We start from the raw sequence: 144,179 nt of genomic DNA on the forward strand, positions 1-144,179 counted from the left end.
GCGTTGCCTTAGTCCTCGCCAGGATTGCACTCCATTGATGTTGTGGTGGGTTTTCCAGTGCAAGACTCATGGATTTGGTGCATCTCCAGATTTACAAGAACCTGTTTTGGCACATCCTCAGAGGAGGTACAACAGGGAGAAGTAGCTTCACTTCTCCTCGTTTTTCCTCTTTCTATGTGTGCTACAGCACATATAGAAAGAGGAAAAAGCCTCCCGGGAATGTTTTTGTGCAGGAAGGTGCCTTTCCCTGCACAAAAACAATCCTGCTGACAACATGGACACCCTTGCCTCATGGTGCAACTGTGCTGGCGTTGGCGTTAGGCAGCCAAAATGGCACCAAGACAGTTGGAAGGGACAGGAATGCGCTGTATTGCATAGATATGCCACTTTCCTGCCCTTTCCTTTTGATGCCATGGGAGAGGATGTGGCGTAAAGGCCTGAGCTGCCGACTTTGGAACTGGGGAACCAGGTTCGAGTCTCGGGGTTGACTCAACATCCAGTGATTCTGGGCAAATCACTTAATCTCGTCAATACAGCAACTTGAGACCCTCATGGGTGATTTGCCGTGTTTTACAAATCCTGGATAGATAGAAAGATAGATAGATAGAGGGAAGCACAGCAAACTGACTTGCTGCGCTGCCCTGCTCCAAATTCTCATAAACTTAACCCTGTGTGCGCAGAAATTAACAGTGCTTACAGCTGAGAGCAAATTCTGATAACATTGAGGTAAAGGCTTGCAGTAGCCAGACCTAATCAGCACTAGTTGAGGCCATGCGGTACAGTTTTGGTGGTATACTGCTAAAATAATATTTCAAAAATATAGTGAGACACAAATATGGCATCAAAATATTGTGGGGTGGAATAAAGAAGGGAAGAATAAAATTTCTTACGTCTTTTATATCTTTTTTTAACATATTCTTGCACATTAAATTGTTTTTTAAATTATATAGTTGTATTTTATTTGTTTTGTATGATACATTATTATTATTTTATTGTTAAATATGTTCAATTATTTTTTAACACATTATTTTAATTTGATAATATATTTTACATTTTTTCAATTGTATGTCTTGCTTCGTGGTGGGTCATTGGGTTTGTTGGGAATGGGGTGGAACATTCTTAAAATAATTATTTTTTAACTGATTATGTATTTTTTCTATAGCTTTTAATTTGTTAAGTAATTAATTATTTAATTTTTCACTTTATTAATTTAATAGATAATGTTTATAAATATGGCAATGTTCTTCATTTGATCTTTGGTTAGTTAGATAATTGATTATGGTAATTATTTATTTGGTTTAAATAATTTGGCTATCATTATCATTACATTTCGTGTATAGTAATTGATTTTATAGTGTTGTTTTTTTTAAAATAGTGTGTACTTTTTCAGTTATTAATTTGATTTGTTTTTGTGATTGTTGGAATTTTAGGGTACTAATATGTGAAGAAATTTAAATCTTTTTTAATTGGTATAAATTTGAATACAATATGTATAATTTTACATTTTAATTCCATGTTTTTAGTTTTAATAACTTCTATAAATAAATAATGTTAAAGTATCTATATATGTGTAGAGAAACATATTTTATGCATATTAATTAAATATTAACATGTAATTTATTTTTGTAATAATTTAGCATAGGAAAATGAAATCTAAACTTTTTAATGTTGTCCCTATTAGGATTGAGCTGGAGTGGAAACAGTAGTTCTGACCGCTCCTAAATCCAACAGTTTCCCTACTTCTGTTTATGTTGTAGTGGGAATAGTAAATCTAGCCTCCCCAAAGTTCAACACTTTCAATACTGTTGCTCAGGTTGGAGTGCAACTAGAAATCTGAGCACCCCCCAAAGTCCAGCACTTTCCCTACTGTTGATAACGTTGGAATTGGAATAATAGACCTGACCAATCCAAAGTCCACAACTTTACATGCAGTTGCTTACGATGAAAGGAATAGTAAATCTGAATTCTGAAGAGTCCAACACATTCTCTACTGTTGCTCATAGTGTAGAGGGAATAATAAACCTGACCCCTTCCAAAGTCTAACCCGTTTAAGATGGAGTGGGAATAGCAAATCTAACCTCTCTAAAGACTGTTGCTTATGTTGGAGTGAGAATGGTACTTCTGACCCATTCAACACCCAATACTTTCCATAGTGTTGCTCACGTTGGAGTGGGAGTAGTAAATCTAATCCCACTCAGTCCAACACTTTTTCTGGTGTCCCGTAGGTCAGAGTCAGAATAGTAAATCTGACCCCTCCAAAGTCTAGCACTTTCCCTAAATTGGTCAGGTTCGAGAGGGACTAGTGAATTTGACCGCTTTAAGTCAAAAAAAATTATCAGATTAAAAAAAAATAATAATTATATATATATTTGTTTAAGTTAAAAGTTAGTTTGATGTAAATTATTCATTATTTATTTTGTAGTAATTTTTTCTTAAATCGTTTTTTTTATTTTAATGCTGTTACTGTGTAATGTTTTTAATCTTTAATATCAATCAGTCAATCAAACATTTGTTAAGCACGCTACTCACCCGGTAGGGTCTCAAGGTGCTGGGGGGGGGGTGCTACTGCTTGAAAAGCCAGGTCTTGAGGCGCTTCCTGAAGGTCAGAAGGTCCTGGGTCAGACGTAGGTTGACAAGGAGGAAGTTCCATGTCTTGGCAGCGAGGTGGGAGAAGGATCTGCCGCCTGCTGTGGTACAGTGGATGCGGGGGACGGTGGCGAGGGCTAGGTTGGCGGAGCGGAGCTGGCATGTCAGGACGTGGAAGTTGAGACGCTTGTTGAGGTAGGCAGGGCCGGCGTCGTGGAGAGCCTTGTGAGCGTGGATCAGGAGTTTGAAGATGATCCTTTTGTTGACAGGGAGCTAGTGGAGGTCTCTGAGGTGGGCTGAGATGTGTTCGTGGACAGGGTGTTTAAGGATGAGTCATGCTGAGGTGTTCTGAATGTGCTGAAGTTTTCTCTGGAGTTTGACCGTTGTTCTCGCGTAGAGTGCGTTGCCGTAGTCCAGTCTACTGCTAACGAGGGCGTGAGTGACCGTTCTTCTGGTTTCAATGGGGATCCATCTGAAGGTCTTGCGAAGCATGTGGAAGGTGTTAAAGCATGAGGATGAGATGGTGTTGACTTGCAGGGTCATAGTGAGTGATGAGTCCAGTATGAAGCCGAGGTTGCGTGCGTGGGTGGTGGGAGTTGGAGCGGCTCCTAGAGTGGCCGGCCACCCGGAGTCGTCCCATGCTGATTTGTTGGAGCCGAAGATGGCGATCTTGGTCCTATCCGAGTTCAGTTTGAGGTGGCTTACCTCCATCCAGTTGGCGATGGCGTGAAGTCCGTTGTGGAGGTTGGTCTTGGTAGTGGCGGGGTCCTCTGTGAGTGAGAGGACCAGTTGTGTATCGTCCGCGTAGGCGGCGATGTTAAGGCCGTGGGATTGGATGATGTTGGCGAGCGGTGCCATGTAGACGTTAAAAAGGGTGGGGCTGAGAGAGGATCCTTGGGGTACTCCGCAGATGGTTTTGGTGGCTTTTGACAGGAACGGAGGGAGGCGGACTCTCTGAGTTCTGCCGTAGAGGAAGGATGTTATCCAGTCCAGGGCCTTGTGGCGGATTCCAGCATCGTGGAAGTGTGTGCGAAGTGTGTGGTGACAGACGGTGTTAAAGGCTGCGGAAAGGTCAAGGAGGATGAGGACCATGGTTTCACCCTTGTCGAGCATGATCCTGATGTCAGTAGCAGCAATGAGAGCGGTCTTGGTGCTGTGGTTCTTACGGAAGCCGGATTGGGAGGTGTCGAGCAGGCTGTTGTCCTCCAGGAAGCGTGATAGTTGGCTGTTGACTACCTTCTTGTTGACCTTAGCTGGGAAGGGGAGTAGGGAGATGGGTCATTCATTCTTGAGGTCTTTGGGTCGGCCTTGGGTTTTTTGAGCAGGGCGTTGACTTTAGCGTGTTTCCTGCTCTCCGGGAAGGTGGCGGTCTCGAAGGGGCTGTTGATGATGGTACGGAGCTGGGGGGCGATGATTTGGCTGGCTTTATTGAAGACATGGTGAGGGCAGAGGTCAGCGGGTGATCCGGAGTGGATGGTGCTCATGGTCTTGGTGATTTCCTCGTCGTTGGTGTGGGTCCTGGCACTCAGGAGGTTGGTGTGATTGGGTGCGTTGGGGTTGGCATTGGCAATGGGGGTTGTGGGGATCGGGGAGGCGAAACTGCTGTGGATGTCCGTGATCTTGTAGTGAAAAAAGGTGGCGAGGGAGTCGCAGAGGTCTTGCGAGCAGGGGGGTCGGCGGAGCAGGACTTGGGGTTGGTGAATTCTTTCATGATGCTGAAGAGCACCTTGCTGTTATGTGCGTTGTTGTTGATTTGTTCTATGTAGAATGATCTTTTGGTGGTCCAGATGAGCTGGTGATGCTTGCGGATGGCAGTTTTGAGGGTGGCGTGGTTGCTCTCTGTTTGTTCTTGGCACCAGATCTTCTCAGTTTTCCGGCACTCCGGTTTGTAGGCCTGAAGGTCGGCGGTGAACCAGGGTGCTTCCTTGCTGGTGCGGGTGTTGGTTGATTTCCTGAGTGGAGCGAGGGTGTTGGCACAGTTGTCTATCCCATTGTTTGAGGTTGAGGGCGGCGGTATTGGGGTCGCTGGTGTTGGGTGGCGGGCGTGGGTGAGGGTGGAGATCAGTTGGTCCTTTGAGATCTTGTTCCAGATCTCAAAGGAGATCCATTGGGGGGTCCGTTGCTGGTGGTGGTGAGCGGTGGGTTTCTGGAAGGAGAAGTGGACACATCGGTGGTCGGTCCAGTGGAGTTCGGTGGTATGGGTGAAGGTGATGTGGATGCTGGAGGAGAAGATGGGGTTGAGTGTGTGGCCGGCTGAGTGGGTGGGCGTTGTGATGAGTTGTTTGAGACCGAGGTTGGCGAGGTTGGCGAGCAGGGCAGAGGAGTTGCTGCAGTCGGTGTTCTCAGGTGAAAATTCACGTCTCCGAGGAGCATATAGTCCGTGGAGGCGAGGGCGTGGGTGCTGATTGAGTCGGCGATGGCGTCGCAGAATTGTGGACAGGGGCCTGGGGGTCTGTAGACAAGGGTTCCTCTCAGGGTGGTGTTGGCATTGACGTAAATCTGGAAATGCAGGTGTTCGGTGGCATCGAAGGTGTCATGGGTGTTGGTTGAGATCCTGATGGTGCTCCTGTGGACTATGGCGATTCCTCCTCCTGGTTTGTTGGTGCGGTCTTTTCGGGTGATTTTGTAGCCTTCAGGGATGGCTATGGTGATGTCCGGTTCCGAGGAGGGGCTCATCCAGGTTTTGGATGAGTAAGGCAATGTCTGGGGAGGTTTAGGTGGGCAGGTCCCAGAGTTCGACAGAGTGCTTGTGGACGGAGCGGGTGTTGAGGAGGATGCAGCTGAAGTGGTTGTTATGGGTTTTGTTGTGGTGCTTGGTGGCTTGGGCGCAGGTGAAGTTGCACATCTGGCAGGAGAAGGGTCCATGGGTGTGCCTTGGGGAGGTCTGGACGCAGGTGATGGGGTGGCCAGGGTTGAGTGCGTGGAGTTCTTTGGTAGTGTAGCGGCATCTGGCGGCTTGGGTGGCGTGTGGGACAGGGGGACTGGCGTGGTCCAGGCGTGGACGGGCGCAGACGGGCTTGCCTCTGGCGCACAGTGCGCCTGCTGCGCGCGGCTGCCATTAAGAAGGGGTGGTGGGAGGGAGGAGCAGCTGGGAGGCGGGAGGCGGGGAGCAGTTGGCAAAGGGGGGACGCGAGAGGGGCGGGCCGCAGCGGATGCAGCAGTGGGAACAGGGAGAGCGGGGCGAGCCGAAAATCAGCGAAAATGGGCAAAAAAGATGAGGGAAGTCACAAAACAGAGTCAGAGAACAGAAAAGGCACAGAAAACAGAGTCAGAGAACGGAAAAGGCCCAAAAAGAGGAAAAACAGCACTAATAACACACAGACAAACTACAGGACAGACACACAATACTTACAGCAACCACTAGACACCAGGGATGAGGCGCAGACGGGTGCCTGCGGGTGGTGGAGGGCCTCAAACTCGCAGCAGCAGCGAGGGCGGGGTCGGGGGCACGAAGGCAAACAGGAGGTGCTGCGCAGCGTGTATAGTGAAACCTGGCCTTAAAACCGGTCAGGGGTCACTCCGTGCACCGCGCCGCGTCCGCCGTTAACAAGGGGAGGTGGGAGGGAGGAGCAGCTGGGAGGCGGGAGGCAGGGAGCGGTGGGCAAATGGAGGTGCAAGGGAGGCGGGCCGCAGGGGAAGCAGCGGCGGGAACGGGGAGAGCGGGACGAGCCGAAAATCTGTGAAAATTGGCAAAAAGACGAGGAAAGGCAAAAAAGACGAGGAAAGTCACAAAACAGAGTCAGAGAACAGAAAAGGCACAGAAAACAGAGTCAGAGAACGGAAAAGGCACAAAAAGAGGAAAAACTGCACTAATAACACAGTATCTAGTGTTTGTAACCACAATTACTTTTTATTAGCTGAAATCCATAATGTTAAAATATTTTTATTTTTAAAAAATGTTGTTTGCAATTAATTTGAAGTATGAATTTTTATTCTATTTATGTTATCATTAATTTTAGATATTATTCAGATTATAAGTATATTTTTTTAAATATAGTATTATTTTTAAAATTAGTAACATGTGTTTTAATGGTCATATAGAGTTTATTAGCTAACATTCAATATACTTACCTATTTTTAGATACTGTGGTCACCTATAGTTTTTGTCGTCTATATTCTTGACTTACATACAAAGGCCCATAGTTATACTCTGTTTGTGCCAGATTTGCATCATTTTTTTTTTTACGCACATTTGGCACAAACTTACCTCCATATTTATACTTTGGAGCTAGACCCGTCCAGCGCCAAAGTTATGGAGTTTAAGTCATTTTTTGGACGTGAAATCCTACCTTGCGCTAATGACATGCAAGGTAGGCGTTCCCGTGCAAAAAATGACTCTAAGGCATGTGTGCCTTATTTATCCTCCCGTGTCATTTTGACGCACAGGAGGAGCCGGGCCTTAAAAAATGGCACCCCGCCGGATTTGCGCTGTTTTTTAACGCCTGGGTCAGAGCAGGCATTAAGGGACCTGTGGGCTCATTTCCATGGTGGGAGACCATGGAAGCAGTCCACAGGTGACCTTCCCTGCCCCCAGGGACACACCCTGCCACCCTCTCCCACCTTTGGAGGACACCCATGGACCCATCTACGGTAAGTAGAGGTAAGTATTTATTTATTTTTTTTAGGTGGCCTGGGGGGCCTAACTTGGGCCCCCCCTACATGCCACTGTGCCCAATGGCCATGCCCAGGGGACAGAAGTCCCCTGGGCATGGCCATTGGGGAGGGGGAAATGACTCATGACTAAGACAGGAGTCATTTCCATGGGGGCTGTGCGTCAAAAAATGACGTAGTCAGGTTAGGGTCATTTTTTTTTACTCTAACCTGACTTGCACCATTCTTTGACGCACAATCCCCAGTCTTCCCTACACCTCCGCTGCCCGGTTAGAGTCATTTATTTTGACGCTAACCAGGTCGCAGCGCCGGCTACTGTCATTCCTCAAATATGACGCCCGGCTGGCGCGTTGGAATGGTGGTAGTCGGTGTTAAACTTTTTAACACAAACCTGCGCTGGCGCAGGTTTGCGTCAAAAAGTATAAATATGGGCCTAAGTATGCAAAGTCAGTATTTTTTGTCCTTGGTATTTTTTGGGTGCTATTTGTGTCACCAATATTTTTGTTGGTGATACTTAGTCATACAACCGTTTTGGTTTTATCAATAGACTGTGCAGGTTTGGCACCATTGTTGAGACACATTTGACTCGTTCCAGGACGAATGTGGTTGTCATCAAATTCATTTGGTATTGTTTCTGTGTGAAATGGTCAGGGATCCGGATGTAGGAGCTCTTTGTAGCGTTGCCAAACACACATAAGGTGATGGTCTAAACCACTAGTCCTTATTCTGGGGAGATTTCCAACCCATCGTTTTATTGCTCAGTTTGCCGTTCTAGACGGAGACCTGCCATATGGGTATAAGTACTGGGAGCAAACTGCCAAGCAGGTGTCCTCCAGAAGGGTACACATGCAACCTCTAACCAGTTTCTGCCTTTTAGGCCTTCTCAGTGAGGTATACCTTGGATCCTATGCCATGGGCTTACTCATAACTACTCATGACTTACTCATTGTTATACATAGTTCATTTTTAGTTAAGAATTGCCCCAGCTATCTGATTGGAGCACAAGCAATCTGAGGTTTTTAGGAAACATTTGACTGGCTCTTTTTTTCTTACCTTATAAATGTCTAATTTACTCAGGCTAAAATGTGTCTAGCTTTCGCTTGGAACCTATACTCATTGTTTTGGCAAATAGGGCAATATTGTGTTGGTCTGGGTCTGTACCTTAATTTGGATTTGATCAGTATCATATCTACTCTTCAATGTAGTTAACTCCAAGCAAATCTCATTTCTGCTGAAGCCGTACTCTGGCATTTCAGAAGCTGAGCATGATTAATCTCTTAGGACCTTCTGTGTACCACCAGCAGCAAAGTTACATTGAACTATGTACGAGATGGCCAGGCCTGCCGAAAGTGGTACATGCAAGTGTAGCAAGCAGTGCTGAATATTGTCGCCCACCCCTCTGTGAAAGCATGGTTCTAGATGCAAATGGCTACATGGTGACTCAGATGGCTCAATCGAAGGTACAATCTCACATGGTGATGTGTTGGTCCATTCAGATCCATGCGCTTCCAAAATGATGTGAAACCATGACTTAGTCAGAGCAATGAAATAGGTCTCACTGATCTGATGTGTTGTGATTATTGATTTGAGCAGGTGTTTAACATTCAAAAGAGTTGTCGCTCCTGTTTTTCTTCACCGATGCTCACTTGGCGGCCAGAGGATCTGTGATGCAGAGACCTATTCTGTAAAACCAGTAGTTGGGGGTCTGTGGTACCACTTTTAATCCTTCAGACTCTGCTCCATGGAGAGAACTCAGCTTCCTTTGGGAAACTCACTGGACATCTAATCCTTTTCCTGGAAGTGATGGGATAGCCACAAGTCCCCATATGACGCTTGGATCGTGACGTCAGCACCCAGAGACTTTAAGTCTCACTCGTGGCGAGTGAGAGTCACACATTTTGAGGTCAGGTTGAGCTCTTACTCACGACAGGTTAAAAGTCACATTGGGAAAGACGGGCTAGAACATGAACTCTAATGCAGCTCTTTTGATACTTCACTTAGTGCAGATCAGCTCTTGGGAATGGTAAAGGCTTTATGGAGGTGATTCTACCACAACAGAAGACCTTCTACAGACCACTTCAGTAAATGTAAACAGCTGCTTCAGACACATCACGGTGTGGCTCCACTACTTTCGCAATCCATGACTGCTTTATTGAAGTTTTGCTGTAGTTTTATTAGTTTTACACGTATTTTCATTTTTTTAAATTATTTCACCAGTCACTTCTTGAGTTATCATTGTTGTCAAAGTTTATTTGACTTCGCTTCCTGTGATGTCATCAAATGTGTTAATTGCTAATTTTAATGGCAGCACCGCCCTCATCATCACAAAGTAAGTATTTATTCACATCAGAATGATAATTGAATATTTACATTTGTAATTGCAAGGAATAATCACAGGCTAAAAAATTAGAACAAAATACTTTATTTTTTTCAATAAATCACATATACAAAAGCATAAATATAGAAGAAGGTTTTGCGCCATGGTGTGGTGCTCCTGGATTACCAGTTATTTCCTGATGGTCCCTTTGTGTGGGTAACTAATGTAAGGCAACATACGTTTGGACGTTTTGCAAACACATAAGAAACATTTTGGTCACTCCAAGTCTTGCAACCTTCATAACGGGAACTTTGTAGTCCCTGTCTTAGCATTATAACCTTCCATGTAGCTCTCTGGCCCCTATATAAGCAGTTAAGAGGAAGATTCATTGCACTTGGGCTTTCAATAGTTGGAAATATCCTGGGCGTTCAGGCTCTCCCACCGGTTCTTGCTGCCAGTACAAGATGGAACCATTGCACATTGAGTAATCTGAGAGTTCCCCAGCACACAGTGAGCATGTCTGCCTCTTAAAGTTAGGTTTCTGTTTGTCTTTAGGTCAAATTGATGCAGGGACACGTTCAACTGCTCAGTGGTAGAACTGCTCAGCTGTATAAGGTCTCCATGGTAGAGCTGGAGGTTCAATAAGGTTCCAGGGCATTGAATCATGTTTTACCATTCATATGGTGAGTGCATAAAGTTGGGAGGCTCTATTAGGATTCAGCTGTAGAGCTGGGAGGCTGCCGAAGGTTTCAGTGGTGCTGTATTGTAACCTTTAAAGCTTACGTAGAGTTGGGAGGCTTTATAAAGAATCTGCTACATAGCTGGGAGGCTTCATAAGGTTTCAATGGTGCTGTATTGTAACATACAGTGCTTGTATAGACCTGGAGGGCTCTAGAATGATTCAGTGGTGGAGCTGGGAGACTCTATAAGGTATTCAGTGGTTCAGCAGTGAGGCTCTGGGAGATTTCAGTGGCAGAGTTGTATAAGGTTTTAATGGTCACAGTTGGGAGGTTGCATAAGGTTTCAGTGGTATTGTGTTACATTGTAACATTCATAAAGTATCTGCAAAGAGTTGAGAGGCTTGATAAGGATTCAGTAGTAGAGCTGGGTTGCTCTATAAGGATTTTGGAGGCTACATAAGGGCTCAGTGGTATTGTCTTGCATTATGACATTTATATAGTGCTTACATATAGTTGGAAGGCTTTACAGAGACTCAGTATTGGTGCTGGGAGGATCTATAAGGATTCCGTGGCAGGTTGCATAGGGTTTCAGTGGACGAACTGGGAGGTTTTAGTGGTAGAGCCGGAAGCCTATATAAGTATTCAGTGGTAGAACTCGGAGACCCTACATGGTTTCAGCGCTAGAGTTGGAAGGGCTGTATATTGTTTCAGTGACAGAGCTAGAAGGCCCTGCAAAGGTTAAGTGGTAGAGCTCGTGTAGTAGTTCAATGCGAGCTGTGTGGTCAGTGTTGTTTCAGAAGTAGAGCTGTGTGGTCAGTGTTGTTTCAGTGGTATTGCTGCGTGGGCAGTGAACTGGTGTAGTAGTAGAACTACATGGCCAGTACACATCTTCAGGAGTAGAGCTGTGAGGCCTGTGCAGTTGTCCAGTGATAGAGCTGTGGGACTTGTATACCAATGCAGTAACAGAGTTATGTGGCCAGTGTATTGGCTCAGAATGAGAGTTGTTTAGCCTGATACTGGTTCAGTGATAGACCTTTGTGGCCTCTATAGTGGTTCAGTGGTAGCCCTACCTGCCTGTGTATTGGTTCAGTGGTAGCCCTACAAGCCTGTGTATTGGTTCAGTGGCAGCCCTACATACCTGTATATTGGTTCAGTGCTAGCCTTATATGTCTGTGTATTGGTTTAGTGGTAGCGCTATATGTCTGTGTAGTGGTTCAGTGGCAGCCCTACATACCTGTGTAGTGGTTCAATGGTAGCCCTACATACCTGTGTAGTGGTTCAGTGGTAGCCCTACAAGCCTGTGTATTGGCTCAGCAGTAGCCCTATATACCTGTGTATTGGTTCAGTGGCAGCCCTACATGCCTGTGTATTGGTTCAGTGGTAGCCCTATTGCCTGTGTATTGGTTCAGTGGTAGCCCTATTGCCTGTGTATTGGTTCAGTGGTAGTCCTATATACCTGTGTATTGGTTCAGTGGTAGCCCTACATGAGTGTGCATTGGGTCAGTGGTAGAGCTGTATGGCCTTATACCGGTGATATACAGTAGTACGGCCATGGAACTTGTGTGCTTGTTCACCGAGCGGGCTGTAGTGTTCCAGTGGTAAAGTGTTGAGGGACCTGTGTAATGGTTCAGTGATGAGCAATGGAACCTGTGTAATAGCTGGGTGGTAATGCTACACAAGTGTGTAACAGTTCAGTGGTAGAACTGAGGGACCTGTGTATTGGGCCAGACCTAGAGCTGAAGGAACTGTGTGGCAGAGCTGTGGGGTTAGTAACCTGGATCGGTGGTAGTGCTGTGGGATTTGAGTAGTTGCTCTATGGTAGAGTTGTATGGCTTAAATACTGGTTCATTGGTGCAGCTGTGGAGCTTGTGTAATGGTTGAGTGGCAGTGTGACGTGAGTGTGTAAGGATTTAGTGGTAGACCTGGGTGGACTGTACACTAGTTCAGCTGTAACCCGATTTAGTGACGGAGCTCTGAGGCCTCTATAAATGTTAACACTGGGTCTGTGAGGGGTGTCCACTTGCTGGCTTAAGGGCAATTTCCACACTTAATGAGTGGTGCAATAAGTCGGTTACCAGTTTAAGTCCAACATTTATTTGCACGACTGACAGTTAATCCCTGCCGACAGAAGTATGTGTACATTGGTATAGCAAAAGAGAAGGTCCAATGAAATTGACGAATCGAAAGTGAGTGGTCTCTATTTGGTATTGGTGTTGTTATTTAGCACTTACATGGCACACACACTGCTGTTACTAGGGCATCGCACAACCTTTCAGTGGCTTGGGGTATAACTTTATAAAGTTTTCTTCTCAGACCAGAATGTGACCCGTTTCGGGGATGGCGTGTGGTCAGTAGGTGAGTGTGTCAACTTTAAGCAGCCTTGAAATACAGCTGAGTGATGGTTTAGTGGTGATAGCTGTACAATCTTGATGGACATCCTTGGTAGGGCTCTATGGATCACAAGAGCTTTCAGGAATGAGGTTACTGTATTATCTGAGGGTCTTACACTCATACGACTATATGGCCAGTCCTCTGATTCAGCATAGTAGGGCTGTCAAGCCTGCCTGATGGAGCTCACTCGTAGGGCAGTGGTACCATTTAGATGGTTCTAAATAGTAAGTCACCAACAATCTTTGTTGTGATAGAATTTACAACCACCCAAAATGGTTCTGTGTTGGACTTTTCCAGTGGCCTCGAGTGACAGAGCTTTATGGCCATCCAATGAACTAAGGTATCAGTCTTAAAGCTACCAAAGTAATTGTATCCACTGGTCTCTCAGAGAACCGAATGTGTCTAATTTGCAGGGTTGAATGATCATCCCAGTGGATGTAAGTGATTGGGTTATAGGACCTTTCCAATGGCTGTAAGTGGTGGGATGACAGAACCATCCCAATGGTTGTAAGTGTTTGGGTGAAAGAAACATTGCAATAACTGTAAGTGGGAGGGCTTTACGACCACCACAATAGCTGTACCTGGTAGGGTTACAGGACCATCCCAATCAATGTAACTTGTAGAGTTAAAGGACCATAGTAAGTTGTTGGGCTTTAGGACATCCCAATGGCTTTAAGTGGTAGGCTGACAGGACCATCCACGTAATTGTAAGTGGAAGGTTTTAGGAACATCCTCGTGGTGCTGATTGGTAGAACGGTAGGACCATCGCAATGGCTGTAAGTGGAATGGTGCCAGGACCACCTCAATGGCTGTAAGTGGTAGAGTAAAAGTACCATCCGAATGGCTCCAATTTGCACAGCTGTATGGCCATCCCGATGGCTCTCAGTGGTAGGGCTGCGGGAGCAGACTCATGCTTCTCAGCGATATGTCTCTCGGACCCTCCATGAAGGCTCTGGAGTGTTGGGCTGCACTGCAGGTACCAATTACCCTACTTACTGCTAGGGTGGTGGTGCTGGCCTATCGACTCGGTACCAGATGTTCTTACTGGACCTGTCGCTCAGTGGCAGGTCTGTGGAGTCTGCCTTGTCTGTGATGCCGTGGCATCACCAGTCCTATTGAGATGCCCAGAACGAGGGCAGGTGGAGGGCGAGGTGAGGACCTGGGTAATCTCTTCATGGCTAGTGTTATGGAAGGGCTGATCCTCTGCGTTGCTCAGGTGAAGGGACAAGGGGAGATGTGACCGGGGGCTGAAGGTGGAAGGAAGCCTGCCCTGTGGCCTTCACCCGACCACCCGCGTGCCTCGGTCCACCAACATCTTTCACCGACCCCCGCCCATCAAAGCTCTGCGACACCCTGAGACTGATAGGTGGGTGCAAATAAAGAGAAGTAGAAGGAACAGTCATCAGTAAAAAAGTGGTCAGGCCTTCAGGACAGTCGAAGTAGAAGAAACCCTGAATCACAACACAGAGCTAATGATACAGGCAGTGTGCCCAATGCAGCAAAGACTGTCATCACAAGACAGCACACACCCGCTCGGCTGCAGTGTTCCCATTCTGTACTTTTATTTTTTCTCCTTTCTTTTGTGTCTGAAATCTTTTTTCTTGTTTAAAGCTCATCACTTCCGCCAACAGACTGGCACCTAGAAGTCTATCAGCCTGCCGCAAACACTATGGAATTTCTAGCCACTCCCTCGTACACTAAGGGGGTCATTCTGACCCTGGCGGTAATTACCGCCATGGCGGAGGTTGGCGGTAGCACCGCCAACAGGCTGGCGGTGCACCGCCGGGCATTCTGACCGCGGCGGTACAGCCGCGGCCAGAAGCGGAAAGCCGGCGGGGTACCGCCGACTTTCCGCTGCCCATGGGAATCCGCCATGGCGGGGCAGCTTGCTGCGCCGCCATGGGGATTCTGACACCGCTTACCGCCATCCTGTTCCTGGCGGTTCGCCCGCCAGGAACAGGATGGTGGTATGGGGTGCCGTGGGGCCCCTGGGGGCCCCTGCAGTGCCCATGCCAATGGCATGGGCACTGCAGGGGCCCCCGTAAGAGGGAACCACAAAGAATTTCAGTGTCTGCTTTGCAGACACTGAAATTCGAGACGGGTGCAACTGCACCCGTCGCACCTTCCCATTCCGCCGGCTCCATTCTGAGCCGGCTTCCTCGTGGGAAGGGTGTTTCCCGCTGGGCTGGCGGGCGGACTTTCGGCGGTCGCCTGCCAGCCCAGTGGGAAAGCCAGAATGACCGCCGCGGTCTTTCGGCGGGAACCGCTTGGCGGGCGGCGACCGCCGTCCGCCGCGGTCAGAATCACCCCCTAAATCTCTTTGGTCACAGAGTAAAAACATTTGGTGGCATATTTATACTTGTTTTGCACCGAATTTGCGTAATTTTTTTATGCAAATTCGGTGCAAAACTAACTCCATATTTATACTTTGGCGCTAGACAAGTCTAGCACAAAGTTATGGGGTTAAAGTCATTTTTTGGAAGTAGAAACCTACCTTGCGTCAATGAGATGCAATGTAGGCGTTCCTGTGCAGTAATGACCCTATGGCCTTAACTCCATATTTACACCCCAGTGCTAAAATCACACGCGGGGTGAGCAGGCGTCAAATAATGGTGCAAAGCTTGCATTGCACCATTATTTAACGCCTTGGTCAGGGCAGGCGTTAGGGGAACTGTGGGCCTATTTCATTGGTGAACACCATGGGAATAAGCCCATATGTGCCCTCCCCAGGGGCACCCCCACCCAAACCAGAGGAACAGCAGAGGATGGGGGACTCTATCCCAGGTAAGTACAGGTAAGTATATATTTTTTAAGTGCCATTGGGGGCCCTGAAATGGGCCCCCCTACATGGCACTGGGTGCAATGGCCATGCCCAGGGGACCCTGGTCCCCTGTGCTGGCCATTGGGGTGGTGAGCATGACTCCTGTATTTTCTAAGACAGGAGTCATGTGGTATGGATGGTTTTGCATCAGAAAATGACACTGGGCTTAGAGTCATTTTTGTTTTACTCTAATCTACCTAACATCATTTTTTGGTGCAAAACCCCCTTCTCCCATACCGCCACCCCCACCTGGCTATTGTCATTTTTCTTTACACTAGCCTACCCTTTGTGCCAGCTTGCACCATTTCATAAATATGGTGCCCGGCTGGCGCTCAAGAATGGTGCAAGCCAGTGCAAAACTTTGTGATGCAAAACTGCATTAGTGCAGTTTTGCACCAAAAAGTATAAATATTTTGTAGCTCGATCACCATTTGATGTGTGTTATTGGCATCAGGGAGGTCTCGGGTGGGGGACTGGCTGGGGTAGGGCGGGCACAGTAGATATGGGAAGAGCTTTGTCTAGTAAATAGACTCCCCCCCACCACCACCATCAGACACCACCACCCCCCAAACCTCCCAATCCGCCAACCCATTACACTACCCCAGCCATCAAATGAGAGAATATGCTTGCATGCATTGGTAAACCAACTCTGCTACCTGAGAGTCGGCAACATCTGCAAGAATTTACACCATACAAAACAATGTCTCAGTACTTTACAAAATACATTCATTACATATGTTTTCCATCTTGGGCTTTTGGGCCCTGTCCAGCGAATTTCCAAGCAGCAAAGTGCTCCCTGGGCAATTAGGTGCAAAAGCAGACAAAGGGGAGTCCCAGAGCTGTGCCTCATCACAGTGCAGTCGCTGTTCGCATACACATTCACACACTTTTTTTTTAATATTTAAGGCACAGATCATTTAAAAAACGTTTCCAAACCATAAAAAGAAGCAGAGTTTTTGCACAAAAATTGAAAGTAAGTCTTGTCGGCTGCTGTGTTATATACAATGCTAAGGCACAAGAATCTCATTGTTTTCTCTCCTTCCATCCCCTGGTTTACTTCCACCAATGAGTGGTGGCGCGTGGGAAAACAATTTCAGTCCTATAGCACCTCGAAGATCTCTTGGAAACACCACAGAGATGACCCCTGACTCTCCTCCGCTGTTCATTTTTAAATTTCACTCCTGCCATTTGATTCAGGCTCATCAGTGCTACATAGTGCCTTGAGCAGGGGACACGGGTGTGCCAACCCGCATTGCTACATTGCAAGCGCTATACATCCCACTCTTCTTCTGAAACTAGGTCTGGGCCTATTGGAGCCACTTCGGGAGAGGGATTGGGGATAAACCATAGCGTAGTGTAACACAAATGCCCAATCGGGGCCTTACACAAAGGAATGAGGCTCAAGCATGGTGACGTGTTCCTACCCTGATGTACATATCATTTAAGTATTTAAGACTTTGGTATCATGCTATCCGTGTCACCTTCTGTCTTCTTCAGTGTATGCCTTTTGTTCGCCATAGAGTCTCCTCAGGGATCCTCATCCGTGGACCTCAGATGTTGTTTGGCACGGTCTTGGAAGACATGTTCGGCACAAACTGATGATATTGAGGCTTTCACCTGGGAGGCAGCTGGTGACTGATTCTGCTGGGATTGAAGCTGGTTAACACTCTGTGGCCTGCTGATGTGGGCAAACCTCTTTGTGACTGTGATTCTGTGTGGTGGGAACTCAAGTCGGTTTATCATATATCAAACGCTTTACCTCCGCCAACAATGATGAAAGAAACTTCTTCCACCACCAAAAGAATAGGAGGCACCAGAGTTCCAGGCTTTTGAGTTTGTGTTCCGTAATTTGGATTGCACTGAAAAATTGTGAAATTTGTTGGATATGCCATTCTGGAGAAGCAGAGTTTCTGGTCTAAGTAGAACTGTCAAAGCTGGAATCGAGGTCGTTTGGCCCCCTAGATAGCACAGGAAAGGAGTTGATTGGCCTGTTTCTGACATCATTCGACACAGAATGTCCTCCTGTTCCCCTCCTACTGAACACTTTCAGGGGAGTTTGTCTACATGAACCTCAGAACTACAGAGCTGGGAGCAGGGTTCATAAACAAAGCAATAATTACAAAACTGTGAACAAGGAAACGCGCCCTGTGTATCTGACTAATTTGGGATTGTTCATTTCACAGCCACAGAAAAACATTTAAATATTGTTTGTGCAATGGTATTGCCTAGTTGCTACTTTTTGAGAAAGGCGGATTGCTTCATGCTCCGTCCACACCCCTGCAAATATGTTGGTAATCTTATCGTGGGCTACGCCCTTGTACATTCATTCGCACTGGTGGCCTGGGTGTTGCTGTTGTTGCCTTTTGACCCACCACTCCCTTGTCTCTCCTCAACAACCACTACTCACCCACTCACCCAAACACAATAAAATTATGTTCCTTGATTTGGAGATGTGTTGGCATGACCTTTGCCCTTTCTGGGGTTTAACACTGGTGCATAGATGCAGTGCCCTTTTATTCTGCCAGCAAATGTTCTGAAAGCTCTTCTTACAAATGGTCCCACATTCTTTCATGCCCTTTGCATTTGGCCACCTCTCGACTTCCTGTAAGTTGCGCTCAGTACACAACCCCATCCTTGAGTCAAGGTGGCCTTCATTGAAGGTCGATGCTCTCGTACTCGAAGTGGTCAGAGTCTTCCAGCTCAATGGCAGGGACCAGGTTGTAATAATCCGTGGACTGGTTCATGTAAAGCTTCTCGCGGTCTGTAGAGTTCTTCAGGACCTCTGTCACACTGACGGTTTCCGCTTCCGTTTCGCTCCCCCCTGCCGCATCCCCTTCTTCCCTTTCTTCCTCTTCCTCCTTCAGTGCAGTGATCTTCACTCCTGGTGTCTCCTTGTACAGGTTTCCTTCACTGGCCACAGACGGGTCACCAGACGTCCCAATCTTGATCTCCACTTTTTCGTAGAGATCCCTGCTGCTCCCCAGCAGGGCTGTGGAGGTCTTCGTTAGCATCTGGTCCTTCACGTGCTCGTTCTTCTCCTTCTTAGCCGGAGTGCTCATGTCACACTGGATATAGTGGTGGTTTTCCATCAGATTCTTGCATCCGTTCCTCTCCACTGTGGACAGGTGGCACTGCTGCCGGCTGACAGCAGAATCTTTCTTTTTCCTAGAGCAGAGGCAGCAGCATGTGACCCCCAAAAGTAACAACAGGGGCAGGCAGATAAAGAGAGCTGTCAATTGGTGCGTTCGGCAGAGGGCACCCTTCTTGACGTTTTGGATGTTCACGCCACGGACATTTTTGGGCCTGCTGCAGGTCAAGTCCCCAAGCACATCACTGCTTGTATTATCCGATGGATACTTGTCAATGATATTGAATAAAGAGCAGGTACAATCCAAGCTGTTGTTGGAGAATCCCAGTCTGACAAGAGATGGCTTGAATACACCCGGTGGGATGGACACGAGGTCATTGAAGTCCAGGTAAACTTCTTGGATGTGGTTTGATGCTTGTAGAAATGACTGCGGCAGCTCTACCAGCCTGTTGTTCTCAAGGTGAAGAATGCTCAAGTTGGCGGCATCTTTGAGGAAATCCATTGGAAGCTTTTCCAAGAGGTTGTCGTTCAGATACAATGCTTCCAACGAATTGGGAATGGAGTTAGCGTCTACCATGTGCGATATACTGCAGTTCGAAAGGTCGACCACTCTCACTCCTGCTGCTCTGCTGAAAAGGCTCCACTCCAGAAGTTCAATCGCAAACCCGGTGAAGTTCAAGCAGCAGGCATCGGGGTCCGGGGCGGCTCGAAAGGAGGTGAAGTTTGTGACCGTGTTGCAAAGGCACGTGTGGTCCGGGGAACCTTGAACTGTGTGACTCAACCCCAGAAGAACACAGCACATCAAGACACTGTGAAGATGGTAGCCTAGAATGAAGACAATAAAAACATTTTAGTGATGGATCAATGAATCATGCACTAATAAACCAACCACAATTCTTAGCAAAGATTTAATTAACACAATGCAAATAACCCTCTTATCAATGACTTTGGGTGCTCTATAGGTTAATAAATTATAAGTTTCAATAAATTGTCAGAAATCAACAGTTTGTGCGGCAAGTTGGGACCAGTTCTGGTTCTCCACAAATCAGGAATACTTTGATGACACAGCCTGCTTTAATCTTAAAATCTTGTGCCTTTTGGGGATAGGCCTCCTGCACTAGTACAGAAACAAACCTCTCACACTCAACTACAATAAATTATCCTTTCCAGAGAAAGGAGAAGTTGAACAGTACATTTCAATATGGTTTATTTGTGTACAAATTGTTTATACAAAATGGACATTTGCAAAAAAAATGCTATCAATTATTATTTTCGAAAAGGTTTTAAAGTTATATTTTTGCTATCCGGCACTCATTATTTCCTTACGAGATAGTGCTGCCTCAAATCTTCTGTTGGCATGGTAATACAAGAGGAGACACATTTTAAAAAGTATTTGCTTTTTTACTCAACATGTGTCCTATAGCACATAAAAGTTACCTGAAGGAAACATTTTTATCAATTACAAATAAGACCAGTGTTCTGGCTTCAGGAGAAATCAGGAGTTGTATTAAATTGTGGATTTTTACAGCACTTCGGGGCTCATTTACAAGCCCCTTGTGCCGCTATAGCACGATTTGTTTTATGCTTCGGTGGCACAAAGCAGTCCCCTACCCCACATCGTGTTTACAAACTGGTGCAATGTCACCATTGGGCCAGTATGTAAAGCCTTGCGGCACGTTATACCTGCGCTTCATATGATATATGAAAGGGAGGCCCAGAAAAATGGGGCAGTCAAATCTACACGATTTCACTGCGTCACTCTAGCATCATTTTTTTAACACCTGCCCAGGGCAGGCATTAAACCGCTGCCAGGGTCTTTTCAATGGGCCTCCCCGAGCTTTGCTGGACTAGCGTCAACATTTTTGATGCTAGTTCAGCAAAGCACCACAACTGATTCAAAAATTTTGACGAGGTTCTGCCAACAACCGCCACGGTGCGCTGCATTATAAATAATGGTGCTGTTGGGGGGGACGCAGGACGACACAATGAAACTAGCGCATCAGAGCTGATGCGCCAGTTCCTTGTAAATGAGGCCCCAAGTATCCCTGACAAGGCCCTGAAGTGTATTGCAGATGGGTAGCAGTTACTCTGTGGGCTCAGAGTTAGGGGGCGATTTATGGAAAGTGGTGCTAAACCCAGTGCAACGCCACTTTCCCTGCGCCGCTTAGCACCCTCTGCCACCACCATGTGTGCGTCGTATTTAAAATACGAGCACCATGGCGCAGGGTATGGGGCAATAGCGTCATCTTTCATGACGCTGTTGATGTACTCTGCAGGAGTAGCGGCAAAATATTGGCGCTACTCCTGCAGAGTACATAGGGCCGTATTCTAAAGAATGGAATCCTCCTTTTAATGCCTGTTGTTGAGCAGGCGTTAAAAGTGCCATAAAAAATGGCTTAAGGAAATCTCAGAAATGGGGGAACGCTCCCTTTGCATACATTATTCCTGGCACAGGCATAATGTAGCGCAAAGGGATACAGGGTGGTGCAATGCATGCATTGCGCCACCCTGTAAATACGGCACATGGGTTTTGGCCTCGTTGGGTCACATTAACACCAGAATAAATGACAATGTGGCGCAGGGTGGCGCTAGGGGCCTATAAATATGCCCCTTAGTTTGAAGGGTCTTTTATAAGTGATACAGTTAATCGTATACTATGCAACATTACTGGAGTCTGTATACTGATTAGCGACAGGCAATTAGAGGAAAGTTATTGATTAATTGTTATTGATGCAGATGCTTTACTTTTGTATCGATTTGCATTCCTATATGAATCTCTGAGTAAAAGGAATGGAGAAAAAGTGTATTATTTCATTGCTTGGTTGTCCTAGTGCAATGAGTGACTGATTCAACAAGGTAGACTGACACCTTTGTGCAAGTTTACTATTTTTTGGGTATTCACAAACTAGAAGTTTAATTGTATTATAATTTCACATCTGCCTGTCTTATCTTTTATGTGCAGAGCTCTCCACCATGACAAGCCTATCTTTTTATGTGCAGACTTTCCGCCACAAATGCGGAGTAACTGCAGTAGTAAATTTACTATTAGTAAAATTAAACTTGTGGTTTATGAATACTAAAATTAAAAAAGTAAACTTACACAAAAGTGTATGTTTACCTTTGTGAATTAGGCCCTGTGTTTTGGATGGTGGTAGATTTGTTGGAGATACAGTTGTACATATATTGGAGCGTGCTTATGGAAGCATTGTCAATGAGCCTGGTAGGGCTTAGTTTGGAAGGTCAATCAGTATAGGGCAGAAGGAGGCAAGGTCTGACATGAGTTCATGTAGTAGGGATATGCAATTAGCCTGTGATATATGTGATACTCTTATTGATGAAATTTTGCACTGGAAGCCTACTCTTCCAGCACAATATGCCATGCCTAGACAAACTGTAAAACAATCTACACATTGAGGCCCAGATTTATACATTTTGACGCAAAACTGAGAAAACTAAGTTTTGCGTCAAAAAGTATAGCGTCGGCTTGTACCATTCCACAGCACCAGCTGGGTGCCATATTTAAGGAATGGCGCAAGCTGGCGCTAAGGGTGAGCTAGCGTCAAGTAAAATTACCTTAGCCGGGTGGGGGTGGCGATATGGGGGAAGGGGGTTTTGCACCAAAAAATGATGTTAGGCTGGTTAGAGTCAATAAAAATGACTCTAACCTGCCTAGCGTCATTTCTTGACGCAAAACCTACCATACCACATGACTTCTGTCTTCTAAAAGGCAGGAGTCATGCCTACCACCCTAATGGCCAGCACAGGCGACAAGGGTCTCCTGGGCATGGCCATTGCACCCGTGCCATTTAGGGGGCCCCAATTCAGGGCCCTAAATGGCACTTTAAAAAATAAATACAAATACTTACCTCTACTTACCTGGGATGGGGTCCCCCATCCTCCGCTGTCCCTCTGGTTTGGGTCGGGGTGTCCCTGGGGCCTGGGGAGGGCACCTGTGGACTTATGCCATGGTGTTCCACCATGGATATAGGCCCACAGGTTCCCTAACTTCTGCCATGACCCAGGTGTTTAATAATGGTGCTAAGCATTTCCCCATTTGGCTGGAACCTTTGGAGGCCGTTTTTAGGTCGACCATAGCAGCCCGCAAGTGCTGCTTTTCTGACATGTTGGTATGTATCTGGGTTTTTAACCACGCCCACCGCACACCATCATTATCACTCGTTCATGGGCTTGCCTCTCAAAAATCCTTTTTTTTTGGTTGGTAACTGCTTTATGTTTGTCCCTGCTGAAGGCGGTTTTGTTTCCGTCTGGGCCATCGACCGTGTTACATGGATAATTGCACTTTTGCTGATAACTTTGACTGCGAGCCAACTTCTTCTATGAGAGTACCTAGTTTGAATATTTTTCCAGGGCTGCTTTTGCTTCCTGGTCTGGCCCTGCTGGCACTTCGAGCCCGACTGCTCCTATTCTGGCAGCTCAAAGGCTGATTTGCCTACGGTTGGTCCCCGTCGCCAATGACTAGGATTAATACAAGAATTCCATTGATCACTTTTTTCACCCAAGGAGCAGCAGCGATGTGTGAAATCTCCCGCCTTTTTGGGCCCTTTTAGAGAGGGGTGAAGTACGTGGGGAAGATGCGTCTGGAAACAAGAGCGAGGTGAACTGCAAAACAACCAACCACCCTCGAGTTAGGAGCCGCAAAGAATGCGGGTGTTTACGCGAGCCCATCCCCTGCTCATTCCAGGGAGCGGCCCCGGCCACTTCCAGGCCCTTTATCCTGTCGGAAGCCGGGCCTTCCTGCAGCGCTTTCCTTCTTGGGCGGGGTTTATTTTAACACGGCTGCAGGCACGGTCCTGCAGTGAGACTTATAATACCTACATCAGTGTAACCCCTTCTGCTGGCGGACACCCATTTAATGACCATTCAGTGGCCGAGCGGGGGCATTCCAGCCAATGGCGTAACGAAACTTGAGCCCCCCCCCTGCAAAGTGCGTGGAGGGCCCCCCTTCCGGACTCACTTTGGAGCTCTCATGCCAGGTCGCTGTGGTGAGGGGGGCCCTAGAGCCACCCCCCCAGCACCGCTGGGGCTGCGGGGGGCTTTGTTACTCCACTGATTCCAGCCCCCGTACACGAGGTCACCGTGGAGGAAAGAGATCAATACAGACGGAGTGATTATAGCCCCTCACCGGTGGATGCCTCTGACAGGCCGGCGTGGCTGAGGAGGAGTCAGTCGCTTTATCAGGTTTCAGGGACGTTGTCCAGCAAATGTGAGGTCTGCCAGCTTGTTAGACGCTTCCATTCACGTGCTGGGCGCGAGATGTACGAGACTGACTCTGCCCAATCCGTCCTACCTTTCAGGGGTGACTGTCATGAAATTCGCGATGATGTACAACACGGCTTGCCAAAACCAATAATTGGCGTTGCTAATGCTTGTTATGGGAAGATGTGTAGAATTCCTAGCGCTACACAATAATTAAAAATAGTTCAGGTTAGGTTTCTATATTCGTGGCTGCCTGAAACGAAAACTAGACAACGACATGCACCAAATAATAAAAAAAAAGGCTGTTAAAAAAGAAATGAGATGCTTTTTTGTCCGAATGTACATTGGCAAGTGACAACAGCCTCAAAACGTTCCTGGTCGATTACATGTAACGGTGCAGAAAATACCAGATTATAAACTTCAGAAGAGGCGGTGTTGGCTAGAAAAGAGGTGTGCAAACACACACTCAGTTACAATTCTCTGCAAGATTAAAAGGGAGGGGTACAGTAGGGAGCACCCCATTGCTTAATTTATGCTTGTTGTTTCCGGTGCTGAGCACCGGAACTTATTTTTGAGGGACGGCGCTTATTCTTATGCCTCAAGCATTTGCTGAGAGCAAAAGACAGATATGGGAAAGACGGAGGAAGAGAAAAACAAAAAGCGTCACAAAGGGAGAAAACTGCAAGAGTGAGCTGAAAGGGCAGGGAGTGGCTGTAAATGGATTGAAGAGGCCCGAGATGGCTTCAGGATTACGCTGCCTCAGTATTCAGCGTTCCCACGTTTAATTGCAACAGCCGCGTGTTTACGAGGAGGGCTTTGAGCACCGGCACGTTTATATTTACAAATTAAGCACTGGAGCACCCCTATTGAAAAATGTTCTTCCTCTGAGACACCTGCGAAAGTGCTTTCTTCTTAAAACACGGTTATTCCGAAAAGCCTCCAAAGCCTGAGTCCGGCAATAGAGGGAGTGGCGCTCCCGATGAGGCTTTCGGGGGGCTGCACTTTTCACACGCAGTGTGCACAGTCACAAGCGTCTGTTCAGCTGCTATATACTTGGTTCAAAAATGAAACTCGCACGTTTGAAATGTTAAACCGCTGGCACCGAGGGTACACGCCTGACAAACGCAGGGGCGCGGCTTGGTCTGTAAGCTTGTGTTCCAGATTTTCCGACAACCACGCTGACATATACTGGTAACGTTTATTATACAACAAGTAGGGTGCACGAGAGGGGCCCAAGGGCAGAGGAACGACGGTGGTCTGTGGATCGGGAGTACTAAGTGAGAGAAAACACAATATCATGTAAAATAATTTACATCTCTAGGACTTTCAAAACCAAACAGAGCGAGGGAGCCTGTGGTGCGTGCTTGTCTGTGTTTATGTAAAGTTCCTGGTGAAATCCTGACAGACACCGCACCATCCCCGACTGAAAGCCCGTGAACCCAGCAACTGATTAGGTTATATATTTATAAAGTGGGTGTAACACCACACACACGCACGCAACCCCTCCCCCCCCCCAACTCCCCGCCCACCCCTAGCTACACGCCCCTGCACACAGCCAGTTATCAGTGGAATTGAACAGCTGCACTGTGGACATGTTTTAACCCCGCAGATGAATAGCTTGTGGCCCAGAGAGACGGATAACACCCATTGGTTTAACCGTTGCAGTTAGAGGTGCAGCGCCAACCGCGCCTAGCAGCAGGAAGTGACGCACTTTCCTTTGTGTTTACAGCCACATTCATATTTTCGGAGGTGTGATTTTACTAACCGACAGGACGAGGTTTAAAATCTCGACCGTTTCAGAGCCTGGACGGGGAGGAAGGACTAGGAAGCATCAATGATGGGCAAATACCGGTAGTGGGAGGGGGGCAAGAATCAATCAATCAATCAATCATAGTATTTATAAAGCGCGCTATGTACCCGTCAGGGTTTCGAGGCGCTGAGGGGGGGGGGGGGGGGGGGGAGGGGGAGGGGAGTGCTGCTGGTTTATCGGTCGAAGAGCCAGGTCTTGAGGATCCTTCTGAATGCGAGGAGGTCCTGGGTCTGGCGAAGGGATGTGGGGAGAGAGTTCCAGGTCTTGGCGGCGAGGAAGGAGAAGGATCTGCCGCCGGATGTCTTGCGCTGGATTCGGGGTACGATGGCGAGGGCGAGGTTGGCGGATCGGAGTTGACGTGTTGGGGTGTAGAAGTGAAGTCTGGTGTTGAGGTAGGAGGGTCCGGTGTTGTGAAGTGCCTTGTGAGCGTGGGTCAGGAGTTTGAAGGTGATCCTCTTGTCTACCGGGAGCCAGTGGAGTTCCTTTAGGTGAGGGGAGATGTGACTTCGGCGGGGTATGTTGAGGATCAGTCGGGCGGAGGCATTTTGGATACGTTGGAGGCGTTTGATGTCTTTGGTTGGGATGCCTGTGTAGAGTGCGTTGCCGTAGTCAAGTCTGCTGCTGACGAGGGCCTGGGTCACCGTCTTTCTGGTTTCTGTTGGAATCCACTTGAAAATTCTGCGGAGCATTCGGAGGGTGTTGAAACAGGAGGAGGAGACGGCGCTGACCTGTTTGGACATGGTGAGGGCGGAGTCCAGGATGAAGCCGAGGTTTCTTGCGTGGCTGGCAGGGGTGGGTGGGGGTCCGAGGACGGAGGGCCACCAAGAGTCGTTCCAGACCGAGGGGGTGCGTCCGAGGATGAGGACTTCCGTCTTGTCGGAGTTGAGTTTCAGGCGACTGTTGTTCATCCAATCGGCGATAGATTTTAGTCCCTCGTGGAGGTTTGTTTTGGCGGTGAGCGGGTCTTTGGTCAGGGAGAGGACGAACTGGGTATCGTCGGCGTAGGAGATGATGCTGAGATGATGTTGGCGAGCCAGTTGAGCGAGGGGGGCCATGTAGACGTTGAACAACGTGGGGCTGAGGGAGGATCCTTGGGGGACGCCGCAGATGAGGTTGGTGGCTTTGGAGCGGAAAGGGGAGAGACGGACTCTCTGCGTTCTGTCGGAGAGGAAGGATGAGATCCAGTGGAGGGCTTTATCTTGGATGCCGGCTTCCTGGAGGCGGGTCAGTAGGGTGCGGTGGCAGACGGTGTCAAAAGCGGCTGATAGGTCGAGGAGGATGAGGGCTGAGGTTTCGCCGTTGTCCATTTGATGTCTGATGTCATCTGTGGCGGCTTGGAGGGCGGTCTCAGTGCTGTGGTTTCGTCTGAATCCGGATTGTGAGGGGTCCAGGATGGAATTGTCTTCGAGGAAGTGGGTGAGCTGAGTGTTGACGATCTTCTCGATGACTTTCGCTGGAAAAGGGAGGAGAGAGATCGGACGGAAGTTTTTGAGGTCGTTGGGGTCAGCCTTGGGTTTTTTGAGGAGGGGTTGGATTTCTGCGTGTTTCCAGCTGTCCGGGAAGGTGGCAGAAGTGAAGGAGAGGTTGATGATCTTGCGGAGTTCGGGGGCGATGGAGGCGTTTGCTGAGTTGAAAACATGGTGGGGGCAGGGGTCCGTGGGGGAGCCTGAGTGGATGGTGTTCATGGTTGCTATGGTTACTGCCTCGTCCACGTGGGTCCAGGCGGTGAGGCGGCAGTCGCGGGAGGAGACGTCGGGGGTGGGGTCTGGCGGTGGACCAGTGATGAAGCTGTCGTGGATGGTGGTGATTTTCTGGTGGAAGAAGGTGGAGAGGTCGTCGCAGAGTTTCTGGGAGGGCGGGATGTCGTTGGAGTTGGCTTTCGGATTGGAGAGTTCCTTCACGATGCCGAATAGTTCTTTGCAATCGTGGGCGTTGTTGTTGATGCGTTCGGTGAAGTGGGCGCGCTTGGCGGTGCGGATCCGTTGGTGGTGTTCGCGGTTGGCGTTTTTGAGGGCGGCGAGGTTGTCGGGTGTGCGTTCTTGGATCCATTTCTTTTTGAGTTTCTGGCAGTTGCTTTTGGAGGTGGTGAGATCGTCTGTGAACCAGGCTGGTTTTCTCTTTCCTTGGGTGGTGGTGGGTTTCTTGAGAGGGGCAAGGGTGTTGGCGCAGTCGAGGATCCATTGATGGAGGTTGATGGCGGCTGTGCTCGGGTCGATTGCGTCGGGTGGAAGGTTGTTGACGAGGGTGTTGGTCAGTTGTTCTTGGGTGATTTTGCCCCAGCGGCGGTGGGGAGGTAGCTGGATGCGGTGTTGCTCTGTGGTTTTCTTATAGGTGAAGTGGACACAGTGATGGTCAGTCCAGTGGAGTTCGGAGGTGTGGCTGAAGGAAATGTGGTTGCTAGAGGTGAAGAGGGGGTCAAGGGTGTATCCGGCGATGTGGGTAGGTGTGTTGACTAGCTGGCGGAGACCGAGGTTGAGGAGGTTGGAGGTCAGTGACGCGGTGTTGACGTCGTTGGCATTTTCCAGATGGTAGTTCAGATCTCCCAGGAGGATGTAATCCGGGGAAGCGAGGGCGTGGGTGCTTGCAAGGTCGGCGATGGTGTCGTTGAAGGGGGGTCTTGGTCCTGGAGGGCGGTAAATGAGGGTTCCTCTGAGGGTCGTGTTGGGGTCCGTGTGGATCTGGAAGTGGAGGTGTTCGGCTGTCCTGAGGGTGTCGTCCGAGTGGGTGTGGATTTTGAGGGTAGCTTTGTGAGCGATGGCTATTCCGCCGCCGATTCCGTTGGTTCGATCTCGTCTGGTGATTTTGTATCCGTCCGGTATGGCGATGGCGATGTCCGGAGACGAGGAGTCGTTCCACCAGGTTTCGGTCAGGAAAGCCACGTCAGGAGCAGTGGTGTCGAGCAAATCCCAGAGCTCGATGGCGTGTTTCCGTGCGGAGCGGGTGTTGATGAGGATGCAGTTCAGGTGGTTGGGGTTGGATGTTTTCGTAGTTGGATTGGTCGTTCTGATGCAGGAGAAGTTGCAGGTACGGCAGGAAAAAGGTCCTTTAGTGTGCTTCGGGGATGCCCGGTAGCATTCAGTGGAGGGGCCGGGGTTGAAGGCGCGGAGTTCGTTGATCGAGTAGCGGATGCGGGGGGCGCAAGGGCCAGGGGGTGTGGCGCTGGGCGCGGTCCAGGCGCGGACGGGCGCAGACGGGCTTGCCTCTGGCGCGCCTCCGGCGCGCCAGCGGCGCGGACGCGCAGCGCCAGCCATTGAGAAGGGAGGGGGGAGGGGGGAGGGAGGAGCAGCTGGGAGGCGGGAGGCGGGAGGGAGCGGCAAATGGGGGCGCGAGGGGGGCGGGGCCGCAGGGAGGCAGCGGCAGGGAACGGGGAGCGCACAAGGGGCAAAAACACTGAAAACGAGCAAAAAACAGCAGAAACAATAAGAAAAGCACACAATCAGAAAAAACAAAATGGCACAATATACGATCGGGGAGACAGCAATCAGGGGGGCACAAAGGGGGCAGAAGCGCCGGCGGCGAGGTGCTGAAAAAAGCGAAAAAACAAAAAACACTTACGGGACGGCGGAAAGCGGCACACGGGTCAAGTGAAGCTAGTCAGAGCCCACTAGACCCCAGGGATGAGGCGCAGGAGGATGCCTGCGGGTGGAGGAGGGCCTCGAACACGCAAACAGCAGCGTGGTCAGGGGACAGAGGCAGGAGGCAGCAGGTTGGTGCTGCGGTCGTGGGGGGCGAGCTCAGGACCTGAAGAAACAAGCATTGGCAAAATCAATAGGTCTCTCCTGTGCTAGATCTACTGGCTTTGCCAATGTGTTTTAACCATGTTGTGCACCAGTGTGGCTGCTGTTCAGCAAGGCTAAAAGTTAGTGGCGTGGAGGAGAGTTGGGTGGTGTGTCGTAGAGTGGAGAAGAGTGTTGTGGAGTGGCTGAGAGTGTTGTGTATTGGAGTGGCATAGTGTGGGGTCGCGTAGAGGGGCATACACTAGAGTGGCCGAGTAGACTGGTGTAGAGTGCAGTGGCATTGAATTCAGTGGTGTTCAATGCAGCGTCGTAGAATGCAGTGGCAAAGTTTAGAGCGGTGCAAAGTCTATTGTCGCAGAATGGAGCGGCGCAGAGTGGAGCCGCGTAGAGTGGAAAAGGGCAGATTATAGAGCTGTAGAGTGGAGTAGTACAGAGTAGACACTAGAGCTGTAGAGTGGAGTAGTACAGAGTAGAGTGTAGTGCCGTAGAGTGGAGTGGCATAGAGTTCAGTGGTGGAAAGTGCTGTGTTGCACAGTAGAGTGTCAGATAGAGCAGTGGCGTAGATTGGAATAGAATGGCATAGAGTGCAGTAGAGTGGCATACAGAGCAGTGGGGTAGTGTGGAGTAGCGTGACAGAGTGGTACAGAGTGAAGTAGAATGGTGTACACAGCAGTAGTATTGAGTGCAGTGGCATTGAAATCAGTGGTGTACAATGCTGCATCGTGCAATGCAGTGGCATAGTTTAGAGTGGTGCGTAGTAGAGTGCAGTGGCACAGAGTACAGTGGCACAGAGTGGAGCGATGCAGAGTAGAGCGGCACAGAGTGGAGTGTCGCGAAATGGAGCAGTGCAAAGTGGAGTGGAGCGGCATGATGCAGAGTCGAGCGGCACATAATGGAGCGGAGTGGTGCAGAGTGGAGCAGCGCAGAGTATAGTACTGTAATACTTACACAGTTCGTTGTGCTGTTGTGTGCTAGACAAAAACGATTTCCTACCCACAGTATCCAGCAAGACTGTCACATGAATCTTCTCACTTTGAAGTCAAAGAAAGAAAAGTAAACAGACACCTTCAGAAGACAGCGCCTGACATTTGACCTCGGTCTTTGAATGCACAGCAAATGTGACGAGATAAGAACAAGATTTACAGCACTGTTTACAGAAAGGGAGCGCTCGGGAGGATACTGTAAATAAGGTTTGGGCAAAGGAAGGTACAAACTCAAGCTAGACAGCCTGAAACAAATAAAGCCAGCAAATGGAAAGCAAGAAAATGTGAATTACAAACCACAAAGTCAATGGCAAGCGACAGGCAGAATGTATTCCTAGGTATTCTGAATGTCCCCATGATGTCTTTAGCAAAGAAGACAGCTGTGCTGTCTGGTAGGCTGTGACCTAAAAAACGTACCTCAATCCCAGTACGAGCAGCAGTGGAAGGACACTAATTAAAGATGCCCAGCAATCAGTACTTGGTTCAAACTCCATGGAAGGGAGAACCAAATGAAGAGAACGTAAAAAAGGCACATGTTGACCAATCAAGAGCTGGCAAATAAGAGGGATGATGAAGCCAACCAATGGTGAGTAATGGGCTGGATGTAACCCTTTTTTATTTCTAAGTAACTAAAGATCTTGCAAGCAATGGTGCATGTGCTGTTTCAGGCAAGATTGACAAAGGCAAGATACGTTCCTCAGCGTAAGAAGAGCAGAGTGGAGGTAGAAGCTGTTGGAGACCCCTGATCTAACAGAGAGGTGCTGCTTAGAAACACTGCTTATTACAGGTAGCTCCCCCGTGTTACCTCAATTTCGCAAGCACAGAGTAGACTATCTTTTCTGAGGACCGAAAATGGGTATATTGAAAGGAGATGTCAGGACCTGGCAACACTGAAAATAATTTTACCATATGAGTGGGGGAGAACCCTGAAGTGGCACGGCCTGGAGTAAGAGGAGGGTTGGGTCTTGGAGTCCACCACCAACCATGGTGGGGGTGGGACACAGATCCCTGCAATACTCGAGTCAACCCTCCCACAAAAATAAAGGCTTCTGAGAGTATCACTGATGTTCTGGGGAGGTTGTTAAGCTACTGAAGAACGTTGGCTGCCCAGACCCTCCAACCACCAGCTGGAAACCTGTATGTGGGAGGTTCCAGCTCACTTTGTGCCACCATGTGATATTGGATCTTCCCCAGGAAACCATGTGCAGAAAGCTGATATCTTGTGACACACTGTGTGAGGGTGCATGGCTGGGTGTCTCTCAGTTAGGGGCCTCTACCAGCCAAGGGCTCTTTCCTGCCAGCCCTGTACCCCAATACCCTTAAAGTCTCACAGGGCACTTTCAGCCCAGATGGGATGCATCATCTGTGCTGATGTGTCTGTTTTTTAAGCAAATGATGCTTGGTAATATTGGCTTGGGGCAACGTTTGGGGCACAGTGACACTAGAAGAGTGACGCTGAAAAAAAGCAATGTCTTCTCTAAAGATCAATCAGCAGCACGAAATGCAAATACATCTATCTGATTACACAAACATCACATTGTGAGATGAGATAGCAGGAGAGAACATTAGGGCACAAATAGAGTGCTTGGAGGCAAAGGTCTAGTGCCTCTAGCAGCGTAGTAGAAAACCTTTCTGCAGGCTCTTCATGAGAGTACAAAGCGTTTTTGCATTTTTTGCACTGAAGTTGACATTGCGATGTGCCAAACCCCATTCACACCATACCCTGTTAATGCACAGAAGGGGGCGTGTCTGGGCCCAGCGAGCACAAAAACCTTTGGTTTTGGCACAAAGCCAGATCAACTTAATTAGTGTGATCTGCCTTTGCCTTAAACTATAATGCACATTAAAAGCAGGCACAAGAAAGACGCAAGCAGTGTATTGGCTGACATATTTACATGTAACATGTTTGCTTCACCCCAAAGCATGCATCTTACATGTCTGGGTCTGTGCTGATGTATACACCAGGTAGATTGTTGTGGAGGATGTACATTTAGGCCCATATTTAACAATGTTTTTTGTCACCATTGCTCCATGCAAGGAGTGCAATGGGGAGCAAAACCTTGTGCGGTCCTGCATGGCTTCATAAATCTAAAGTAGTGCAAGGCAGCACAAATCACTGCCTTGAGTTACTCTGCCCCAGGGAGGCATTCCTTAGGTGGATAGTGGATGTTCCAACGCATCCACCCATGGATTTTAGTGCATTCCCAGATTTTCCCTTAGTGGTACACATGGAAATGGCCCCAAAAATGTGTCACCTTCCCAGGTGAGGCGTAATTAGTAAGTACCATTCAGGATTGTTTTTGTGCAGGAAGGTGTGCCTTCCTGCACAAAGACAATCCTGCCTACAATGCAGGCGCCCTTGCAACATGATGCAAGGGTGCCTATGTTAGCAGTAGCCAGCCAAAAGTGTGTCAGCCCTAGTAAAGGACAGGAATGCACTTTATAATGTTAAATACGGCAGATTCGTGCCCTTTCCCTTTCGCACATGGCAGCGCAGAAAGATGGCTTGCTGTGTTGTGCTGTGTGAAAAATTGTTAAATCTGCCCCTCAGTTCAAAGCCTATGCTACACAGCGCGTCAAAGAGCGAGGTAGTGCATTACGTAAAGCGATCAGATCTAGCCTGATCGCATCTGATGATGTCATCTGCAGGCGACTCTTGCTGAATTTGATGCTGCCCATCTCCTGCCCTTCATGCAACACAGCACTGCAGGTTTTACCCTTGTACATGTTTTTGGTCTAGAGCTCGCCCCCCACCTCCGCAGCACCACCTTGCTGTCTCGTGCCCCTGACCCCCGCCCATGCTGCTGCTAGCGTGTTCGAGGCCCTCCTCCACCCGCAGGCATCCTCCTGCACCTCATCCCTGGTGTCTAGTGGGCTCTGGTAAGCTTCGCTAGACCCGTGTGCTCTCTGCCGCTTTTCGCCGTATTTGTAAGTGTTTTTCCACTTTTCAGCGCCTTGCCTCCTTGCGCTCTTGCCCCCATTTGTGCCCCTTCTGATTGCTGTATCCCGATTGTATTTTGTGCCATTTATCGTATTTTGTGACTGTTTTTGACTTGTGCCTTACTTTTGTTATTGTGCCTTGTTTTTCCTGGTTTTCGCCCCTTGTGCGCTCCCCCTTGCTGTATTCTCCCTGCCGCTGCCTCCCCGCGGTCCCGCCCCCCTCACGCCCCCATTCGCCGCTCCCTCCCGCCTCCCGCCTCCCAGCTGCTCCTCCCTCCCCCCTCCCTTCTTAATGGCTGGCGCTGCGCGTCGCGAGTGAGCGACCTCTGACCTGTTTTTGGTCTAGAGCTCACCCCCCACGTCCGCAGCACCACCTTGCTGTCTCGTGCCCTTGACCCCCGCCCACGCTGCTGCTAGCGTGTTCGAGGCCCTCCTCCACCCGCAGGCATCCTCCTGCGCCTCATCCCTGGTGTCTAGTGGGCTCTGGTAAGCTTCGCTAGACCCGTGTGCTCTAAGCCGCTTTTCGCCGTATTTGTAAAGTGTTTTTCCACTTTTCAGTGCCTTGCCTCCTTGCGCTCTTGCCCCCATTTGTGCCCCTTCTGATTGCTGTATCCCGATTGTATTTTGTGCCATTTCTCATATTTTGTGACTGTTTTTGACTTGTGCCTTACTTTTGTTATTGTGCCTTGTTTTTCCTGGTTTTTGCCCCTTGTGTGCTCCCCCTTGCCGTTTTCTCCCTGCCGCTGCCTCCCCACGGCCGCCCCCCTCGCGCCCCCATTCGCTGCTCCCTCCCGTCTCCCAGCTGCTCCTCCCTCCCCCCTCCCTTCTTAATGGCTGGCACTGCGCGTCTGTGCCGCCCGTCTGCGCCCGTTCGCGCCTGGACCGCGCCCAGCGCCACCCCCCCTGGTCCGCACGCCCCCGCACCACCAGCCTTCGAAACTCGGCCAGCGAACTCCTCGCCCTTAACCCTGGCTCCGCCGCAGCCTGCTTCCAGGCCACTCCGAAGCACACCAAAGGACCCTTCTCCTGCCGCACCTGCAACGTCACCTGCAACAGAACAACGAAGCCTGCAACAACCAACACCAACCACCTCCACTGCATCCTCCTCAACACACGATCCGCACGAAAGTACGCCATCGAGCTCTGGGACCTGCTCGACACCACTGCCCCAGACGTAGCCTTCCTGACCGAAACCTGGTGGAACGACTCCTCGGCCCCAGACATCGCCATCGCCTTCCCTGACGGATACAAGATCACCAGAAGAGATCGAACCAACGGAATCGGTGGAGGAATAGCCATCGTCCACAAATCCACCCTCAAGATCCACACCCACACGGACGACACCCTCAAGACAGCTGAACACCTTCACTTCCAGATCCACACGGACCCCAATACTACCCTCAGAGGAACTCTCATATACCGACCTCCAGGACCAAGAGCCCCATTCAGTGACACCATTTCCGACCTCGCAAGCACCCACGCCCTCGCCTCAACGGACTACATCCTCCTTGGAGACCTCAATTTCCACCTGGAGAACAACAACGATGCCAACACCGCATCACTGACCACCAACCTCTCCAACCTCGGACTCAGACAACTGATCAACACACCCACCCACATCGCCGGTTACACCCTAGACCCACTCTTCACTGCAAGCAACCACATCTCCTTCAGCCACACCACTGAACTCCACTGGACCGACCACCACTGCGTCCACTTCACATTCAAGAAAAACACCGAACACCACTGCACCCCATTACCGCCGCACCGCCGCTGGGGCAAAGTCACCGAAGACCAACTAACCAGCACCCTCGCCAAGAACCCGCCGACCGACCCTACCGACCCGGACTCCGCCGCCATCAACCTCCAACAGTGGATCCTCAACTGCGCCAACACCCTTGCACCACTCAAGAGGCCCACCGTCAACCAAGAAAAGAAAAAAGCAGCCTGGTTCATAGACGAACTGATCACCTCCAAACGCACCTGCCAGAAACTCAAGAAAAAATGCCCAGCTCACCCACTACCTCGAAGACAACTTCATCCTAGACCCTTCCCAATCCGGATTCAGACGCAATCACAGCACCGAGACTGCACTCCTCGCCGCCACAGACGACATCAGACAGCAAATGGACAACGGCGAAACTTCAGCCCTCATCCTCCTGGACCTCTCCGCAGCCTTCGACACGGTCTGCCACCGCACCCTACTAACTCGTCTCCACGAAGCCGGAATACAAGACAAAGCCCTCAACTGGATCTCCTCTTTTCTCTCTGGCAGAACCCAGAGAGTCCGACTCTCACCCTTCCGCTCCGAAGCAACCAACCTCATCTGCGGCGTCCCCCAAGGCTCCTCGCTAAGCCCAACACTGTTCAATGTCTACATGGCACCCCTCGCACAACTGGCCCGTCAGCACAACCTCAGCATCCTCTCCTACGCCGACGACACCCAGCTCATCCTCTCCCTTACTAAAGATCCTCACACCGCCAAAGCCAACCTCCACGAGGGACTGAAATCCATCGCCGAATGGATGAGAAAAGGTTGCCTGAAATTAAACTCCGATAAGACGGAAGTTCTCATCCTCGGACGCTCCCCCTCTGCCTGGGACGACTCCTGGTGGCCCACCGCGCTGGGACCCCCACCTACTCCAGCCAACCACGCACGCAACCTCGGCTTCACCCTCGACTCCGCTCTCACCATGTCCAAACACGTCAACGCAGTCTCCTCCTCCTGCTTCAACACCCTCCGCATGCTCTGTAGAATATACAAGTGGATCCCGACGGAAACCAGAAAAACAGTGACCCAGGCCCTCGTCAGTAGCAGACTTGACTACGGCAACGCACTCTACACAGGCATCCCAGCAAAAGACATCCAACGACTCCAACGCATTCAGAACGCATCCGCCCGCCTGATCCTCGACATACCCCGCCGATGCCACATCTCCCACCAACCGGAGGGACCTCCACTGGCTCCCCGTGGACAAGAGGATCACCTTTAAAATTCTCACCCACGCGCACAAAGCACTACATGACGCCGGACCCGCCTACCTGAACAACAGACTCAACTTCTACGTACCCTCCCGCCAACTCCGCTCTGCCAACCTCTCCCTCGCCATCGTTCTCCGAATTCAACACAAGACCTCCGGCGGCAGATCCTTCTCCTACCTCGCCGCCAAGACCTGGAACTCACTACCGACCTCCCTGCGCCAGACCCAGGACCTCCTCACCTTCAGGAGACTCCTCAAGACATGGCTCTTCGACCGATAGCAGCTGCCCACCCCGCCCCCCTCAGCGCCTTGAAACCCTAATGGGTACATAGCGTGCTTTATAAATTTAATGATTGATTGATTGATTGATATCAAGGACAGCAAATCTGGCCCAAAGTCTCTTGATGAACAGTTTCCTCCCCTTTTTTCCAGGCATTCCTTTAGGATTCCTAATGCATCCATCTCTGCAAGTGAATCGCCAAGGAAAGTAAGAATACACCTCTTTGTATCAGCCTCATTGTTTCAAAGTCTCTGGTTTCTTTTTCATGTTTGGGGGAGAGTCTTGATGAAGCAACTAAGGGCTTTTTGTTAGGTGTGGGGGAAGGGGAGATGTGTGTTAATCAGGATGACCGGCTGTAGGGAACAAGGAATAATTATACGATTGGCCCTTGTGTGTGTCCTTCAGCACCGTCCCAACACTGCTCCAAATCAGGAAAGAGTTGAAGATGCACTTCTTTAAAGAACACCACATCCTCAGACAGTAACAATCCAATAACCAGCTGCCTCTCCTATCACTCATTGGCTGCTCAGGCTGACACTGTACAGCACTCCAATGACTTTTCTGCTAGGTTCTGCTAGTACAGATTCCACATACATACACTAGCCCAAATGCCCAGCGATGGTGGATGCTGTTTCCTGGGGGTTCCTTTTCCCTGTCCCCAAGAAAACCGGTTAATACATTTGGTAAAATGGTGCGTTTCACATCACCGCAGTGCAAGTCTATTGGCAAGAATAAAGAACAGTCCGTTTTTCATGCAGCTCTTTGGGCATACTCGTGAAATATTCTAATACCACAAATTTTGACGCGTTACCCAGGAACATAATTTCTCAGGTACTTCATGTCACGCGTGTGCAATCAGACAAGGTGTGCACCAAACAGAGGCCCTGAGTGAGTGAAGGGATTATTTCTTTAGGCTGGAAAGCAGTGTTCTAATAACCAAATAATGTCTTGTTTGCCTCGCTGGATACTGGCAAGTAATCAATAAAAGGAGCCATTTTATGAATGGGCAGTAGTAGTGGAATATTGGAAACAGCTACCTTGCAACCTCACATCTGCTGTCACACAGAGACTGCTCTCCCACTTGTACTTTATTAGAATTGGAAACAAAGCCCAAAGTGGGCGGGATCTATGTAGAAGAACGTTCCCAAGCTTTTTTTCAATATTACCAAAACAGTTCGCATACTTGCCCTTTAAAGAAGACAGTCCACTACTGAGCGCCAATGCCGACCTCAGTTGCCTCAGGCTGAAAGAGGAGGAGGCAGGGAGGTGGGTCTCCTGCACTGTGAAGCCAGGGAAGGGACAGATTAATCAGCAAATCTATGGCATGCCTGGAGCCAGAACAACCTTTATCTGATAGAATCAGTTGAAGCTTCATGGAGTCAAAGGGTTATTCTTTGTGAGAGGCACTTTAATGGTGTTGCCAGTTCTGGAGTGTGTCCATTCAAAAGAAACCTATAAAAAGTGTGCACTAGGTACAGTGTGTGTATATTACTAAAAATATAACTTTTGAAAGCATGGATTCTTTTTCTCACATCTTTGAGAGCTGTCCAATGCTGTGTGCAGCCAATATCTTATTCCATGTGTATACATTTTTTAAATGGAGGACTGCATAGTTCTTTCTGTATCATTCTGGGGCCTCATAAGGCTATTAATCCACACGTCTCCATCCCCCAGTGCATCAACCAGGTATCAAACCACTGACCCTCCATTTACACCCAGAGAAACCTCAAATGGTCGCATTAGCCCAGTGAGCTTTTCTACCAAAACAATGAATTGCCCACAGATACATTTAAGTTCCATTTATTTTTCATTTAAGATGTGTGCATTATAATTTATATACAGTTAGCTACGGTCAAATGGCCAATGCAATAGTTACAGAATATTTAGTTCTTTTTAGCCACATATCTGGCCCTACCCACACACTCACTGAACCCAACCTTTTTGATACATCTGAACCACTCCTAAGCATGAGTTTTTGAGATTGTATACACTGTTGCATGTACACAAATGTTTCCTCTGTAAACTGATAGGTGTGGAGGAAAGATGTGGCAATCTCCATGCAGGTTCCCCTTTCATTTTGGACACCTCCTCCCAGCCAGGGCTGATCAGTGCTTAATTTGTGCGTGTTGTTTCCGGTGCTGCGCACAATACTTATTTTTGAGGTCCGGGGCTTATTCTTCTGCCTCAAGCATTTGCTGCGAGCAAAAGACACATATGGGAAAGACGGAGGAAGGGAAAAACGAAAAAGCGCCACAAAGGGAGAATGGAGAAAGCTGCAAGAGTGAGCTGAAGGGGCAGGGAAGGGCTTTAAATGCATTGAAAAGGCCCGAGATGGCTTCAGGATTACGCCGCCTCAGTATTCCCTGTTCCCACATTTAATTGCAGCAGCCGCATGTTTAAGTGGAGGGCCTTGAGCACCGGCACGTTTTTATTTACAAATTAAGCACTGGGGCAGATCATTGAAGAAATCATCACTGGATAGACACTTAAGACTGGGCTGGAGACCTCCTCTTTTTATTCATTAATCAGAGAGCTCTCTTTAACCACAGCGCTTGTCTACTGCCTCAGGAATGGATATAAAGCCTGCCACGTGTTGGGGAGCTGTACGGGCTAAAAAGAAAAAAGGTCAAAGTAGAGTCTCCACACAAGTGCCTTAAAAAGTCTCATGTGTGGGGTTTCTGATTTACCTATCACCGACCCTGCGGAACATACGTGGGCACTGAATGGCTTGCTTTTTTATCTTGGTATGTCCAACATTTGCACTGCAGGTTTCTGTTTAGACAGACCATGCATTCAGATCTAAAGTTCACTGTAAAACAAACAAAACGGAGAGTAGTTTGTTTACCTTTGTTTCTTCATCTCTTCCGAGGCTAGGATCTCACCTCTGCAGAGCAGGCCCGAGGTTAGTGCATTCTGTGACCTGATGAAGGCTTCTGAATGACGAAACTATTGCTGCAACGAACTGACGATCTTACAGATGTAGGGAGGGTGTTCGAGCCATACCTTCTGATCCAGGAGAGAAGTCTCAGTCGGTCCGCCTCAAACACATTGTGGCATAGATGGGACTAAATTGCCTCAAACTAAGTGGGCCAGAAACAGAAATTCTGGTCCCAGGCCCAGCACATCCCCTAAAAATCATTAACACCATGTGCCACCTCTAAGTCCTTTGCAGAACTAGTCCCATCAAAACCAAAGTATGAAACTTGAAAGTGCTTTGGGGTCATTATCTCACTATTAATTCACAAGTAGGAGCAGTAGTAAATGTAGCCTTCTGTTAAATTAATTTTTAAGTAAAATCCTTCATTTAATGCCCCCTCAAACACGCCCCAAGCATGGTTAACTAAAGACTTGACTATAGTAAAACTTTGTATATTAACCTACCACCCTACCAACTTAAAGGGCTGCAGAACATAAGGGAAAATGCAGCAGGAAGATTGGTTTTTGGACTTTAAAAAAATAACCAATAACTAGCCCAGCTCAGCAGGCTCCCAGTAAAAGACTGAATGACATTCAAGAGCCTCTGTCTCAGGTATCAATGCACTGAAGGAATAATCACTGGAATATCAACAAGAAAAAATTGTTCAATACACCCCACATGCTTGTATGACATATTATCAAGGACCAAAATATCGTGGGGTCAAAATGCCCTGGCACAAAAATATTGGGTACCAAAATATTGAGACGGCAAGTGCATAGGGGAAAGTATAGATTTTACTATTCGTAACTCCACATCCATGTACCTTATCTACATGTCGTCAAGGTACACAGATGTGGCATTAAGAATAGTAAACCTATGTTTACCTATATAAACTTACCTTCACAGTCTTTTGAGCCTCGACATTTTGCCCCGCAGTAGTCTGTTGTGATATTCTGGTGGAATACCACCCACAATACATGTTCAATTGAAGACCGGATGCAAACGCAAGGGTGACCGACACTTCTCCGAGACAGCTCCTAGCCTCTGGAATAATCTACCCAGGGAAGTCAGAGCGGTCCAATCATTGAAGCAGTCCCAAACCAAACCTATGGCGTACCTGGTCTGACCCCCCCATTCATCCACCATGTATGCTGCCTAATATGCTTTGTGAATGTTGCCACGACAACACCGCCATTGCACAAAATGCACTCTGCCCAGACCCCTGCAAACATGATTTGATCTGTCCACATGAGGGGATTGGTAATTACAACTGCAGCTGGTGAATTTGACCAAAGCAGAACAGTTTGGCACCATTTCAATGTAACTTGTTTCAATCTGTGTGATGATTCCATGCACCTCAAAGCAACTGAGCTTCACAGTAGGTGCCTGTATGCAAAACAAGCATAAACAACAAACACCGCAGCATCATTGTGGAGTCATGAATTCTGTGCCCTAAACACAAAGGGCATATTTATGTACCTTTCACGAAGTGTACCAAACCACCTTGCTGTGATGCGCTGCCCTAAGGCAAAGGGCGGGAATGCGCTTTATTTAACATAATGCGATGCATTCCTGTCATTTCTTTTCGCTGGAGCCCTTTCGGCTGCCTAGCACCAACGTAGGCACCCTTGCCCCATGGTGCAAGTGTTGCATGTCGGAACAACGCATGCCTTTACCAGGCAGCCGTTACTACGCAGGCTTTACATTGAATGCATCTTTACCACGCATTCCTATACCTCACATACTGTTATAACTACATGCCTTAGGGAATGCACTTGACTGGAGCGGTATAATTTACTATTCCAACTCCAGTGTTTGCAACAGTAGGGAGTGTTGGACTTTAAGGTCCAACACTGCTTTCCCTAGGGCCTGTTGTTGTAACAACATGCATGCTAAAGGAATGCATGGTAAAGATGCATTTGTTGTAATGGCTGCATTGTAACTACACTGCGTGGTTCGGCTGTCATGGTAAAGGCTGTTTCCCGGGTGCAAGGGTGCATGCATTGTAGGCAGGATTGTTTTTGTGCAGGAAGGAACACCTTCCTGCACAAAAACAACCCTCTGAGACTATGTGCTGCAGAAGGTAGCTCACGTAGAAAGAGGAAAAACAAGGAGATATAAAGATATTTTTCTTGTCATGCCTCACCTGGGGAAGCGTAGGATTTTTACGCATTCCCAGGTCGACTAGTAACTGTAAACTGGGAATGCGCCAAATTCCATGGGTGGATGCAAGGGGACACCGATGCTCCACCCAAGAACGCCTTCAAAGGGCAGAGTAACTCAACACAGCAATATGCGCTGCATTGCGTTACTCTAGATTTATCAAGCCAGGCAAGGCCACGCAAGGTGGTCTTACGCGGCTTGATAAATCTAACTTAAGAGTGGCATCGCTCTTGCGCCCCACTGCGTGACGCAAGAACAACACAACTCTTTGATGAATATGCCTCTATATGTTTAGCTGAATATTAAAGCAGAAAGTACAAAAAGGGAACCCATTTAAAAAAGTGCTTTGGTGCCATAAGGCGCTACAGAAACACTGATAAAATTACATAACATAATAAATACTTTTGGACTGTAGGCAAGTGGAAGGGGAAATTGTATTTTGAGATAACAATTGAGTAATTGTTATCTCAAAATACAAATTCCCCTTCAGCTTGCCTACTCTCTCCAAATCAGCAGGAGACACAACACTAAAATATAGTTAGGTAAACATTGTTTTATGACATTGTCCCACATATTTTCATTTTTTTATTTGAATAACTAGACATCATAAGGAATGGTTGCTTAAAACATACCCAGCTCTTCAAGTAATATTTAGCCCCATTGGACCAAAGGGGCACAAGTCACAAACACGTTTTCACGATAAGTGGGAATTTGGAAAGCGTGCACATCGGTATCCCACTGTAGTATAATGCTGCAAATGAGTAACTCCCCCTGAAGGGGAACAGAGTATTTATTCCATGGAAATCTTTGCACACTCACAACTTGGAGAGTGGAGAGTTTGGAATATCTACAAACTCTTCTCCAACTTCATACTGCTCTGGGAATGTTCAAACTTTACTCTTGTCCCTTCCAATCCCAGGGTCAGAAAAGGAAGGAAACTACTCCTAAATTTATGGGGGGGTGATCCGCTCAGTACTCAAATTCTTCTTCCTTTGACTGCATTGGTAAATTATGAATATTTTGTTTCCCTAGATAAGCAAGGGTGTTTGAGATGCATTGGTTTCCCTTAGTCCCTGGTACCCAATCTTTTCTGGTGCTCTTTAAAATGACAATGAAGACCCACGTGTTCTCCGATGATTCTAAATTTGTTTGGTTGTCTGCCGGTCGGTAGAAATAATACTTGGCTCAAATTTCAAAAGATTTTACTTTAGGTTTGCAACACTTTTATTTTGCAGACCCAATGCAAAATCCATTTTGATATTTACAAACCAACGCAAATGTCGATTTGCATTGTATTGTAAAACAAAAAACAAACAAAAAAAACGCAACACTGCCCATTGTACTGCCATTCATTACTTTGCGTCAGGGAAGCATTCTATGGGTGGGTTGTAGGCATTCGGTGCATCCACCCATGGATTTTGATGGAACCCCTTATTTACAAAGAGCTGTAGACATGGGTTTGTGCCAAAATGGTGCGCCTGCCTGAGGCTTCTGTAACAAGGAGAAATATCTTTATTTTATTGTAAGCATTCCTCAGCATACATACCAAGAGGAAAAATCCTCCAAATATAGATTTGTGCAGGGTGATCATCCTTCCTGCACTAAAACTATTCTTACCACGGTGTAGACCCTCCTGCACTATGACGTGAGGGGGCCTGCGTTGGCGCTAGGCAGAATACAGTGCACCACCACAGGGAGAGTGCAGAACTGTGCCATTTCTTTGTAGATATGGCACAGTTCTGCTCTCCCTAGTTAATGCAGGGTAGGGCAGCAACTTTGTTTGCTGCCCTGCATTGTGTGAGCTCTTAGCAAAAGCAGCCACTTGAAACAATTGTATTGCATGGATTAGCACCTTGCACACCTTTATATATTATCTGTGCACATAGAAGAGGAGGATTCAGGGTGCACCCCTACTCTGCCATTGTGCGCTCTGATGCCTCCGGCACCATTTGCAACAGACAGGAGAATTTGAATTGAGGATATGGGAGGCAGATCCTACCTCATGACAAATATTTAAATTCATGAGGCTGAAGATGAACTAAATGAACATTTAGTAAACAGGAGAGCCACGGGCTGATTTGATTACACTGTGCGGACATCCTTACCTGTGCACTCAGTGACTGATGCACACTCCCACCTGGATGTGGAATTATTTGGGTACATTTAAAGTTAGGAGCATTGACACACTCTCCAGCACACCAATTCAAACTTCTCCTTGTAAGATTTTACATCAGTCTTTTATGATTCACTGATTACATACCTAGTAACAGAACAGATCCCGCGTGTGTGTTTAATAAGACCTAGACCTAGACAGAAAGTACAGCTAGAGCTAGACAGAAAGTATGAGCTAATGTAGTTATATCACTAATACATACTTTTGGGATTCTAATATACATACTGATGTAAATCTTTTGGGTACTCACTTTCCTCTGTCATCCTTGTCCTTTAGTGATAGGAGGTACTCCGATATATGCCAACATGATGGCCAACATGACAGGAGTGCTTTCGGAAAAAATTTACAATGCAGGCTAACCTCCAGATCATAGAGGCAATCAGACAGGTTGACTTTTTTGTTTTTTAAAGACAACCCAACAATGTGCTGGTTTACGTTTGTAAAAGAAAATCCCTGATTGGCTAGAATTTACTCCCAACACCTCAGGAACATTGCTTGCTTATTCCTGCTGTGGTCCAAATACGGTGGTCCTTTAGATGCATGGACATAGTGATTCCATGGTAATTCGTCCATCGCGAAGGGATTTCCAATGGCAGATCCAGCTGAGTCTCCACCTCCAAAAACAAAGTGATTTCTCCACTTCTATTAATGAGTTGGGGGAACCACAAGGAGGATAGACACGACATCCCCCTCGACTGCGGGTAACTCCACACATAAAAAGATAGGCTTATGTGTGGAGTTCTCCACCTTGACTGCAGATTCCTCGCAGGTATTGTTAAATCGTTTGTGTAAGTGTAAGTTTACCTTTGTGAATCGGGCCCAGTGTGTTTTTTTCCCTCTCTTGCTCTCAGGAAATGTCTGAAGTGGAAAAATAATTACTGAGTGATTCCCCAAAAATGACTGCCGGTGGCCCCCGCTGGCAACCACCGGCTTAAATTAACCACTGCCCCATGCATTCCAAGAACCTCAATGGCAGACTCACGTTTATTCATTTAAACACTTCTTGGCAAACCCCCACAGGGCACGCTGGCTAAGTGAGTTAATTTGTTTTGATATTTGCCCTGCCAGAGACAACATATTTACCTTCAAAGTTTCTGGCAAACACCGACGTCTTCACCACAAACATCAAAGGCAATTTATCATGAGTTTGGCAAGAACTAAAACTAAACAAATGTTCCCACAGAGGTGCTAATGTGTATATATAGCTTTTTGTTCAGACATCAGGGGGAGATGTATGCATGTATCTTGTGTGTTGTGCTGTCTGAAGCCCTCTCTCGTGCACTTAAGTTGATTCATAGGATTTCAATGGAGCGAACGACTCAGCTGTCTTTTAGCTGGTGTTGGGATCTTTGGTCCTCTGGTATCAGTTTGGGAGATTTGGTCATAGTGAACCTAGTCCTCCCTTATGTTGTCGCGCAGGGGTACCCTTAGTCCTCAGCCAATCCCCTCCCTCCAAATTCATAAATTGCACAAGGTGACTCACATCTATCTGATTCAGACTTCAATTTTAAAATCATTTTGTTCCACACTTTGATGCACACTTTGCCCATATGTTGACGATGCAGTGTATTGAGGGTGTCACCCTCCGCTTCAGCCCACTTCACCAACTCTTGACTCCACGATTCCAATATGGGAGCCCAAGTTGATTTCCAACCCATAGCTACCTGTCTTTTTGCATGCAGCCATGCCGGATTGGCAAACTTGTGCCCTGGTTACTTCTTCGCTACAGGTTGATATCAAATGAATGAGTGGAGTTCCTACATGATGAAACTTCCTGCACCAGCTGCCAAACAGATTCCCAATAGTGAATCTGTATCCAGCCTCAAAGCATATTATCGACATCTGCATCTATATTCTGGCATTTAGGGCACTAGCTAGAGGCAGTTGTATATATTCAATGTCGTTTCAAAGGGATCAGATATGATTTGTGGGGTACTTTAAATTGAATCATTTAAAATCTAGTTTTACACAAGATTCTCAATGGGTTTTCGGCTTTCTTGGACCATTCTTTGGGTGATAGTTGCCTGTTCAGGTCGTGCTCTTAGACCTTCCTCAATGGCATAATATCCATGGTCTGCTGGAGTAAACTGCGCTTTAGATAATTGACTGAGTTCCTGGCCCTGCTATTCGTCATCATAGTATGTGCAGATAGTTCAACCTCCCCTTGCTTCCAAAATTACTTTAAAAAATTGACCTGTTGGTATTTCTGTGTTCTGCGTTAATTAGTCGAAGAGTTTGTAATTGTTGTATAGATCCAAAGGTATTACTATATCAGCAATGTTCCAGGGTCCCTTGCTTGATGTAGACCCCATTACTCATAACTTAGAATGCATCCACAGAGGCAGCTCAGGAGTGTACGCCACCTCTCCTTTGGGTCGTGTGAGGCATCTTTTTCAACCAATATTTGGCTACTTCCAGCAGTAAGGGCCGTTGTTGTGTCCCAGTTCTAGGATTCATTACCTCATATACTAACTCGTCCCCACTCCAGAGTACTCCCATGTACTACATTTCAGCCATCTTTGGGTTCGCCAAACACCTCGCTATCCATGGGGGTTGAGCTGCTAGGTAATATTTTCATAGTCAGGAGCAGCTAATCCTCCCTCCGTCACTGGCAGTGATGGCTCACATACCACTGCCTTATTTCTTCAGCCCCACAAAATTAGGTCTAGAAGTATTTTTTTTAGCTCCCTGTAGGAGGCTGGCCTGGCTTATAGTGGGTACCTTGTGGTATTTACACCCTGTGCCAGGTCCGGTTATCCCTTATTAGTAGAATAGAGGTGTTTCTAGCAGCTTAGGCTGATAGAAGGTAGCTATGGCAAAGCTTAGGCTGAACTAGGAGACATGCAAAGCTCCTACTATACCACTTATATCATATAGCACAATATCATAAGAAAACACAATACTCAGAGTTACTAAAAATAAAGGTACTTTATTTTTATGACAATATGCCAAAAGTATCTCAGTGAGTACCCTCAGTTAGAAGGTGAGTAATATACACAAGTCATATGTACACAAACCCAAAACAGGTAAGTAATAGTAAGAAAAGTAATGCAAACAGTGTAGGATTACAATAGGATGCAAAAGGTGAACATAGGTCTAGGGGCAACACAAACCATATACTCCAAAAGTGGAATGCGAATCACGAATGGACCCCAGACCTATGGGAGCTTGTAGAGAGTCGCTGGGACTGTAAGAAAGCAGTCAGGGTGTCCAAGATACCCCACCCCAAGCCCCGTAAAAGTAGGAGTAAAGTACCCCTACTACCCCAATAGGACACAACAGTCATGATAGGGGGATTCTGCAAGAACCACAAACACCAGCAAAGCACTGAAGACGGATTCCTGGACCTGAGGACCTGCAAGGCAAGGGGACCAAGACCAAGAGTCGTGATAGTGTCCGGGGGGCGGGGGCAGGAGCCCAGGAAACCCCGGATGAAGGTGCAAGAAGGTTGCCTCTGGATGGAAGAAACCTAGGATTCTGCAACAACGAAGAGAGCTAGGAACTTCTCCTTTGGAAGGAAGATGCCCCACGGCGTGCTGAAGATTGCAGAAGTGTTCCCACACAGAAATACCACAAACAAGCCTTGCTAGCTGCAAGGGTCACGGTAGAGGTTTTTGGGTGCTGCTGGGGACCAGGAAGGACCATGACGTCGCCCCTTGGAGGAGGAGACAGAGGGGGCACTCAGCAACTCAGAGACCCCCCACAAAAGCAGGCAGCACCCGCAGAAGTACCGGAGCAGGCACTTAGAAGATTTGTGAACCGGAGCTGGCTCAGAGTCACAAAGGAGGGTCCAACTCAGAGGGTTGAGCACTGCAGGATGGGGTGCTGGGGACTCAGGCTAGGCTGTGCACAAAGGAATCCTTGGAAAAGTGCACAGAAGCCAGAGCAGCTGCAAATCACGCAGTATACAGGTTTGCAGTCTAGCGTGGGGAGGCAAGGACTTCCTCCACCAAACTTGGACTGAAGGATCACTGGACTGCGGGAGTCACTTGGATAGAGTTCCTGTGTTCCAGGGACCACGCTCGTCAGGATGAGAGGGGACCCAGAGGACCGGTGATGCAGTCTTTTGGTGCCTGCGTTAGCAGGGGGAAGATTCCGTCGACCCACAGGAGATTTCTTCTTGGCTTCCACTGCAGGGTGAAGGCAGACAGCCCCCAGAGCATGCACCATCAGGAAACAGTCGAGAAAGCCGTCAGGATTAGGCTCTACAATGTTGCTGGTAGTCGTCTTGCTACTTTGTTGCGGTTTTGCAGGCGTCCTGGAGCAATCAGTGGTCGATCCTTGGCAGAAGTCAAAGAGGGAAGTGCAGAGGAACTCTGGTAAGCTCTTGCATTCATTATCTGAAGAATACCCCAGAGGAGAGACCCTAAATAGCCAGAAAAAGGAGGTTTGGCTACCAAGAAAGGAGGATTGGCTACCAAGAGAGGTAAGAGTTTATCAGAGGGGGTCTCTGACGTCACCTGCTGGCACTGGCCACTCAGAGCAGTCCAGTGTGCCCCCAACACCTCTGAATCCAAGATGGCAGAGGTCTGGGACACACTGGGGGAGCTCTGGGCACCTCCCCTGGGAGGTACTGGTCAGGGGAGTGGTCAATCCCCTTTCCTTTGTCCAGTTTCACGCCAGAGCAGGGCTGGGGGATCCCTGAACCGGTGTAGACTGGCTTATGCAGAGATGGGCACCATCTGTGCCCATCAAAGCATTTCTAGAGGCTGGGGGAGGCTACTCCTCCCCAGCCCTTCAAACCTATTTCCAATGGGAGAGGGTGTAAAACCCTCTCTCAGAGGAAATCCTTTGTTCTGCCTTCCTGGGCCAGGGCTGCCCAGACCCCAGGAGGGCAGAATCCTGTCTGAGGGGTTGGCAGAAGCTGCAGTGGAAACCCCGGAAAGGCAGTTTGGCAGTACCCGGGTTCTGTGCTAGAGACCCGGGGGATCATGGAATTGTCCCCCCAATATCAGAATGGTATTGGGGGGACAATTCCATGATCTTAGACATGCTACATGGCCATGTTCGGAGTTACCATTGTGACGCTATACATAGGTAGTGACCTATGTATAGTGCACACGTGTAATGGTATCCCTGCACTCACAAAGTCTGGGGAATTTGCCCTGAACGATGTGGGGGCACCTTGGCTAGTGCCAGGGTGCCCACACACTAAGTAACTTGGCACCCAACCTTCACCAAGTGAGGGTTAGACATATGGGTGACTTATAAGTTACTTATGTGCAGTGAAAAATGGCTGTGAAATAACGTGGACGTTATTTCACTCAGGCTGAAGTGGCAGGCCTGTGTAAGAATTGCCTGAGCTCCCTATTGGTGGCAAAAGAAATGCTGCAGCCCATAGGAATCTCCTGGAACCCCAATACCCTGGGTACCTAAGTACCATATACAAGGGAATTATATGGGTGTACCAGTGTGCCAATGAGAATTGGTAAATTTAGTCACTAGCCTGCAGTGACAAATTTAGAAAGCAGAGAGAGCATTAACACTGAGGTTCTGGTTAGCAGAGCCTCAGTGATACAGTTAGGCACCACACAGGGAACACTTATAGGCCACAAACTTATGAGCACTGGGGTCCTGGCTAGCAGGATCCCAGTGACACATAACAAACACACTGACAACATAGGGTTTTCACTATGAGCACTAGGCCCCAACTAGCAGGATTCCAGTGAGACAGTGAAAACACCCTGACATATACTCACAAACAGGCCAAAAGTGGGGGTAACAAGGCTAGAAAGAGGCTACCTTCCTACACTCCCTAAATATCCTGCCAGGTAACACCACAAAACATTTGCAAAGAAATATAAGAAACAGGGAACGATGACCATTTTAGCGAGAGCCGGTTTACTCATTTCAGAAAGGTCAGTGTGATCTAAAAGGAAGTGGATTCCCTTATGGCTATTAGCATCTTGCCCAGGTTCCCCTCAATGGTGTCTCAGTCACCACGAAAGTTCTGAACTCCTATCTACCTAAAGGATCTCGGGCTTGTTCATGATGCAAAGGCTGGAAAGTCGTCATCATAATTAAAGGAATTGGTTTTCAGAGCAAATATGCATGGTTTGCTTTTATTGATGGTGATGTCCAACAGAGCACTACAGGTGCTCAAAATATATACGGAAGCCTTCAGTTGGGTTGCCAAGATCTAGCAAGATGTCATCCACGTACAGCAAAAGGATGTGTGTGTGGCTGCATAATGTCACATTCGCCAGTATGGGCTCCATACCCAAAACAAACAGTAGAGGTGACAAGGGCCATCCCTGCTGTGTCCCTATCAGTAGCCCTATACTGCCGAAACAATCCTGCCGCTCTCGACTCTAGATGTTGGGTTCGTGTACAGTAGTTGGACTTCCCTACCTAAACCTCGTTCCAAATCCCATTTCTTCCATCACCTCCTGCAAGAAGTCCCAGCTTACGATACTGAATGCCGTTTTCATATCTATGGCAGCACTGCTGGCTCTCCAGCACCCAACATAGGATTGTTAAACACGTGATAGAGTTTGTGGCATTTGGTGATGTATTTCTACCCAGAATGAAACTAGACTGATCCACATGAATAAGAACAGACATTAGTGCAGAAAGCCTATTTGCCTGCAATTAAGCCAAAATCATATACTCATTGTACAACATAGATAAAAGATTAAACAATCCCGTATCGAGGGGATCCCGGCCAGGCTTCAATAGGGCAATTATTGTGGCTTCTGTCACAGCAGGAGAGAGTGAATTTGCCTCTTTCGCCTCTTTGGATGTCAGAAGCACCACCCCTAGCAGTTGAGGCACTAGAATGTCATTGTAGGTGGTGTAAAATTCTTGGGGTATTCCATTGCTGCCCATTCCCAATCTCATTCCTTAAGGCAGAAGTAGTTCAGTGGGGGAAGAATTTGGAGTGGACCTCAGCTTTGTCTGGAGTGAACCAGAGTTGAGCAACAGAGATCTGATCTTGGAAGCAGAGACAGAAAATGGAGGAATAAAACAAGAAAAAACATTAACACTATCTGAAAGCAGTTTATTTCTAGGGTGGTCCAGGAAGGACTTCTGCAGCATGCAAAACATCTTTTGGAATCTGAACCTTTTGAAGATGGTGTTGGACCTTTTCAGTATAGGAACATGGTTGGAGTGTAGGATAGAAGCCAGCCTCCTTGAGTACAAGATGAGGACTGCAGCCCATAAGGACCACAGCAGCAAAGGAGAAGGGCACGCTTGGGGCCACCGGGGAAAACTGAGTAACCAAGGTGGCTCTAGTAAGGAAATAGATCCTTTGAGTGAAAACATGAGGGGGTGACTCAAGTGGATTTTGGGCACATGGGACTGTGGACCAGGCAGCGGTTGTTGTGGTTGTGCTGGTAGTTGAGGTGGTTGTCCAGACCAAGCATTAACACTTCACTTCTCACCCATAAGTCCTACTTGTCTCTTTTCCTGCATTCATGCAGCATGCTGGATGCTGAATCCTTCGCTAGAGCTCGATTACATCAGGTGGTGTTTTTTAAACCATTTTATTTAAATTCTCACTAGGACTCATGCAGAATTTCACTTCATTTCACTGTATGACTGAGGGAATTAGTCAACTACAATATACAATATACATTCTAGTTGGCAATGGAAGGGGTTGTACAAAGTATTGCATTCAGCAGAACAAACTATTTAGTAAGCAGTAATATTGGCAAATAGCAGGGAATCGATAGCCATTAAATTTTATAGTAGCAAACAGGTGGACTTTCAGGAATCAATTAAATGGAAGCATATTCTATACGTCTTTGGTTGGTCCAATAAGGGGATGAACAGTGTTTGCTGTGACAACCGGCTTGGGGAAGAAGGGCTGGCAAGGGTGGAGGAGGATGTGAACATATTAGAGATTTGCCTTTTTATATATGTTTGGAGGAGACTCATACTTTTTGGAATCTTGACAACCTATTTTTGACTGCTGCTGTCCATTTTTCCATGGCCTATAAAGGCAAACCTTGGCCACTCATGCTGTAGAGGTCTGGGGCCTTCCATTTTGCAGCTGTTGGCAGTCTGGCAATAGGTAAGAGCCGTGAAGTTTACGTGTGCGTGACGACAGTGGGTATATACCTGCCTCATCAGTGACTTCATTTGACACTGTAGTTGACCTTCCAGAGTGGTGCAATACTACCAGTGCTCCCACATGGGTCGTCACTAGTCGATAGCTGTTGGGATGCTATATAGGGCTATGGGTCAAAGACATGACACTACCTGATATAGAGGCTTGATTTAGAGTTTAGCGGATAGAGTAAATGATGTCAGGGTTGTGGAGGACTTTGTGTTTGCCACTCTGCCTTTACTCCACCTGCCTATTTTAAAGTTCACCGCCGGCACTAGGGGTTTCTATGTACCACCGTCATGGCTGCTCATACAAAGCATGCTCCTGTCAATGGTAATTGACCGGAAGAAGTTTTCCAAAAACAAACTCTCAAAGCAGGAATGTGTTGTTGAAAAAGTAAACAATTAATACCAGCAGGATCAAAGAATTTTCCTCCCATGGTGCTGGGAGTATTTTTTTTTTTTTTTCTTATTTTTACTGTCTATCACGACCACTACATTTCTGTCAATAATGAACAGTAAAACAAAAAACAAAAAAAGCTTTCTGCCCATTCACTCTAACTATGGTGGGCAGTGGGATGGCTTAACTCAGACAGCCCGTACTCACTCGGGCCACTGAACCTAAGTTTATGCTGACAGTAAATTTTACTTTACCAGCGTAAACCTAGGCGTTAGCCAGACTCAACATAGGGTGGGTGGACCTACAGATTGTCAGATAGGGTACTCCGTTGCAGTTTGTTCTCCGAACTCTAAATCAGTCCCCTAGCCTTCTAAGGTTAAAACTGCGTCCACATGAGCCCCAGCCTTAGCAACACAGGGCTTTCTTGAGGTGCACAGTATGTGGGCTCTCTACCGCTCTCTACCGCTAAAAATATTTTTTTAATTTACCCAGTACCATTACATGCTCAGGGGGGTACATCCCTCCTCAACACTATAGTGTACAGTTCTTTGTGGCATCAGTGTTAGCCCCAAGGAATGACAATTGTTATATTTTAATTGTGTAATAATTGGCATTCTGCCAGTTTTGATTTCTTCTAACTGGCCAAAGAACAAAGTTTATTATCTGCTAATAGTTGTTAGGTGGACTCCGCCCTGTGCATCACTGGGGGACTGCCAACATCCAGGAGCGTCTTGGGTGTTTTCAAATGTTCGGATTTCCTGCTTCATTTGCTTTGTATGAACCATTCTTTTCTACAGTTTCCTGACTTTCTATTTGAGTTCTAACATATTTCCCATGCAAAGTCGATGAGGTAATCACAAAAATGTGCTTATAAACAATACAGAACAATGGGGTTGATGTTGGCTGAATCTTGCCTCTGGAAGCTTTTTTTTTATTTTGTGACTTTGGGGTTATAATTGGATGTTCCTCAGTCCTGGGGGTGGATACATCTTTTTGTTAAGAGTCCAGAAGTATCTGTTACTATTGGACTGGGTGTGTCCAAGCAACAGGAACATAAATATATCTTGCCATTGGGTCGGTTATGCCCCAGCTTTGCAAGTATCTCCAACCAGCAGATTGAGAGCACCTCTGCCCATGGAACTGTAGGTAGTTTCCATCAAAATCCATGGGTGGTGCACAGGAACATCCATACACCACAAGTGGAACACCCCAATGACACAAAGTAATGCAAGGAAACGCATTGTGCAGCTTTGCATTACTTTGTATTACAATCCAACACAAAAAGCATCAAGTGTGCGTCAAAAAAGTAACGTAATCCCGATGAAAAGTAGGATACGGCCCAGCCCAAAGCAGTTTAGATTTCACATTTGGCTCTTGGTGCATCATACGTGGTGACGAGGCTATATATTTTTGGTGCATCATATGTGGTGATGAGGCTATATATTTTTGGTGCATCATATGTGGTGACGAGGCTATATGTTATTGGTGCACCATATGTGGTGACGAGCCTATATATTATTGGTGCATCACATGTGGTGACAAGGCTATATATTATTGGTGCATCATGTGTGGTGACAAAGCTATATATTATTGGACTTGAAATGTCCCAACAAAGTGTTATGACTTTGTGATGGAAAACTGACCACAGGGAGATCCCGATAACCCAGTCGAGACCTGGGTAGAAAGGGGCATCTACAACAATGTCTCAACAGGTGCACTTTATAATCAGAATTTGCACTTATAAAATACGAATACCACAAGGAAGCACTCGTGAGCTTGCAAAAGTGTATATTATTATTTTGAAAGCAGTGAGAAATACGACAGCATCAACATTTTCCAAGAATAAGTGATGTAAGCGTGAACACAAAGGGGCATATTTATACTCCGTTTGCGCCGAATTTGCGTCGTTTTTTTCGACGCAAATTCGTCGCAAAACTAACGCCATATTTATACTTTGCCGTTAGACGCGTCTAGCGCCAAAGTATGAGGAAAGAGCGTCATTTTTTTGCGTGAACGCCTTCCTTGCGTTAATGAGATGCAAGGTAGGTGTTCCCGTCTAAAAAAATGACTGCGACGCAAATGCGTCGTATTTATACTCCCGGGCAAAAATCACGCCCGGGAATGGGCGGGGCAAAAAACCCCGCATTTGCGCCGGATTTTAGCGCCTGGGTCAGGGCAGGCGTTAAGTGACCTGTGGGCTCAAAATGAGCCCACAGCTGCCCTCCCATGCCCCCAGGGACCCCCCTGCCACCCTTGCCCACCCCAGGAAGACACCCAAGGATGGAGGGACCCATCCCAGGGACATTCAGGTAAGTTCAGGTAAGTATAATTTTTTATTTTTTTTATATATTTTTTTGGCATAGGGGGGCCTGATTTGTGCCCCCCTACATGCCTCAATGCCCAATGACCATGCCCAGGGGACATAAGTCCCCTGGGCATGGCCATTGGGCAAGGGGGCATGACTCCTGTCTTTACTAAGACAGGAGTCATGTAAATGGCGTCTGGGCGTCGTTAAAAATGGCGCAAATCGGGTGGAGGCGATTTTTTGGCATCAACCTGACTTGCACCATTTTAAGACGCCCTAACGCCATTTTCCCCAACGCCGGCGCTGCCTGGTGTACGTGGTTTTTTTCCACGCACACCAGGCAGCGCCGGTCTGCTAGCGCCGGCTAACGCCATTCAATAAATACGGCGCCCGCAGAGCGCTTAAGAATGACGTTAGCCGGCGCAAAACTTTTTGACGCTAAACTGCGTTAGCGCAGTTTAGCGTCAAAAAGTATAAATACGGGCCAAAGTGCTCGTGATAATAGTGCTTGTGAACACAAGTGAAACACAACAAAGGTTAAAATACAGCAGCATATGGGCTACAGAAGTAAAAATCACACGTAAAAAGGGGAAGCCCGATTGTATCAATTGTCAACATTTCGACCCTTGTTTATTTAAGGGTCATCATTAGACACAAAAAGGAGAAAGTGGTGCTGGAACAATTAGTCAAGCAACCCACCCAGAACCAATTTATACCACAATTCATTGTAGCATCTGGACGGTGGTGAGGAGTCCTATTGCTCTTAAAAGATTGTACTAATCAGGTTCTTCTTTCAAGCCAATGCCATTTTGAAATCAACAAGTAAAACTCCTGGCAACTTGGAAGAGATTATGAAGTAGCAGACATGTTCACAAAATCGGCATCACACACGAGGACCTCCAAACTCAAGTGGAAGAATCAATCAGTAACCACTCGATATTTGCGAATAAATTGTTTAACTCTATGGAACCTGAGAGGACCTCCCCACACAATCGCAAACTGCGTCTCATCAGCGTCCAGCTAAAAAGAAACATATATGTGAACTATCTACCTGCTGATCAGAAGAACTTTCTTTAGGTTTGAAGCTGATATGCATTCCAAAGTGCAGTCAGGCTCCAGGAACATTTTTCATCCTCTCATCACCAGCCTTCTTTTGGCAGAATCTTTTTTCAAAAACTATGTAAAAAACATTATAACATTCCTAAAGAAGAACACAGGTTCAAAGGTAGGTCACTTGTATATCTCCCAAAGACTGGAAATTCCTAGGATACTATGGACGTTTTGAGACAAAATAAATCAGGCCTATATTCACCTGAAAAAGCTGAAGATTAAATATGGAACCCATGCACACACCAGGAATGTAACAGCTCCTTAAGGCCTCACATTCCTCATTGTTAAACCAGGGGGAAGCCGAAACTGGAACCAGGTCCCGTGTGTGTTTCAGAAAAAAATGATTTGATACAAATCGGGCTGTTTGTGTTTTTTTTAACAAATTTCTTCTCCCCTGATTCCCCAGGACCTGCAGCATATTGCGTAAAGACACTCCTCTTCCACATCTTTTGCTCAAACAGCATAAATGATGCCTGGTCGAGTGCTTCTGGGCTTAACCTATATTAAGAGGTTGGTGGAGGCCAAAACAGGAGCACAGTGTATTAGAAAGAAAAAAATATAAGATATATGTAAATATTTGCAAGTCTCTTTTCTATTTCCTTTTGATTTCACTTTCACCTGCCCTCATTCCGTTGACTTTGACCAAACTTTGCTGCAGTCATATAATCATTTCTTCTTTCTAGATTGTTTATGTAACCGTTCATAACACTACTTACACTGTTTTACAGTGTTTAATGTTTAAGTAATTTCCGCAATTTCGATTCAATTGTTCCAGAAATGTATCATCTTGACAAGATGTCTCAAATTAGCCTGAGCTGTGGTGATCATTACTATCTGGTTGACAGGAGATGTCTGACTCCACTTGTCGAATGTTACAGATATCATAGAAAGGCTACTTTGTATCTCTGTAGTATGCTGTAATCTTTCTACGTCTAAAGCATATCGACATAGCAGAAATACTGCTCTGTGCTACAGACCTAAAAGGCAATTTTCCTATTCTATCTCTAATAAAGTTTGAGTTATATTAAAAAACGGCTTAAGAATTCAATTAAATGCCACATTTCTATTCCACTACCCCTGGAATCCAGGGGCCCCGTTTACAAAGTGTGTGGTGGATTCGGCGATCTTTGAAGTTTTAGGAATTGGCAAAAAACTAATTTAGCCGGCGCTATTCTCTTTGACAGTGGCCCACTCTGCTGAAGTAAATTCAGCAGTGACCGTTGACAGTGTCTCCCCTGTAGACCCACCGAAATGAGGGAAGCCGGCAAAATCATACATACATGAAATCTAGGCATCATAAGGAATCCAAAGTTGGGTTGATTGTGCTGGTCTGTCAAAATATATAGACCCATAATGCAGCCCGGGCTGCAGGACTTTGAGGGGCATGTTTCCTTAAGGTTCATGCAATGCAGGGCAGCAAGCAAAGTTGCCATAAGCGCCATAACTACTAAAATATGGCGCTGTTCATCTCTCTGCCTGCATAGATGCACCTGAGACTGCCCAGCACACATGCAGACACCCTTGCACCGTGGTGTAAGTGACCCTGTGTTACAGACAGAATTATTTTGCACAGGAAGGAGCACCTTCCTGCACAAACACAGCTCTAAGAGGTAATTAAGTAAAGAAGAGATAACGGGTGGCAAACCATTTTGGTTAAATCCCAGGGTTACCGATTTCAGTAAATCTGGGATTGAGTCAAATTCACTGGGTGGAGGTACAGGACTGCCCATGCTCCACCCACGAAACACCTACCACTACAAAATGTAAAGGAAGGCAGCGCATGCCGCTGCGTTGTGATTACATATCTTCATAAACTTATGCAAGGCAGCACAAATTTCCCCTTGTACGGCTTTGTAACTCTTACTAAAGCCTTTGTGTTTCCTTACGTTGCATGGCGCGACACAAGGAGAATGCAAGGCTTAGTAAATCTGAGCCTGCATTTCTGAGACCCCACCAAAAAGCACTGGTAACAACAGAGGGTGATCTTTTATGCTGTTTCACATTAAATTGTGATTAGGGTGGTACTGTACATGCAGGGGGGCTGCAGTGGTGGATGGGCTGCACTGCAAACAAGGCACTTGTGGCATCCAGTAAAGTTGCTTCTTTATCATTTCAGAAGATGCTCTGCCATGCTGAATGATGAATTATGATTGGTTGCTGGTTTGTCAAAATCTACCTGAGAAAGTAATAGGCCGATGACCTCAACCAAACCCCTTTGCAGATGCCCTAGAGTACAGCAGCAAAAGAATCTCTTCTTTCTTACCACAGCTGACACCTTGCCCTTGTCCTTGGAGGCGGTCTCCTGGGAGTGACACAGATCCTCTGTTCCTTTCAAGGCGGCCAGAGGTGGCTCAGCTTTGCCATAGCACTGGGATAGCTCCCACATCTCTTATTCGGTCCTTACTTGTATATTGCCACCACTCATGCATTTTCCGATCTTATCCCCTCGTCATGTTATCCCTTTCAGTTCACAGTACTCATGCTGCATGGTTGTCGAGTGGTTATATATGTTTTGGCTAGAATGTTCTCCCATCTTTCCCTTTGAAACATCATGTACAGAAGGTTCTGTCTAGAATATTCTTCCTTCTTTTCCCTTTGGAACCTCATAGATGACAGGTTCAGGCTAGAATGTTTATTTTACCTGTGGAGTCTCATGGGTGTAAGGTTCTGGCTAGAATGTTTCTTTCACCTTTGGAGTCTCATGGATGGAGGGTTCTGGCTAGAATGTTTCTTTCACCTTTGGAACCTTATGGATGGAAGGTTCTGACTAGAACGTTTCTTTCACCCTTGGAACCTGATGGATGGAAGATTCTGGCTACAATGTTTCCTATTTGGAACCTCGTGGATGGAAAGTTCTGGCTAGAATGTTTAGTTCACCCTTGGAACCTCATGGATGGAAGGTTCTGACTAGAATGTTTCTTTCAACTTTGGAACCTTATGGATACGTTTCTTTCACCCTTGGAACCTGATTGATGGAAGGTTCTGACTAGAATGTTTCCGATTGGGAACCTCATGGATGGAAGGTTCTGGCTAGAATGGTTATTTTACCCTTGGAACCTCATGGATGGAAGGTTCTGACTAGAGTGTTTCTTTCACCTTTGGAACCACCTGTACCTAGAGATCTGTCTAGAAGGTTCTCTCTTCTTTCCACATGGAGCCTCATGGACTGAAGATTCTACTAGGATACTTAGATACACTGTCCTTGGTATGGCAGGCAGTGCTTCAGGGGATGCCAACTGAGTAAAATGCCTTCTTGCTTGTCAGTAATAAACCCTCTGCGGACAGCTTCCTCATTACTACGTCCCTTTTTAGGAGGAGTCTTGTGCTTGGTCCCTGATGAAAAGGCACTGAGTACCAGATGAGAAAAACCTCTGGCTGCTATTGAACGCCACATAAACCACGGTGGCTGGATAGGAACCAGAACATACTAAGGGCACTTCCACATCCGTAATTACCCCAGTGTCGGCCACGGACCCCGACACCGCCCCATGATCCGCAAGCCTCACCTTGGTCAGTATCTACCTGGGGTCCTCACATCCATCAGACTGTAGTGATTATGCAGTGCTTAGTAAATATTAATTCTCCCATATGGTACTTTGTGTCCCATGGCCTCTGAACTACGATATACCTTAACTTCATGTATGCCTCAGTCTCCGTGACTGACACAGCGTGTTGATAGTTTTTTTTGTTTTGTTTTTGCAATTTGTTGTAATGGAATTATATTTTTCACCAAATCTTTTTACTCTAAAAAAAAAAAAGAATATTCCTGGAAGAGTGGAGGTAGCTTCTTCACATTCAGATTGCTCTAGGATGTATGTATAGTGTTATAAAATGCCTGGCACTAATTTAGGTTAGGTACCACATACATGATCAAACACTGTTCTTTGGTTGTACTGCTTGCACGCATCACCATGATGAATAAATACTGGGCGTGGCAGAAGTGATATCATGCGCCCTTTGACCCCTGCTGATATTGCGAGGTTGACCCTTTGTCCCACCTGTAGCTCCACACCCTACCATTTACGGCCAATGGTCTGTGGAAATGGCAAGGAGAGGAGACTACGGAAGCACAGAGCTCCTGAATCCATGTGTACATTCTGCCCATATCCTCCCTGAGACCAGGCAGCAGGGGCAGTGCCAGGGGTATAAGAGTGGAAGCTAGGGGAACACCTAATTGGTGGCGATTGGCACATGGTCAGAATGTACCATGGGGTGTGGTCAAGAGCGTATCATCCATTGGTGCAGGATGTACAGTGGCACCAGGGGCTATGGACCTGAGGGGCCCACTAAATCCTGATCATTATTTTATTTCACAGCTCAGTGGCCGGGGGAGGGTGCGAGGGGGTGGGCTGGCAGGTCATTATACGGGCTGAGTCCTGTCGGCGCCTAGCATGGGCAGTTCTAAAAGGCAGCTCTATGGGCTCCCCATTTTTGCCCTCACCCTGAGAGTGAAAACAAATCTTAACTCAGAAGCAGTACTTCCCTTCACTGGTCTTTGATATACTTCCAAAGAGATTCATTATAGTTGTTTCACAGTCTCATCATTTCAGAACTGAAACATTTTGAATATTATTTACAACAAAGTTATTACTGTTACTAATTTCTCTTATGGAACTAATGGCCATTGACAGCGCCAATAGTCCTGGCTTATTTTAGGTGTAATGCCAGTTGGTGTATTATGTATCTGGATGCAATAACAGAAAGAGGCAGCTAGTCAGGGAGCACAATATGCTACACACAGATTTTTAGCTTACATGTTTAAGCCACGCCCTTAATGACACAGGACATGCCCCTTCGAGAGACTCCTCCCAGTTTTTTCATCCCACCTGAAGCCCTGGGGCATTGCCTTCATTGCACTAGGACCCATGATACACTGACTAGATGCAAGGTGTGACATAATCTTACAGGGCGAGGCTGCCTCTGGCATAGGGCTGGTGCCCATAGAACAATAGGATGTGTAAGAGACCACAGACCTCTGTGCCAGTGAAACAATTCCAACCACATGCCTGCCCACATTCCGCCACTTAACCACACCCGTGAAGCACAGACAATATTCACTGCCTTTATGGTAGGGGTAGGATAGGCAGGGATCACTGGATCCCAGCTGGAGGAAGGGAATGTACAGAGTGATCTAATGCCAGCTTCCTTGCAGAAACCCAACCCATATCAACAGTATTATCAGACAGGTTCCTATGTCTACCAAGCGCTTGTCCAAAACGTGCATGGTTTTATCTCCAGTTTTATAAACATTTCAAAAAACAAAGAAATATATTATTTTCAGTAACCAACACAGAAATCAAACAATGTTTTCTGCTTCACACAATCTGATTTTCAGAGGACGTGAGTCCACTGCACTACGTCGTGTTACATTTACAACAGAGAAAGGGGACCTTAGCGCCGAAAAGTGACATTAACTAGGCACTTCACTTGCTAGAGCCCAGACAACAGTTCGCTGAACCAGGGCTCCAGGGAGTGGCCCCAAAGCTGATAGGACACGTGGACATCAGAGGAGGGGGGGGGAATGATGCAGGGCACACGTTTCCATGAACACAAAGGTAGATTTGTTGGCTACTGGAGTACTACGTCGTTAAGGAGTTTACAATATACAATACAAAGCCACGATCCCCCCCCCCCCCCCCATCAGACTCACGCCTGGTCCGGGCGAAACTTGTCGTGTGAGCGAAATCTCACTTAGTTATCGATTGGTGGGGTTTGCTAATTTCACATATTTTTTATTCTCGGTTACACTTTCTCGTGTCATTTTTCCCGTGTGAGACTGGCTCGAGCAGAAAATGTCTTGTAAAAGCTTTGAAACTGGACATGTCCTGGTGGAACCAGTCTCCCACCGAAAGCTCCCGCGTTTGTTAAGAAAGGTGTGTCTGAGTACAGGTTTCACGCGGGCAACCGGTGACACGTAATTCACACAATATACATAATTTTCCTGAACGGTGTTCACTTTACTCAAGGAAACAAACTGCCACCACCCTCTGCACCAAGAACCGCTGTTATTTTGTAAACCCCCCCCCTCCAAGTCACCTGCTGCCCAGTCTCACCCGTGATCCGCACTGGCTCAGCTGTGCCCTGTAGCCGCTCAGCCATGCTCTGTGCACTCAGCACCGAGCTGCGCACCCCCTGCCATGGTGGAAATGTCTGCACTTCCCCAGCAGGGATGTGCACACCTGGTCACTTCGTGCACATCATCAGCCAGATTCTCCTCCTGCCTGGCCATGTTTTCCACACTATCACCACTTTGCACAGCTGAGCTACTCTGTGCAGAGCCTCAGATCCACTCTGTACTCTCAGTATCCCCTCAGCGATTTCCTGTTGTACCTAATCGATATATATATATGGGTGTACGTATATATATGGTATTTTTGTAGCACAAACCTAGCCAAAAGGCAGCAGAGCTCTGTACGTTGTCAAAGACAAACATTAAGTCAATGAGTAATAGCAGAGGAAGTTGAGTAATAGACTGTTAACGCACTGTGATTTAAAGAGGTAAGGTCTTTTAAGAGTTAAGGTTTCAACTCTTTCCTACATTTTAGCAGGGTTAGGGCAGCTCTGGTGGACACAGCAATGTTGTAAAGCGCTGATAATCACCGATGAGGGTATCCAGGCACTGTGTTTGCTGGGCTCAGTCAAAAAGCCAGGTCATCAGTCTCTTCCACCAGCGAGGGGGATGTACGGAGGTGGAGATGGTTGGGAGGTGCTTCTCAGGGACCTGGTACTGACAGATTAGGTTTATCATATCTAGCTCTTTTAAGATTAGAGATTAGGTTTTTCATGCTAGGGTTTTAGGGTTTATTTTACATTTCATGTTTGTTGCAAAACGGTGAGGTGTTGTATTCACAACTGTCATCTTTACAATTGTGCTTCTTCCATTGTTCATTATCCTAATCATTGCAGCTCATGCATTTTACAGTAGATTGCAGTCTTTTTAATAAATCTATTTAAAACTTTACTGCATCTACTTTATTACATGTGTGTGATTGAGACTTATTACTAAAGTGAGAAAAGGGTAACTTCCGTTCCACCACGACTCCCCTGAGATGTTGCATTCTAGAGTCCATGAGTAAGGCTGCCAGAAATCACCTTTTACTGTTTGGGTTTTAGTGAGGTACTGCTTGTGAGCCGGGAGGGTTGGGCTGGCAGTTGTGACTTGTTGTAGGATTGGCCTAGTCACCTACAAATAAAAGTGCTGTCATCCCTAAACCAGCAGTCTCGCCTAGGAGCGAGAGTCCAACTACGACACACTCATCTGTGGGTTGCATACACTCAGCCTCACTCTGGTAACTATCACCCAAGCCCTGGAGACACTCATCCGTGCTTTGCAGACACTCAGCCGTGCTCACCGTACTTCCTGTAGGCAGCTGAGGAGGAACTGGACAGGTACACAGGCCTTGATGTAGCCCTTCAAGAAAAACCTGTTGCTGGACTGGTTTCCTTGCTCAGTTTCATTTTGCATATTTTAACAAATCTCCCCCAAACATTCATTTAGCACATACCTAACCTAACAACAGCAACATCAGAGAGCAATGTACAGCAAACAAGAGGCTGAGAGTAATAGAAGAACGGAGGGGTAGGCACCAGGGGAGAGCTGGTCATCAGCCCTATTCACTGACACCAGAGGAAGGTAAGATGCGGGGGTGGGGCTCACAGAGGTGGGGTTACAGCGCTTTGAAAGAGGGGAAGACACTATTTATATTTATAATAAAATCCACAAAGAGTCTCTTCAAAGAATCCATTGAAACACAAGAAATTCTTTTAACACTTGGATTTTTCATTCTTTTTTTGATATTAGGGAAGGGTCTGAAAGGATATCAATTTCACACAGTTCTGCAGCAGAGGCGCCTCTCCAATAGTACTTTTTAGGGTTGAGCCTGCGTTGCATGCGCTTGCGCATGCGTTTCGCTAAGCGAGACGCTTTTGTAATTAAAATGGGCTCGGAGCCCTGTCCACGTCACGTCAGTGTTTGTCATTGGCTTGTGGGCTTGCCTGGTAGAATCTGCCTGATTTCATTAGTGGAAGGCATGCATACGTCATGCCTTTTCCGGTGGATAGCCCTCCTCGAGCGCATCGATCAAGTACAGAAAACATGCAAGGCTCACTTTTTTCTGTCCGGCTCGTGGACTACTTTTTCTCTCTTTTCCCAGCGCGATCTCGCTTGGCAGAAGTCGAGCGCTTTACATAATATCGACCCTGTTTCACAGTTAATTGCACTTTTTCCGGTTAGTACATAAATGCACTTTCGCCGATAGGTTTCATTACCAGTAAAAAGTCAGGTTAGGAGTTTACAACGCTATCAGCTCTAACACGAGCAAACGCTAGACCTGTTGCATTGCAAATGCTTGTTTCTTTTTAGTTCCCGTTTTGTTTGTGAAATCTATTAATTCACTTCAATTAATTGGTTGAAGTCTGGATTCACTGTCATAAAGTTATCAACAAAACACTGCAGGCCTGATTTCCTAACATTTTGCTTCATGGTTGCACCTTTTTTGTGGCACATCCATGACACAAAATGCTAATAAATATTTACAAAGCCACGCAAGGGGTGATTTGCGCTGCCTTGCATGACTTTTTAACAAAAATGTAACGCAGTGCAGTGGCTTGTGCTGCATTGTGTTACATTTCATTGTGGGAGGTGTTCCATGGATGGCACATGGGTGTTTCCATGCATCCACCCATGCATTTCATGCAATCCCAGATTTACACAGGCTTGTAAACCTGGGATTGCGTGAAATCACTATGCCTCCCAGAGGATGGCATAGCGAGGAGAAAAGTCTGCAGCACTCACAGAAAGACGAAGATGCCTCAAGACATTGTTTTGGGGCAGGAAGGTGTTCTTTCTTGCACAAAAACAATTCTCCTTGTAAAGCAGGCACCCCACCCTTCCCCCGTGCTTCAAGGGCGCCTGTGATGGCGCTAGGCTTCCTGTTGTGCGCCAGTGCTATGAGAGAACAGAAGTGTGCCATACCTTGGTAGATATGGCACATTTCTGCTCCCTCCCTTTCAAGCAATGAAGCTCAGCAAGTGGCCTTGCTACATTTGGTACATCTGGCCCTAGGTGCAAAAATGTCACAACTCATTAAAACTGAGATGCTCACCCAACTGACTGAACACCTCCACAAAACTGATTAATTTTGTGGTGCGTCGGATGCAACAGCAGACTACAGAACGGAAGTCCCACAGTACAACAAATATACATTTTCCACTTTTCCGCTTGTGACACCCATAAATCACCGACATCTAGGGTGCAAACACAGAAACGAGACACACAAATGCATTCAGAAAACTTTGCAACAAACGGAGGGGCGACGGACTCAAAGACGATGTGACCAGAGCTTGCACGTTTTCCTCCTCCAGGTGCGAATACCTCAGTCAGGTCAGTTTCTTTTTCCATTTGCATTCTGGGACTCGTGGTCCTATTTGATCTCATTACTAAATCGGGAATGCACGTTTCGGAATCCAAAGAAAAGAAACCTTACGGGGTAAATTACCCATGCATGGCGCTGGAAACTTGCGGGATCTTGCAGAAAGGTCTCTGTTATGCTGCACTTTCATAAACAAACTTTGCACCGTGCTGTGGATGGAAATACAGCATGGAATGGATAACAGTGCAAAGGTCAGAGGAGTAATGGGGGTGGTGGGACTGGCACTGATATTTTCTTTTGGGGCTGAAATGAAAACATTGATATGAGACAAATGCATTAAATCCTTCAGTTTTCAAGAAGAGCGTTTCATTCCCGCGCTCCCAAAGGTGGGTTCTAGAAGAGATTAACTGGGGGCGCGGCAGAGGCCACGACGTCATGGAACAAGTGCACGCCGGGGTCAGCGCGCGCGCTCTGGCGGGAAGGCAGCCAGCTGGGTGGCAAGCATGCAGCTGGGCACGGAGCAAAACAAACCCGCTTCTCATGCATTTTTGCCCTTTAAGGAAAAGTTGTCCCCGTGCGCTCCGTTCCTTCACGTAAACTATGTGGTGATGGGATCATGATGCTGCAAGCCTTGGCAACCAACGGAGAAGCCTAAGCTTGTGGGGGCTTCACGGTGAGTGGGAACCACAGCACGTGCAGACGTCGGGCTTGCGGAAGTGACGTACCTGCCCAGACTATGTACACACTCCCACAACATGTTCACGGTTCCTAGAGCCGCGAGTGAATAGCTCATCCAATCCAAGTTTTTCTTTTCCATTCTGGAACTCCTGCTTTCAAAACGAGGATGAGCTACTCATGCGGTCCATACTGTCCAGGCAGGCCCTGCTCCCAAATGGACCCAGGAAAAAGGGTGGACTGGCCGTCGGGCGTTTACCCGAGAGGCTGAAGTGGGGTGGGTGGGTTTGTAGCAGTGCAGCAGTTTTAAAAGCAGTGCCATGTGCCAAAAGTGAGCCAGCTCCAGGAAAGGGCAGGAATGCGTCATATAAAGTTAAATATGGTGCATTGCTGCCCTCTCCCTTTCATGCATCTCAGCGCAGCAAGGTGTCTGCGTTGCCTGAAACCTTGATAAATCGGCCCCAGGATGACTGGGGCCCCAGATACCAGTTGTAAAATGAATCCCTGAAGTCAAATTACCTACACATGGACTTGGGAAAACTGAGAGCTGAGAACCTATAAATTAATTTGGATGACATTCATTGATTTGATGACGCCATCTTTGCTCTGGAAGGTAAATATTTCTCATAAGTTCATCTAACACAGGTTTAGGACATCTTATGGTCAGTATAAAAGTAGTCACAACGTGACGAGTTATATTAAGATGACTGGCTTTTCTGAGTAATCCAAGGCATCTAAGACCTTTCTATTCTGGGTGTCCCTTTCCTCATTCAGAGTGATGGAGGAAAATACTTAAGTTAAAATGAACCACTGGTAGTTTCTCTGGTGTGTTCCATCCCACCATTTTTTTGGCTCATGTGCGTCACTACAGAAGGGAATCGAGCATATGCAAAGCAGCTTTGGTTCAACTGCAAAAGAGAAAGACTCCTTGAACTTTCTGGCTACGTCCTCAGCAGCCTAACAACCACAACCCTGTATTGCCTTTGTTAAGCCTCATCAGTGAGTTGCAGCTACGGTTCTAAGGCACATCAATCTTTGGAACCTAATATGGGTCTACCCACAGCACTGGAAGAACTGCTAATAATTGTTCTGGGCACAATCCATACTTCCATTTTTTTTTTAAATGTTCATGTCTTTTTCTCAGTTTTGGAGTCCTTTATCTGCGAAAAAATAGGATACAACACTATATGCAGCATTTCCAGGCATCCTCCACAGTTTCTTTGGATTCAATTGCCTTGAAGGATATGGAGCACCACCACGTCTAGTCCAAGGGAGGCTGACGAGCTCCCTCCAGGTTAATATGGACACTATTTTCAGTTGTGGAATTTAAAAACATCAATCATTGCTCCCAATGCCTTTGTCTAGTTCCCTCAATGTAAGCAACTCAAAACTTCAACACCCAGAATGCACCAGGTTGTCATGGTAAACAGCAGAAGTGAAAATCAGTGTCAATAGTAATATGGAGGGAGATTGCCAGACTATCCCATGGTCCTGCCACAAAGTCTTTTTCTGTAACACTTGTGTTAGCTTTTGGAGGGTTATTTGCAGGTCCAGGCTACCTTCAGCTGGCACTGTAACTCTGCAGAGCTGACGTGCAAAGAGGCTGAAGTCCATTGTATAGAACCTCTTATCGCTTCCTGGATACCTTTTGCACAGTTGGAACATTGCTGGGAAAGGACCATGTGTCTTGCTGACAGGACTGAACCATTTGAGGTACCCTGATACGGATGGGTGCACACAGCTGCTAACACAGGAGTCTGTCCACACCTCCAGTCTCTGTACAGAACTATTTTTTAACATTTGCATTCCAAAGACACTGTAGCCACCCCTTCTTCTCCAAATGCACTTTATCGTCTTCTACCTCTGGCTCCCTTTTTTTCAGAACAGCAACACCCCCCTCAAAGTAAAAGGGAGTGTACCCCTGCCCTGAGTGACCTGACTGCATGTTAATCTGGAACCCTGACTTTATTTTGATTCAGTTAACACAATAACCTGCATGCATCCCAAGGCTATTTGATTTCCTTGATGATTCTGAGGTCCAGAACCTGTTCTGTGACCACGAAGGGCCCGCCAATCGTACGCTCTAGTTTGACATGTGACCACTGCCGCGTCCTAGGTTGTTGACATAGAGAGGTGGTGGCAGCATACCATTGGATTATAGGAATGAGCAGACCTTTTGTCTTTGGTTCAGGTGGAGTGTAATGACTATAAGCCCCACTTTTTGTAAATGTTGCCTATATTTGACACCCAGACCTTTGCACTGACACCCCCTGTGCATGTTGAGTGCACGTGTGTGAACTGTAGGTGGTAGCAGGACTTCATGATCATATATGGCTGGGGGACTGGCAGGGTCCATTTTGGATTAGCCCTGGTTTTACACGGCACAACGTAGAGGTTGGGGTGCAGCTTTCTCAGACAGTGGAAGTGTACTGCCTGCGTTCCTGAAGCTGAAGGGAGGAACCCTAAGGACTGAAGTGAGGGAGGATGAGACGGGGCTACATTTAGAAATTCTATGAGGCCCAATTAGCAGGGGACTGCTGATTAACCTTTCATGATCACTGTCATTTGGTTCACAGTATGAGAATGAGGGTGCAGAAGTTTCACACTATATTGCGCTCATGTTTTGGGTGCTCATGTACTCGTGCTTGGAGCCAGCATCACCATTACCTGTTCTGAGAGTCACCTCTTTTCACAAAGACTCCGTATGCACTACAACCAGAAAATAACCATTTGAAAAGGAACCACCCAAACCAGTTTCTGGACTTTGGACACTGGATCACTATGCCCTGTCTGGGAAATCAATATAAAGATAGAACCCGAACCGCCCCACTTTGTCCATTTTCAAGTTCTTCTTGAATAAGGAAAGTAGCGCTCTGCAGAGAACTGAAAGAGCTACTGAGATCCAGGGAGGGGGTCTGCCTGACAGACACATTGTTAAAAAGGAAACATGCCATCACTCACAGTGCAAGAGAGCCAATGGCTTAAGTGAGCTGACCTAATGCTCCATGTTGTTTATTGTGGTATTTTGAAACAAAATGTGAACGTGCTTGAACGTGCCAATATATAGAGATAGCAGACCAAAAGGATCCTTTGTATATAAGTATGCATTTTTATGTTTGTTCGTTTTAAACATGAAACTGACAAGACATCTAAGGCTGTCTGGTTCAGACTAACAAACACATTAACTCATCAAATTATATACATTTTAAAATTTTGCAAAGTTTAATTTCCAACATGATCCCTGCCTGTCTGACATCCAAATCTTGGTCATTGAATCATATCAGGTTTAATTCCAAAAAGAATTCCTGCATTAAACAATGTATAAAAAGGTGACTTCAGATCATAGCTTCTATTCTGGTGGGTGTTGAAGTCTTAAAAACAGTTTCCAAAGAGTTTTTAACAGAGCTGTAATTTTTCCCTCTTTAAGTGTGAGCACTTAATTTACTCACAAATAATAGAAAGGTGTACCACATTGCAGTACTTGAAATCCTGCATTTTAAGGGGTGGGAAAGGATGGGGTGGGGGGAGGGGGGGGAGAGAGAATGCACTCCGTGCCAAGTTAATCTTTGACCTGTTTGCTGTGACTTCAGACAGCTTTAGTTATTGCACTACGAACAGTTTAAAAGTTTAGCAGCCTTGTTAGGAAGGTCTGGAATTAGCCAATTTAAAGAACTGCAGCCCATTTTAAACAATACATCATCCCATCGCAGAAGATATGGCACTGTCAGTTTACAAGTGTATAAAAAATGGAGTTCAGGTGCTATCCAATGTATCTCTTTTGAGAGATGCCAGTTCTGTCCCTTCCAAATTGCAGTGACATGCTGGTACTCTCAATAAAATATGACATTCTTGCTCAGAATTCCTGAAGCTTTGCCATTAAAAAAGAACAGTTTTGCTAGGTCCAGTTGGAGCAGCCCGATTAAAGACATAGCAGCCCTGGAGAGAAGTGCCCAGTCAGCAGCGCTGCTGAGAAGTGCAACTGATGCCTCACCAAAATCACAACAGCCGCGCAGAGACGTGCAAGTAGTGGTCCATTAAATGTACAGCAACCCTGCAGAGAAGTTTGCGCGGTAGCCCATTAGATTCATTGCCACCATGTTGAAAAGTGTGAGTAATGTGTCACTAAATTCATAGCAGGCCTGTTGAGAAGTGCTAGTAGTGGCCCATTGGATTCATAGCAGCCCAGCAGGGAAGTGCTGCTTTTTTGTCTTACTGTATGTAAAGCTGCCTTACTCTTCCATTTGATGCATGCTATGAAGTTTGTACGTTAAGCTATAGCAGCACAATTGAGAAGTGAGGACTCTTTTGCATCCAGACGTTTTAGTCAGTATTAGACCATGTCTACCTGACCCAGTGCTTAATTTGTGCTTAGTGTTTCCGGTGCGGAGCACTGGTACTTATACTTGAAGGCTCGCACTTTTTTCTGCGAGCAAAAGCCTCATATGGAAAAGACGGAGGAAGAGAAAAATGAAAAAGCGTCACAAAGGGAGAAAGTAGAAAGCTGGAAGAGTGAGCGGAAGTGGCAAGGAGTGGCTTTAAATAGATTGAAGAGGCCCGAGATGGCTTCAGGATTACGCTGCCTCAGTGTTCGCACATTTAATTGCAGCAGCCGCGTGTTTGAGAGGGGGGCTTTGGACACCGGCACGTTTTTATTTACAAATTAAGCACTGACTTGGCGCCATCATTAATAGGGGGGAGGGTAGTTGAGTCAGAAGGCCAAGCTGACATTCATCTCTTTTCACCAAAAGTATAGGCTGCTATGAATGCTGTAAAACGAAGGCTGCGGCCTTTACTCCTGAAAGTAACATGTTGGTCCTTGTTGGTGATAGCTTCGCATATTGAAGAAATAGAGACCAGAGCACTAACTGGAAGGGAGTGTGTTGGTCACACACTAGAGAGCTGTTCGTTGCTGTAAGATTGAGACGGATTCACGTCTTCTGGGAAGGACTGTCTAGGTCATATGCTGACGGTAACTGAAGACCAGGCAATCAGACTGGAAGGATGCATTAATAAATGAATGTTTGTATTTAGAAAGTTTCAAAGCCCGTTCAGATGCTCCTCTAAGCAGCTGTGTGTCTGATGCAGTGAAACAGAGAACTCTCAGGAAAGGTTACTGGTTAACTCCACGGAATAAGGGGAAACGTAGTATTTTTTTCTTTGAGTTCCAGGGCTTTTCTTTTACAAATCATTGTTTTCAAAAATATTATTTCAATCGGACGGCAGCGGGACTTCAACCCCAGAATGCACGTGGTTACTTCATGAAATACCGATCAGGCCTTACCCATTAATGGAAAGAAAACCGACTTTGTGAGCGCACACATATATTAAATGGCTGATTACTGTAAAAAGGAGATACATTTTCTACACATTTCTAAATGGTTTGCCCTTAAGTTGACTCCTCACACCCACAACGTGCTCCCACCCATCTTGGGCTGGGAAGGGCTCCCTTGGCTGCACATCTCAGGGTGCGGCACATCTGGAAATTTCCAGCAATGAAGATTGTCAAAGGTATCAAATGCCAGTGTCAGGCCGACTGCACCCAGGACAACATCTGCCAGGCTAGCCTCCCCCCCTGAACGTCTCGTTTGTCTAGGAGGCCTGCCTGTGCAAGTTTTGTTTTATGTCCGGGCTCTGCCTTTTCCTATACTTTCGTGTCCTCCTCAGCATCTTAAGTATTAAGCAATTCCAGAAAAGTAAATTCATTTAGCTTGAGTTTCAAGTCACACACCTGTTATTTTTCAGATCTTGGATCTTTAGACTTTCATCTACAGATTGCTGAAAGTGTAAAAATTGTATCAAGTGTGTGGCAGGTGCATTTCTGTGTTTTAACACAATTTCTCCGTTCAAATAAAGTGCCCTTAAGGCAGCAAAAGCTCAGTCCAACATTAGGGACATTGAATGGACCACATTACAAAAATCCCAGAAACACGTGGACATTTTGACCTCTCCGGCTTTTTTCCAGCTTTAACAAGTGGCAATTAGTACATGATAGCTGTCATCTTTCTCCCTCCTTGCTATTGTCTGAGACATTTCAAGGGGAAGAGAGGCACGTGTTGCTTTGTTGCTTTATGTGGATGCATTTCAAGTGGAAGTGAGGCACGTGTTACTTTGTTGCTTTATGTGGATGCATTTCCAGTGGAAGAGAGGCAGGTGTTACTTATTGTGGGTGCATTTGCATGAGTGCTGTACATAAAGTAACACAGTATCATGCATCTCTTTTCCACTTGAAATGAGCCAGAGATGGATAAACACTCAAGCTGCCAAGTGCAAACTTTCATCTGTTAAATGTGGAAAAGTGACGGAACATTGGAGAAAATACCATGACTAGGTGATTCATTCAGTGTCCAAAGCACACCCTCGGTAGGCTCCCTTTGTCCAGGCATTGCATGTCTTTTCTCTCCAGCAAACAGCATAGCTAACTCTGCATCTATAAATGCAATAAAACATGCAGAAACATGCCTGCTGTTACTTACTCTTAATTTAAAGCTAAATTTGCAGTTATTTTATGACTACTTGTCGTGGTATCACTGTTAGAAATGGGGTCTCTAGTTGGCAGTGTTTTGCACCCTGTCCAAGTAAGGACCCTCACTCTAGTCAGGGTAAGAGAGTCAAACAGCTAAGATAACCCCTGCTCACCCCATTGGTAGCTTGGCACAAGCAGTCTGGCCTATCTCAGAGGCAATGTGCAAAGGTTTTGTGTGCACAGTAACACCGTGAAAACATCACAAAAGTATTCCATACCAGTTTAGAAAAATAGCCAATATTTATCTACGTAAAAAAAGACCAAAATGACATAAATCCACCATACACAAAACTATATCACTTTTTAAAGGTTTAAAAGAGTCTTAATCCAATGGAATCAATTGTTATATCCTTTTAACACACAGTAACTGTGATGCATCAAAAACAAAGATGATGCGGACCATAACGGAGAAGAGGCACCGGAAAACAAAAGCAATGCTTCAGTTCCTTACTGTGCAGGGGTGGTGATGTGTTGGTTCCTTACGAGCAGGGGAGGTGACAGGTTGGTTTTCTCCTCGCAGGAGAGGCACTGCGTCGGTTCCTTACTGGCAGGGGAGGTGATGTGTCAATTCTCTCCTTGCAGGAGAGGTGATGCGTCGGTCTCTGATCACGCAGCCTCAGTTCCTTACTGCGGTGCGGGGGTCGATGAAATAGTGACACCCAGGGATGATGCGTAGAAAATCCAGACACGCTGTGATGATGGAGCGTGGTGAAACAGGTGCTGCATCCATTCTATGGGCGCCATGTCGATTCTTCTGCCACAAGGCAGGCGCTGCATTGATCTCTTCAACAACACGCAGGCTCTGCATCGATTCTGCAGGCGTTGCCTCAATTTTCAGCTGCGGTGGGTTGATGAGTGTATTTTCTTCCTCAGGACACCAGTCACCACTTCCAAGGGCCCAGGGACTGGATTGGCACCACTTGGCAAATCAGGATTCTCAGCAGAAGAGCCCAGGCACTGGCAGATAAAATCTCTGATGTCCCTAAGACATCTTAACAGGAGGCAAGCTCAGTTCAAGCCTGTGAAAACCTTGGAAAGCAGAATGTAGAAAGCAAAGTCCAGTCCTTTCACTCCCATGACAGAAGCAGCAAGCAGCAGGCCAGCACAGCACAGCAACAGGCAGAGTGGCAGCATCCAGCTCTTCATCCTGGCAGAATGTCCTCAGTCCAGAAGTGTCCTAATTTGAGTGGTCAGAGGTCCAGTATTTATACCCCTTTCTGCCTTTGGAGTAGGCAAACTTCAAAGGAAAGTCTTTGTATTGCACAATACCCTGCCTTTTCCTGCCCAGGCCCCAGACACAGTCTAGGGGGTTGGAAACTGATTTGTGTAAGGATAGGTACAGCCCTATTCAGGTGCAAGTGTCAGTTTCTCCCACCACTCTAGCTCAAGAAGACCCATCAGAAGATGGAGGACACACCTCAGCTCCATTTGTGTGACTGTCTATAGATTGAAGTCACAAACTACCCAACTGTCATCCTGTCCCAGACGTATATAACAGCAGACAGGCAAAGGAACAAAATGGTTAAGCAAGAAAATGAAGTGTCCACTTTCTAAAAGTGGCATTTTCAAACTTACAATCTAAAAACCAACTTCACCAAAAGATGTATTTTTAAATTGCTGGGTCTGGTGGCTTAGTGGACTCATGAGTCCACTGTAGGGGCCTTTGTACAACCTCATGGTCATAGGTTCAAATCCTGGTAGGTTCACTCAGCCCTTCATTTTTCTGAGGTCGATAAAATAAGTACTATTGAGTTTGGTAAAAAACAAACATCTGTTATTCAGCGCCAAGATACCCTTCTAGGTGAACGTGCACTTTACAAATACACATGTTATGTTATGTAAATTGTGAGTTCAGAGACTCCAAATTCCATATCTCTATCTGCTCCCAATGGGAAACTTCACTTAAAAGATATTGCAAGGCAATTCCCATGTTACCCTATGAGAGAGACAGGCCTTGCAATAGTGAAAATTCAAATTTAGCAGTACTTCACTATCAGGACATGTAAAACTCACCAGTGCATGTCCTACCTTTTAAATAGGCTGCACCCTGCCCATGGGGCTGCATTGGGCCTACCTTAGGGGTGACTTACATGTAGTAAAAAGGAAGTTTTGGGACTGGCAAGTGGGTACACTTGCCAAGTCGAACTGGCAGGTCACAACTGCACAGACACTGCAGTGGTATGCCTCAGACATATTTACAGGGCTACCAATGTGGGTGGCACAATCAGTGCTGCAGTCCCACCAGTAGCATTTGATGTACAAGCCTTGGGCATGCATAGTGCACTTTACTGGGGACTCACTAGTACATCAGATATGCCAAACATGGATAAACCAATCACCAATACCAATTACACAGAGAGCACTTGCACTTTAGCACTGGTCAGCAGTGGTAAAGTGCCCAGAGTCCTAAAGCCAACACAAACAGGTCAGAAAAAGTAGGAGGAAGAAGGCACAACATTCTGGGATAACCCTGTAAAAAAAAGAGCCATTTCCAACAATCACAAGTACTGGCATTGAAGCATAACTGTGCCATGTTTCACATACTGCTCATAAGGCTCTTACTTACACCTTCACGGCTAGTAAACAGAACTACCCAGGTACTATGAGTTTTTGATGGGTGCTTATGTTAAACCAGATGCAAATGCAGTTTGCGGCCTTTTTAGTCATGTGGTCAGTATGTAAACAATCCAATAAATAGACAATTACCAGTCCAAAGTTACAAAGGGAAGATACAAAGTAACACCTAATCTCACATAAATGAAACACTGGCTGAACTATCATTCCTATAAAGGCTGCAGAGATGTCTATGGGTAGGTTATTTCAGTCACTCCTGGTCATGGTTTGAAACAAGTGGCGGGTGGAGTGTGAAAAAAAGTGGGCCTGTTTCTGGATAACTATCCATCGCAGTTGGAGTCTCTCTGGTTTCTTTGAAGTGCCTATGGTTCTAGGTCCCTCAAAACCAGATTTCTGGGGCGCCACAGCAGTTCCTGGGCTCGTATCTTGAAATCAGCTAGTAGCAGTCAAGCTTTTATAGCTCCCCTGGGTGTTCCTTGGGTCTTGGGTGCATTGCAGTTAAGGTTAATGGCGCCAGCAAATCTTTAAAGGGCTGCATTTTTAAAGTGATCACTTGTGGTAAGTTTTCTGTCCACCACAGGGGCCCACCAGTCTTAAAGGCCACTCTGCATAGGGCTCAAATTGTGTGAGAAGCAGAATGTGGAACTGAGATGTCAGTGTACCCCATACCACTTATGTAGATTATGTCCCTTACTTTAGCATCATGCCTAAAAGGAGGGGATGGGAAGTTCCCCATTAAAGGGACTATCCAGTAAATAATGTTACAATAGGTCTCCAAAGCAAAGGGATAGTCTGGTACGCCTATTATTAGTTATTGACAAGGAGTCAAGGAGAACTCCTCACTGGATGGGCACTTTAAGGGCAATTAAATGGAAACTATTTTGGCACAAGTGTGATAGGCAGTTTAGCACAAATTGTTCTGACTAATCTGCTGTTGACATTATCACCAGATTATACTTGGTGGTAACTACACATGCCAACAGCTGGGCTGGGGTCATTACTTGCCAAATGCCATGTGTGCCTGTCATTCTCTGGTTTTGTCTACATAGAGTATAATTGGGTGCAAAATCACACCGGACACTGAGTGCAAATAATATTTGTCCCAGGTGTTTGTACACCTATTATTTCTGTCCCAGTAAATATATTGATTTGTATTTGCACAAGGTTGCAAAGTGCCCTTGGATCTAAAGGCCGCAATATTTTACCAAACTTGGCAGGTTGAAAGGTCAAACTGAACATGCTGAATATGTGCATTTGACCGCAGCATCCTCAGCAGTGAGTGCTTAAACCTCTGAGCTTTATTAAAACAAGCGCATTCTTCCCATGTTAAGGTAAAATAAATAAGAATCATGAAGAAAAGCTAATAGGTCATTTGTACAGATAGTTAGTTTCCATGGGCCAGATGTAGAAAAGGGTTTTTCCCATTCTGTGTCAATGGGAAAATGTGTTTGTACATATGGCCCCATGTGACTAGATGGAATACTCCTTAGGTGCATACTTAGGACATGAGACTGTCGTAAACCAGAGAATAAACCTATTTCAGTTAAGTCTTAGGGTTATGATGAACATGTGACTTCTCTACCTGAGACCCACCTTCCTGTAATGTCGCTGCAACTTGTTTATGCTAATTTGTCCTTTCTTTATGTTTTTGGACTTGTGCCATGAATAGGAGGGCAATCAAGATTGATGTTTACTAGTTCTGACACAAGGGCAACCATGTGCTCACCCAGATCGGGTGGCTGAGGTGTCCCCAGCTACCCTTGCAGCAGAGGATCACAGAGATGCCACAAGGGGTAGGGAGGTGTGCTGTGTCGAGCTAAAGTGGCCACACAGCGTTGTAGAGTCATTGGTGCAAGGTGAGAGTGCTGGTCAAGTAGGGTCACCAATCTGGGCTGGTCAACTGCACTTCTCCGTCTGAGAATGCCACACCACAGGATGGGTTTCAGGCTGGTTGTGAGATTAGGCTACTGTGTTCCTTCTACTAGGGATGCTTCCATTCCTCAAGCACAACCTTCACACACTTCAGTTGTGCCGAAATATTAACAGGACAAAAGTTTTTATAAGCTCAAGTAAGGTAACAGACTAGGGATAACACCCAGGGTGTCTCAAAATTACTGTATGCGACAATAAAAGGGTTTTTCAGTTGAAGAAGAACTTTCCACTTGGCAAATTCTATTTGCACTGAGTGCTTTAAATCCTTGCACCATTTCTGCCATCAAGTCAGGACTCAGGAGAATAACATTGCTCCTGCTAACCCGCCCATACCCCCCCAGAAGTTGATAAGGAACAATTAGATCCAACTTCCAAGCAGCACAACCCAGGCTCAGTCAGGAGATCAAATTGTTTATAGTGACAATAATGGCTGGAAGGCATCAGCGGATGCTTCAAAGTGGTCCAGTTCTTAATCAGGAAGAATATTAGTTAGGTGTAGACGGCCAGCCACTTACAAAAGCAAGCAATTTCACAGGTGCTAATCTCAGGTGCAGGTGCTGGCTACCTTTGGTGATCAGGATGTGTATTCCAGCTCACACCCAACAACTCAACAACTAGAGGTGGGTGTAACTCCTGTAATTCTGTGTAGCATGATCACGTGGAATTACTTAAAATGTATGCAAGATCAAAATTAAATTAAATGAGAAAAGTAAATCTGCATTCAGAGCTAGTTCTTGGTGCAAAAATGGCCCCATTTTGGATATGAGGATGCATTTTTGCACTAAGAAATAGCAGTAAGTACAACAGAATACGAAAAGCGAGTGCGAGCAACTGCTGGTGCTCGCTATATGTGCTCTTGGGGTGGGATTTTTCTTATCTCAAAATATATCCTCGCATCCAAAAAGGATGGATGCATGTATGTATTTTGTGCTAAGAAACAGTGCTAAAGGCAGCAGAACACGAATAGCGAGTGCGAGCAGCCACTCCTGCTCACTAAATGTGCTCTCATGGTAAGAATTTCCCCTAAATCACTCTTAATTACACAAGCAGGAGTAATTGTATAATTATCAGTAATTCCGCATCCGAGAATTACGCAGATTTACCTAAATTTTCAGATTCCTCTGGCATACTCAAAATTCTGGACAGGCCTTAGTATCAACAACTCAATCTGACTTGGTCAATAATTGCGGGTAATAACCCACAACATTAGATGCAATGTGTGAATGTTAACATTGGCACCAATTGTTCCTTTGTCATGTGTGACACCTTCACCTATTCCTGGCTTTTTATAGAACAACGCACTGCATTCTGGGATGTTTATTTTTAGCTTAAAGTTTCTAGCATGGGACGAGAAATTTTAGCATGCAACGTACTCTGGCTGGAAATACAGGACTGGTTATAAGTATCACACATGATGCATGGCCTCTTGACAGTTGTGTTGATACAGAAATAAATTCGACATTGAAACAAATTACTATTAGAAATATAGAGTTCAATGAGAGAAAAGTATTACAATGCACATTCAGTCTGCTCTTTTTAGGGTCGAGCCTTCGAGTGCAGTCCGTTACACATGTGTCTCGTAGGTGAGACACCGTTGTGTTCAGTAAAGGGCTTGGAGCCCACCTGTGGCTCACCATTTCTTGGTTTGCGTGGCACTCTTCTTTACAACCTCGTAATTCATCAAGGCATGTCTCGCATCATTTCCATTCCTCTGTGTGTAGCAGGGATCAAGCACTAATTGATTTCAACCTAATTAGTCCCGTCCACTGCTCCCGACGTGATCGAGTTACTATTTTGTTCTATCTTCCAATGCCCCACAAACAGAAGGCTTGTGTCTGGCAAAAACGCGCCCAGCAGGACAAACAAAATTGCAAAGTTTTATTTTTTTAAAGCTAACTTTATTTTGTTGAGTCGTCTTTTCTCAGTTTCCACTCCTTTTTTTTGTTTTTGCTCAAGGGCGCTGTAGTCAAAAGATGACAATTAACTTGCTCGAAATATGCTAGACCTATTGCATTGCAAAAGCTTGTTACGCTTCTTCTTTACTCATGGGCCCTAAATATTTCCATATTTTCCCTCATTTAGCCAGAACTATTACTTATGTATTAGTTATCCTGTATCTTTTCACCCTTGCAGGCTTGATAAATTAAGTATTATTAATTTGGATACGAGTACCTATTTACAGTGCTTTAAAAAGGCAAAACAGCTATATTAAACACTGTATAAAGTAGCTATTTTTAAGTTTCTTTTGACAGAGCTGCTGTGTGCAAAACATGTTTTTACCTGTTCTTTAAAGTACACATAGAGTAGGCATTTGATCGTCCTCCAGAAGAGTAACTCTCACTCCCCTTGTGCTATTGGCTTCTTCGTGTATCATTCCACCTCCATGCACTATTGGTATTGTAATACGTCATGAACTATTTTATATCTCAGAAGTACACTGAACTGTTACACATTGCGTCCCTTATCCGCTTCGTATTTGCGGAAAGCAATTGCGTTTTGTTTCCCAATACTGTAGGGTTTTTCGGTCAACGCCCAAAATACAATCCAGACCTATTGGCTTTGCCAGTGTATAGTTTTGCTTCGTCCCTTCACTGGTGGAAGAAGAGAGATGGAAGCAAGCACACACCGAGGCTTGGTAATGCTGCCCCTGGGAAAGCAGCTCGGTTTCCACCACCCTAAAGAAAATATCCAATCCCTCTGGGTCTAACGGGTGGGGAACAAGAGGGCCTCTGTTCCTTTAAGAGCAGCCAGGAGAAGGGATACCGAGGCAGGGAACAAGGGGAGCCCGATCTCCGGGGTTACCAGATGCACAGCGCTGATAAATGTCTGCCTTTGCTTCCAAAATAGATCTGAAAGGTCAGAGGAGGACTTCCCCTCAGCACAGCCCCACAATGGAGCTCACACAACACGCTTTGTACTCACTAAAGGTTCTGTCTTACAAAAAAAGTTTGTTTTTTTCATCCTTTTGTTTGGATTGTTAAAATAATCAAGACAGGGCAGTGCTCTTTTCCTACAACTGCACACCAGGGGTAGACTTCCTCTCTGTGAAATACTAACCTGGCCAAGAATGCGGTGCCGGGGGGCCCATCTCACGAGCACCCGTCACAAAGAAAGGCACTCCGGTAGACACCACAGCTGACCAGTTACAATTAGTTTTTAATGGTTTCATTTGCAGGTTTATTTGTTTCTCGTGGGATTAGCAGATCGCTGGAGGTGGGAGCGTGGCAGATTTACAATTTGTTTGTGCAACACAGCAGCTAATGTTCCTGCACAGTGTTGTGTCAAGTGGTGAAAGGAAAACAACACTGTGGCCCAGATTTACTAACACTTTACACCAGGTTTGTATTACTCTCGTAACTCAAACTCTACATAAAGCTTAGTGGTTGTATTTACTTTTGTACACAAATCAGGATTTGGACTGGAAAGCTGGCCAAAGTATCACTGTTGTACTTACACCCAGTGCTGGCACACCTTGCGCTGCCATGTGCCAGTGCACACAACTCCGCGCTTTAGTGGAAGGGTGTGTGATTTCTGTCAAGCATAGGTTTTGTACTAGAAGGGGACGCTTCTAGTACAACAAAACAAGCATTTGCAAAGCCAATAGGATGACGACTTTGGAACCTGCTGACTTTGCCAATGACTTTTGGCGTTGCTGGAGAGCATTGGAAAAAACAAGTAAATTAAAAAAACACAATGACACAGCTGTGTCTTCGTAGGTGCACACCAATTGTTTTATATACTGATCCAAGGTGGATTGATACATTAAAATATTAAATTCTAGTAGTGTGAAAGCACTATTTTGTGAGGCAGAAGGCCAAACAGCAATTTGCAGCACCCTCCAAAAAAGTGAAATGAAAACATTTTTTAAAGAAAAGGACCAGCAGGGTTATGGTAGAGCAGGTGGGTGGCAATGGGGAGCAAACGAAGGGATTAGAAAAACAAAGCTGGGTGGGGGTAGGGTAAAAACAGCCCATGAGGGATAGAACCACACAGAGTGCGGGAAGAGAAGCACACAAGAGAAACCAAGCAGCACGAGAGAGAGCAACACGAGAAAGAGACAGAGCAAGACAAGGTTCAGGGTGCAGGTATCTGACGTGGGAAGATGCACATAAGGCAGACAGGTGGAAAACACATGCACTCTCATGGACTGCAATAACCAAAAAGGAAAAAATAGTTCTCTAAAATAAGCAGTGGAAGAATGCACATCATCAAATCAAATGGATGGTAAAAAAGGTTGTGTTCCATGGATGTCATTTATGGGTCACCAAGGGTCGCAGCCATGACCCCCTGACTTACAACTTGCTACCCCTGGCACAGCTTTTGCGACCCATGGCCTCAGAGGTGGCAAATTCAGTTCCAGGGACACAGTGGTAGCTGTCCTTAAGGACATCAGTTGGGGTTCCTCTCTCTTTGTTTTCTGCCATTTTTTTTATCACACTAATAGTGGATACTAATATATAATTCAGTATTTGTGTAATAAAAATGGAGCAAAATTAGCTGGAATATGCCCTTCCATGGCAGCTGAGGTAAGTAAAAAATGCTTTTAAATGTATGTTCTGTGTGTGCTTGCGGGTGACAGTGTGTTTATGAGAGAGAGTCTATGCAAGTGTGAATTTGTGTGTATGTGTGCTTGAGTGAAAGTGGAGGTCAAAGGGCATGTGATGTCACTTCTGCTACCCCTGGCATTTCAATGCAATGACGCCCATGCTGTGCTCCAGGTGAAGACCAAATATAAACTGGACAAGATGAATTAAAAAAAAGCCATCAAGTAAGAGTGACCAATGGCAAGCAATGGTCAGGCTCTAGAATTAAAATTAGAATTTGATAATCCTAGAGTAGGTCTTTTTCAACCAGACAGCTTGTGTTGTCTGGTTGGCAAGAGCTAAAACTGTTAAGGCTAGAAAAAAACATGATATTGATTACATTAAAACTCACCACTACTTTTAGTGCAAATAGGTGAAATCTGCCGAAACTGACTTCATAAAAATTGTGATGATGAGTACCTCATTCTAATTATCTCCAAGTTACCTGCTGTTTCAGAATGTGCAGAGGCAAAGTTCATCGCAAATTCTGGAGGTAGAATTGATGATCAGTTGTGGATCTTCTAAACGCCAGCAGTTGTTACGTACAAGCATGTCTAGAAACACCCTGTTGATATCTAGCAGTGGATTGTGCACTTAAAACTCAGCCAGTGACAAGGTAACGGTCTAAGAAATAAAGCATGAGCCATAAAGAACATAATGACCTATAAATCTCACTAGCTGCAAACATTTGCAGCCTGCATACTACTGCTGCTTTCAGTCACAGGTTAAGTGCAGTGCTTAATTTGAGCTGGTGTTTGCTGGTGTTTGATAATTAGTAATTGTGTTGGCACTGGAATTTAGCAGTGTTGGCAGTGCCAGTGCTTAGCATAAGCTAAAGTGGCCTCTTGAAAAAAACCATGGGCCATGGCACGTAGTTCTTTACACAATAACTACTAGTAAGGTGTCCCACTGGGTTCAGTTACAGTGCTGCAAAATATAAACTATCACATTCAGGGTAACGCTTCTGCCACTTTCTGCGCATGCGTGACTGCAATACCTGCCACATTTGTGCAATACTGAGTAATGGTGCAGAAAGAAGCTCGTGTGATTGCTGATCTCAGTCTCAGGTCCGCTTGCAATGGAGGCACTTCGGTTAAGGGCGAACCACTGGTGTTCCCCATCACCTCGGAGCCTATGGCCTCTTGCTTTTCACTAATACCATTGACTATAGGCACGTTTCACCTTGGTGCTGCTTAGCAACGAAATCCAACACGGGAATAAATCACAGGCTGTGTCCTGGCCTTCTGGAAGCATCACAAGAAAGGATCCAGTTGGGGTAAAGATAGCAATACACTTCAGATTATAGAAGCAGCCTAGAGAGGCGCCTTTCCTTGGTTAGCAGTGAGGTGTACCGATGCACAGGTCCAGTAGTTTTCCATTGGAGCATCAGAAAGTTCAGCCTTACTCACAGCAAGTATGGGCACCACCAGGATGAGGCTCGCGCCTCCACACAACACAGCTGGGGCCTTGTGTCATGTTCTCAACGATGGCTGCTACTCTCTGTTTCAATGGATTTTATTTATTAATGAGCAGCTCTGGCACCTCCTCACACACAAATCAATTCAAGATTCGAACAGAAGTGGTAAGTTCAGTTTACTCCCCTCATTTGAGCATTTCATAGCAAGTTTACTTAGTTGAGGGGCCTGAATTACTCCAACACAATTGTGATCTTAGAAAGGTGCGCCTTGTGGCAAGAACAGACCAGTTACTCTTCATTCAGACCATTGTTTAAAGAGACAGCTGAGCGTGGGACTGCTTGAGGCTGGAAGCCAAAGTTAAAGAGAAGGAGAAATAGACACACACTGTCTCTCTCTCTCTTTCTCTTGCTCCCTCTCTCCTGTCCTACTTCGTAATCATTTAACTTTAACTTCCACCATGTTCATGTCACAAGTATGTCGCCATCCACAAGGATGAAAGGCAGAGTAGGCTGCAGCAATATTTGAATCTCTACACTGCAGACTGCACCCAGGTCTCTACACTATGTGCATGAACAGGCTGAGCTATCTACCGCTCTTGCAGCTAGGCTGTGCCCCTCGGGCTGCTGTAAAGAAGTACTGAAACGAGGATGGTAAAAGATGTTAAAAGTTAAAGATGATGGGTAGCAGCTTCTGGTTTCACCACCTCGACAGCTGAACAGCTCCTGCCGTGCGCCCAGCTGCCCCATCTACTCCATACTCTGTATTGATCCCAAAAACATTTAAGTGCAATTGTACAGGCAGCCAAACATTTGTGTAAACTCACCGCGTTATATCCAACTGCTACAACTTACAACATAAAGTGGGAGCTGGTGAAAGGGACGAAAATAACTTTAAAAAGGTCAAATGTTCAGTTGTCACCACCCGAACTTCCATCAGCCCACCAGACACCTCCACTGCTCTTCCCTTCCTCTAACCCTCAGGCCTACATCTGACTTAGTAGATGCGGAGTTTGCTCCTTCTCCTACCTAGCAGCGAAGACATGGAATGAGTTACCCTGTCATCTCCAGGCCTCCCCATCTCTTCCAGAGTGCCATAAGTCCCTGGAGACCTGGCTATTCGGCTAATGAACTGGACCCAGTCAGCACCTGGCTACCCTCTAGTGACAAAAAGCACTCTACAAATCTACTCAATGATTAACTAAGTGACTGTTTATTTCATCTGACCTAGAAGTGTCTGGGGTTACCGATTCTAAAGCAGATGTTTGTTGATGACGTTACCAAGTTTTATTTATTTGTTTAGAACTGTTCCCATACCTTTTATTCAAGATCAACTGTTCAAAACGGTTTGCACTAAATACATTAGTATATTACTCAAAATATAAATTTTGAAAGCACTGTAAGCATTTAAATAAATATTTTCTGCACATTTTGCAACAACCTGTTTACACTGTGTGCAACCTTATTCTGCATGTAATATATTTTTTAAACTAATGACCTACATGTTCACAGGGTTTTCAGTCACCGGCTTGGACCTCTTAGCACTATACATATATGTCTCTATTTCCCCAGTACTTTGACCAAGATTCAAATGAGTGACCATCCAGTCACACCCACAGATATCTGAAAATTATTGCATTAACCAACTGAGCTGTCCTACTAGAAAAATGCATTTCCCAGAGATATATTTAAGTTGCATTTATTTTTCATGTGTTATGTCCGTTATATTTTATATGCAGTTACCTGTAGGTGAAAGGCCAACAAAAGTTACAGAATGTTTTGTTCTTGTTAGCCACATTTCTGACTCCCTTCCTCACCCCCCCCCCCCACACACACACACTGTCTGACCTCATCCCCGTGGCTCCCATACTTTAATTTATGTACTTTGATTGCTGGTTAATACTGTACCAAAATGTAAGTGTGTACTTTAGAGGGAATATGAATGTCATTGCAACATCTCGGTCACAAGACAGAAATGGCGAGCATGCAGTAAAGCAAACAGAAGGCTGGAGAAGAGCTTTACCAGGGAGGGAGCAATGCAGAAGGTGTGGAGGAAGGTGAGGAACTTTGCATGGGGAAGCAGGTGACAGAAAAAGAAACATGGAGTGCAGGGACAAATGGAGGATTGTAGTTGAAAGCATACCAGGGAAAGACTAACATGAATGCAGCAGGATGTTTTTGCAGAGGAGGATTGGAAAGACGTGAGAAAGAGGAGAAGTGCACGAGGAAGCCCTCTGGAAAATGCATGCACTCTCACAGAGTGCTTACACCAAAACAAAAAAGTAGTGCTTGAAAATCAAGCAGTTGAAGCATCATAGAAGCCAGCCAGTCAAAAGAGAGGGTAAAGAAGCTGCTTCAAGGGAGGGCCAAACACAGGAATGACAAGCTGGAACACGAAGCTGAGAGTGAGAGGAAAGCCAACCAATGCTAAGCAATGAGTGGGCTCAAAGCCCATGTATGTTCTTGGTAAGCCCACAGAAGGTCTTTCACAACTGAACAGCTGCACTGTCTGGTCAGCTTGACCTAGCTATGCTTTAATACTTTCCCAAATTTATATCTATACTGTACAGTGCACAGGCAGGAAAATGTGGAGACTTTAAAAATGTGTCCCACTATTGAGCCTGCTTTGAGGAGGCATCGTTTTTGTGCAAATACATGTTTAGTTTAGTTTAGGAGTTTGTAAAGCGAATGGCTACCCGAAGGCGTCTCAGCGCTAGTGCGGAAGCAGAATGGCAGGAGACAACTTATGCTGTGAACAGGAGGGTCTTCAGGTTCTTGCGAAAGGAAATTTCTTGACTATCCCGACGGAGCTCCAAGGGAATGGAATTCCAGAGATTTGAGACTATAAATGCTAAAGGTCGACCTCCCCATCTAGCTTTCTTAATTCGTGGGACGTTAATTAGGGAGGCCGTTGAGGATCTAAGAGCCCTTTGAGTGATGTAAGGTATTGCAAACTGTTTAAGAAGGCCGGACCCTTATTATGCAGAGCTCCTTGCAAAGTGCAGAGGGCTTTGAAATTGATTCGATGTTCCACAGGCAGCCAGTGAAGGGAAACTAGAGTAGGTTTTGCAGACAAATGTCTGGGGATCTTTATGAGTAGGCGTGCCAAGGCGTTCTGCACCACCTGAAGTCTTTTTAGTACAAATTGAGGTGAACTCAGATAGAGGATATTTCAATAGTCCAGGCGTGAAATTATGAGAGCCTGAGTAATTAGTCTTTTGGCTTGAAATGGAAGTATCTTAAACACTTTTCTAAGACCTCTTACTAGGCTGAAACAGGTGGCTGACAGCTTTTTAGACTGATAGTCCATAGTAAGGTGGGAGTCCAGATAGAAACCCAAGGACTTTATGTTGTCTCTTGGTGGAGGCAGGCCTTCCAACCCATCAGGGAGCAAAGAAGGGGATTTGAGTGGGCCATAATTACCCACCAGCATGACTTCTGTTTTTTCTTTGTTCAGCTTAAGTTTAAAGCTGGCTATCCGTCTAGCTACTGCTTGAAGTCAGGGTGTCAAGTTGGGTTGACCTGTCTTAGAGATGGTTGAAAATGAGAAGACCTGCTGTGTGTGATCAGCATAAGAAACCAGTGACAAGCCATAAGGTTCCACAATATCAGCCAGAGGGGGCATATAAATATTAAACAGCGTGGGGCTGAGAGAGTAGCCCTGGGCACGCCACAGCTGAAAGAAAGGCTGTTGTAAAAAAAGGAGCGATCAAGAACTTGAAAGGTTATCTCCCTCAAAAAGGAGGAGACCCAATCAAAGCGCACCCCTTGATGCCTGCATGGAAAATTCTTTGAAGCAAAATGTTATGATCTATGGTGTCAAAAGATCCAAAAGAATGATAGCGGCAGTGCCCCCTAAATCCAGTCGTCGTCGAACGTCTTCGACTACTGCCAGAAGGACAGTCTCAGTACTATGTTGGGGTCTGAAGCCCATTTGAGTATGATGAAGGATCTTGTGATCTTCAGGAAAACCTGACCGATGTCCATTGACATGTTTTTCAATCAATTTAGCTGCTATAGGCAAGAGAGAAATTGGCCTATCGTTACACAATAGGGCTGTATCTAGATTTTTAAGTAAAGGTTCAATGATGGCATGTTTCCAATGTGACGGAATAAGGCCTGTTATTAAAGAATCGTTAAGGGACTTAGTCAGGGCAGGGGCAATAATATCTGAACCTAATGCCAAAATGTGAGGAGGGGCAGGATCCAGTGGAGATCCTGATTTTATGGTGTGTAACAAGTTAATTACTGATTCCTCCATAAGGGGCGGAAAGTCTGATAGAGAATCTCTGGAGTTTAGAACCTGAACCTGCCCTGCAAGTTCGTCATTCTGGGTGATCATATCTGGGAAGGCTGAATAGATTTCAAGAATTTTCTTTTGTAAAAAACAGGCCAAATTATTGCTATGCTCCTTGGAGGCTTCAGTAAGATCTGTATGAGAGGGCACTTGAATGATTTCTTTAAATATTGAGAAGATTTCTTTGGGAGAGTTTGAGGACTGAAATATTTTGGATGCATAATAGATGACTGTGTAGCTTTAATTTCTGTATGGAAGTGTCTAATTCCTTTCCTATATTTGTCTTTTGCGGACATATCGTACATTTTCCTCCACTTTCTTTCAAGGCATATACACCCCTTTTTTAGCAGCGATATCTGGGGAGTGAACCATGGTTGATGGTTTTTATTGGTAGTATGGAGTCTAAGGATGTGGAGATCCATTCATTGAATTTGATCTTAGGGTGGAGTTAACAAGAATGGCTCTAGTGTTCTCAAGGGTGAAGGTCCATTCCTTGCAGTTTAGCTTAGACCAGTGCCGACCCGATAACTTGTTTGCTAGCCGACCTGTGTCAGCGGCGGTATTAAGAATCATGTGCCTAATTAAAAAGTGGCCGGACCATGACAGAGGAAGGGGTGTCTGAGCTCAAGGTTCTGAGATGTTGCTGAACACGAGGTCGATCATATGACCTTCGGTATGCCTAGCGCCTCAAGTTCTGTAAGTAGTGCTTTAGCTGCGACATTAGTTTTCTCATCCGCGTGAATATTAAAATCGCCGCAAATAGCAAAGTTGGATTTACTACCAACTAGATCAGCAACTTGTTCAGGAAGAGCTTAAATAAACCTATTGTGGGTACTAGGGGAGCGGCAGATCAGAGCTCTGGAGAATGAGAATGTAGGGTTCACTGCTAGGAAGAAAGACATGCTTTCACAGTCAGGAATTATCAAAGGTGTTAGTAGATGGCTATTTGCATAAAATCCATAGGTGGGATGGGAAGGTCCATGTATTGCCTATGGTGCATCCTCTTGATGCAAAATGGAGCAAAGTAGAGCACACAGCTACCTTGCATTACTTTAGGTAATTTTCCAATGTAAATCATTATTTGCATTGGAAAGTAAATCCCTCCACAATACTTTGCACTGGGTATGTGCCATTTTTGTGGAGTAAATCTGGGCCTAGAAATCATTGGGACACCCATGTTCCAGAGCTAGGCTTTCTTTCTAGAAATCATGAGTTTCAAGTGTGTTGATACAGTTCAACCAAGACTGTATGCCCCATTGTTCACTGAAAGCACAGGCCTGGAAGGTTACATGGAGACACCGAGTCATCTGCTAATCTTGATTTTTGGGCTCCTCCCTCAGGACCTTAGTCATGCATGATACCTCAATCCAGGCCTGCCTTTTCAGCCAACAAGCCTTTGTATTCTGGCACTTGGAGTTTTCTTTTTACAGTAATAATGTAGATTTTCCAAGTATTTTATGATGGAAAGTCTTAATTTTATTAAAGACACAGAGGCGAGTATTATGCTTTCTTTTCCTGCTTTATTAAAGCAGCAGCCAAGAGAAACAGACCAATCCCAGTGGTTTGCGAGCACGCAGCCAATGGGACTTAAGAGAAATAACATTAACCAATCAGTACACTATAACACGTAAGATATACCAATCCTGACTGCAGGCAGCCCTCTTTTCAGATGCGAGACAGTCAAGAAAAGGATTTAAATAAAGGTACAATACAACAAATTAAACAGATTGCCATGATTAGAGCAAAAAAGTCTTGAATTCTGTCCAGGCTAGGAGAAAAGGATGGTTTGATAGGCTGATGAAGGCAGAAGTCCGAGATCAATGGAAATTGCGGTGAGTGGATACTGTGAGGAGAATCGGTCTTCGTTGAATTAGGTTGAAGCTGATGCTGGAGCGTTGTTAGTAACTAGATGGGGTGGGAAAGAACAACGTTAGTGTAAAAGCGGTGGGATAATACTCGCCTCCATGTCTTTAATAAAATTAAGACTTTCCATCATAAAATACTTGGAAATAGGACCGGAGGCTCCTATTATGCTTGTTTAAAACATGTTAACTACTACAGAAGTTGCTGTACTAACAGGTTTACAATAAAAAGTACGAAAGGTAGAATCATTTGACCAATCTGCTGATCTTAGAATATCTTCCAAGCGTGATCCAGCCCAAAAGGCTTTTGACGCCATGGCGCCTCTAGCAGAATGGGCACCGAATTTTGAAGTATCAATGCCCGCTAGGGACATCCCCCATTTGACCCAACGAGCTAAGGTGGGGGAAGATACAGGTTTATGGGGTTTTCTGAAGGAAATTAACAGTTGGGAAGCAGAAGATGTTCTAAGATCGGCCGTTTTTTGTTCATAAACTTTTAAACAGTTTCCCACACAAAGTTTCGGGTGATTTGGAAAGAAGGGATAGAAAACAGAAGTAATATTAGTTTTTGTACGACGAGAGACATTGAACATAACACCAGTAGGAGTGAAGTGACGAGCCGAAATATCTAGAGCTTTGACATCAGAAAGACGTTTGATACACACAAGACAAAGTAACATTGTTAGTTTGGCTGAAAGCATTTTCAAAGATAAGGAGTCGTTATCCTGCCATGAAACAAACATTTGCAAAACGAGATTCACATCCCATAAAGTGGAATACTTGGGAATTGGGGGATTGGAGAATTTAACTCCTTTCAATAAACGACAAATAACAGGATGTTCCCCTACAGGTTTTCCGTTTATAAACGGATGGTGTAGGGATATAGCTGATCTATAAAGATTGAAGGTTCTGTATGATTTGCCGGCGCTAGCTTGGGAAGCAAGAAAGTTAGCTATTAGGGTTAGATCTGCTGAAAAGGGATCACGTGTTTTTCCCAAACACCAGCTAGACCAGATGGACCAAGCTGATTTGTAAGCCTTGGAAGTGCCTGGAGCCCAGGAATTGTTGATATAGGTTGAAGCCTTGAGTAGAATTCCTGGGTAAGATGAGGAAGACCTGAAACCTTCCAGGCGGATAGGAGAAGGGTTTTGTTGAGAATGAGGTCGTGAGGGAGACCTTGTGGGTTCAGAAGGAGGGAGGGAAAGGAGGGTAGAAGTACCGGGAAGTCGATGGCTAATTCTAGGAGAGTGGGGTACCACACTTGGGCTTGCCACAATGGGACTACTAGAACTAGTGTGGCTCTTTGACGACGAAGCTGGTTGAGGACTCTGTTTATCAAGATAAAAGGAGGGAATGCGAAGTTTATTGCATGATTCCATTGTTGGAGAAATGCATCGGTCGCCAAGGCGTGTGGATCCGGTCTCCAGCTGAAGAAGCGAGGAAGTTGAGCATTCAAACGGGAAGCGAAGAGATCTATCTGAAATGGACCTCATTTGCGATGGATAGAGGTGAAAACCGAGGAGTGAAGCTTCCAGTCGCTGTAATCGGAAAGATGGCGAGAATACCAGTCTGCAACTGAGTTGAGAGAACCTGGTAAGTATTCTGCTTGAACTGAAATTTTTTGATGAAGGCAAAATTCCCAAAAGCTTTTTGCTAGATCTGCAAGGGGTTTGGACTTGGTACCGCCGAGATGATTGATGTATTTTACAGCTGTAAAATTGTCCATACATAGAAGTACGGTACAAGAGACTCTGTTTTTGGTGAAGGTTTTTATTGCAAAGGAGCCTGCAAACATCTCTAAATAGTTGATGTGCAATAAAGACTCCTGTCGAGACCATGTGCCTCCAGTCGATATCTGTCCACACCTTAAGCCCCAGCCTGTTAGACTTGCGTCGGATTCTAATACAAGATCTGGGGTTGAGGCAAAGATGGTCCTGCCATTCCAGGCTTCTAGGTGATCGAGCCACCATTGGAGTTCTGTACGGGATTCGAGGTCGAGGGGGATGAAATCTGAATAAGCAAGACCTTTGCGCAAGTGTCGGATTTTTAATCTTTGGAGCGCTCGATAGTGCAGGGGACCTGGGAAGATTGCTTGAATCGAGGAAGAAAGAAGACCTACAATCCTTGCAAGAGACCTGAGGGAGAGAGAAGTCTGCTGTAAAGATATGGTTATCTCGGATTTGATATTTTTTATTTTTGAGGCCGGGAGTTGTAGGAGGCCTTGAGAGGAATTGATTAGAAAACCTAGGAATTCCGTTGTTTGTGACGGGATAAACATTGATTTCTCGTTGTTGATTAAGAAGCCTAGATTTGACAGAAGTGAGATTGTGAAAGAGAGTTGGGACCGGAGTGTAGAAACATCTTGGTGCATAAGAAGAATATCGTCCAGATAGATTATCAGTCGGAAACCCTGAGATCGGAGAAGAGCTACAATAGGTTTCATTAACTTGGTGAAACACCAAGGGGCAGAGGAAAGACCGAAGGGTAGGCAAGTGAACTGATAGGTGTGATAGTTCCATTGGAATTGGAGAAACTTTCTGTGGGAATGATGTATGGGAACTGTTAGGTAAGCGTCTTGGAGATCTAGTCGAACCATCCAGTCGTTGAGGAGAAGCAAATCTCTTAGATGGAGAATCGTTTCCATTTTGAAGTGTCTGTAGACAACAAACTGATTGAATTGCCTGAGGTTGATGACCGGTCTTATTTTCTTGTTTTTTCTGATTACTAGAAAGAGGGGGCTTATGAAGCCTGAGTGGAGAGGACGAGCTGGTTGGATAGCACGGTTTTGAAGCAGATCTTGGATTTCTGAATCGATAAGATTTGACATTTCTTCTGAAAATCTGAGGGGAAGAAGAGGGGACGGTTGGAAGGGAGTTTCGTAAAGTTCTATTAAGTAGCCTTTGATAGTGTTGAGAACCCAGGGATCTGATGTAATTTCTTTCCATTTGTGGAGAATTTTTTTTAGACTACCCCCTATAGAAAGATGGCCAGAATGTTGGCTTACCTGAGTTATTGTAGGACCTGCGATAGTTCCTTCCTCTGTACCCTCTGGAACGCTGGGGGTAAAATTGTGGACGAAAGTCCTGTTGCTGTTGTTGTTGTTGGTAATTATAGGAGCCTCTGAAGCCTTGGTTCCTGAAGGACCGGCCGGTGGAGCGTCTTCTTCCTCTACCGGCCCTGGCAAAAACCCGTGAGTTAAAAACTTTTTTGATTGACTGTTGGGCTTTGTCTAATGAAGCAAAGGTGGTGACGTATTTGCTGAGTTCTTTGATAAAATTATCTCCGAAGAGTAAACCATCGGCTTTAGCTCCTGGATCCATAGCTGCTAGGTTTGCAAGTTTAGGATCTAGTTTGAGCAGTAGACCTTTACGACGCTCGTGCGTCATGCCTGAGTTCGCGTTACCCAGCAAACAAAAGGCTCTCTGGATCCAGAGGGAGAGTTCTTCGGGGTCGATAGATTTATCATTTATTCTAGCGGATTCAGCAAGGTCGAAAATACAGGATAAGGGACTTACCAAATCAAGGACTTTATCCTGGCATAGGGCCCAGGCTCTGTCCACCCCTCTACGGGGATCTTTCCCAAATTTGGAGAAAAAAGTTAGAAGGGACGGATCTATAGACGGGGTAGCAGTAATGTGTAAGGGAAGGGAGGGTCTGGGACATTCTGAGCGAAGTTTGGCTCGTACTTGTTTGTCTAGAGGAAGACGTAGTTTTGCAAGAATGTAACTTGCAACGTGGTCGGAAGGTAGCCATTCGGTTGAGTTTGGGTGGTGAATTAGACCGGAGTCGAACATGGGGTTACCATCTGAATCTAGCTGAGGGGCGTGGGATTGATCAGATGGTATTGACTTGGATTTTTTTGAAGGGGGAAGGGTCAATCCGAAAGTTTGAGGTGTTGTCGTCCTCGTTATCAGAGGAAGAGTCATTGATTGCATCATCATCATCATCATCAGTGTCTCTAATGTCCGCAATCACAATTTTATGGGTCTTAGACACGTTTTTTTACTTTAGATTTACTTTTAGTACCCATAATTTCGTTCCCCTCCGTACTAGGAGGCCTTTGAGGAACTTCGTCCTCCATCCTGTGTGAGCTTGGCTCACCCTCCATTAGCGCAGATGAGGCGTTAGCCTGATTAGAAGAAGCTTTGCGCTTTCTGCTTTCCCCCGTAGAATGGGCCACTTGTGATTGGGACAAACAGGATGAAACTGTAGATTGAATTTGTTTGGAAATCTTTCCCATTGAAGCAGAAACTGCTTTTTTGACTGATGATTGAATAAAGTTATTTAGGTTATAGGAAAAATTCTCATCAGAATCATCATTTTCTGTGAAGAAGTTTGAAAATTCCATGTTGCTAAAAGGAAGAGGCAAAAAACTGGTAAGTGAGGGTTAAATAATAAGGGCAGACTCTGAGAATAAAAGTTGTGTGACTCACCAGAACACCGGAGAAAACGGTATAGAATAAGGCTAAGATTTACTGTAGCTGAAGAGAATAACGGCGAGGAACAGAGGAGCTCCATGGCAGTGTGAAAATCTGGTAAACACTGCAGGCGTCTGCGATAGAAGGAGCGCTTCAGAAAGAATGCGCTCAGGAATGAGGGGAATGCGTGTTTGGCGCTCGTGTCAGCCAGCGTTCACAATAGAACGTTCACGGCGGCGCGAGCAGGTTGAGAGAGGAGACGCTGCGGGCGCCCGTTCTCTTCGCGTATGGAAGAGAAACGGCTAAAAATAGCCTAAGAGCTGCGGAAAGGCGCATACGAGTTTCAAACCTTAATGAAGTTAATAAAATACACGCTAAATGTTAAAACAACATATTAAAACAAACAAAATACAATAAAGTTATCTAAATGTATGGAGCAACGAAAGATATACTTATCTTGACTGCGAGCAGCAAGAAAAGAGGGCTGCCTGCAGTCAGGATTGGTATATCTTACGTGTTATAGTGTACTGATTGGTTAATGTTATTTCTCTTAAGTCCCATTGGCTGCATGCTCGCAAACCACTGGGATTGGTCTGTTTCTCTTGGCTGCTGTTTTAATAAAGCAGGAAAAGAAAGCATAATAGGAGCCTCCGGTCTTGTCATAAAATTATCAGAAAAGATTTTCAAAAACTTACCTTAACTGAAAACAAATTAGGAGGACTGGAAGTTCCTTAAGTGAAAAATGAAGACACAATGTAAGGTACTGAAGATAAAAACAAAAACATCTTGAAAGAGAGTTCGGATCTAGAGGACCACAATGGAAAGGGCAACATAAAGATTTTTGGCCTTCTGGCAAGAGTGGAAGATCGCACTAACAATTGTGTATAGCTCCTGGAGGTCTGAATCCCAGACAACTTACATCTGTCCTTCTCAAAAGAATTCAGACTATAGCTTGTTCACAGGATCCCATCCCAAAATATGAATAATATTGAAAAACCAGATCATTGAGATATAAAGCTGTTCAGAAAATATTGCAATACGTGGAAAATTCATGGGGAGGAGTAAAAATTGGCATATTGCAGGATTATGCCAAGGAGATTGTACAAATTGTATATGGGATAAAGTACCCCCGTCATGCAGTCTACGGGTATTGTGTCATCAAGGAAAGTTCTATGAGCCTAAATAGGAACAAGGCCAAAGGTTGAGTCTTGTATAAGGTCCATACATTGCAGACGGTCATGTATTCCTTATAATGCATAATCATGCCATCACCCTTCCCACAAACCATTTATGTCCTTGTTTTGCTCTTTCATATGGTTGCAGACATGAAGAATAAAAACAGAATCTAGTGAAATTAAACACATCAAAACTCAGTAATTTGTTGAAAACATATATGGAAACAGTATGCTAAAATCAGTTTAATGTAAGCCTAATTAAAAATGTGCCATGGCTCGGAATGTTTACAAAAAGGCTGAGAAATTGTATTTTTGCAATTACATTTATGGTGTAAGAAATAAATATGTTACAATAAATATCTGCTTTCTGCTTATTAATGTTTGTTTTAGAAAAACAGACCACAGGAATGAAAAGGCAGTCCTTATTTTCAGTATTTAAAATGCAGCTGTAATGATGCCCCATGAACCGCCTTTCATTTTGGCTGCTGGTTCTGGCAGCAGGCATTATGGCATGGTAACTCAACTGTAATACCTTAGTAAGCTGAGCAGCTTTCAATTTTACAGACAAGACATACCCTTAACTTTAATTGGTCTGTGCAGATTTAAAGATATCTATCAGGAGAAGTCATATATCTTCCATGAACGTAGAATAAGTTAGAATAGAGGTGGAAACATTCCTCGCAAACACTCATGAAACAGACATGGATACTTGGGTCAATGTCTCTGTCATGTAGTGGCATCTAATTACACTATCTGATGCTAGTCTGTGTCATACTGTGACATACATTTCTCAGAGATACATTAGCCCTTAATGTAAGAGTCAAACTATGTCTAGTACAAGTTAAAAGAGATACAGGTGTAAAAACGTTGCCCTAAGGTTGGCATGAAAAAGCTCAATACAGGTAATAAGAGTATGATAAAATGTGATTGCATTATTTTTAATATTATCAGCTGGTTTAGACTAGAGTTAATTTACTTTCTAACACCTGTTATTACCACTGCAGGAGTGAGAGGTAGAGAACTCTTTGTGGTCATTCCATAATCTTTGTACACTTCAAGGAGAGGGTTAGGGTTGGGCCAGGGGTGTTGTAAGGGTTGGGCTCTCTCATCCCTATCAACTACCTTTTCTTTAACTCTCCCTCTTATTCTCTTTCTTTTTCCTCTATATTGAAGTCGCGTAATAAAAGCCTAAAATATTAGAGAACATTTAAAATTAAATTGAGGTTTTTCCACCCTATAGGACTTTTTTGTCTCAACATAGTTCAGCCTGGAGGCGTGTAGGGTAAGTTTAGAATTGTCTGCAAACCATGAGACACTGGAGATCAAATTAAAGAATTGTGATGCATGAATTAAAGTACTTTCTTTTATTGCTAAATGGCGGCACAACCATCCTGTTAAGAGAAGGTAGATCTTAAAATATTGTTACAAATTTAAAGGTGATATTAAGAGGCACGTGGGTGAAATATGTATCGTGCTTACAGGAACTAGAAATAAAAAATGGAGTAATTATCCTAACGTCAAAGAAATCTAAAATGAATGTTGTAATGTCAGAAGCAGACGAAAACGGATGAAGGATCATAATCAGGCTAAGCATTGACAACCATAACTTCTATGCAATCAACATTTATACAGTTACATCAGACACCTAGGCCCTAATTACAACTTTGGCAGACGAAAAAGACGTCTGGCGAAGACCCGCGGTCAGGTTACTGCCAGTGCGGTCCCATTCCAGTAGCCCCTATTACGAATTTCCCGCTGGATCAACAGCCCACAACATTGACGCCGGCCGCAGTGTTGCAGTGGGTAGGGTGCACCAGCACCTGTCGCGCTTTTCACTGTCTGAAAAGTAGACAGTGAAATGCGCAATGGGGATGGTCATGGGGGTCCCTGCACTGCCCAATGCCAAGTGCATGGACAGTACAGGGGCCCCCATGGGACCCCGCACCCAGTCTTCCCCAGCCTTTACATGGCGGTGCTACCACCATGTAATCGCTGGTGGAGAAGGGATTCGTAATCCCCAAGGCAGCGCTGCTTGCAGTGCTGCCCTGGCGGATTAGGACCGCCAGCACCACCAGCCCCTCCAGTGGAGGAGAAGTTGCGGTGCTGGTGGTCTGACATTGGCACAACTGCCACGGTCATAATATGACTGTCTGACCACCACATTGGCGACAGTCCGACCGTCACTGCGGCCCTGGCGGTCTTATGACATCCAAGGTCGTAATGAGGCCATTACTGTTGTCCAAACTGAACAAAAACTACGTGAAATTCATACATAAAAAAGCTAGAATGAGACTTCAAACTACCAATGGATGGGGTCTTAGTCAGTCTACTATAGGTTGAGGGTGACAAACGTCATAAATGCTGAATCTATGCACACAAAACAACCTCAAAGCTGTTGGAGAGAATATTTCTCTGGTGACAGGGAATTTGAATCCTTTAAATTCCTGCATCTGAGCTGCTCAGGCAGAGACTACATAATGGTTAATGATTTGCATCTACCTTTGTTAGAAGACTTAAATAGTGAACCACTGATTGTGTTGGACCACTCATGTATCCTAGTAAGTTACACATATGGGGACTTCCAAAGAATATGCTCTAAATTATTATGGAGAATGAATCAAGAACCTATCGCTGGCCCAACTGGCATTGTAAAGATAAAAAATAACATAGATTTATTTATATTAGAGAAAGAAACACAACCCCTCCCCTCAGATTCTATGGGACTCCCTCAAAGCCACATTATGGGGTGCAAAGATAAGTATAACAACAAGTAAAAACAAAGCATACAACACACAAATTACTGAAATGCAGCTAAAAATTAAATATGTGGAAGAGCTCCACATGCACAACACGTCATTGCAACACCAGGTACAATTAAGATCCCTGAAGTATGAATATAATAAAATTCTTAGCAGAAAGACAAACAGGTTTCTGAACAAAAAGGCAGAGGTCTGTGTGAATTCAATAGGCCAATAATAGTGGTAACAGGCTAGTTCAAGGCCAGAAAATCGAAATCCTTAATATCAGCCATCAAAGATGACAATTCCTCATCCCATACAAAAGTATTTGTGACTGCATTAATCTTCCAAACAAGTTACTCCTCCCTCTAGGCACCCAAAAAAATATCAAACCGGAAAAAGATGACTATTATTGCCATAATATAAAACTACTTTCCAGTTTGAACCAGGAGAGGCAAAAACTAGCCAAGCTAATAGGAAGAGCAGAGAGAATCATAGCTATCCAACCATTATCCAGAGGGAATACCGTAGTCCAGATGAAGCAATCTTTATAGAAAATATGATTGCCTTTTAGAAGAACATCTGAACGTTATTCCAAATAGGTGCTGTCTAAGCCTCGCACACTGAACTACAATAGTAGCAATTCATAAAGAATATAAAAATTCCTCTCTTACTCAAAAATGATAGACCAATATCATCAATCAATTAATGTGGAATGTAAGATTTAAACAAAAAATTTATCCTGTAAACTGGAAAAGCTAAAACTTTTTCTATACATCCTCCACAAACAGGCTCTATGGAAAACAATGACATAAGAATGTTATTTTACATAATTAGAATTCCGTCTGCTTATGCTAAAGCACAAGACAGGACTATTCTTTGTACCCCTCATTATATCTGATAGCTATAGAGCCACTTCCATCATCAATAAGAAATATAGTGAAAATAGGAGTTATCAGTTAGTTCCTTCATCCGTGTCCCACCAAGAAATATACTAGAATCTATGATTCATTTGACTTTGGATGTGGTGTATTTCTCATTTTGTTTAGGTGATTCCAGACTGGCTTCATTCAATCAAATCCACAGGTATTTTAAGTATGAGGGATACCATTTGAGGCCTGAACCTTCAATTACATTGGGCGTATTCAAGATATTTAATAGTCTTGCTTCAGATTTGTCTTAATCGAATGTATAGTCTGATGCTCATGCACATTGTTTGATAACCCCTAACAAAGCAAGGATTGAAGATTTTGCCTTGGCCGTAATGAAAATGGCATACAACTTGTTGTCTTGCGTTTCCACATCTTATGCCTTCCACTGTCATCTATTTGTTGGTCATGTTCCCAATCATATTTTGGAGTTCATTTTTCAAAAATTGACACTCAAAGGTCTTCTTCTTCCTCTGGAGAAGAAAAAATCCAGAATCTCTCTGAATAAGCTGAGACTTAAGACACACATGGAGAGGGGTGGCATGAATTTACCAAACTTCATCTTATATTGATGGGTGAAAATGTGATATTTTTATGCATATGTGCCTTAATGTTGCTTACATACTGAGAGAATGCAAACCCACGTATGTGCCTTAACATGTGCGGAGTGTAGCCTCATTCTGAAGTTGGTACACCGAAGTAGGGATTTAAAAAAGTAGTAGAGCTATCCTTTTGTTCTTAAAACATGTGTCTTCTTTTCAAGGCCTTCTCACACCCACACGATTAGCCTAAGCCTGCTCATTGGTGCCTATTTGGAGGTTTCTGTTTAATCATGAGTCCTTGCTTCAATTCACTTGCATTGAGAAACTGTATCAATTTAGTACCAAAAAGTACAGATTTTAGCATTACATGCTCAAACTGATCAGAGGTAAAGCTCTGGTATGTTGATTAGGCAATTGCCTTGGTCATCTTGAATGCTTGCTGGCTATTTTTGCATGAAAATATGTTAGACTTCTATTCGCTGTCCGGAGTGTCCTTTTTTAGGTCTTGGCCAGACAACGCATGCCCTGTTTCAAAGAGACATGTTATATATACTTTGTGGGCTTCAGCCCACTCATAGACTTCCCATTTGCTGGCTCAGTTGTCGCTCTCCTATTCTTTTTCCCCATGTGTCCATGGCGTTCATGCATCATGCCTCTTCCTTTCCCCGAGAGCATGGCCCGTAAACTATTATTCATTCACTGTTCTCATTTTAGGATCTGTTTAAGGAACTACTTTTTCCTTTGTTAAAGAGCACTTAACAAGAGCGCTCATGTTTTCACATGGTGCAAGCTGAATAAATATGCCTATAAATCTTGTTTTCTTATCTCGTCACATTTGCTGTGCATTCAAAGACCGAGGCCAAAAATGTCCCAATCCCCTCCAGCTTCGCTGCTTGAGCCGTACCCCCACCTCCTCCCTCGCCACTGCTTGTTGTTAATGTCCCAGTGTTGAAAAGACGGCCTGGGTGACTCAAAACACCAGTTTAGCTTTCTGGTTTTTACTTGCTTTTTTTACATTTTGCTTACTGGGACTGCTTGCATCAGATTAAGGGGTGAACTGGCAGTGTGTCACTACACTCTGGAGCTGCTGCTGTCACCACCAGGCTTCATTCTCATAAAACAGATGTCCCGGAGGCTTTGCATGCTCCTTGGCTGGCAAGGGTTCACTATGCTCCCTTAAATTCCAGTGTCCGGGGTGTGTTTACATTCTCATGCTATGGACATGCACATTCAGCTGCCTGCTTTATACATTCCTGTTAACGTTTTTATACCTGTATTTGCAAGCAAAGCCAATGAGTTATGCAACACAGGGCTAGAAAACTATAACATTGACAATGCCAATAGCTCTCGGATTGCAGAAACCTATTGGCTTTGCCAATGTCCCTTTTCCTTTACAAGGGTATACTTAACCCGACAAGGCAGCAGAGTTTGGCTACTCCATACAATCTCTAAACTACCAATCTGGCTACAACTTGAAAAAGATCTACTACGCTAACTCCATAATGTCTACCTTAACCAAGCTGAACTTTAAGGTCCTTCATTCCTGGCGTATAATGTCTGATACTGTACAAGCTGTACACGGTAGCCAAGAAATTAGAAAAACATTTGAAAAATCATATATGATATCCTTTCACCATAATAAGAAATTTAAATTGGATTGTAAAACTAATCTGGGAAGATTGGTCGTGCACCAGCATATTGTTGATGATTAACATCCCAGGATCCCAAGCAACTCCTTATAGTCTAGAGAAATACATCTTATATCCAGACTAAACAATTTAGACTTCAAATTCTCAGGGCTAAAATTCACCCTATTCAAAACAGACTGGCTGCATAATCCTGATTTACCAGTAGTCATAAGAAAACTTTTGAAAGTGGGTGACTTAACAAGTATGTATGCCTGTATGTATATCGGATTTTTATACCATGAAACTAGCCAATAGGCATCAGCATGCTGTATATAGTCAAAGATAACCATAGAGTCAATAAGTAAAGAGGAAGTAGAGCTGGGTTGTGGGTGGTTAATGCATTCTGATGTAGTATTCTTTAAAGAGCTAAATGTTAAGGTCTTTCCTAAATTGAAGTAGCATTTGGCTGTCCTCATGACTATGGCAATATTTTTCTGGATCCTGGGTGCATATACGGAAAAGGCCTGGTATGTTCTTTTTTTTGTTCACACTGCTTTGTCTGCAGTCTGATGGTGTCCTGGCTGTGAGTGTGCCAAGATCCACCTGACATGGTGAGCTTGTCTGTAAGCTAATAGGGGTGCTAGTTGTAATGGCTTTGTAAATTATGCTGCTTTTTTTAAGATGGTGCTGCCAGCAAGGGGAGGCAGTGGAGTTCCATCAGGATGGATGTGATGTGATCATGGTTTTTCATGCCCTGGACGAAACATGTTACAGTATGTCGGATGACCCTAAGGGGTGCCAGTGAGGTGTTTGGCAGGCCATTGAGTAGGGAATCACCACCATCAGTATATGAGAGTATGAGGGCTGGAAAAGCAGTTTTGAAGTCAAAATATACAGACTACTTTCCCAGATCATTTTGAAGCCAACAGAACTAATCTGAAAAAATGGGAGGAAGGTTTACAACTACTTCTACATCCAGTACTTTCACAGCTTCAGTGGTCACAACTGTGAAGCTCCCCGTATAACTCCAGAATTACACCCACCATATCCTAACAAAAAATTTACAATCCACACAGCATTTAGGGCATCAGCGAATCTGCACAAATTAGGCATCCTTACATCAGATCTTATTAGATGGAAACCTCCCACTGAATGACACTGAACATACTTCAAGTCAACTCCTCTGCAAAACAACTACTGATAACCTTACAAAAAAGAGCATATAGAGGCTATTTGTCTATTTTGTCATCTGCTTCCTTTCTCTGTTTATTTCATCACTATCTTTCATTGACTTTTTTTCTATCCTTTCATCCTTTCCTTTCTGGGCAACTCTGCATTAATATTATATAATATAATATTATTATAATGAGTATTATTATTATTTTTTTTATTAAAGAATTGTATAGCACATAGTTACCCAAACAGGGTTTCCCAGCTCTTTGGCAGTAAGCTAAGGGAAAGCAGAATGAGACAAGATTAGAACATCCACGTTTTTACATTTTTGGGAAAGATGGTTGGGGAGGGGAGCTTCTCAGGAACTTAGGCAAGGTGTTCCACAGCTTGGGGCTCAAGTATGAGACGGAGCGACCACCCATGAGAGCCAGTTTGTCTCTGGGAACTGTACAAAGGTACTAGTTGCTCGATACTAGAGAGTGAGAAGGCTGGTAAGGTGCGACCAGTACTTGTAGGTACTGCGGACCAGTGCTCGACTTGGTTTTGTGAATACAGCATAATGCTTAAACTGTAAACATTTTTCCACTGGAAGCCAGTGAAGTTTGCAAAGGAGATGCAACACCGAAGCATGTTTAGGGAGTCGATATAGAAGCCTGGCAGCAGAGTTCTGCACTACTTGTAGGCGTCTGATAGAGGCCTTGTCTGTCCCTAAGTAGAAGATGTTACTTGGACCATAATACAGTCTTGATAAAGTCAGAGCCTGAATGAATTCTTTTAAGCTTAATAAAGGGGGCATCCAGATGATTTGTTTCATCTATTTCAGGACCGCAAAGCAAGCTGCAGCTACCTTAGCAACCTTGGGTTTCATTGACAGATTGACATCCAGCCAAAAGCCTAAGTTCTTTCATTTGGAGGCCGGTTCTGGAAGAGCTTTGGAAGGGCACCTAAGGTCTCAGGCTAATGTTGTGGGCTCCAGAGCAGGGGGTTCTTACTTAGCCTTACTTAACTATATTGTTAAAGTATGTACACAAAGCAACAAGAGGTGTTTATATACACCATCTGAGGTTTGATTTTAATCTCTGAAACACATGTGCACTAACATGAAAGCCCCAGCAAGGATAGGGATTGACTGCATTGTATGTGACATCAGAATTGTTCTGAACATCGTCCATTTTTCCCCAACCATTACTGTTTGTCATCACTCATCTACTTCTATGCTATGTGACACATGGCAGATGGCCCTTGATGACTCCCGATGTATCGATATGTTATTACCACTCTCCGAAACGGAGAAAAAAAACTATTTGAATTTAAAAAAAGGTCATGATCTTTAAAACTCCAGCATCTAAAATTGCAGCTTGGTAGTATTGCCAGTTGACACAAGGCTACTTGGCAAGTGTGAATCTTCTGATTCACTTTGGACCAAGTTCTAGTTGTATCATGAAACCGATTATTGGTGCCTATTGGTATCTCTTTGTATTAGTCAATAGTTTGCCTAATAGATAACACTTAGGGCCTGATTACAACTTTGGAGGAGGTGTTAATCCGTCCCAAATGTGACGGATTTACCACCAGCCGTATTACGAGTTCCATAGGATATAATGGACTTGTAATACGGCTGGTGGTATATCCGTCACATTTGGGACGGATTAACACCTTCCTCCAAAGTTGTAATCAGGCCCTTAGTGTACTACTACACTAGCGACTCAAGGTGCTGGGGTTGCCATAACTTGAAATTGAAGTACAAGGATCAGTAGAAGAGGAAGACTTAAGGAGATCATTGGAAGAAAGAGAGACAGAAAGAACGGTACAACGCTCACGTAGGCATGATGAGAGTCGCTTGTCGTGGTATGATGGCAGCAGTTGTAAGACTAGTTTTGTTGGGAGCTAGTGAGGTCTGTAGCTTAAGTGAGTCTGGTAAATAGTTCTATTTCTTGATCCCTATGCCAAAGAGTCTTTGTTATTCCACCCATATAGTAGAGATACGAAAGAGTGAAAGTCTAAACTGGCTGAGTCCTCCAAATAAGGGGCTAAATTTGGGCTGCATTTAGGCAGTAGGTTTGTGAATCGAAAACAAACTGGTCCTCTAGCTTCAGCCAGTGCAGTTCATGTCTGGAGTCTGAGACATGATTCCCCTTTTAAAGTCCCAAGATCAGAATAACCTCCAGCATTCTGGGCACTCCTAAGTTTCTGAACAAGGGCTTTGGTCATTCACTAATGAAAGAAGTTGGCATAGTGTAAGGGGTAATTGATCAAGCAGCCCACCACCACAACGAGAGCCAAGAGTGTAAGAAGGTGATGGATTCTTCATACCTGCGCAAGCGCACGATAGAAAAAAGAATCCTAGGGAGTTAGACCAAGTGTTCCTTCACTAATAAATGTTTATCAGGGAGTAGCCCAAGACTTTCCACTTTTGCTTCTGGTGCAATGTACTGACCCAATATGAAAGTGTTAGCTGTAGTGCACCTAGATTCCTCAATAGACCCATTGTGCAGAACAGAATTATATTGGCTGTGCCCTAATGAAAAATGATGTCCCGCACACCTGCAAAATGTGATGCAGGGCCCCTGAAATTCTGACATCATACTGATGTACATAGATATTGGGCTGAATGGGAGGCCCTGGACGGTGCACCGCAGCTGCTGTATTACAACCCTGATACGCTCTTGCATGAGGCTGCTACCCGCCCTCATCCGGTATCTTGCTTATGATAGAGAGCACTGCCATAGGGAAATCATTTTCTGGATGAAAAGGGTCGAAATTAGGTTCCCCTAGCCAAGGGGTTGTAAAGGGAACCAGGGTAATCCCATCAGGGTGGCTGATTTATTTTTGCAGTTTTGCATAGCGCGAACTCGACCCGAAGGTACTGGAGCGCTTTACATGAGTACCACTTACATTACACGAGGCGAAATTCATTTTTTTTTTTTTTTTTGTGGGCACGTGGAGATAAAGCGATTTGCTTGTAATCACAGACTTTTGCACCGAAACTCAAACCTGGTTCCCCAGCTCTGAATTGAAGGGCATAGTGCCATTGGAAACAGGTCTTTGAGGATGTCTAGAATACAGCCGGTCACTGCGCTTTACACGCCCCCACTGCCGCCCTTCCAACCTGTCACAATAAATAAACACAGCCAGGTCGCCCCTGTTAATCCTCTCGCGCTGTAAAAGCGGCTCGCGGCAAATCCTCTCATGTGCTTCTTAATTGGGCCGGTTTACCTGGAGGTGTTTATTTAAACCACAACAAAGCAGTCGTTTAGCGGCGGTTGCCTGGCAACCAGGTCTGACTGCCGGGTAACGCTCAGAGCACGCTGGGAGTGAAATGTCTGACGTCACTGGCGTTACCGGCCAACGGCGACGCTTTAGCCGTTGGAACTGGTGGATTCAAACCAGCTCCAAAATCAACTAACATGTAACAAGTAAATGTCCCCAGGCGATAAGGCTTCCACCGTGTCCTGTTTTCCTAGACACTTCACCCAGTAACTAGCCTGATGATGATATAACTGGAAATGAAATCACAAGAACTTTGACACCATGACTGGCTGACACAAGGAATTATATTTGGCTCCTATACCAGAGAAACGAACCATGTGGCTTCTGACCCTGACTGCATCTAGAGAAATAAATGACACAGCAAAAACAAGTGACCTTGCAACGGGGCTGGTTTTAACCCAGTTAACAGATCTCTTGACCAGCAAACAACGCACATATGCAGTCCAGTGACGTCAGCAGCAAGGGACGCGTTTCAGAACATTAGGTGATTTGGGGGACTTGTTGGCAGCTCTTTTACCAATCAGTGTGATGAGCATGGTCGGACTGCCCTACACTAACCCTCCAATGTTTCCCCAGGTACTTGTGTGATGTGCTGCTCCAGTTCATGTTTTATTTTTTGAATTCTGGGACTTGTAGTCTTGCTTATTCCACTATAAGACATGACTGCAAGGCCCAGAAGTCAAGAAAAAAATAAACCTTCTCTGGCATAGCATGTAACACGTGCAGCTGGGAAACTTGACAGCTATGCTATAGGGCACTCTGGCAGTGCCTGAAGGGCTGGTCTGACAGGTCAGTGTGTGGGCCTTTTTTTGAGTGTTTGTGGGCCTGTTTTATGGTCTGGTGGGCTGGTTTTACTGTTGATTTCCTTGCTATTACTACAAACATTGCCTGCAGCAAGCACAAATGCATGCAGTACGCTGTACCCAAAGCAACTGGAATTACGAGATTTTGCGGACACAGAATTTTCTCCATAACTATGGATTTGCCACATAATCTATCGTCTGCTGCATAATCTATCAAAAACGAATGTTTCTAGCTCATAAGGATCAAAGTTGCTAAAAACGCGGTGACACATTACCATGCGGTGGAAGGCCCTGCGCAAAGGTTGTCTGGTCACTTACTGTTTGCTTATTTTGTTTTAAACTGTTACTAGCGAGATGAAACCTTTGCCCAGACAGTGTCACCATGCATAAAATGACAAAACAATGGCATAATACTATCAAAAAATATGACACATTGTTCTGCATAATTTACCTTGCTGCATAATTTAGCTAACACTCCTGCATAGTTTGGACTTCCCCTCCCTTATAATTCCACTGACCTGTGTGTACCCTGCATAATGTGTATAGCATGTTTTAAAAGTCCAAGACTGCCCCAATTTGCAAACGTGGGCCAGTTTTTAGCTATTTTTTTCACTAATAGGGGCAACTTTTATTTTGATTCCCAGGCCTGTTTTCCGACCCTGTCCGGTTTCACCTCCTAACTAGTCCAATAAAGTAGCATCCCCAAAAAGCATTAGGATTAATGCGGTACATCTAGAGTCCCCTACCTCCTGAGTCTGTAGGGCTGGTGATATGTCACTCCTTCCCAGTTCCAATGAACTTCACAGTTCATTGGCAGACACCGGAGAGTCGTGCTTAATTTGTAAATAAGGACGCGCCGGTGCCCAAAGCCCTCCTCTGAAGCACGCAGCAGCTGTGTTTAAATGTGCAAGCACTGAATACTGAGGCAGCGTAATTCTGAAGCCATCTCGGGCCTCTTCAATTAATTTAAAGCCACTCCCTGCCTCTTCAGCTCACTCCTGCAGCTTTCTGCTTTCTCCCATTGTGACTCTTTTTCATTTTTCTCTTCCTCCGTCTTTGCCATATGTGTCTTTTGCTCGCAGTAAATGCTTGAGGCAGAAGACTAAGCGGCGGCCCTCAAAAACAAGTGCCGGTGCTTAGTACCGGAAACAACAAGCACAAATTAAGCACTGGTGCCGGGGACACACTGGGAAATGTGAGACGGGAGGGAGAAAACTAAATGCAAACTCTGAAGAGGTGTAGCTACTGATTTCTAACGTGTATATCAATCAATTTCCTCACCCTCACCACCCACTCTTTCTGAAAGGTTGACACCACTGCCCTCACCAATTTGACAGCCCCGTCTCCTGTCTTCTTATGTAAATTACCAGGTAACAAACTGAGGCCACTCTTTGAAAGGCTCCCACTAGCTGTCTCCTCCTTTGTGGTTCACTCACACTTTCACCAGACAGTGGCAGTAGGCAGAGACTAGAAAGACATGCTTCCATATCAAACTGCACACCACTGTATACACCTTACAGCCATGCTACGACTTTCACCTCTGCAAAGCAGACAGGCTGGGGCAGAGTCAGCCAACGTTTTCCTTAGTGGATTAATATATTGTTACAATAGTACTGCTCATGTACCGAAAAACGCAGTTCACAAACCTAGAGGTGAATACCTCAGCCCTGCTATCTTTTCTGTGCAGAGATCTCGACCAAGGTGGCGGACAGTTATGCAAATGTAGGAATATGTGTTTTGGTAGTAAATGCCAGAGGGACATGGAGGGAGGCGCTGGAAAATGGGGAATATTTAGTAATTTAACTTAAATGAACATTTAGCAACAATTACAACAAATTAAAAAAATTGAAATGTTAGTGATAGAGTGTTTTTTTTAAATATTGTTTAAAATTATGTATAAATTAAAGTAATATATTTAAATTCATGAAATATTTAATGCATATTTCATTTGATCAGTTAATGTGTTGTAACATTGTATTTGACTAGTTCTAGATTAAAAGTACATATTTTGAATGAATTTACTTTCATATCATACTTTAAAATATTTTCTATACGTGTTTAAAAGAATAAAACACGTTAATAATTTTCCCTACACTTTCCCTTTGGGAAATCTCTAACAGGATGGTGGAGATCTCCATCTATTTGTGCAAAGTTGCTAGTACTAAGTTTACACTCATAAATCATTTTGTGGAACGTCCCACCCTCTGATGTAAGGAATGGAAATGTGTAAGTCTACACTGAGGTGCACATCTATAGTTGGATATGGTGAATAGCAAAAAAGTGTAGAATCGCTCCTAAGTGTAGAAGTAAATATACACATGAGCAGTGCTTGAAATGGAAAAAAGGAAGTGCAGGAACTCTGAACCAGAGTACCTGCTTGTTTCTGAAAAGTGCCGGTACTCTCCAATTAAAAGTATTACGTTTTCCTTAAGAAGTGTAGGTACTCTCCTTCTCAAAATAAAAAAAGTGCCGGTACTCAGTACCGGACAGTACAGGCCCATTTAAAGCACTGCACATGAGTGGATATGGCCCTCTCTTTGTAGGGTTGGATTAGTCTAGATGGCATTCCCAGGTCAGGGTCTTAGGAGTACTAGCGGAACTACACATGATATTATAAGATAACATTATTGGAAGATGAAGAACCCTGTGAAAGGATATTGCAGCAGGTGATCATTGTGATCGTAGCAACAGTACATGCACCAGATGTACAGTGTGTAAGTATCACTACCAGGTGTACCATATGAGAGCAGCAGTGCTCTCTGTGTTAGGTGTACAATATGACAATTGCACTACTAAGTACCACTGCTTCCTACTGCCTGTGCCAGGTGTGCAGACACAGAGAGACAGCACAACTGATCCTACTGCCTGTACCAGGTGTGCAGACACAGAGAGACAGCACATCTGATCCTACTGCCTGTACCAGGTGTGCATACACAGAGGGAGAGCACCACTGATCCTACTGCCTGCGCAAGGTGTGCAGAATCAGAGAGACAGCACCACTGATCCTACTGCCTGTACCAGGTGTGCAGACTCAGAGAAACAGCACCATTACTGCCTGTACCAGATGTGCAGACACAGAGAGACAGCTCCACTGACGCCTACTGCCTGTACCAGGTGTGCAGAATCAGAGAGACAGCACCACTGATACCTACTGCATGTGCCAGGTGTGCAGACACAGAGAGACAGCACCACTGATGCCTACTGCGTGTACCAGGTGTGCAGATACAGAGAGACAGCACCACTGCTGCCTGTACCAGGTGTGCAAACACATAGAGACAGCACTACTGATCCTACTGCCTGCGCCAGGTGTGCAGACACAGAGAGACAGCACCACTGAACCGACTGTCGGTACCTGTGTCTCTGTGGTGTGTAGACACAGAGAGACAGCATCACTGATACTACTGCCTGTACAAGGTATGCAGACTCAGAGGCACAGCACCACTGACGGCTACTGCCTGTACCAGGTGTGCAGACACAGAGGGACCACACCACTGCTGCTTACTGCCTGTACCAGGTGTGCAGACACAGAGAGACACATACAGACAGCACCACCGCCGCCTACTGCCTGTACCAGGTGTGCAGACACATAGGGACAGCAGCACTGATTCTACTGCCTGTACCAGGTGTGCAGACACAGAGGGACAGCACCACTGATGCCTACTGCCTGTACCAGGTGTGCAGACAAAGAGAGACAGCACCACTGATGCCTACACAGCACCACTGATGCCTACTGCCTGTACCTGTAAAATTGTGTGTGCCCCAGAGTTGGTATTTACATAATGTATAAGCAGGCCCACTGAAAATATGCCTCAGGGAGGACCAAATTATGCAGCGTAATGCGACACATTTTGTATTGTTGAGGGTCCGCTTGCACTATTGTTAAAGAGATGGGACCATCCATTAAAAAAATGTCTAGCAATCAATGACACACCCCTCACTTTCTCACGTGCTTTGCGTGGCCAGTCCAAGGATTTCCTGCTCTCAAGGCAAGCAGGCATTTGATCACATTTCCCCGAAAAGGAGCCCATAATTGATATTTCTGTGCTATGGTTGTTCCACACTAAAGTGGTCTCGGTGTGCGAGCTTACCCTCCCGATATGTACTCTGTCTGTTTTACGCCGGCTGGGGCATCTGGCCATCGTCTGCAGGTACCCTTACGTTTCTCCTCTGCTGAGATAGCTGGAGGATTGGACCCTAACTGATTCATTCACTATCTGTGAGTGTACTGACTGCAGCAGTCTTTGCTAACAAATGTAATTTGAAATGGTCCCATTGTCACTGATTTGTGTGGAATTATGAGCTCTAAGGAGGACACACAATAAGGCTTTGTACACATTTGCATGCCTGTGTGCCTGCATTGCTAAATGCCTCTTATGTTTGTAGTGACCAAAAAGTTGGTAGCACAAACTAATAACATAGTCTTAGCCAGTGTGTTTTTCTTTCATAATTACATTGGGATATCCGACAGTAATGCCCACTAAGTGTTTATCAAAAGCCATCATTGTAGGAACACTTCCACTCCCTTCCTGGTCACCAATTTAAAAAATAGACCATTTCACTTTAGGTTTTTGTTTGATAAATTGCAATACGTTATTGTATTCATCACGCAGGTTCTAAGAAAGTTTGTGGCACGTTACTAGTTGTGGCCCCCTTTCTTAACGCCATTTCACATGTGCCTTACTGAACGTAATGAGCAGCAACGATGATAATCGCAGAAATGCGGCGGGCCGTGCGACGGCGGAGGGATGGCATGGCGAAAATTGCTACGGGTTAAATGCAGTTGTTTTCCCCACCTCTAAATTCAACAAACCAAAATCCCAAAGGAAGTCAAGCTAAAAAAAATAGTCCTGCAAAACTAACCTAAATGCCCCTTGGAGAGAGAACACTTGTAAGAGGGCAAGTCCCATGGGCGTGAACCAACCCACAAAAGGAGGGACAAATGTGACTGATTCACCACACAAAGGAAACAGATTTAGAAAGGCACAGGAAGGAACCAATGATAAGCGAGGGCGTGCCCAAAGCCCACACAGTAGACAACATGTCTCGCAGAATAGCGCATGCACTGCCTAGGCCAGACCTAAAAACTGGCATACTGCGAAGGTCGTGGGAGGAGGGAGCAGGTGGTGGTCCCCTGGACCTCTCCATGCTCCTGCAAATACTCACAGCCAACTTCCAAAATGGAAGCTATCTCTCGGAGACAACTTTCACTTTGCAAATATTTATTACCCGCTTTCAGGTGTCAGTATACATTAAATGTTTCGCAATGGGAATTGTGGTCACAAATCATTGATACATCTCACAGTCAATCGCTAAGAAGAATAGACGTCCATTTCACCCCTTTTTTCCTAGCAATTTTTAAGGATTCCCAATACGTACTTTGTAAGTCGCTTAAACATTTGTGACTGGTAATCTACATTCACTCCAACCAGATACACACTGACAAATGGGAGTGCGTGTACAGCTCCAATCTGTTCATTCTCAAAGCGCACTGAAGTACCGCGTTGCACCTAAGAGAACAGGAATAAATAAACTATCCTGTTTTCTTGAAGACCTGAATTCTGAGGCTGTGCGGGTGAGGTCCTGCGCTCACCTACAGCAAATGTCAATGGAATCTGAAAAATCTGAGAAATATTCCGGCCCCAGCGTTGGTATTTCCGGCCGTTCGCCAGTGCCAGCCCACACACGCACGCAGCAGCGGTGTTCATCACCAGGCAGTGGTTTGGCCCCGAGGAGGAGACAGAAAGGAGGAGGGAGAGAAAGATAACGGAGAGCCTGAGAGAGCGGAGGGATGCAAGGGACCCTGCAAGAGTCCGATAAAGATGAGTGCTGGATCCAGGCCGCCTCCCTGCTGGTCCCTAGTGTGCCACCTGTCGCGGCAGCAGCCCAGAGACCAGGGCACAGAGCGGCCACCAGCTGTCTCCCCCACCCCCAGACCGAGGAACGAGAAGAGCCAGTCGGGCCGGCTCTCCTGCCCGCGTCCGTCGGGGGAGGCGCCACCTCGAGGCGGCGCACCCCAAACACGCCCGGGTGCGGGCGCCGCTTCCCAGCCGAGGTGATGCAGCCTGTCCTAGTGTAAAGGGCAGTCTAAACAACGTAATCCGCCATAACACCCCCAGCACGGAGTGCAGGACGGACCAGGCATCACAGATGATAAGACTCTGCCCTGTGTACACCCTACAGCGTGCAGTCTGCCCTGCATACACCCTACAGCGTGCAGTCTGCCCTATAAACCTCATAGCATGCAGTCTGCCACCTACACCCTCTAGCATGCAGTGTACCATCTACACTCTACAGCATGCAGTCTGCTATCTACACCCTGCAGCATGCAGTCTGCCATCTACACCCTGCAGCATGCAGTCTGCCATCTACACCCTACAGCGTACAGTCTGCCCTGCATACACCCTATAGCGTGCAGTCTGCCCTATAAACCTCATAGCATGCAGTCCGCCACCTACACCCTCTAGCATGCAGTGTACCATCTACACTCTACAGCATGCAGTCTGCTATCTACACCCTGCAGCATGCAGTCTGCCATCTACACCCTACAGCGTGCAGTCTGCCCTATAAACCTCATAGCATGCAGTCTGCCACCTACACTCTACAGCATGCAGTCTGCTATCTACACCCTGCAGCATGCAGTCTGCCATCTACACCCTGCAGCATGCAGTCTGCCATCTACACCCTACAGCGTGCAGTCTGCCCTGCATACACCCTACAGCGTGCAGTCTGCCCTGCATACACCATACAGCGTGCAGTCTGCCCTATAAACCTCATAGCATGCAGTCTGCCACCTACACCCTCTAGCATGCAGTGTACCATCTACACTCTACAGCATGCAGCCTGCTATCTACACCCTGCAGCATGCTGTCTGCCATCTACACCCTGCAGCGTGCTGTCTGCCATCTACACCCTACAGCGTGCAGTCTGCCCTGCATACACCCTACAGCGTGCAGTCTGCCCTGCATACACCCTACAGCGTGCAGTCTGCCCTATAAACCTCATAGCATGCAGTCTGCCACCTACACCCTCTAGCATGCAGTGTACCATCTACACTCTACAGCATGCAGTCTGCTATCTACACCCTGCAGCATGCAGTCTGCCATCTACACCCTGCAGCATGCAGTCTGCCATCTACACCCTACAGCGTACAGTCTGCCCTGCATACACCCTATAGCGTGCAGTCTGCCCTATAAACCTCATAGCATGCAGTCCGCCACCTACACCCTCTAGCATGCAGTGTACCATCTACACTCTACAGCATGCAGTCTGCTATCTACACCCTGCAGCATGCAGTCTGCCATCTACACCCTGCAGCATGCAGTCTGCCATCTACACCCTACAGCGTGCAGTCTGCCCTATAAACCTCATAGCATGCAGTCTGCCACCTACACTCTACAGCATGCAGTCTGCTATCTACACCCTGCAGCATGCAGTCTGCCATCTACACCCTGCAGCATGCAGTCTGCCATCTACACCCTACAGCGTGCAGTCTGCCCTGCATACACCCTACAGCGTGCAGTCTGCCCTGCATACACCATACAGCGTGCAGTCTGCCCTATAAACCTCATAGCATGCAGTCTGCCACCTACACCCTCTAGCATGCAGTGTACCATCTACACTCTACAGCATGCAGCCTGCTATCTACACCCTGCAGCATGCTGTCTGCCATCTACACCCTGCAGCGTGCTGTCTGCCATCTACACCCTACAGCGTGCAGTCTGCCCTGCATACACCCTACAGCGTGCAGTCTGCCCTGCATACACCCTACAGCGTGCAGTCTGCCCTATAAACCTCATAGCATGCAGTCTGCCACCTACACCCTCTAGCATGCAGTGTACCATCTACACTCTACAGCATGCAGCCTGCTATCTACACCCTGCAGCATGCTGTCTGCCATCTACACCCTGCAGCGTGCTGTCTGCCATCTACACCCTACAGCGTGCAGTCTGCCCTGCATACACCCTACAGCGTGCAGTCTGCCCTGCATACACCCTACAGCGTGCAGTCTGCCCTATAAACCTCATAGCATGCAGTCTGCCACCTACACCCTCTAGCATGCAGTGTACCATCTACACTCTACAGCATGCAGTCTGCTATCTACACCCTGCAGCATGCAGTCTGCCATCTACACCCTGCAGCATGCAGTCTGCCATCTACACTCTACAGCATGCAGTCTGCTATCTACACCCTGCAGCGTGCAGTCTGCTATCTTCACCCTTACGTGTTGCAAGGACGACGAAAAACCTTGATAAATATGCCCCTTAGTACCCACCACCTACCTCTCCCCGTCCATTGAGTGCAGTATACCACCATATAGGAAGCAGTGTCCCCCTCCCTATAGAGTGAGGTGTCACCCACTATCCACACAAAGTGCAGACTCGCTTTGGAGAGTGCAGCGAGGTGTGCCTCACACTGGCTCTACCAAGTCCAGTGTGCCTCCCCACATAGGCTGGTCTCAGCACCCCGCCCCATCTGTGAGGCCCTCCTCAACATAGAGCACCTCAGCATAGAGCACCCCCCCCCATCTGTGAGGCCCTCCTCAACACAGAGCACCTCAACATAGAGCACCCCGCCCCATCTGTGAGGCCCTCCTCAACATAGAGCACCCCCGCCCCATCTGTGAGTCCCGCCTCAGCATAGAGCACCTCAGCATAGAGCACCCCGCCCCATCTGTGAGGCCCTCCTCAACATAGAGCACCCCCGGCCCATCTGTGAGGCCCTCCTCAACATAGAGCACCCCAACATAGAGCACCCCCGCCCCATCTGTGAGGCCCGCCTCAGCATAGAGCACCCCCGGCCCATCTGTGAGGCCCTCCTCAACATAGAGCACCTCAACATAGAGCACCCCCGGCCCATCTGTGAGGCCCGCCTCAACATAGAGCACCTCAACATAGAGCACCCCGCCCCATCTGTGAGGCCCGCCTCAGCATAGAGCACCTCAACATAGAGCACCCCGCCCCATCTGTGAGGCCCGCCTCAGCATAGAGCACCTCAACATAGAGCACCCCCGGCCCATCTGTGAGGCCCTCCTCAACATAGAGCACCTCAACATAGAGCACCCCCGCCCCATCTGTGAGGCCCTCCTCAACACAGAGCACCTCAACATAGAGCACCCCGCCCCATCTGTGAGGCCCGCCTCAGCATAGAGCACCCCCGCCCCATCTGTGAGGCCCTCCTCAACATAGAGCACCTCAACATAGAGCACCCCCGCCCCATCTGTGAGGCCCTCCTCAACATAGAGCACCTCAACATAGAGCACCCCGGCCCATCTGTGAGGCCCTCCTCAACATAGAGCACCCCCGCCCCATCTGTGAGGCCCGCCTCAACATAGAGCACCCCCGCCCCATCTGTGAGGCCCGCCTCAACATAGAGCACCTCAACATAGAGCACCCCCGCCCCATCTGTGAGGCCCTCCTCAACACAGAGCACCTCAACATAGAGCACCCCCGCCCCATCTGTGAGGCCCGCCTCAACATAGAGCACCCCCGGCCCATCTGTGAGGCCCTCCTCAACATAGAGCACCCCCGCCCCATCTGTGAGGCCCGCCTCAACATAGAGCACCCCCGCCCCATCTGTGAGGCCCTCCTCAACACAGAGCACCTCAACATAGAGCACCCCGCCCCATCTGTGAGGCCCGCCTCAACATAGAGCACCTCAACATAGAGCACCCCCGCCCCATCTGTGAGGCCCTCCTCAACACAGAGCACCTCAACATAGAGCACCCCGCCCCATCTGTGAGGCCCTCCTCAACATAGAGCACCTCAGCATAGAGCACCCCCGCCCCATCTGTGAGGCCCGGAACCACAATGAGCATCCCCCGCCCCATCTGTGAGGCCTGCCTCAACATAGAGCACCCCGCCCCATCTGTGAGGCCCGCCTCAACATAGAGCACCCCCGGCCCATCTGTGAGGCCCTCCTCAACATAGAGCACCTCAACATAGAGCACCCCCGCCCCATCTGTGAGGCCCTCCTCAACACAGAGCACCTCAACATAGAGCACCCCCGCCCCATCTGTGAGGCCCTCCTCAACATAGAGCACCTCAACATAGAGCACCCCCGCCCCATCTGTGAGGCCCTCCTCAACACAGAGCACCTCAACATAGAGCACCCCCGCCCCATCTGTGAGGCCCTCCTCAACACAGAGCACCTCAACATAGAGCACCCCGGCCCATCTGTGAGGCCCTCCTCAACATAGAGCACCTCAACATAGAGCACCCCCGCCCCATCTGTGAGGCCCTCCTCAACACAGAGCACCTCAACATAGAGCACCCCCGCCCCATCTGTGAGGCCCGGAACCACAATGAGCATCCCCCGCCCCATCTGTGAGGCCTGCCTCAACATAGAGCACCCCGCCCCATCTGTGAGGCCCTCCTCAACATAGAGCACCTCAGCATAGAGCACCCCGCCCCATCTGTGAGGCCCTCCTCAACATAGAGCACCTCAGCATAGAGCACCCCCGCCCCATCTGTGAGGCCCTCCTCAACACAGAGCACCTCAACATAGAGCAACCCGCCCCATCTGTGAGGCCTTCCTCAACATAGAGCACCTCAGCATAGAGCACCCCCGCCCCATCTGTGAGGCCCTCCTCAACACAGAGCACCTCAACATAGAGCACCCCCGCCCCATCTGTGAGGCCCGGAACCACAATGAGCATCCCCCGCCCCATCTGTGAGGCCTGCCTCAACATAGAGCACCCCGCCCCATCTGTGAGGCCCTCCTCAACATAGAGCACCTCAGCATAGAGCATCCCCGCCCCATCTGTGAGGCCCTCCTCAACACAGAGCACCTCAACATAGAGCACCCCCGCCCCATCTGTGAGGCCCTCCTCAACATAGAGCACCTCAGTATAGAGCACCCCCGCCCCATCTGTGAGGCCCTCCTCAACACAGAGCACCTCAACATAGAGCACCCCCGCCCCATCTGTGAGGCCCGGAACCACAATGAGCATCCCCCGTCCCATCTGTGAGGCCCTCCTCAACATAGAGCACCTCAGCATAGAGCACCCCCCCCCCATCTGTGAGGCCCTCCTCAACATAGAGCACTCACGCCCCATCTGTGAGGCCCGCCTCAACATAGAGCACCCCCGCCCCATCTGTGAGGCCCGCCTCAACATAGAGCACCTCAGCATAGAGCACCCCGCCCCATCTGTGAGGCCCTCCTCAACATAGAGCACTCACGCCCCATCTGTGAGGCCCGCCTCAACATAGAGCACCCCCGCCCCATCTGTGAGTCCCGCCTCAACATAGAGCACCTCAGCATAGAGCACCCCCGCCCCATCTGTGAGGCCCTCCTCAACATAGAGCACCTCAACATAGAGCACCCCGCCCCATCTGTGAGGCCCTCCTCAACATAGAGCACCTCAACATAAAGCACCCCCGCCCCATCTGTGAGGCCCTCCTCAACGCAGAGCACCTCAACATAGAGCACTCACGCCCCATCTGTGAGTCCCGTCTCAACATAGAGCACCTCAGCATAGAGCACCCCCGCCCCATCTGCGAGGCCCTCCTCAACATAGAGCACTCACGCCCCATCTGTGAGGCCCGCCTCAACATAGAGCACCCCCGCCCCATCTGTGAGTCCCACCTCAACATAGAGCACCTCAGCATAGAGCACCCCGCCCCATCTGTGAGGCCCTCCTCAACATAGAGCACCTCAACATAGAGCACCCCGCCCCATCTGTGAGGCCCTCCTCAACATAGAGCACCTCAGCATAGAGCACCCCGCCCCATCTGTGAGGCCCTCCTCAACATAGAGCACTCACGCCCCATCTCTGAGGCCCTCCTCAACACAGAGCACCCCCCAACCCACAAACGCACAGGAAGCAAACTAGTACCCCGTGGGTGCTGTTTATTCTGACAATTCAGGCGTGCCTACCCCATTCTGAAAACTGCCCTCGTTCCCAGGATTGTGCATCCCTCTGAACAGTGCCGTTTGCCCTATCCTACAAGTCGGTAACACAGCACCCACTCAAAGTGCAGTCTCCCCCTTCCAGAGTGCAGGCTGCCGCTGTATAGTGTGTACATTTATTATTGGGGTACGGATTGCAGCGTGTCTTCACTCACTCAACTAGTGCTGTGTGCAGTGCGACCCTGAGTGCAATCTGCCTCCCCCCGTGCAGGGTGTAGTCATGTACAGAGTGCAGTCTGTCCTCGCCCTGTACGCAGGGCAACGCGCCCCCTCACCGTTCAGAGTGCAGTGCGCCCCCTTCCCGTGTAGGGTACGCACACTCCCCTCACCATGTGTAGGGCAGTCTGCCCCCACCCCCTGTCCAGAGCTGGTACACACCAACCTCGCTTATAGAGTTCTCTTCGGAAAGAACAGTTCCTATACAAAGTGCAGTGCGCACCTCTTCTTGCACTAGTGCAGTCTTCACGTCTATACAGAGTGCAGTGCGCATCTCTCCTCGCACTGTAGCAGTCTATTCTCCCCCCGTACAGAGTGCAGTGCGCACCTCTCCTCTCACTATATGCAGTATGCCCTCCACCTGTACAGGGTGCAGTGCGCACCTCTTCTCGCACTGTGCGTAGTCTGCCCTGTCCAGTCTCCTCCCGTAGAGTGCAGTGCGCATCTCTCCTCGCACTGTGCGTAGTCTGCCCTGTCCAGTCTCCTCCCGTAGAGTGCAGTGCGCATCTCTCCTCGCACTGTAGCAGTCTATTCCCCTCCCGTACAGGGTGCAGTGCGCACCTCTCCTCGCATTGTGAGTACTCTGCCCGGGGCTCTCCTTCCGTGCAGAGTGCAGTGCGCTCCTCTTTTACACACTATGTGCCGTCGTCGCCACCTCCCTTATGGAGATGCAGTGCGCACCTCTCCTAGCACTGTGCAGTTTTCACCCACCACAGAGTGCAGTGCGCACCTCTCTCTGCCCTGGCCTCTCCTTCCGTACAGAGTGCAGTGCGCACCTCTCCCCTCACTGTATGCAGTATGCCCTCCACCTGTACAGGGTGCAGTGCGCACTTCTCCTCGCACTGTTCAGTCTGCCCCTGGTCCACTCCCTCCTCCTGTCCCTCCACTCAGTCTGTACCTTTCTCAGGCGCGCTCCTCCTCGCCATCCTCCGTCCGGAGGAGTCCTGGGGTGGTGAATTCGGGGTCTCCGGGCGCTGAAGGGGTTCTCGGAGCCGGTGCCTGCGGGTCCGGAGCTGCCGGGCCGGGTATCCTTCCTGCCGCCTCGCCCTCTCCCCAGCGCCTTGAACCTGCTCCGTGCTCCTGCGCTCACACAGGCGCTGCAGAGGCCCTCCCCGTCTGAGCGGGCTCTGGTTTCCTGCGGAGGTGCGAGTCAGACCCAGCCCTGCTCCACGCGCCCTCTCTCTCCCCAGTCTGCTGCCTCTCCTCCCTGCGACCTCCCCACTCTCTCTTTCACTTTCTGTCGTCCGTCCCTCCTCCTCAAAACAAGTATTCTTCTTGTTTCCCTCCCTGCTCCTGTTTCCACTCTCCTTCCCCGTCCTCGCCGACTTCTTTTCTGCCCAGTTCTGCTTTCTCCTCTCTCCTTCCCCCGTCCTGCTCTTCATCTGCCTTTTTTTCAAACCGTTGTCCAGCTCTTTTTTCCTCTCCCTCTTAATCATGCCTTTCCCTAGTTTTCTCCCACCCTCTTTATCGTGTCTCTATATATTCCCCTCTTCTCTCTTTCCAATCTTACACCGTCCCTCTATCTTCCCCGTCAACTTTTTTTGCCCATTCTTTCTTCCCTTTGCAACACCGACTCTGCGCTATGAATATAGTGCCTAGACAGTCACAGGTAAATAGATATTCAAGGTCACATAGGGTCGGACACCCCACAACGCCTCCGCCTCTTTCTGTCTTTCTAGTGCTTTACAGCTGCTCTATTAGGGGTGGCGGTCGGGTTGTTTGTGTGTGTGCATGTAGCGCCTAAAAGCTCCAATAAATCACCAGATGATGGATTGGGGTTTTAAATACCTCCCTGACTTATAGAAGGGGATCAGTGAAACGAGTGAGTCCATCTTTCCAAGGAGTTCAAATATTCAAATACCTAAGAGCGTGCTTCCCATTTTTTGAGCCTGTAAAAATAAGTTTAATAACACCCCAACTTCAATTGCTGAAAAATCAGATTCGCGAATGGAATTTTATGTAGACGATGTCTTAATACTTCTGCTAGGTAAAGGACTACCTTGAAGCCCACTAACCAGTATGAATTTCTTTAAAAGTTGAAACTGAGGCTTAGTTGGCGTGCGCCTTTCTGAAGTTCTACTCCGCAGCTGTGAATAGTGCAGCAGGTGCATTGGCACCATGGCCCATCGGAGCGAAGGCCCCCTGCACCCTAATTAGTGGCTGTTCTTTACTACCAAGCAAGAGGTTGGTGGGGCCCAATCTCCTTTCTTGCATTAGGGTCCACGGGAAGCTTGGTACTAGCTAGTAACTCCTGCCCAGCCACACAGCGGACCCCCATTTTCACAATCATTTTATTTTTCAGTTTTCCGTTCATGTTTTACAGTCCAGATAAAATAAACCAAAGTAGTCATTTGAAGTAGCAGCCAGGTGGCTAGACATAACTAAGCAGGAAGTTTCAGATTAAAAATATGTACTTTTGGGGTCAGGCAGGAAAAAGTCTATATTTTTAGGACTAACAAAGGCTGCACCTCTCCACTCTCAAAATTGCCTTTTATTCAAAATGTTGGAAGAAATGTACAACCCAGGAACAAGTCAGACATTTCATCTGAATGAGTCTGTGTCGCACATCTCAAGGAAATGAGGGCCTGATTTACAAAGAGCTGACGCAGCGCACGCTGCGAGTGCCATTGTTGCGCTGCGTGAACTGGAGAAGAGAACAGCACCATATCTACAAAGATGTGCTACAGTTCCACTCCCTCCCTTGTGTTGGGGCACTCTTGGCTGCCATGTGCCAACACAGGCATCCTTGCACCATTGTGCAGAACGCAGCACTTGTGCAAAGAGGAAAAGACAAGGATATATACAAATAGTTCTCCTTGTTACACCTGCTGAGGGAGGTGCAGATTTTTGTCCAAATCCATGTCTTCAGAGCTTTGTAGATATGTATTTGTGTAAAAATCCGTGGGTGCATGCATGGGACCGTCCACTGTCACCCATGGAACGCCTCCCTAACGCAAAGTAAGGGTAGGCAACGTCTTACTTTTGGTTACACACCAACACGATTCGCCAATTGCCCTGGTTCGTAGATGCCAACCCAAATTTTGCATTGGGCCTTCATTAAAAAAGTAACACAAACCCGACCCAAAATATTAGTAAACTGGGCTGAAGCGTCTGACTTCTAGGAGTGAGTCTGTTTTACAATGTGCCACCTGCGGCTCGGATTTCCATCAGCAGTTTTGATCGGATCACATCATTGGAAATCACTAATTGCCTGGTCTGGGGTGCAAAGCGGCCCCTACCACGGCTCTCTGGGTTGCATGCTGACCAATATCCTTCCAAACTCCTTTATTCACTCAATGTTCACTCCTTCACATTTCTCTATCCCTCTCCTAGTATGTTCCACTCTTTCCTTCCTGTTTTATTTTAACTGTTTCACATTCTCATAAACTCTCCCTCTGCTGGTTGTATCTTTTCTCCCTTGTGGGCCTCACTCTTTTAACCATTGAACCTCTGGTGCATTCTCCCGCCTTCCTCGAATGTGCTGCCTTTTAACTCCTCATTCTAACCCGTTCCTGTTATGACAATTTTCGACTTTTTCCCTCACTGTGTCTTCCCTTTTCCTCTATCCTGCCTTCTCTCTTTCCCATCCATTTTTCCGTCACTCTCTCATTCACTCTCCGTATTCCCACAAACTTCTCCTTTGTGTCCACACTCTCTTTTTTCCTCATTGTCTCCCCCCTCTTTTCTTTCCTTCTGCCTCTTTCTGCAACCATACCCCCCCCGCTCCTTTCCCTCTCTCTTAACTTCTCCGTTTATCCTACACTGCCCCTCTGTTCATTTTTTTTATTCTGGGTCACTCTCTTTCATCTAATTTCCCTCATCCCTCCTTTCTCCTGTGGTCCTATCCCCCTCTACACCCTTCTCTCTTCCTTCGGCCTCTTCCCTCTACGTCGCCTGCTTCCCTTTACTATGTTCACTCCCTCCTTTGCTTGCCTGCCGCCTTCTCGCGCTCTTCCTCCAATCCCACGAGCCTTTTGTTTCCCTCCTGCATTCTTTCTGCTGTTCTCCCTGCTGATTCCTGCCATCCCTGGAGGGCACAGAGGGCACTGTGCTCAAATGGTTTGCCTCCTTCCTCTCTGATAGATCCCAAATGATAAAAATAGCGAACAGTCTTTCAGCTCCTTTAGCGGTCAGTCAAGGTGTTCCTCAAGGCTCCATACTTGCACCCACACTGTTCAATCTCTATTTAGAACCGTTGGGAAATCTCCTGAGTAAATCCGGGATCCACTATCATCTATATGCGGATGACACTCAGATTTACCTTAAGGTGGCCTCCAATCACGATCTCTCCTTCCTTAGCTCTACTCTCGACTCCATTCAAAACTGGATGTTAACTCATCAACTGATCCTGAATCCCTCCAAAACAGAATTCCTCCTCCTCTCCTCCTCACTTTCTCATCCCCCAGTGCAATCATGGATGGATCAGATCAATCTAATGAACAATAAGCCCATCATTGTCGAGAGCGCAAAATCCCTTGGTGTCATACTCGACAAAAAACTCAATCTACTCTCCCACATCGACTCCATTGCAAAGTCTGCTCGACACCAACTGCGCCTTCTTTGGGGAATTCGTCGCTTCTTCCCGGAGCACGACCTTAAAACCCTGGTCCAATCGCTGGTTCTCTCCAGATTGGACTACTGCAACTCTCTTCTTACTGGCCTTCCCAAATCCCACCTTTCCCCCCTGAAGTCTATTCTCCATTCAGCAGCTCGTTTCATATATGGGGCCAAAAGAAGCGACCACATTACACCCATTTTATCCACCCTCCGTTGGCTTCCCATAGAGGCAAGATCTATCTACAAAACTGCATGTATCACCCACAAAGCCTTGCACTCCTCCTCCCCTCGCTACCTGGTGAATAAACTGAAACTCTCTGGGGGCTCCAGACCTTCACGTAATGCAGAAAAGTTATTGCTTGAACCTCCCATCGATGGCCCAATCCTTTTCAGGCAACGCGGTGAGAATCTGGAACTCACTTCCGCCTCAGCTTCGGACCACCACCTCTTCCCAGGCCTTCAAAACTGACCTCAAAGCTCTCCTCCTTCAAAGACACTTCCAAATTTAATTCAAGCCCTCTATTTTCTGAAGGAAGTCCTTCCATTATAGGAAATTCTGTTCTCCATGCCTATAGAAGTGCCTTCCCAGGGTGTTTTTGTGTTTTGAGTGTCTGCCATTTAGTGCAGTTTTATACCTCTACCTGTATTTTGTACTCTTTTGTATCATGCACACGGCACCTTTCCTTTTCAACGTATCATTTGCTACCTCTTTTATCTTGTTTGCTTTTGATACATGCACAACGGCCACCACTGCCTCATGTAACATAACTATTGTTTTAGTGTTTTGAGTGTCTATCATTTATTGCTATTTTTTTTTTTCCTCTACTCGTACTTTATTTGCTCTTGTAACCTGCACACATCACTTTCTCCTTTCGCATTGCCTCATGTAATGTAACGTTTGCGTTTGTATCAGGCTCACTTGTAATTCCTCTCCTCTTGTATCTTTACTTTGCCTATTGTGAAGCGCTCTGACACCTTCGGGTAAAGTCCGCGCTATATAAAAACGCATTAAATAAAATAAATAAATCCCTACTTTCTCTCTCTTCTTTTGACCTTCCTATGCCCTCTTCCCTTTCTCTCCTTCTCCCCAGTCTCCTCGTGCCCCCTCCCCTCCCAACCCTGCTTTATCCTCACTCCCCCTCTAGTGTGTCCATCAACCCCCCTCTCTTCTTTCCTCGTCACCTTTAAACCTTTCCACCAGGTCTGTCTCTTTCTGTTCTCTCTCTCCCCTCCGTCCTGCCTACCCCGTGCCCTCACCCCTCCCTCCCCCCTCCCCCCGGCTGCCCCTCGCCCCCTCCGGGGTGTGTCAGGTTTCAGGGGGCGGAAGAATGCGGGGGCGCGGCCTCTGCTCCCACCTGTCCTGTGCTGGGCGCAGCCTGTTGGTATTTCCCTCTTGGTGCGACCTGACCGACCCCTCCCCCACCCCTCACTCTCGGGGGACCACACCACCCAGAAGCGCTTCGACCCGTCTCTGATGCGCCCACCTTCGCAGGGCTCTGACGTCACATTAGAGCATTTCGTGCATTGACGTCACAGGAATGCCCCCGCAGGGCTCAGCACCTGCCCACCGGGGGCTTTAAAACCAGGGTCTGTCGCTGCACAAACCCGAAATAGACAACTGAATAGAAGTGTGGCGCTTTCGCAGAGAACAAAAAAAAATGCTGGTTTGTTCATGTTTTGCCATTCTGGAAAGGCCAGGAGTTGGCACGTGTATAAGGGTTGTTTAAAATCTGTATTCTTCGCTAATAGTTGGCAATCACACCTCACTGTTCTTCAGTGTTTACTTGGGATTAGTAGAAAGATCTCAAATAATTTTGACGTGTCTGAGTCTTGAATGATCTTCTGAGTTTATACTTAACAGTGAAATATACTTAACAGCTTTTGCTGATTTTTTAAAAACATTTCGGTCTTGATATAAATATGCGAGCTATGTCGCTAAACTACCAGGCAGGGCAAGCCTACCTGTTGGACCTGACAAGTACAAGATGCTTTAGGACGAGCGCCTTCACTTTTTAAGTGAAACATTTGGGCTGGGCTGTTAATTGGTGTTTCCATGGTTAAGGCTGGGGCTGTTTGAAGATCTGACCTGCGCAGGTGCCGCACTGGCTTCGTGTTGTGAGTGACACCTTCAGGCGCTCCTGCCTTGTTGACCGACAGCCTGTTGCATTTTGGGACTTGTAGTTTTCTTTTTAACATTGCCAAATATTGTAGTAAAATAGGATTGGTGTATAAAAAGCCACGCCTGGCTGCAACGCCCCCCCGCCCCCGCCCCGACATGTGGCAAACTCTATAAGGTACACTTACACAAGTCTGTAAGCACGTCTGTGATATTGTGAGGGGGGGGGGGTGGAGGGAGGAGCACCACGTAAGCCTTCACACACAGAAAATGACACTCACGCAGCAGTGTGTCGTGGTGCAAACTGCAAGTTAGTGAGAGATCACAAAACCTGCATGGTTGTGGTCTGGAACAGCACAGGAAGTTTGTCAAAGTGCAAAGACAGCCTTCCCAGGCAGAGACATTCAGCACTACTCTTAGAAGGAAGTGGAACATTAAATGTATAAATGAAGAGGGAGACGTCCTGGCCTCACCAAAGAATTCATGCTGTGAAAATTCCCAAATAAACTCGGAAAACATGCACACACGAGCACACTAACACAATAATCATTTAAAATCTGTATTGCACTTTCGCTAAGACCACTAGCAATGATACACTTGGCAAGGTCCATTCAGACCTCATCCGACATAAGCATCACTCCATGCCTGTGGGTCGGTCACCCCAATGGCACCTCAGTAAGGGTTCACTGACAGAATACTGGGAACACAAATATGGTGTGAACAGAATATTGTGTCAAAAATATAGGGGGTCAAAATACCGAGAAGGTAAATGCAAATAGGTAAGTATAGATTTACTATTCTTACCTCCACATCTGAGGGTCATCAAGGTACATATATGTGGAGTTCTATATAGTAAAACTTTGCTTACCTATAGAAACGTACCTTCACAATATTTTTGTCCTTGATATTCTTGACACAATATTTTGTCCACACAATATTTTTTCTCCAATATTTTGTCTGCACACCGCAGAAAGGGAAAAAAAACGTCAATACCATAGGCCCACTACCACTACTCATTCACGTAGGTGCTTGCCGTATAGCTCTCAACTGGTCAAAGCTTTATTAAGGGCCATCTCTTCTGGCAATAACGTCTGGTTCCAGTTGCACAACCTTCTAAAATGTACTGGACTGAAGTGATAATTTGGAAATCACAGCAACAATTACCAAAGCGGAGGTACATATTTTGCTAACATTTTTATTTATCCTTGTAGATATGCATTCAGGGCCTCATGTACTTGCAAAAAGTGGTAGCAAATTGCGCAGTGGCTTTTTGCAAACAGTGTCTGATTTTGCAAAGCTACCTATACTATTAGGTTACTTTGCAAAAATCACCAATCCTAGAGGATTGCAGAATGGCCTGCCTAATGAATATGGTTGTGTGGTGGAACCACCCATGCGGCAACCACGCATGCCTGAACAACGCGGTTGGCACAACGACCGCGTTGTTTCCACGCATGCCTTTACAACAAATTTTCGTTTTAAAGGCATGCCTAGTAAAGGCATTTGTGGAAATGGCATGCGTGGTTGTCGCATGCCATCCCGAAACCTAAAAACAGAAGTACCCCGACCCTCCCAACCTTAAAAACAACCCCAATACCACCTCACCCACCATGAGCCCTAAAACCAACCCCACCCCTAATAATGAAACAACCCAACCCCTAAAAACAAAATTATCCCGAACCCCCCTACCACACAAAACAGAAGTACCCAACCCCCCACCTTTAAAAACTACTGTGATACCCCCCACCCACCCTGAGCCCTAAAACCGACTCCCACCCCCCAAAAATAAAACTACCCAACCCCTAAAACCAAAATTACCCTGACCGCTCCACCCCACCCCTAAAAACCCGACCCCGCCTGCCCTGAGTACAAAATTACCCCAACCCCCTACCCAGCCCCTAAAAACCTGACAATAAATACAAAAATTACCCTGACCCCCATCCCTAAAAACTCGCCCGGGCCTAAATACAAAATTACCCCGACCCCTCCACCCCTGCCCCTAATAACCTGCCCCGACCCGCCCTAAATACAAAATTACCCCAACCCCCACCCTAAAAACCCGACCCCCCACCTGCCCTAAATACAAAATTACCCTGACCCTACCCCTAAAAACCCACCCTAAAAACATAATTAACCCACATACAAAAGTACCCTGCCCTCATCCCGCCCCTAAAAACCTGATTCGCCCACCCCATAAATACAAAATTACTCAACCCCTCACCCCACCCCTAAAATCAAAATAACCCCCACCCCACCCTAAAAACCATAGTACTGACCCCCCAAGCCCCACCCCTTAAAAAAAAAATAACCTACCCACCCAACCCCTTCACCCCCCGCCCCACCCCTAAAAACTACCCCAACCATGCCCCAGCCCCACTTACCTGACCACGTCCTCTCCCAATGGCTCTTCCTTTTTATCTGCCTTAACCACGCTTGTGCGTTGTTAGCACATGGATGGTTAAGGCAGAGAAAAAGGCCTGCATTGTTCAGGAAGCCTCGTTCCGCATGCATGGACAACGCAGCCATGGTTCCGGACGTGTTGTTCCGTATCTTTCCAATAAAAGGTTGTATGATGGAACCATGCATGTCTGAACAACGCGGTCGGAACAACAATCGCGTTGTTTCCACACATGCCTTTACCACACAGGCCTTTACAACGTTTTTTCGTTGCAAAGGAATGCCTCGAAAAGGCATGTGTGGAAACAGCATTCGTGGTTTGTCGCATGCGCTCATCCACTCTAAAAACAGAAGTTCCCTGACCCTCCACCCATAAAAACTACCCTGATAGCCCCGACCCACCCTGAGCCCTAAAATCGACCCCAACCCCCAAAAATAAAACAACCTACCAGCTAAAAACGAAATTTCCCCGACCCCCTCACCTTTAAAAACTACCCCAATATCCCCCCACCCACCCTGAGCCCTGAATATGAAATTATCCCAACCCCGCACCCCGGCCCCTAAAAACCCGACCCCACCACCACCCTAAATACAAAATTACCCCGACTTCCCCACCCCTAAAAACCTGCCTTAAATACAAAATTACCCCGACCATCCCACCCCTCGCCTAATAACCCGCCCCACCCACCCTAAATACAAAATTACCCCAACCCCCACCCCTGCCCATAAAATCCCGACCCCCCCACCTGCCCTGAATGCAAAATTACCCCGATCCCCACCTGCTTTGAATACAAAATTACCCCAACCCCCCACCACGCCCCTAAAAACCCAACCCCCCTACCCGCCCTAAATACAAAATTACCCCGATCCCCACCCCTATAATCCCGCCCTGCCATAAATAGAAAATTACCCCGACCTCCCACCCCTAATAACCTGCCCCCTGCCCTAAATACAAAATTACCCTAACCCCCACCCCGCCCCTAAAAAGACAACCCCCACCCGCCCTATTACCCCGGCCCCTCCTCCTAAAAATCCGCCCTAAAAACATAACTACCACAACTCTCAATACAAAATTATCCTAAAACCATAGTACCGACCCCCCAGCCCCACCCCTTAAAAAAAATAACCTAACCACCTCAACCCTTTCACCCCGCCACCCTACCACTAAAAACTACCCCCAACACTGCCCAGCCCCACTTACCTGACCGCATCCTCTCCCAATGGATCTTCCTTTTTCTCTGCCTTAACCACGCATGTGCGTTGTTCAGCACGTGTGGTTAAGGCAGAGAAGAAGGCCTGCATTGTTCAGGCAAACATCGTTCCGCTTGCATGAACAACGCAGGCGTGGTTTCCGACGCGTTGTTCCGGATCTTTCCCAGTGAATATAATTATGCAGGTCACACTCTGCGCAGCCCTGTGATTGGCTATGAATGCATGTTTGGTGGCTGAAATGGACAGCAGAGCCATGTGTTTGTATTCCAAAATAGGATTTTTTTTTTTTTAAAGAAGCCCAAATTTCTTAACGGAACCAGTGCTGCTTTTAAAAATGTAACATATTCGCACTGGGGAAATATCAGGACCACTTAAACCACTGGTTACGCCCCATGAGGCTCCCAACACAATTCCCAAACGAGAAGGTGTACCGAGGGGACCCCTTCTCCTTTAAAAAACAGTGTTCACCCCAGCTGCTAGTCAATTTTTTGCAAGTAGGATTTTCTTTAACTGGACTTCAGCTAAACCCTGTCAGCAGTGTAGGGCGGCGGACCTCACTGCCCTCAGTGCGTGGAAGAAGGTGAAGACGAGTGCTTAATTTGTAAAAAAAAAAGAGGTTCTCTTAAACACAAGACTGCTGTAATTAAATCTGCCAGCACTGATAATCCTGAAGCCATCTAGGGCCTCTCCAATCCATTTACGGCCACCCCTGCCCCTTCAGCTTATCCTGCAACTTTCAACTTTTTCCCTTTATGACGCTTTTTCGTTTTTCCGTCTTTCCCATATGTGTCTTTTGCTCGCAGCAAATGCTTGAGGCAGAAGACTAAGCCCCGGCCCTCAAAAATAAGTGCCGGTGCTCAGCACCGGAAACAACAAGCACAAATTAAGCACTGGTGAAGACCCTGGCAGGGGTGGATCTCCTTGCCAAGACCCGCCCCTCTTTGACTAATGATATCAACCCAAATGCAGAGGCCGTTCACTCCGGGCGTCTGGGGCGGCGGATGCACTTGCCCCTTTAGAGGCGTGAAGGAGGAGCAAGGGCAGGTTTTCTGCCCCACGGTTCTCTTCGCACCTGGTCGAGGAACGTAAAGCTTGCAAAAAGCTCAGACGCATCTGCCGCAAATCTACTCTGAGCCTATCACTCCTCTCTTAAACAAGGCCAGAGCCTCTGTTTCCCGGATAAAATCAGTTACGCCGAGCATAGTTACCGCTCCATCTTTCAGATCGCGTTCTGTCATCTCCCCGCAATTCCGCCAAAGAGCTATATTTCCTTCCCAAAAGCTTTGCAATGGGCTGGCAATTTTTTTTTTAACTAACATTTTAGACATTCATGAAACATTGCCTGCTATGCCGAAGAATCCCCCTTTTGTCAGTCATTTGTATCTAGACGGGCTCTGCAACATTCTTACCCAATTTAGGCCCCTATCCTTGGAGTACCCCATGGAAGCTATCCTGACATGTACATCGGGGTCTCCTCTAGATGCGTGCCCCGACACTGCTTGCTATGGCAGAGGATATCATCAGTCTGGTGATCAACTCCTCTTCCATCTTCCCCCCTCCTTCAGGATGCTTGCCTGCCGCCTGGGAACTTGCTAAGGTGGTCCTTCTGCTTAAGATGGCTGAGTTGGACCCTAGCATTTGTTGTAATTCCAGGCCCATCTCTTTTCTTCCTGCCTTTACTACAATGCTATAAAAGCTCACCAGTGCTAAGCTTTCGGAGTGTCTTGAGGAAGGCATGCTATTACATCCTAGCCACTCTGGCCTTCGCCCCGTCGCGGTACTGAATCAGCAGTACTGGGAAACTCTGGTCACGTTAAGTGGCCTTTGGATTCAAGGACAAATGCGGCCTTGATCCTTCTTGATCTGTCTCCTGACACCATCCCACACTCTATCCTCCTGCACCATGTTTCTGCCTTGGGTGCGGGGTGTACCATGCGAGAGGGGCCCAAGTCATTCCTGGCCACCAAAGACCAACCAGGCTGGCTCGCTTCCTTTTCCTCGGAGGCCAAGGCAGTTAACCAAGGGGCCCCAAGGACTCTTCGCTTAGCCCAACCCTCTTTCATGTTTTCATGGCACCCTCGGCTTCTGTAGTCGAGCCGGTTGGATGTGAGATCATTTCTTATGCCGATGGCTCTCAGCTGCGCTTTCACTTCAAGGATTCTCGTGCCTCTGTTGCAGCTTCTTTCACTGACCGCATGCACGCCGTCTCTGATTGGATGGGGAGTAGCCAACTCAAATGCAACGCGGAGAAGATGGGAATGATTTTATTTGTGTCACGTGTTCAACTGGTGGGAAGACCTTTGGCCCTCTGCGTTGCCGCCATCTCTGGTGGTTGAAAGCTGAGGGGTGAAGTTGGACAACGCCATCACCACGAGGTCGCAGATCTCTGCGCTGGTAGGCCAATGCTTCACACTATCAAGGAATTGCTCCCCCTCCTCCATTGCAGGTGAGAAGAGAAGTGATCCACGCCCTGATCACCCCACCTCTGGATCATGGGAAGCTCCTGGAAGCTCCGGTGAATGGCTTACAGGTGATCCACAATGCAGCAGCCAGGCTACTGCTACATCTGCTGAGACTTTCTTCCACCAGAGCTGCACTAAAAGCTCTGCACTGGCTGCCAGTCAAGAAACGGATTTTGTTCAAAGCACTGGTCCACAGGACAGTTTATCTCTCGCCTGGTTATTTATAATATTCCCTCCAGAGCCCTGCGAGCGGCCTCTGCTTTACTTCTGGCACTCCAGCGCTTCAAGCATGTCTGAAGGGGGGAGTAAAGCCTTTCCCTTCCTTGCTGCTAAGGCTTGGAATGAGGGCCTCGCGAACTGCGTCGGCCTCAGTCTGAGCTCACTTTCCCCCAAAAACTTAATGCCTGCCTCTTTTCGGGGGGGGCAGTAAGATCTGTGATTGGGGACCAATACCTGGGCTTCGCCTGTTAGTGTTGAATAGCAGCGCGCTTTATAAGTCATTCATTCATTCATTCATACATTCACTCAATATCCCTTGCAAACTGCAGTGCAGAATGGGTCACAAATGCCACTTTATGAATCAAAAAAAGTTTCTCAGTCCATAATATGGCTTACGCTCAATGAAAACACTCATTTTGTAGTCACGAAGTCTGTGATTCTGACATTCACATGATTTACAAAGATTTGCGGATATTTAACTGAGGGACAAATGCCGACTCACTCTTAATGCCAGTGTTTGTCCCACGGTGAACGCAATTTGTTTTAATGGGAGATGCCCCCCGTGCCCCACCGCCTTCCCCTGATCACGGATATTTTGCCCCCCCACAAACGCAGCTCTGTTTTATTAGTCACCGTAGTGCAGGTGGTGAAATGTCAGTCGCCATTAAAAAGATGCTCAAAGTCTGCCAGTTGTTTGCACTCTCAGCTCAGTACATCTGGCCCTTAGCGCGGAGCCCTGAACTCACCCGTGAGCCACATATATATGTCTTTTTACTTGTCTGCGGAATGTTGCATGTAGTACACTTTAAATGCATGCCATAGTGATACATCGCTCAAGGAAGCAGGAGATTGCTTTAAAAACTATGGGGGTCATTACAACTTTGGCGGGCGGCTGAAGCCGCCCGCCAAGGTTGGACCGCCGGGCGGCCGCCAATGCAGCCGCACTCCCGCCACGGCCATAATGAGAAACCTGGTTTCGCTCGCCGGCCCAGCGGGGATCTCGGGCGCAACACAGGAGCCGGCTCCAAATGGACTCAGCGGTGTTGCGGCCGTGCGACGGGTACAGTTGCACCCATCGTGCTTTTCACTGTCTGCATAGCAGACAGTGAAAAGCTGCACGGGGCCGTGGCAGAGGGCCCCCGCACTACCCATGCCAGTGGCATGGGCAGTGCAGGGGCCCCTAGGGGCCCCGTGACTCCCCTTTCTGCCAGCCTTTTCATGGCACTTCTTACCGCCATGAAAAGGCTGGCGGGAGGGGGACTCGTAATCCCCTGGGCAGCGCGGAGGATTACTCCCACCGGGACAAAAGTGGCGGGAAACCGCCGGTCCCGGCGCTGCGACCGCAGCGCTTCCGCCGCAGTCGTAATCCCCCCTGGAAGCACCGCCAGCCTGTTGGCGATGCTTCCTCCAAAACAGCGGGTTGTAATGGCCCCCTATATGTTCTTGTGTTTTTATTTGTATTTCTAACTCATCTATTTAATGTCAGGGATATAATACAAACGTGTGACAAGGTGAATGCCATGTGTGGCAGCTTTCATTGGCACTCTAAAGCAGCCTCCTGACTGCACCTTTGACTGATGGTGAGTGAATAAAACGTCCTAGTCATTCTGTTTTTAAAGAGGTCATGGTTTGGTGTAAAAGTTCAGGTAAGACTGATGACTCCAGAGTACATTCTACTAGGAGCCCTTAACTGTGCTAATCACCTCTTTAAGCCCTTCACACATTATTTCAGAAACAGGATCCCTGGCAAAATGAAAGGGTTTCCTGTGCTGAATCAGTGTTTCTGCGCCAGGGATGTTACCACCCCCGACACATCTGTATGTGCCAGGTTAAAAGACCCATGTTTAAAGTAAATAGGGACAGTATTTGTATCATCAATAAACCCCCCACCTGCTACACTGTGGAGGATTTCTCCTGCAAAGACAAGTGTTGTGACAACCATAGAGACACCTCTGGGGACATAAACAAAGGCAGCAGGATATCAGGCATCAATCAAAAGAAAAGCTCTCTGCCAAGAGGCACATTGGACAGACCACAGGGTGGGTAGTGCACACCCAAGAGTTGCCCATTGCCAAGTAGGAACAGCTGGCGGCCACCACTGCCACAGAAACAGCGTGAGCAAATAGAGGCGCCGAAGACATTTAAGTAAAAAGGCTCGTAGCCTGAGTCTGGTAGCTAGAACAGTGCGCCTAGAAGGTGGCACTATGTGTGCTATGCGTACGGGGTCCAGCGGCACCTCACGGATGAGGCCCAATGGACCCGAACCGAGTCACAGTGACTTGTGTCCCCATGAAGGGGGGTCTCACCTAGGAGTTTGGAATCAAATGCTAGGACAATGGCCCTCCTTTGTAATGGCAGTGAAACCACAAAAATAGTAGAATGGAATGCTGTCCAAAGGAATCGCCGTGGTTAAGAGCTGTTCTCTCTTACATTTCCATCCGTTATGTTGTTGTTTCCTGCAACGAGATGACACTTTGTAGGCATTAAACAGAACCAGCACCACATGTCAGTTCTCAGTAATGCTTTGATAATAGGGAGCAAGGTAAGCCAGCCCTGGCACAGTAAATGGGCTGACTGGCACTCCTTTGCTGGTTTACTTATTGTTTGCAAATATATGCAATATGTGTTGGGGCAGGAATGTCCCCTGCATGGTAAACAAGCATATTACCCTTACCGTGGTGCTGGTCTACTTGTATTTCTGATACACAGATTTTTTATTTTGTGGCGGGTGTCACTCTAATCCAGCATGTGCTCAGAGGTCCAGACCCATCCATTTCAATTGCCAGCAAGTGTGCCCTCATCGTTGGCAGAGGACTACTGACCCTGCCCTGGGTATAGCATATAAAGTGGTGGAGGCAACATACCATGTTTTGAGATTGACCATGTGACCAACGTATGATCTGAGTCAATGCCACTGGCCCTCTCAAGTAAATTCTGTTATGTGAATGACCAGAACCTAGCAGTGGCATCCTTTGTGCATGTTGAGTACAGGTGCATGTAGAGGGAACCTGTGATAGATGCATAGTGGTAGGATTCTGTGTGCGTGTCTTTGTACTGAAACAAGTGGGATCCATTTTGGATGTCCTTGGGTTGCTATGGCACAAGATCAAGTAGGAGGACGGCTTCCTCAGACGTTGGAAGTGTATTGCCTTCATTCCTGTGACTGTAGAGTGTGAATCCAGACACTGAAGTGAGGAGAATAGAGACCGGGTTACCTTTAGAATTCCCATGAAAACTTTGTTAGCAAGGGGCTGCTGATCAGCTTTTCCTACGCACTGCTATTTGGTGAATGGTAGCAGTGATGGGGCGAGGCTGCAGTTTCAGTTGTTCAAGGTAGGGCGTTTATGGTTCAGGTCTGCCCTTTTGTCATTTGCAGACAACTCCAATGCACTGTGGTCATATTTTGGGTGCAGCAGTGTGGAGACCGATCCAGAGCTATCCCTGCGAGAAACATGACCTTATACAACGTCCATGTCCAGACAGCAATCTGAAATGAGACGTGAAAGAGAACTACCTCAAAGATTTTCTGAAGTTTGAGACATTGGGTACACATCTCCTGCTTAGAAAGTTTGTTAAAAGTGGGACCCCAAAAAAACACTTTTTTCAGGTCCAGGCCCTTCATGACCAATGAAAGGAGTGTTCCACACAGTACTCAAAAGACTTCTACGTGACCACTGAAGGTGAAGGGAGCTGTAACTTTATCTAACGTTGCAAGAAAAAGCCATGTTGGATGCTGAATGGCGATAGTGGTGTTTGTGAGGGCTAGGTGAGACTGCATGGAACATTTCAGAGATTTAGGATGAAATTGAAGGACGGACATGTCTGTGAAAGTAAGTAACCAGAGAAACTCCAGGGTCTCAAGAAGGCAGCCCACCAGGAAAGACTTGATATGGTTCCTTTACGGGAGGGAAATTTCATTCAGTTTTAGTTCAATATTGACCTTATTGAGATGAAGAAGTCCAGGAAAGATGAGAATGGATCTCAAAATAAAGAAAGTCTTTTAAAGATCATTCATGCATTTGCTAAATTTTGTGCAATGATACTTAAGATCCGATTCACAAAGCGTTTTTTAGTTGACTAAGTGTGGCTCATTCAAGGAGTTTCAGAAGTAAGCCAGGCTTGGGTCTGGAGTAAGCTAGAAATGCTCACAGAGAGAACTCTGCGAATTGCTCATACAGATTATAAAGTAATGGACCTGTGAGTGAGTAGAAGATCCTCATACATATGGCTCAAAATGACCTTTGAGGCTTCAAATTTCCTCTTAAACTCTGAAGCAGAAAAGGGAGCAGATCCCCAGTTTGAAGGATGGTTTTATTGTGTTCACCTATAAACTGCATGTACAGTACCCACAAGGTGTGCACGCTCAGCTTTTGAGTCATCTAGGAACCGCACACCTGCTGCCTCCTCCCTGCCCGAGCCAGGTGAGCTTTAGCCTGAGTGTTATCAGCATCACCTGGTACACCTTATCTCCAGGCTGCAGCGGGTCCTGGGTACTGATTAAATGTCGCCCTGTGCCAGTAACCCTGCCCGTCACCGCACCTAGGTAACTAGGAAGAAATCAACTTACCCTTGTTTATGTACCCATCCTTAGTCCTTGGTAAGTGGCTTTATCCTTCTTTCCTGGGCACACGATTTGCACCAGGTGTGCCCTTGGGCACCCAGGATACTGGTGATAGCGGCTATACCTAATGCTGGTAATGCATCTCAGCGGGAAACCCTGGCACATCACAGGAGAGGGCTACAGTGGTGCTCTTTGTGGAGTATGTGCACATCTCGAAATACCCTTAATGGTGCCTCTGGTGAATAGATAATGGGGCCTTCTCCAGCTCTTTATTGAATAAATAACTTTATTTTCGCTTGGTTTTTATTGTGTTTGACCTCCACGGCATTAAAGGAACTGACATCACAGAAGTAACAAAAACTACGACATGCAAATTACATTAGAAAACAATATTTTCTGAAGCGGAGACAATCCCATTTCAATTGCCACCTGAATATTAACAAGGGTACTGCAGTTAGTAGCAGCCATGGTACCCCAGGGGTGCAACCACCATAGTCCCAGCTGCAGTCACCGTGTGCCAAGTAAAATGCCACCTGTCCACCTCAAGCATAAAAGGGCCAACTGCAGCCTACTATGTCCAGAACGCCCTTAAAAGTCCTAGCACAGAGCAAAATGCCCAGGCTTGACAGTCAGATGCCCAGACATGTCTTGACGTTGTAGTTTCTGTGTTGAAATCACTTGCATCATTCCGCCCAGACTGCCTTCCATCTGCTGGCCCGTGGGTGTGTCTGATGCAGCTGGCACTGGCTGGTGGCACAGGTGGGTGTTGTTCAATGGCGTTCTTACGGATTTAACACTGGTCTTTGATATACGTGAGGCCTACAGCCCTGTTAATGAAAACACTGCGTACCACATACACATCATGTAATTCTATGTGCACCGGGGTTCAATGCTGCCATAACCAGCATGTAAACATCTGTCTTCATGAACGATCTCTACATTTTGAATCATGTGAGCTTATGAATGGAAATTTTCAATTTTCTCCTGGAAGCAGAGTTCAGGGCAGCCATACAAGCCCAGGTCCTATCTCATCTCGCTGGTAGCAAGGCCCAGCTCACCATCATCCCACAATCACCTCAGGCAACCCGGAAGGACATGCTTGATGTCACTGTCCGACTGGTCACAATCTAAGGCATTATCGTGGAATCTCACTCACCTGAAAGATGCCTACTGGCCCCCTCTAGAAGAGCACAACACCTTCAATGTCAGCTGCTTCACCTGCAAAGATCTGAACTGGGCATACCTGGCAGGCAGGTCCAAAATGGCAACGTCACACATGCAGCAGCGACTTCATAAAGACCATGAAACAAAAATGCAGACGTGAGAAAGCCGAGGATTCTAGGATTTGGACCCCAGTCTGCACCCAGATTCCCACAATCTCCCTCACTCCTGGTCTTCAGAAAGAATCTGAAGGACACTCTTTGTTGTGCAAACCTCATCCACGTGTACCCCTCCAGGTGATGGACCCCAGCTGGTAGCCCTCTTGTCCACATGGACCCCTCCAGATGATGGACCCCAGCTGGAAGCACCCCTTGTCCACATGGACCCCTCCAGATGATGGACCCCACGTGGAAGCACCCCTTGTCCGTCCTGTACCCACTTATTCATCCTCTCTGTGCTCCTTCCAGTTACCTCCACTTTTATACAGAGCTCCTTCATTTCATAGCTTGACTCGCTCCATATAAATCCCACTCATAAGTACATTCAAGGAAAGCTTGAGGTGGCTGGAAGTGTGGTCTCCGTTGTGTGCTTCTCTTCCAGCCACTTTGCACCGGATGCATTTTCCACTCTTCTCCCTGCACGTGACATGCTCCTCCACAGTGCAAGGCCTTGGAGTGTAGAATTGTGTGCATTACGTGCATTAAACCACCATCTTTATCCTTCATCCATTTCTGTCTCAATGTTAGGTGTCTGAGCTTGCTTATACATGTGCTCCTCTTTCGTTTTGCAAGAGATAACTATTTAAACAAGCTTTGGCAAAGCCAATAGACTTGGCTTGAGACTGAGTCGAATTAAAGCTTTGAAAAGCTTGCAGCAGTGGAAATAAAAACCTACGTTTTTTTAGATAATATCTCTTTAAGATAAAAACAAATTAAAATGTGATTATTTTGTCTCCTTTTAAAATGCAAAATACTCCCTCATACACTGCAGTGCAAATACTCAAAAGGAGGGGGAATGACACACCAAACAGCCAATAGTATAGTGTAGTAGTAGAGGTGAGATAAAACTACTGCTCAGGGTGCAGCTAAAGCCCCTCTGTGTACATTTGATAGAATTGGTAACTATTGACTACTAGTCCAGACCCAAAAAGGAAACGGACGGTTCTACTTGTGTGCTACCTTTTACTTTCTTTGGAACTGACTTTGTGTCAAATATTGGGAACCCTCCTTGAGCCAGTTAGCCAACCCTTGCCCATTGAGTTAAAGAGGATTGAAACCCATTTTTCGTAACAGTCCTTTGTGTGTGTTTGTGCCAGTGCATGTTTGTTGGGGTGCGTTGGACTGCCTACCACTTTAGGGTGCCCAGGCCTTTGTGGAAGGAGTGCTGCCTTGTAAAGTCATGATACTTGTGAGGTTAGCAGTGCAAAACGATTTACACATAAGAGTTAGAGAAGAATGGTGGGTTTGCATATGAGGCAGGAGCACCTTGTAGCGTCCTCCTCAGCCTGGGTACCTGCAAATTACTATGCCACACGCGGAGCTGAACATTACAAGTCTTTAGTTCTCTGCGTGTAACTGCAAACTCAGGGGCATATTTATACTCTGCTTGCGTCGAATGTGCGTCAAAACTTTTGACGCACATTCGGCGCAAACCCAGCCCCATATTTATACTTTGACGCCCGACCCCGCAGATGTAAAAATCCCACCATGTACGTCATTTTTTGGAAGGGGGAACCTGCCTTGCGTTAATTATATGCAAGGTAGGCGTTCCCTTCCAAAAAATGACTTTAAGGCCTGTGCGCCTTATTTATACTCTGGCGTCATTTTGACGCACAGGAGGGGGTGGGCCTTAAAAAACGGCGCACAGCCTGATGGGCACCGTTTTTTAACGTCTGGGTTAGGGCAGGCGTTAAGGGACCTGTGGGCTTGGAAGGAGCCCAGAGGTGCCCTTCCCTGCCCCCAGGGACACCCCCTGCCACCCTTGCCCACCCCAGGAGGACACCCAAGGATGGAGGGACCCATCCCAGGGAAGTAAAGGTAAGTTCTGGTAAGTATTTAAAAAAAAAATGTAAGTGGCATGGGGGGCCTGATTTGGGCTCCCATACATGCCACTATGCCCAATGACCATGCCCAGGGGACATAAGTCCCCTGGCCATGGCCATTGGGCAAGGGGGGATGACTCTTGTCTTTGCTATGACAGGACTCATGTCAATGGTGATTATGCGTCAAAAGAGATGGCGCAAATCTGGTGTGAGGCCTGATTTTTGCCTCAGACCTGACTTGCACCATTTTTTGACGCACAACCCCCATTTTCCCATACGTCGGCGCTGCCTGGTGTGAGTCATTTTTTTTTACGCGTACCAGTCCGCAGCGCCGGCTAACGTCATTCCATAAATAAGGCGCCCGCATGCTGCGTTGGAATGGCGTTAGCCGGCGGTAAAATTTTTGACGCACAACTGCGTTGGCGCAGTTGTGCGTCAAAAAGTATAAATATGGCCCTCAATGTTTTAAACCAAGCTTTCTTTACATTGTGCTCTAACCACCACATCACACTTCTATGGAGTCCCTTCGGAGCCAAAAGGGTCCCATCATAAAACAAACAAGACACTAACTATATCTTCCCCTCTGTTAAATAATTTTTTTAATTTTTTACGAAATCTGCATACATATATATATATATATATATATATATATATATATATTGGATTATTAACATGGCAAAATCTATACTTTTGCACGTAAACATGACACCTTGAGAATAAAGGACAAAATGGACATTAGAGAGAATGTGAATGTACAGCTCACGGATATGAGCTCAGATCCAAGCTCCTCAGCTGATGAGGCACCACTTAACAAGTTGGATTTTCAGGGGGAGATGCGATTGATGCAAATGGCCACGTCATAGCCAAGCAAAAGCAGAGGGTGAGGGCGGTGAGGTACAAGACAAGGCGGGGGAAGAGGAAAAAGCAACAAGCATCAAGACTAAATCAGTCTATTTCATCAGATAAGCTGACGGAGAAATCTAATATTATTGTGAACATTTCAAACACTAGTCTCACTTCAAATCAACAACGTATTTTGAATTTAGGATTGAGTTTCTGTCCGACAATAGAGTGGGATTATGTAAAAACACGCATTGAACTATATAAATTTGTTCGCAAATTACGGTTTATGAAACATTTTGCTAGCAAATCTATTGACTCTGGTCCCAATTTGCAAACTGCCAATCTTGCACTTTCAGGTTTCACCATCGAAGACACTTCTGCGCTAGTTTCGATTAATGACCTAGCTGAGGAAACAACAGAGAATCTGACAACTCATAATACTGAATGTGTGGATGGAGAAATTTTGAAAACCATGGGCTTTACTACCAATCTGACTGGCACCAGTATGTTGAGACCGTCTAGTAGATTTAATCCCCAATTACCGAGTGGTAATTTGATTGATATATTTCATGAATTTACAGTGGGGGATATAGAATTTTTTTGCATGAATTGTAAAATCAACAACACTAAATTCAATAGAGACTCTTCTATTAATTTTATCTCAAGAGATTGGAGGGATTCCAACTCCCTGAAAGCCAACAACTCCATCATTATCAAACCCTCCGATAAATGTGGCAATATTGTCATTATGGAAATGAACGACTATATACAGGAAGCGCAGCGACAATTAACCAACGAGAGTCATTATGAGAAGCTGCGCATTAATCCTATTGGATAATATCAGAAGATATATCATGATTTACTTGAACAATGGTTTGCTGACAATCTGATTGATCAAAATGTATATTTGTATTTAAAAACAGATTTTTCTAAAATTCCCTGCATCTACTTCCTGCCTAAAATCCACAAAAATGCACAGCATCCCCCTGGGCGACACATTGTGAGCATGAACTTGTCTCTTTTGGAAAATACCTCGAGATATTTGGATCTCTTCTTATGTCCCCATGTAACTGATTTACCATCTTATCTGTGTGATACTAATTATTTTTTAGCTAAAATTCAAAATATTCCTTGGAAGAAAAGTTACTTGATGGTCACAATGGATGTTGCTTTGCTTTATACATTGATAAAGCATGAGTCTGGCAAGGAAGCATGCAGATATTTTTTTTAAACACGTCCCCTAGAATTTTTACAACACAGTGAGATGATGATGTCCATGTTATCATTTTGCTTGACACATAATGTTTTTTTATTTAAAAACTAATTCTATCCCCAAAAATAGGGCACAGCCATGGGTGCTTCCTTCACTCCCACATATGCTAATCTCTACATGGGATGGTGGGAGAAGGAGATAGCCTGGTCAGATCCATATGATAGGTTCATGGACAAGGTAGTACTATGGGTAAATTACAGCGATGACCTGTTTCTAATTTGGGATGGTGATGAAGAATCGTTACTTGAATATGTTGGCGTGCTCAATAACAACAAGCTAAACATTTGCCTTGAAACAGTCTGGAGTAGAGAATATATTGATTTTTTGGATGTCCAACTGTTTATCAAAAATGACACATTGGTAACTACTGTCTATCGTAAACCGATAGCATGCAATGCTATACTGCATGGTAATAATGGCCATACAGAAGCTCTCAAGTGGAGCATACCCTATAGTCAATTCCTGCGGGCGCGCAGGATATGTTCTGATGATGAGGGCTTTAGGGTAGCTATGGAAGACATGATCCAAAGATTTTTGAAGAGGGGTTAGCCCTATAAAATTTTGATAGATGCCTGTAACAGGGTTAAAAGAAAAAACAGAGATGAACTACTCTTTAAGAATATAGCTAAATTAGATAACTCTGATTCGGATCTATCTCCCCCAGATTGTTTCTGGAATTTAACCAACAACACATGACTCTAAGAAACATCCTACAGCGCAATTGGCACATTTTACAAAAAGACACTGATATTAAGGGTGAGATTGGTCAATATCCCCAAATCATTTTTCGTAAGACCAATTCTTTGGGAGGTCATCTGACTAGGAGTTTACTTACTCCAAAAGACAATAGGTCATGGTTGTCCAAGAAAAGTTTAGGATTTTTCAAATGTGGCCGCTGCAAGGCCTGTAACTATGTACGGAATACACAAGAAAATCTCACATTTGATGGGAGAAAATGTGAAATTAAGGAAAGAATCACGTGTGATACTCAATATGTCACATACGTGATTGAATGTGGCTGCAACAAGAAATATGTTGGCAGCGCCATTCATAAACTCAAAGTCAGATTTCTACAACATCTGAGAGCCATTAAGAATCAAGACAGAACCTATCCTTTGGCTAAACATTTTTGGGAAGTACATGGAGGTGACTTGGGTTTCTATGGCATCAAATCTATTAAATTGGGCCTGAGAGCAGGCAATAGATTATCCGACAAATGAAATCTAGGATGATCCTTTTATTGGGCTCCGAAAAAATCCATGGGGCCATAATCTTGATGCTGAACTCCATGTGCATCTATGATATAACAGAACAATAACAGTTCAGTTAGATTTCTGTCATCCTTCATTTTATCGCTAGGATTACCAATAGGTGAATAGGTGTCTTAACATTTACATATTGATGTTACAGCGTAATTAGTCAAATTCTTAATTGCGATGATGTATCTATTTTTGTTTCTGCAATTGCACTTTTCTGCACTAGTGTCTTTATTCAATGCACACAAGCACTTTATTTGCACATTGCACTTTTTGGCACTGGCCCGTGAGTCCATCCATAAACTAGCTGCGATCTCTATTCCACATTGTAGTTATGAGTAGACATAGGGGGTGATTCTGACTGTGGCGGGCGGCCAAGGCCGCCCGCCACAGTCCCGCCGACAAATGACCGCACCGGCCATTCTTGCATTTCCGCTGGACGGCGGGCGCTCTCCAAAAGAGCGCCCGCCGGCCCAGCGGAAATGCCCCTGCAACGAGGATGCCGGCTCCGAATGGAGCCGGCGGAGTTGCAGGGGTGCGACGGGTGCAGTGGCACCCGTCGCGTATTTCAGTGTCTGCTTTGCAGACACTGAAATACTTTGCGGGGCCCTCTTACGGGGGCCCCTGCAGTGCCCATGCCACTGGCATGGGCACTGCAGGGGCCCCCAGGGGCCCCGCGGCACCCCCTACCGCCATCCTGTTCCTGGCGGGAGACCCGCCAGGAACAGGATGGCGGTAGGGGGTGTCAGAATCCCCATGGCGGCGGAGCGCGCTCCGCAGCCATGGAGGATTCTCCCGAGCAGCGGAAAGTCGGCGGGAGACCGCCGACTTTCCGTTTCTGACCGCGGCTGATCCGCCGCGGTCAGAATGCTCGAGGGAGCACCGCTAGCCTGTTGGCGGTGCTCCCGTGGTCGGTGACCGCCAGGGTCAGAATGACCCCCATAGTGTGGTGATTTAGTTCATGATAGCTAGGGATATTTTGATCTTAAACCATGGTGGGGTGTATTTATTCATATTTGTATGTAAAAACTGTTAATTTAGATACCCCTGATGTAGATTGATTGATACATCCCTTTAATCAACAGGAGATTTGTTTGCTTAATTAGATTATGTGACACATTATGAGACGTTTTTATGCAAGACTACATATTTATATATTTCTTAATGTAGAATAACATTTTGCAAACAAAACCTCTCAGATAGGATCATGCTTTTATGTGTGAGATTAATAGATCTTTTATGCCTAAAGAAAAACGCTTTTATGTGACAATATATATTAATCTATTTCTTAAGGTGACAAATAATTGTTTGAGAAGATGCTTGTATACAATAAGCTCTTATATGATAAATTATGCTATAAGTTATATGTTCAGCATTAATATTGCAGGGTTATCCATATGTGAGCACTATTGGATTTACATGATCAAATTGCACATGAACTCCATGAATTACCAGATATGTAAATTATTTTGAAAGATTTGTGTGGCTAAAGATCGATTGTTATATTCATTTAAAGATGGCTGCCGCCTTCGTGAATATGATGGTATAATGGAAATAAATTATGGCTCACGGACAGCACCTTTATAATGGTGGTTTGTGTAGGGGGAAACATGTCCGGTTGAAGGCGTTTGCCGTAACGCGTTGACAGTTTCTATGGGTGATAGCGTTCCTTTTATATAATGCATACAATAAAGCAGATGGATCCTCAGGAAAGATTTGTATCCTGTCTTCAGATGTCAATCGATTGTATGCTATGATATGGTGCAGCTGTTCGATGAGCTCATCTCACCGTTTTGATATATATATATATATATATATATATACATATATATATATATATATATATATATATATATAAATATATATATATATATATATACACACACACACGTGTACAACTACATCTCTTCAATCAGCCTTCTTGGCGCTTTGATCAGTCGATCTGATCTGGTTACTGGAAGATGGCCACTGTCCCTTTCAGTGTCAGAGATTTTTGAAGATGTGAAGAGGTAAAAGCAGTTACTGAGTTCTCAGGTTCAGTCTTTCCTTCACCATCTCGATTTGAAGACTGTTAAAAAGCAAGCAATTATCAGGCTTCAAAATGGCATAAAGATGCCATCTATTGTCTCAGTGACTCTGTCGTGAGTTGTGGATGAAAGATCTTTGAATAATGGAAAACATGAGTATTTTTCCACAATCACCATCAGGTGATGTCCATTATTGAGTGGACAGAAAACGTTGATGGCTATTCTCAGAGTATGTTGAGTAGCATTTGTAGAAAGGCAGGTGCATAGATGACAGGCCTTGAGTTCATTTGCAACCCTCTCATCTAAATACGGAAACCAAACTCGGTCTTGGCTAGCTCTTTTTGTGGCAACGATACCACAATGTCCTTCGTGAGCCACTTCAATTATTTTCTGTCGCAAGAGCATCAGGATTCTCGACCCTCGCCGTTTAACTCCCTCCTGAGTTATGGAAAATCCATCCTT

General features: G+C 46.4%; 1 protein-coding gene across 1 annotated transcript; it reads right to left on the minus strand.

Annotated features, from left to right (window-relative positions):
• Positions 1–14,622: 14,622 nt before the first annotated feature.
• LOC138293966 (uncharacterized) lies at positions 14,623–119,028 on the minus strand. The gene is made up of 2 exons (XM_069233228.1): positions 118,491–119,028; positions 14,623–19,319 (listed from the first exon to the last, which is right to left on the minus strand). The coding sequence occupies exons 1-2, from the start codon at positions 119,026–119,028 to the stop codon at positions 18,058–18,060; spliced, it is 1,800 nt and encodes a 599-aa protein (XP_069089329.1). The 3' UTR covers positions 14,623–18,057.
• Positions 119,029–144,179: the final 25,151 nt, after the last annotated feature.

This window comes from Pleurodeles waltl, chromosome 4_2 (assembly GCF_031143425.1).
Source record: "Pleurodeles waltl isolate 20211129_DDA chromosome 4_2, aPleWal1.hap1.20221129, whole genome shotgun sequence".
NCBI lineage: Eukaryota > Metazoa > Chordata > Amphibia > Caudata > Salamandridae > Pleurodeles > Pleurodeles waltl.

Coding starts and splice junctions, on each gene's coding strand:
- LOC138293966 (XM_069233228.1), bottom strand. CDS start 119,028: ATGATTAAGAGGGAGAGGAAAAAAGAGCTGGACAACGGTTTGAAAAAA. Junction 19,320..118,490: donor GAGGAGCGCGCCTGAGAAAG/GTACAGACTGAG, acceptor TCTTCATTCTAG/GCTACCATCTTCACAGTGTC.